At 45.9% G+C, this 144,179-nt stretch overlaps 1 protein-coding gene across 1 annotated transcript; it reads right to left on the bottom strand.

Moving 5' to 3' along the window:
• Positions 1–3,689: 3,689 nt before the first annotated feature.
• Positions 3,690–68,923, bottom strand: LOC311237514 (protein shisa-4-like). Its single transcript, XM_084325440.1, has 5 exons — positions 68,797–68,923; positions 66,003–66,174; positions 54,096–54,223; positions 13,044–13,292; positions 3,690–4,149 (listed from the first exon to the last, which is right to left on the bottom strand). The coding sequence occupies exons 1-5, from the start codon at positions 68,876–68,878 to the stop codon at positions 3,902–3,904; spliced, it is 879 nt and encodes a 292-aa protein (XP_084181566.1). The 5' UTR covers positions 68,879–68,923; the 3' UTR covers positions 3,690–3,901.
• Positions 68,924–144,179: the final 75,256 nt, after the last annotated feature.

Here is a 144,179-nt window from a genome sequence, read left to right on the forward strand (position 1 = left end):
AAAGTTCGCTTTTGTATCTGAATCAGTAAATTCTCTCCGCTCCGTCAATTAACCCTTTCACTGCCACACTACAGAAGGTTAACCCTTTACTATCACACTACCGACGGTTACCGGTGAAAGGGTTAACCTTCTGTGTATTGTCGCAGTGAAAGGGTTAAAAGTGTATCTCTCCGTCGCCCACAGTCTGAGTGGCAGTGCGCAGAAGTAAGGCATAGAATATTGAAATATCTAGATTGTTCGTTTTCTCACTGTATCCACTATCCATCCATCATATTATCTATTGAAAATTCCTATTATTTCTCAATAGTCCAGTGCGCTCCGCGGGCCAGGCATGAGACAGTAACAGAGGAGAGAGAGAGGCGCTCGTCTCTGGTTTTATAATCAAATGTTAAAAAAAAAAAAGAAAAAAAAAAAAAAGTATAATGTTCAACAAGCATTGGAGCTTGCATGTTATTTAAACGAGACATAAAACATGTAGCCTATTATTATTATATCATGTGCGCGGGTTGGTGGTGTGCCCTATGGGACGTCCCTTCCACACAGAAGCCGGGACGCTATAATATAACGGCCATATCTTAACACTTTCAGTGCCGTTCACGTAGATCTACGGTTCTGTCATCCGATCGTTTAGTGCCGGAAACGTAGATCTACGTTTCTGTCACGGTATTTATTTTATTATCTATATCCATTCATAATTCAGCGGGGCACCTTGTGCATACTGTTCTGAGTGTCTGAGCTGGCAGACGGTATTATACCGCCCTCTAACGCCTTCGGCCAGTAATGCACCCGGTTAGAAACGGGTTCGTTTATTTTCTATACAGAGCTGCGGCGTGGGGGCGGGTCCTAAACACTCCGGCAAAACACACGCTTATAGGGATGGCTTGGACAACTGACCCCGCCCGCCCGTTGAAGAGCAATGCCCAATAACGTCGGAGGGACGATCGCTGTGGATAACTGGAATGGCGATGAGATTATTGGATTCTTTTTTTTTCATTACTTCAGAGACCAGGTAAGGACACTATATATGAAAGCTTGCGTTGATCTGATATTTATTTCTACTGCGATTGAAGCTATATGTGTTTGTGTCTGGCTGTTCTGCCGTTGGGATGCAGGAGGGGGGGGGGGGGGGGGGGGGGCACGCCGGTCTAAACCACATTGCATGTGTGCACCACGCATGCACCACAAAGGATAATAGTGATGATCTAGCGTTGATTTCAGGAAGATCCGATAATCAGGCGAAAAATGACGTGTTTATTGAATTACAAAAAAACACTGTTTTCGTGTCTTTTCCCTGGAATTGCTCAGAAGCGGCCGGACTATGTTCATATTCAAAACGGTATCAAACGGAAATGTACGGATGAAAAAAGAATCTGTTTTTTGCACAGAAAAATAGAAGTAGCTCAATGAGACGCGAGGGCGTTATTAGACCCATAGCGATACTATAAAATATAGGTTTAGTTCTACAAACTACAACTACGTTTACATGGGGTTAATGGGCGGCACGGAAGTGGTCACTTCCCGGAAGGGGCGTGGCACTCAATGTGTTAAAAACTGCCTTTTTTAAACAAATGTTTTTACTCTTTAGAGATACTATAACTGTTGCAATAAATATGTTCTTAAACATTCAAACTCTGATAATAATATGAAAAAACAAAACAACAAACATTTCATTCATTTTCTCACAATCTTGATTTCCCCGACGTGAGCCAGCAGCAGCCGCTGAGTCGGGTCACGTTTGGGGGCTGCCGGTTCCGTTCTCCTGAGTTGGCTGGTCAGCATTAATGTGTCCAGTTTTAAGTGAATATAAATGATGAAGTTAATATGAAAATAATGATTCTTAACCTCTGGCAAATCTGTTATTTTAATGCTAGTGTCTATTACACATTCATTAGCAGTCAACTCCTTAAACAGGCAACATCTTGAGATGCTCATGTGACAATATGTAATTATCTTGAGCAAAATTAAACTTCATTTTGAATCTTGTTCAAAGATGGGGTAGGGTTAGTAATATGAACATTGTTTACATTCTGCGTTGTTCCTGATGTGCATGGCTAAGGAGTTGACATTAATTTCTTAACAGGAATTTGGTCAGGAATGTGGAAAAGCCTATCCTATTGATCGCTAACCAAGGCCACTACAAGATATGACCAGTTATTGGTGCAGCAGATGACAATTCCCTTTTTGCTATTAGTTTACAAAAAGTGGTATAAAAACCAGGACATCTCTCACGGATAAGGCTGTTACCATAACTGTAACTGTAATTTAACCATAATCATTAACCATAATCATTTAACCCTAATTATTTAGCCCTAGTCTAATAATTTAACCCTAGTAATTTAACCGTAACCCTAGCCGCATCTTTCTGCAGAGTCTTGGCATTCTGGGTTTCAAATGAGCCAATGCAGTCTGGTCAGTTTTATGTGCCCCCATTGAAATGAACCCATGTTACACGATAAACCCTCCATTGGAGCGACGTCTAGATCAAACATTATGATCGCTTTTGTAACATCTTTTTTTTGGAGCAGCAAAAAAACTGCAGGACTAATCCTTTTTCATTTTAGGTGGAATTTCTCTTCACACACACACACATGATAAACTCCATTTAGCCACTGGGGGGCAGCAAACAGCCCTATACAGGAAGGATGACCTCTTCGCCAGCCTAGTCGTCACTGACTGTAGAGGGCAGCATCCTCACAGGGAATAGTTATCCCTGGTTTCAACACGCAGTGACATTTACTACGCGACTCATATGATAAGTTATGAAAAACATAACAATATCTTAATTCAATCTGGTTCCTTCTTTCCTGTGACTTTACGCAATTAGACAATTTCTATTACTTAGTAAATTACACAGACCAATAAGGATCCTTCCTGCACACATGACCTCTCAACTTCCCACATAGTGAGTTTATGCACTAAAGGCATATAGATATTTACACATCTAAACTAACGGGTGTGACACATCACACACACATCTAAACTAACGGGTGTGACACATCACACACATCTAAACTAACAGGTGTGACACATCACACACACATCTAAACTAACAGGTGTGACACATCACACACATCTAAACTAACAGGTGTGACACATCACACACACATCTAAACTAACGGGTGACAACACACACACATCTAAACTAACAGGTGTGACACATCACACACACATCTAAACTAACGGGTGTGACACATCACACACACATCTAAACTAACAGGTGTGACACATCACACACACATCTAAACTAACAGGTGTGACACATCACACACACATCTAAACTAACAGGTGTGACACATCACACACACATCTAAACTAACGGGTGACATCACACACACATCTAAACTAACAGGTGTGACACATCACACACACATCTAAACTAACAGGTGTGACACATCACACACACATCTAAACTAACAGGTGTGACACATCACACACACATCTAAACTAACAGGTGTGACACATCACACACACATCTAAACTAACGGGTGTGACACATCACACACACATCTAAACTAACGGGTGACAACACACACACATCTAAACTAACGGGTGTGACACATCACACACACATCTAAACTAACGGGTGACAACACACACACACACATCTAAACTAACAGGTGTGACACATCACACACACATCTAAACTAACAGGTGTGACACATCACACACACATCTAAACTAACGGGTGTGACACATCACACACACATCTAAACTAACAGGTGTGACACATCACACACACATCTAAACTAACAGGTGTGACACATCACACACACAAACCCCAGAAGTTTACATGCATGTGAAGAAGGATGGTCCGCTAGCGAAGGCTGTACATGTTTACACAGGGTCCCAGGATGCAGTGACATGCCCGGGCTAGCGTTCAGGCTCGTGGAGGAGCGGAGGGTTAGTATCCAGGCTTAGGCGGTGGAGGAGCGTAGGCTGGGTTGAACGCCGGCTGGGCCAGGTAGTCGGGCTGTGAGGGCTGAGCGGGGGGCTGCAGAGAGTAGGCTGGCTGTGAGGGCTGAGCAGGGGGCTGCAGAGAGTAGGCTGGCTGTGAGGGCTGAGCAGGGGGCTGCAGAGGGTAGGCTTGCTGCCCGGGGCTGAATGCAGCCTGGCTGTAAGGCATGGGGGCTGGAGGGTAGCCAGGACCAGCTAGGAACAAGAACAATGTCAAACACAAGAGTAAGTCACACAGACACACATACACTGTCATACACATAGGGGGAGGTAGAGCAGTAGTCTGGTAATCCGGAGGTTCCCGGTTGCGTCTATTCTTTCCCCAATACATTTCCAGTTCCGCGTTGGCCTTCTGCAATCTGATTGGCCACTGACGTACGCTGGTTCTGCGTTAGTGGGATGAGTGAATATAAGCGGGAAGATGACACACACACAGGGGTCTCATTGCTGGAAGTCACTTGCCTTATGGTGGAGTGGGGAGGCTTCTGTCTCGCCTGTCTATGGCCTAGAAACAACACTGTGTGGCACGGTGCCATTTTATCACATGGAGTGTGGGTTAGACTCCACAGCTGTGGTGGCCTGGGATGGGCCCAAGGTAGTATCGTACCTACTAAGTGTTTGTTTGAGTTGCCTTACATGTATGTCTTGTTTGTCCTCCCCTACCTTTTCCCCTGTGCACCATGGAGGAGGTTTAAACCCCTACCTCCATTTAATATATAATTTACTATTTGGAAAACGTCTTGTGTTGTGTCTTTCTTTCACCTACACCTGGGACCTTGATTTTGAACATATTTACTGAGAGGGGCTGCTTTTGCTCATGTGCCGTCCTCCAGTTGTTATTATCAGATCTGCGTACATGACATGGGGGCTCGTTAAGTTTGCGCAATTGTATGGTTCCTTGTTGGTAAAATAACGGGGTGACTTGTCGATTGAAGCATATCAGGTGTAATAAGATAGCGTTTTCTAAATTGGTAAGTTAGTGGGTTCCATTGTCCGTGCTACACAGTTGATTGACCATTGTTGTTGTTGTTGTAGACCATTGTTGTTGTGATGCTCTTAACCATTCTATTTTTCTGCCACATAGGTAACAGGGGGGGGTCACCTGCTTGGCTAGAGGGTGGGGGGCACGAGTCGTGATTCCGGTGGAGCGCGCAATGAAATCGGTAAGCGACTGAAGATATGTGTAGCCTTCATCCAGGTAGTGGAGTAGTTTATCTGGGATAGGCTAGAGTGACACAGGTGACTCCTAGTTGAGTGGTTAGGACCATTTGTTATTGTTTCATTTGGTAGATGTGGTCAGTTGGATTGTTTTGGTTAAGAGGTATAAAAGCAGAATGTGTCTATTTTTATTGCGCACGGTCATGGTTAACTAAGTGAGGACGTGATATATATTTTTGGGTGTGTCATAGTCACGCATAAAGACATATTATGGCTGCGTCGGCGTTTGTTTTTGAAGTCTTCGTGGCGGATCCAACAGCGGATCAGGTGGAAGGTTGCACTAAGGCGGAATTATGCCTTATTGCTAAGCATTATAATATTACTGTGCAAAGTTCCCAGTCCAAAGCTGATATGAAGGCGGCTGTAATAGCGGGGTTGGTGGAGCAACAGGTGTTCAGCACGGCTCGGGGAGTAGTGAGTCATAGTGACCAGGAGGTGGAAAATACTGGCGAATGGGTTGACTCTCCCTTGCGTGATCTTAACCCGGAGTCTGGTGCTATTAGGAAGAATGGTAGTACGCCCAGAGCTGAAAGTGAGGGCGCGGGGGATTCAGATAAAGAATCCACGTCTTCTGGCCATAAGCGCTCTAGTCTGCGTTTTGCCCGTCTCCAGATGGAGGAGAGAGCGCTTTTGCGCAGGGAGGAGCGAGACAGAGAGGACAGAGCAGCTGTACGAGACAGAGAGGACAAAGCGGCTGTACGAGACAGCGAGGAAAGGGAGAAGGACAGAGAGCTCCAGATTACACTAAAGAGGATGGAACTGGAGAGTGTTGGCTCTTCTTCGTCCTCATCTGAAGGTTACCGGGGCAGTTTTAATGTTGGACAGCATATTGCTATGGTTCCTGTTTTTCGAGAGTCTGAGGTGGAAGCATTTTTTGTTAATTTTGAGCGGGTAGCGTGGGCTTCGCATTGGCCGGAGGATCAGTGGGCACTATTATTGCAATATAAGCTCACGGGTAGGGCTCAGGACGCATGCCAGTTGTTATCGAAGGAGGACAGCATGGTATATGAGAAAGTGAAGGGTGCTGTCTTGCGCGTATATGAACTGGTACCGGAGGCGTATAGGCAGCGGTTTAGGGGACTAAGTAAAGCTCCCTCGCAAACACATGTGGCATTTTCCCATGAACAACGGTTGATGTTCACTCGTTGGTGTGAAGCGTGTAAGGTGGATGGGGTCGAGGCTTTGAGCGAGTTAATCCTCATTGAACAATTTAAGAAATTTGTGCCCGAACACATGATAATACGGTTAGAGGAGCGAAAGGTTTCTACCCTCCAGGAAGCTGCAGTTTTGTGTGACGAGTTGGCAATGATCCACAAAAAGGTTTCTGTACGAAATGGTGTGTATGTAGGAGGGGGCGCGTTTTCTCCGTCAGGGCCGCCGTATCGCGGAGGTGACGAGCGACCATCCCGACCTCGCTCACCGCCGTCTCGAAATGCCTTGGGTGACGAGCGAGTGTGTCATTATTGTAAAAAAGAAGGGCATTTTGTGAAGGACTGTCATGCGCTAAGGGATCGACAGGAGACCAGGGAGTCAGCCCAGGAACCGAAAGGGGTGGGGTTGATTGGTACGGTGTCATGTCCTGACCGGCATAGCTCTTTTGAGCCCTTTTTGTTTGATGGTTGTGTGTCCCTGTCGGGTAAAGTTGGGGACTACCAACGGGTGAGAATACTCCGTGATACAGGAGCCTCTCAATCGTTCATCCTGGCTGATGTATTACCATTGGATGTGGACTCCTGTCGGTCGAGCGGATTGGTGAGAGGTATTGGCATGGGGTGTGTGCGCGTGCCGTTGCATAAGGTGCATGTACAGTCTGCACTGATCACAGGTTGTTTTCCGGTCGCGGTTCGCCCATGTTTTCCCGTAAAGGCTGTGGATTTCGTCATGGGGAATGATATCGCTGGGGGTAAGGTCGTCCCTGTGTTGGAGGTTGGAGATGCTCCATTTACGAACGTATTGTGTGATGCATTGATTAATAATCACCCCAATGTCCCTTCTATTTGTGCTGTCCCTAGTGCACAGGAGCGGAAGCGAGACCAAGGTCTAGCGTTGGGTGACTCGGTCTGTGGTGAGTTTTGCAAGTTGGCGGTGACGCAGCATTTTGAGGCGGGGGATGAGGTGTTTATTATGCTGCCCACGCCTAGTACGGTGCTCACTGCCCGGTTCTCAGGACCTTATGTGGTAAGGGGAAAGGTCTCTGCCACTAAGTATATGTTGCATACGCTCGGGCGGCGGAGGAGGACACGCTGGTGTCATGTGAATAGGCTAATGAAAAGTCCTGCCCGCGTCTCGTCGGAGTTGAGATGTGACAGGACTGTTGTTTCACATGCTGTGTTGTGTTCTAATGTGCCTTACAGGACGCACTGGGTTGATGTTGGGAGTGCGAACACCATTGAGCAATTCGCGTATGGTTGACTACAGTATACCGTCATGGCTTCGGTATGAGGAATGTGCCAGCCACGTCCGGCAGCTGATGCATCTGACATGGGTTGGTTTTATGGTGTAGGCTGCTGTTTTGTCTGTGGACCTTTCTATTTTATTCTTTTTGTTCTGTGATGCTAATCGGATGTTGGTTGATAATGGGTGATAATGTTTTGCTAACCCTGCGGGTTCGCTCTTATGGGGGGAGGTGTGACGTACGTGGGTTGGTCATTATCATTGTTACTGTATTAGGAGACCATGTGAACATCAGATTAGTATCATGAGTTGGGTTATGTTGTTCTTGGTGGTGTGATGTGTCATCTTTTAATGCTGCCTCTTCTCTTCTTCCCAGAGACCACTCATCCTCCTGATTGAGCTGATTGCACCTGCTTGATTACACCTGTGGGCAGTTAGTGGGATGAGTGAATATAAGCGGGAAGATGACACACACACAGGGGTCTCATTGCTGGAAGTCACTTGCCTTATGGTGGAGTGGGGAGGCTTCTGTCTCGCCTGTCTATGGCCTAGAAACAACACTGTGTGGCACGGTGCCATTTTATCACATGGAGTGTGGGTTAGACTCCACAGCTGTGGTGGCCTGGGATGGGCCCAAGGTAGTATCGTACCTACTAAGTGTTTGTTTGAGTTGCCTTACATGTATGTCTTGTTTGTCCTCCCCTACCTTTTCCCCTGTGCACCATGGAGGAGGTTTAAACCCCTACCTCCATTTAATATATAATTTACTATTTGGAAAACGTCTTGTGTTGTGTCTTTCTTTCACCTACACCTGGGACCTTGATTTTGAACATATTTACTGAGAGGGGCTGCTTTTGCTCATGTGCCGTCCTCCAGTTGTTATTATCAGATCTGCGTACATGACAATGCCAATACAAAAGATTAAGGACAAACGCAATTGGCACAAGTGTAAATCATGGATTAGTCACTCAGTTTTAACATCCGACTTAGCTCACCTCGTTAGTCTGCTGGCTGTGGATCCTATGGTCACAAGTTCAAATCACTCTTGGTTCAATTATTATAATTTTTTTACGTTTAATTAATTTATCCACTCTGGTTGGATGGTGTGTATGTATATGTATGTATTGTGCTGTATAATGACAATACATTTGAATCGAATCTCATTTTGAAATCGCTACGCTGCCTATGGACACGGCAGTGACAGACAGCTTCGGAGGTGATTGCACCATGGTGATCCACTCAACAGGTAGCGATTTCAAAATGAGATTTGATTAAAATGTATTTTCATTATACAGCACAATACATACACACCATCCAACCAGAGTGGATAAATTAATTAAACGTAAAAAAAAGAAGAAGAAAAAACTTGAACCAAGAGTGATTTGAACTTGTGACCATAGGATCCACAGCCAGCAGACTAACAAGGTGAGCTAAATCGGATGTTAAAACTGAGTGACTAATCCATGATTTACACTTGTGCCAATTGCGTTTGTCCTTAATCTTTAGTATTGGCATTAATAAATCAGATGTCATGCTAATATGTCATGTTCTACAGTAGGACTTACTACTGTGATACCCATTAAAACAGTAATTCGAATAATAGAAGCCTACTTTGCTGGAATGATTCATTTCAAAGTGCGTGTGTGCGCTCGCGCGTTGAGGCTCGCTCTCCACGCATTATTTCTACGGCCGCCTGGCGTCATACCGGGGGGGGGGGGCAGAACTAGCGTACGTCAGTGGCCAATCAGATCGCAGAAGGCGAACGCGAAACTGGAAATGTATTGGGGAAAGAATAGACGCTTCCCGGTTTGATTCCCGCTCCTCCTGGGCAGCATGTCGAAGTGTCCTTGAGCAAGTCATTTAACCCCTAATTGCTCCCGATGAGCAGGTCGGCACCTTGCTTGGTCGCCTCCGCTGTCAGTGTGTGAATGTGTGAGTGAACGGGTAAAATGTGAGGAACAAATTGTAAAGCGCATTGGATAAAAGCTGTTATATAAATGCACCTGTTATTTTATGTTTTAAAGAGTGGGCAGTGCTTTCCCTTTGATAACAGTACAGTGGGAGGCTGATGGGGAGACATGTAATTACACCATGTTAGATAATAAACATGTAATAATTACACCATGTTAGATTATAAACATGTAATTACACCATGTCAGATTATAAACATGTAATTACACCATGTCAGATTATAAACATGTAATTACACCATGTTAGATAATAAACATGTAATTACACCATGTCAGATTATAAACATGTAATAATTACACCATGTTAGATTATAAACATGTAATTACACCATGTCAGATTATAAACATGTAATTACACCATGTCAGATTATAAACATGTAATTACAGATGGATGGTATTTCATGTGATAATAAAGACAGATTATAGAGATAATAAGACTGATATCCTGGTCTGATAATAAGAATAATTATTCTGGTCTGATAATAAGACTGATATTCTGGTCTGATAATAAGACTATGATATCCTGGTCTGATAATAAGACTATGATATTCTGGTCTGATAATAAGACTATGATATTGTGGTCTGATAATAAGACTATGATATTCTGGTCTGATAATAAGACTATGATATTCTGGTCTGATAATAAGATTATGATATTCTGGTCTGATAATAATACTATGATATTCTGGTCTGATAATAAGATTATGATATTCTGGTCTGATAATAAGACTATGATATCCTGGTCTGATAATAAGATTATGATATTCTGGTCTGATAATAAGATTATGATATTCTGGTCTGATAATAAGACTATGATATCCTGGTCTGATAATAAGATTATGATATTCTGGTCTGATAATAAGATTATGATATCCTGGTCTGATAATAAAACTATGATATTCTGGTCTGATAATAAGATTATGATATCCTGGTCTGATAATAAGACTGATATGATATTCTGGTCTGATAATAAGATTATGATATCCTGGTCTGATAATAAGATTATGATATTCTGGTCTGATAAGACTGATATCCTGGTCTGATAATAAGACTATGATATCCCGATCTGATAAGACTATGATATTCTGGTCTGATAATAAGATTATGATATCCTGGTCTGATAATAAGACTATGATATTCTGGTCTGATAATAAGATTATGATATTCTGGTCTGATAATAAGACTGATATTCTGGTCTGATAATAAGACTGATATCCTGGTCTGATAATAAGATTATGATATTCTGGTCTGATAAGACTGATATTCTGGTCTGATAATAAGACTATGATATCCTGGTCTGATAATAAGATTATGATATTCTGGTCTGATAATAAGATTATGATATCCTGGTCTGATAATAAGACTAATATTCTGGTCTGATAATAAGATTATGATATTCTGGTCTGATAATAAGACTATGATATTCTGGTCTGATAATAAGATTATGATATTCTGGTCTGATAATAAGACTATGATATCCTGATCTGATAATAAGACTATGATATTCTGGTCTGATAATAAGATTATGATATCCTGGTCTGATAATAAGACTGATATTCTGGTCTGATAATAAGACTATGATATCCTGGTCTGATAATAAGATTATGATATTCTGGTCTGATAATAAGATTATGATATCCTGGTCTGATAATAAGACTAATATTCTGGTCTGATAATAAGATTATGATATTCTGGTCTGATAATAAGACTATGATATTCTGGTCTGATAATAAGATTATGATATTCTGGTCTGATAATAAGACTATGATATCCTGATCTGATAATAAGACTATGATATTCTGGTCTGATAATAAGATTATGATATCCTGGTCTGATAATAAGACTGATATTCTGGTCTGATAATAAGATTATGATATTCTGGTCTGATAATAAGACTATGATATCCTGGTCTGATAATAAGACTGATATTCTGGTCTGATAATAAGATTATGATATTTTGGTCTGATAATAAGACTATGATATCCTGGTCTGATAATAAGACTGATATTCTGGTCTGATAATAAGATTATGATATTCTGGTCTGATAATAAGACTATGATATTCTGGTCTGATAATAAGACTATGATATTCTGGTCTGATAATAAGACTATGATATTCTGGTCTGATAATACGATTATGATATTCTGGTCTGATAATAATACTATGATATTCTGGTCTGATAATACAATTATGATATTCTGGTCTGATAATAAGATTATGATATTCTGGTCTGATAATAAGATTATGATATTCTGGTCTGATAATAAGACTATGATATCCTGGTCTGATAATAAGATTATGATATTCTGGTCTGATAATAAGATTATGATATCCTGGTCTGATAATAAAACTATGATATTCTGGTCTGATAATAAGATTATGATATCCTGGTCTGATAATAAGACTGATATGATATTCTGGTCTGATAATAAGATTATGATATCCTGGTCTGATAATAAGATTATGATATTCTGGTCTGATAAGACTGATATCCTGGTCTGATAATAAGACTATGATATCCCGATCTGATAAGACTATGATATTCTGGTCTGATAATAAGATTATGATATCCTGGTCTGATAATAAGACTATGATATTCTGGTCTGATAATAAGATTATGATATTCTGGTCTGATAATAAGACTGATATTCTGGTCTGATAATAAGACTATGATATCCTGGTCTGATAATAAGATTATGATATTCTGGTCTGATAAGACTGATATTCTGGTCTGATAATAAGACTATAATATCCTGGTCTGATAATAAGATTATGATATTCTGGTCTGATAATAAGATTATGATATCCTGGTCTGATAATAAGACTAATATTCTGGTCTGATAATAAGATTATGATATTCTGGTCTGATAATAAGACTATGATATTCTGGTCTGATAATAAGATTGTGATATTCTGGTCTGATAATAAGACTATGATATCCTGATCTGATAAGACTATGATATTCTGGTCTGTTAATAAGATTATGATATCCTGGTCTGATAATAAGACTGATATTCTGGTCTGATAATAAGATTATGATATTCTGGTCTGATAATAAGACTATGATATCCTGGTCTGATAATAAGACTGATATTCTGGTCTGATAATAAGATTATGATATTCTGGTCTGATAATAAGACTATGATATCCTGGTCTGATAATAAGACTGATATTCTGGTCTGATAATAAGATTATGATATCCTGGTCTGATAATAAGACTGATATTCTGGTCTGATAATAAGACTATGATATTCTGGTCTGATAATAAGACTATGATATACTGGTCTGATAATAAGACTATGATATCCTGGTCTGATAATAAGATTATGATATCCTGGTCTGATAATAAGACTAATATGATATCCTGGTCTGATAATAAGACTAATATGATATCCTGGTCTGATAATGACACTAAATGACAGCCTCTACCCACATCTCCATCCCACTGGGAAATGTGGGCTTTGCACCAACAATGTCCCAAATCACATCCCTGAACCCCAAACTCACAGGCCTCCTGGTAGGGTGGGGGGGGTCCAGGGGTATAGGGCAGGCCATGGTAGGGTGCCGTGGGCATAGGCGGCCCCCCGTAAGCCAGAGGCTGGACCGGGACCGGCTGGTAGGCTGGGTACGGGGCCCCCTGGTAGGACTGGGCCCCCTGGTAGGACTGTGGTGGTCCCGGAAACGCTGTAGCCTGCTGAGGATATGGAGCTGGGATGCCAGTGACCACAGTGGTGTGGGTCGTTGTGGCGATAACCGCTGGAAACAGACAGAGACACGTTAGCCCTGTACACATTCATAGGGTTCTAGGACACCACCAGAAACCTGTTCCTAGCCAGATTTTCAGAAAATTCGCCTAAAAGTACCGGTACATACCATACCAAGTAAATGGAAGATTGCTCCACTTCTACAAGGTCCATTAGCATGTTCTTGGTATCTAGGGACATCTATGGACCTCAGGGAATGTATTCCCAGTGTCAGAAATATTGTGTCTGTTACTATGCTTTTTTTTATCCACTTTTTCTCCTTATTTTCTATTTTTCTCCCATCCCAATTTTCGCATCGCCAATTCTTCCCTCCCCTGTCTCGAACGTTGCTAGACTATGCCTCCCACTGGTCAGCTGCAGTGAGGACCAAGCCTTGCATCACATGTCCCCTCCGGTACACGAGGAGGCAGCCGTCGCATCTTTTCACCTGAACAGCGCGAGGAGTAACGCGTGGGAGGCTCACGCTGCCCCCGATACTTCCCGATTCTGCTGTACAGGCGCACCAACCGACCTGTAGGAGTCGCTGTCCACAACGTCCAATCCCCACCCACCGGCTTTCCCACCCTCTAACAGCCAATTGTGTTAATATGAACGACCGGCCAAGCCGGTAGCAGCGCAGAGAGCTGGGCTCGATACCAGCATCTCCTGCGTTAGTGGCGAGCGCCTTGCCCACTGCGTCACTGAGCCGCCCTGTCTGTTACTATGCTTGAGTAAATTGTAATGAACCAAAAGGAGAATATAAATTATTATTATAATAAATGTTCTCCATCTTTGATGGTGAATAACACACCATGCTAACATTGACCAAAAGCTAAAAGATGCCACTGAGCTCATTCAGCACCTTCTTGAGATCAAGTGTACAGAAAAAATCTAAGCAAATGAACAACGGTCAGATGATTTACAGTTTTTTTTTGTAGATACAGTACTGCATTTTGACATCCGGACACATGCAATATGAAATATGAATATATTATATATATAATGGCTCTATTATAGGCTTGTTATACCTCGTTTAAAAGCCACAGACCATGTCTATCTGATGGCATAGTTAAATCTGGATTTAGAACCACCAGGCGCCCGGTAGAGGGCAGCAAAGACTGTGAATGAAATCAACTGCAAGTACAGTTATTTCCGGTTAATGTCCATAACTCCACAATTCTTTACCTGAGTGAGACAGAAAGGTAAAGAAACAATATTGCTAAACAAACATAGGGCTGAAAATATACACTGTTTTGATAGGGTTAGGGTCTTTACTCTTGGCTACATTTAAAAAAGAAACAACATCACTTAATACAGTCTGTATTGATCTGTGACGTGAAATAAATCTCGGCCTGGTACCGATCGGGCTTAAGAGGTTAAATGACCATTACAGACATCTTGGTAGGATATGGATAATGGTTCTTATTTAAATATGGATTGTTGGTGACAGGTATACACAACTCGGGTTGTTAGGGTCACGTCATTCACAAATGGGTCACGTGGTGTCGTAGTAGTAAAATCAGCTGTTCACCGGCGGGTTTCTGGTACGGTAATGATGAGGGAGTGAACGGGGAAGTCACACTTTGCTGACCGCACGCACGCTACACTATGATAAATCAAACCGTGACTCACTTTATTTTTGATAATATATTAACTGTTTTTAACTCCAATAAACTAACCAAACACAGTATCCTGGAGCAGTGATTATGTGGCGAGCGGTGCGTCTGGCAGGTATCATTATTTCCCCGTGTTAGTCTCTCGGTGACTACAGTATATTTGGACAGTCACCATACATGGATAATGGTTCTTATTTAAACATGAATAATGGTTATTGTTTAAATATGGATAATGACTCTTATTTAAATATGAATAATGGTTCTTATTTAAATATGGATAATGGCTCTTATTTAAATGTGATAATGGTTGTTATTTAAATATGGATAATGGCTCTAATATAGTTCATGACATTTTACAAGTTCAATATCAAGCACTTACTTTGATATTTTTTTTTTGTATCTACTTTTTCTTCCATTTTTCTATTTTTCTGCCATCCCAATTTCGTATTATCCAATTCTACCCTCCCCCGTCTCGAACGTTGTTAGGCCATGCCTCCCACTGGTCGGCTGCAATGTGGACCAAGCCTTGCATCCCGTGTCCCCTCCGGTACACAAGGAGGCAGCTGTCGCATCTTTTCACCTGAACAGCGCAATCTCTCAGCGGCGAGGAGTAACGCGTGGGAGGCTCACGCTGCCCCCGATACTTCCTGATTCTGCTGTACAGGCGCACCAACCGACCTGTAGGAGTCGCTGTCCACAGCGTCCGATCCCCACCCACCGGCTTTCCCACCCCCTAATACTGCCAATTGTATTAGTATGAACGACCAGCCAAGCCGGAAGCAACGCAGAGAGCTGGGCTCGAACCCAGCATCTCCTGCGTTAGTGGCGAGCGCCTTGCCCACTGCACCACTTAGCCGCCCCGCGCTTACTTTGATCTTTAACGTTATGCTATATTGATCCAGTGTCTGTCCGTCTACGTCTGTTTTTTATTCATTTTCAATGATTAGTATTATCCATTTGTTGATGTTAGGTTATTTAAACATTTAAAAATAAACCAAAGAACAGTAATACTGCTTTGGCTGCGGCTACAATACACAGAAGGTATTACCATTCGTTGGTTTATTCTGATGGAAGGTATTACTGTTCGTTGGTTTATTCTGATGGAACGTATTACCATTCGTTGGTTTATTCTGATGGAAGGTATTACTGTTCGTTGGTTTATTCTGATGGAACGTATTACCATTTGTTGGTTTATTCTGATGGAAGGTATTACCATTTGTTGGTTTATTCTGATGGAAGGTATTACTGTTCGTTGGTTTATTCTGATGGAACGTATTACCATTCGTTGGTTTATTCTGATGGAAGGTATTACTGTTCGTTGGTTTATTCTGATGGAACGTATTACCATTTGTTGGTTTATTCTGATGGAAGGTATTACCATTTGTTGGTTTATTCTGATGGAAGGTATTACTGTTTGTTGGTTTATTCTGATGGAAGGTATTACTGTTTGTTGGTTTATTCTGATGGAAGGTTTTACTCTTCGTTGGTTTATTCTGATGGAAGGTTTTACTGTTCGTTGGTTTATTCTGATGGAAGGTATTACTGTTCGTTGGTTTATTCTGATGGAAGGTATTACTGTTCGTTGGTTTATTAAAAAATTTGAACCTGATGTAATCGTGCCTTTGCAGAAACAGCCTTGTGGACGGTAACGCATCCGTCAGTTCTAAAGGTTCACACCATCAAAACGGACACAAATCAGGCTGAGATGGACACAGCATCAACTCCAACAAACGGATAAAATTAAAAACAGCCACTCAGCCTCACTCAGCAGACACTCACTCAGCAGCACTTCCTTCAGCATACAAAGTTTACAGATCGCCTCATTAACGTTAGCAGGTGTCCTATTAGCATTGGGTTTAAATCTGAAATATATATATTTATTTATTTATTTTGGATTTAAACCCAATATATCATATATATATATATATATATATATATATATATATATATATATATATATATATATATATATATATATTTTAAACCTTTATTTAACCAGGCAGGTCAATTAATTAAGAACAAATTCCTATTTTCAGTGACGGCCTGGCGAGAGGACAAAAGGTCTCTAGAGAATATCTAGACAGCGCCTCTATAACAGACGACCCTGCACAGCAGCGCAGCGACCGGAACAGGAAGCTGAGACGCTATTTGTAAATACACCTGCAGTCGTCCGAGACTTGTTTGTATATTGTCATCGTCCCTTATTAAACGGGATGGAACAAATGGAATATCGTTCTTATTTATATACAAACATCTGGATGTAGTCCAACGGATATGATCAGTGGATCAGAGGAGGAGGACGAGGTGCGCAAACAGACCACGGAGAAAGTCGGATAGTCGACGGAGCCGTCGGCAAACACGCACCTTGTCGACTTAAAGGACCAGGACACTGTTAACGTCGACAATTGGTATGGATTTTTACTTTCATGTACAGGATAATTTCATTGGATTATAGTGGATTTTTATTATTAGCTCTACAACGGAAGGTGCCAAAAAGGATAATTTTTTTGTTGGAGCTACAGCTGTAGTCTGAAGTAATTTTGTATACGTTGGAAGCAAGCTATTATAATTATTCATCCAAATAACTGACAATGGTGCTTATAAATGCAGAGTGCCCTATTGAGGGTTGTGACTATGTAGCTGAGCATGCAGCGGTGGCGGTGGTGGCGGCCATGTTAAGTGTACACGCCACTATACATGTCGCAGGCGCAGCCCCCTGGGCGCCGGGCGCAAATGCTAAAATGGAGAAGCTAAAGCGTCCCTCCATAGCACTGGCCGGAACGGGTGAGGCCTGGTCATACTTTGTAACCCGCTGGGGTGAGTACAAAACAGGCACCAAGCTGCATAGTTTCACAGCTACTGGAGTGCTGCGAGGAGGATCTGAGGAAGGACCTCACACTCGCGGCAGGCAGGAGCCTAGCGGGCAACGACGAGGAAGACGTCCTTGCTGCCATGAAGGCAATCGCCGTTCGCGCAGAGAACACCATGGTAGCTCGGGCAGCCCTGTCTAACATGCGGCAGGGTTATGAAGAGCCCATCCGGTCGTTCCACACCCGCATCAAGGGGCAGGCGGACACGTGCAAGTACCAGATGAAATGCACAGGTCAACGACTGTCAACGACTTCACGGAAGAGATCCTACGCGACGTGATTGCCCGTGGCATTGCAGATTCGGAAATACAGCTCGACCTGCTGGGTGAGAAGAACCAGAACATGCCACTATAGGACTGTATGATCGAGTATATCGAGGCTAAGGAGTCTGGACGAGACCTGGCGGGAGACACTGATGGCAAGGGAGGAGGCTCTCCGCAAACGCCACATCCGCACAGCGGATGCCTGGGCGGAGCACACAAAACGCCTCCTGCCACTCATGGTAGGGGACATGGTCCGTGTACAGAACCAGACAGGGCCCTACCCCAACAAATGGGACAGGACAGGCAGTGTTGTGGAGGTACGCCAGCATGATCAATACGTGGTCAAGATCGACGGCTCGGGCAGAGTCACACTTCGGAACAGGAGGTTCCTACGCAAGTTCAGCCCTGTTCGCAACAACCTTCCGCCTCCTCGATCAATTTACGACGACCTGGCGACCCGTGTCACCGTACCAGCACTCGTTGTGACACCACGTCTGCCTGACCTCTACTGCGACCCTGTGTCCCCCACATCGCCACCGGTACTCACGTTGGCGAGCCAACCCCGGCGTGGGACGCCGCCCGCTTCGCACACGATCCTTCGTGCGTCACCACCGGCCCCTTTGGACCCGGGAGCCGATCCCCCACCGGTGTCCACTGTGTCGCCCCCTGCACCTAGGGCGGAATTACGCCGATCCACCAGGGCAACCAGAGCGCCTGCCTGGCACAGGGACTATACCATGGGCTAGTCACATAATGGACACATGATTTATAGTCACATAACCTGGGTGTGGGTTATACAGGCATTTATTCACATTTTAGTGTGTTCGTTTCGTCTCAGCCTTTACACAGTATGTTAAAGACTCTGGGGGAGATAGAGAATATCTATACAGCGCCTCTATAATAGACGACCCTGTACAGCAGCGCAGCGACCGGAACAGGAAGCTGAGACGCTATTTGTAAATACATCTGCAGTCGTCCGAGACTTGTTTGTATATCGTCCCTTATTAAACTGGATGGAACAAATGGAATAACGTTCTTATTTAGTCTCCTTGAAAGGGTAACAGGGAAAGGGGATTTAAATAAAGAGACAGATGGTACAAACGACACAGAGGTACAGGAAATTGTTAAAAAACACACAAACAAACAACCAAGTGAAATTAGTTGATACATGATACATACATGAAGCAGAACAGTCAAATTACAGTTAACCCTTTCACTGCTGCACAACCAAAACGGTTAACCCTTTCACTGCAACAATACACAGACGGTTAACCCTTTCACTGCCGCACGACAGCACAACCGTCGGTTGTGTGATAGTAAATGGTTAACCTTCTGTCGTGTGGCAGTGAAAGGGTTAAAAGGCTGGGTGACAGTTGCAGGTGTGTAATATATAGAGAAGAGAAGGGGAAAGTTTAGGGGAGTTTAGCAGAGTTCTAGTCATTTATTGCCAAAGCCATTTTTGTATAACCCAGGGTCCCCACAGACATTGCTAAATGAAATCCAAGGACTTTCAAGTACTTTTCCAAGCACTCTTTAATTTTAAAAGGGCATTTAAAAGGATACAATTCACTTTTAAATGCCGTTTTTTTTATAGAAAGAAAATCGGATCCAATATTTATGGTTTAAAACAAATTTCTGACAATTAGTTACACTTTAGATACATTTTATCATGAATCAATGCTTGAAAGTTGATGTTGATTTGAATTTCACGGACTTTTTAAGCACCTTGTTAAAAAATTTGCTGTTTTCAAGGAATTCCAGGCATTGACTTTTTTTGGTAAAAAGTCAAGCTCTTTAAGCACTTCAAGGACCTTGTGCGAACCCTGATAACCTGTCCTGTCTCTCCATCACGTGGAGTGAAGTCTGCTCCTCTACTCTGCAGCTCTGCTGTGCAGACAGTCAGACAACATTATACAACTGAAAGTGTCGCTCTAAGAATTGATAACTAAAATGTTTTGTTTTTATTTGATGAATGTGGGCAAAACATAATGCAAAACATAACTAAAATGTTTTTTTCTTCTTCTATTAACCCTTTCACTACCACACTACAGAAGGTTAACCCTTTCACTACCACACTAGTGAAAGGTTAACCTTCTGTAGTGTGATAGTGAAAGGGTTAACCTTCAGTAGTGTGGTAGTGAAAGGGTTAACCTTCAGTAATGTGGTAGTGAAAGGGTTAACCTTCTGTAGTGTGGTAGTGAAAGGTTAACCTTATGTAGTGTGGTAGTGAAAGGGTTAACCTTCTGTAGTGTGGTAGTGAAAGGTTAACCTTCTGTATTGTCACGGTGAAAGGGTTAACCTTCTGTATTGTCACAGTGAAAGGGTTAACCTTCTGTAGTGTGGTAGTGAAAGGTTAACCTTCTGTAGTGTGGTAGTGAAAGGTTAACCTTCTGTAGTGTGGTAGTGAAAGGTTAACCTTCTGTATTGTCGCGGTGAAAGGGTTAACCTTCTGTAGTGTGGTAGTGAAAGGTTAACCTTCTGTAGTGTGGTAGTGAAAGGTTAACCTTCTGTAGTGTGGTAGTGAAAGGGTTAACCTTCTGTAGTGTGGTAGTGAAAGGTTAACCTTCTGTAGTGTGGTAGTGAAAGGTTAACCTTCTGTATTGTCGCGGTGAAAGGGTTAACCTTCTGTATTGTCACGGTGAAAGGTTAACCTTCTGTAGTGTGGTAGTGAAAGGTTAACCTTCTGTAGTGTGGTAGTGAAAGGTTAACCTTCTGTAGTGTGGTAGTGAAAGGGTAACCTTCTGTATTGTCATGGTGAAAGGGTTGACCCATTGGCAGTGTGGTACTGAAAGGGTTAAAACATTGTTTTTAAAGCATACAGTACACCAGTGGATGTCTGACCAGGACCACGACTACCACAGCTAGCCATATTCTAACTTGAGAGCTCAGTTTAATCTTGTGTGTGTGTGTGTGTGTGTGTGTGTGTGTGTGTGTGTGTGTGTGTGTGTGTGTGTGTGTGTGTGTTTGCAGAGTAGGAGTCATCATCACCTGACTTCCTGTAAGTATGACATTAGGAGCTTTTGGGAGCTCCTCTGTGGTCATTATGGAAACGATGAGTCACTCACAAGGGGTGGAATCTGGAATTCCTGAGTCTGATTCCAGCAGGCAGCAGCGAGCCCAGAGCCCCAGCCAGGAGGCGTGAATATTAAAGGCAACCAACTTGTGTTCAGCTTTTCGTTCAGCGTTTCTCTGATTGGCCACACGGCCAATCAATCAATCCACTAGCACACGCCCTCGCGCAAAGAGAGACGCGGCAAAAGCGCTGGTCGAACCAGCGGTGTTCTGTTGTGTGACTGTACTCTACAGCGGTGTTCTGTTGTGTGACTGTACTAAACACTTCCACCACATGACCGACATTTGACATACAGTACGCGTGAATATTTTAGGCAACCAACTTGTGTTTAGCGTTTCTCTGATTGGCCAATACGCCCATGTGACCACGGCAGCGCGAGAGAGCTGCAGCGCGGAAATAGGCTGTCTATTGCCTCGCGCTGCAGCGCGGAAATAGGCTGTCTATTGCCATTCTCTAAGACAAACTCTAACCTTAACCAGCTCCTTAACAGCGCCTAAACTTAACCCTTCTAACCTTAAGCAACTCCGAAACAATGCCTAACCTTAACCAACTCCGAAACAATGCCTAAACTTAACCGGCGAAAGAATGCATGTTAAAAAATATTGCCATTCTCTAAGACAAACTCTAACCTTAACCAGCTCCTTAACAGCGCCTAAACTTAACCCTTCTAACCTTAAGCAACTCCGAAACAATGCCTAACCTTAACCAACTCCGAAACAATGTTTAAAGTTATGCCTAAACTTAACGGCGAAAGAATGCGAATGCACGTTAAAAAAAAAAAATTTAAGGGAATCGAACTTGCCAGCAACGGGCCGTAGGATCCACAGCAATGCAGCGCTGCCAATTGAGCTAGTTCTGGATAGTGAAAAAGGGCGGATTACTGCTACATAATGCTGCCGCTCCGCTCTGCTGCTGCCGCGGGGGCGTGGCTAGACGCAAGTTGGGTGTGGTTAGACACAAGTTGGTTGCCTTTAATATTCACGCAGCCAGGAGGCCTAAATATTAAAGGCAACCAACTTGTGTCTAACCACACCCAACTTGCGTCTAGCCACGCCCCCGCGGCAGCAGCAGAGCGGAGCGGCAGCATTATGTAGCAGTAATCCGCCCTTTTTCACTATCCAGAACTAGCTCAATTGGCAGCGCTGCATTGCTGTGGATCCTACGGCCCGTTGCTGGCAAGTTCGATTCCCTTAAATTTTTTTTTTTTAACGTGCATTCGCATTCTTTCGCCGTTAAGTTTAGGCATAACTTTAAACATTGTTTCGGAGTTGGTTAAGGTTAGGCATTGTTTCGGAGTTGCTTAAGGTTAGAAGGGTTAAGTTTAGGCGCTGTTAAGGAGCTGGTTAAGGTTAGAGTTTGTCTTAGAGAATGGCAATATTTTTTAACATGCATTCTTTCGCCGGTTAAGTTTAGGCATTGTTTCGGAGTTGGTTAAGGTTAGGCATTGTTTCGGAGTTGCTTAAGGTTAGAAGGGTTAAGTTTAGGCGCTGTTAAGGAGCTGGTTAAGGTTAGAGTTTGTCTTAGAGAATGGCAATAGACAGCCTATTTCCGCGCTGCAGCGCGAGGCAATAGACAGCCTATTTCCGCGCTGCAGCTCTCTCGCGCTGCCGTGGTCACATGGGCGTATTGGCCAATCAGAGAAACGCTAAACACAAGTTGGTTGCCTAAAATATTCACGCAGCCAGGAGGTAAAGCTCAGTGTCTAAAGACTAGACTGCCTGGAGTAACTACACTGTGATATAAGGTATAATGAGGTTAAAGCCCTGTGTCTTAGAGAATAACTAGTGTGGTATAAGGTATAATGAGGTTAAAGCCCTGTGTCTTAGAGAGTAACTAGTGTGATATAAGGTATAATGAGGTTAAAGCCCTGTGTCTTAGAGAGTAACTAGTGTGATATAAGGTATAATGAGGTTAAAGCCCTGTGTCTTAGAGAGTAACTAGTGTGATATAAGGTATAACGAGGTTAAAGCCCTGTGTCTTAGGAGAGTAACTAGTGTGATATAAGGTATAATGAGGTTAAAGCCCTGTGTCTTAGAGAGTAACTAGTGTGATATAAGGTATAATGAGGTTAAAGCCCTGTGTCTTAGAGAGTAACTAGTGTGATATAAGGTATAACGAGGTTAAAGTCCTGTGTCTTAGAGAGTAACTAGTGTCAGGGTTAGAAATTAACAGGGGCTTGGGGCAAAATGCCCTCGAAAATTTACCAAATGCCCTCGAAAATCAGTTAAGGGGGGCAAGAAAAGCCCCAGACAGTTTACTAATTATATATATGCTCTACAGTGCAAGCATTTCCCTCGTATTTGCCCCTAATAATATGTGTGTGCGAACCGGAAAAATCATTTACTCGCAGTGTGCGAGACGAGTGAAGATTACAAAACATCTCCGCTGTTTTGTTAATAGTTCAGAAACTACAAGTCCCACATTACACAAGGCGCATAAACGTCCAATGCGGCTGGTTTCATGCGAGTGAAAGGAAATGAAAACACAAACACAGATACGTGCTGGAAAACAAAGTCACAGTACCGGCATAGGCAAGTTATACATTCAATATCAGACAACGCAAAAAATTCAGCCAGCCATGAAGCCCATTCATTTTTATTTTGAGCAAAAGAGAGACGAGGAGAAAGAGGAATCCGGCGATGCAGCTAATGTTACTGAGGCGGATAACGTTAGCGAAGTTAGCACACGCACATACACGCACACTGTGGGCCAGCCAGTGACTTTGGTGGTGTGTGCGCACAGATGTGTGTCCTGTTCCTGTTTGCACACGCACATACACACACACGCACATTGCATGCCATCACTGGGAACACTCAGAGGAAAGGGGGGCTGAGAATATCTGTGTCTATCTGTGTGTGTGTGTGTCTCGCTCTCTCTCCCTCTCCCTCTCTACATCTCTCTCTCCTGAACCTATTTCATTCAAAAGGAAGACATTGATGGACAGTAGCTATAGTATAAATTATAGCTCAGTTGTAGCTGTAACAATAATTGTATTAACTATTATTCAATAGCGTTTCAATTATAATGAATTAAATAATTGTATAAAGAATTTTCAATGTTCTGTCATCTAATAATATATTCCATTGCCTTTCCAATCTGTATCAAAGTCAAAATGTTGGTATCATAACAACACTACAAAAGCAGCTTGACAACCGATATCCTTTGCGTCTAGTAGGCATGCATGGGCCAATTTGTGATTTTGGTGGTATGTGCTATTTGCACAGATGTTTAGCCCTTGAATGAATGAATTAATTAATGAAAACTTTATTTAACAGATTGCAGAATGGGTACAATACAGTACGGCTCAATACACACTAGTGTTGTCAAAAATATCGAAGTATCGATACATATCGATACTGAATATTTAAAATGGTTTCGATACTAATTTCCCGAAATACCGATACTTTCTGCAGTATCGGTACCAGCTGGCGAGTGTTCTACCACAAGTTGTTGACGCGCTGTTCAGAGCACGCTTGCCCCTCCGCCTCCTCCGAGTCCAGCCCTCCCCCTCACAGAGCCGTCTTCAGTTTGTAAACAAACATTTTAGCTGAAGATGGCAAATGCAGAGCCTCCGCAACTTGTGCTTGTGGATAAAGAAAACAGCAGAAGTGCTGTTTGGAGGTACTTCGGGTTTGAAGTAAACAACGAAGCTAAAGATGCCCCAATGCTATTTGCAAGCGGTGTTACAGAGCAGTGCCAACGCGGATCTCCATAAAGAAATGAAAGAGGTTCGTGACAGCTGCTCTTTCAACGTCACTGTGACTGAAGCATTAAACCATTAACTCTAGTTTAATACATGATACGTTGTCTACTGATGGCGCATAATATCAACAGCTGATTCGTTGTTAGTAACGTTACAGATATCAGCTAACGTTAGCTACTGCTAGCCGTTAGCTCCCTTAGCTTAGCTGGCCACCTTTATAATTACTGCATGGAAACGGAGTAACGTTAACGTTTAAATGTTATGTCGAGGTCATACAATACTAGTCGACATAAGGTTAACGTTACCCCGTTTCCATGAAGTGTTTAAATAGCAGCAATCTTGTTGAAAATGTAACGTTACTAAATGCTCCGAGCATATTCTCTCTCTCTCTCTCTCTCTGACGCACAGACACGCTATAAAGCTCTCCCCGGGACTGAATTGTACCGTTGAAGAGTGCGGGCTAGCAGTCGGGGATATTGTGGGTCATGATAGCGTGAAATCTGCATCGCGGATGAATAATGCAGTTGTAATTTTTTTGGATTGTGTAGATAAAGTGAATTTGGTGGTGGAACACTTTTACCCCTGTGTTTTCACTAGTAAGTCCTGCACAAAGAATAATCATTTCCAATGTTCCTCCTTTCATCAGAAATGAGGTCCTGGAAAGGGAATTGGCTAGACACGGACAGATAGTTTCCACAGTGAAAATGATTTCTCTGGGTTGTAGATCCCCTCTGTTAAAGCATGTGTTATCTTTCAGAAGACAGGTTTTCATGATTTTGAAAAATGAAAAAAGTGATCTGAATTTATCCATGAATTTTAGAGTGGATGACTTTGATTATACTATTTATATAACTTCAGACACGATGAAATGCTTTGGATGTGGGATGGAAGGTCATATGATTAGGTCCTGTCCTAATAAGAGGCCTGGGTCGTCTGATCAAACACCGCCATCACCCAGGGCAGGTCCAAGTGGCTCGAGCACCAACAAGGGTTGAGAGAGAACCTCTGGGAGGAAAGGAACAGGAGAAGGTCTGGTGGAGAAGACAGGACAAGGTGAGAAGGTGCAGGGGGGGGGAGAGGCCTGGTGGAGGGAGTAGAACAGGGTAAGCAGGTGCAGGAGGAGAGGAGAGGCCTGGTGGAGAAGACCGGACAAGGTGAGAAGGTGCAGGGGGAGGGGGGGGCCTGGTGGAGAAGACAGGACAGGGTGAGCAGGTGCAGGAGGAGAGGCCTGGTGGAGAAGACAGGACAAGGTGAGAAGGTGCAGGAGGGGGTGGACCTGGTAGAGGGGGCAGAACAGGGTGAGCAGGAGGAGGGGGTAGACCTGGTAGAGGGGGCAGAACAGGGTGAGCAGGTGCAGGAAGAAAGAGGTTTGGTAGCGGAGGCAGGATTAAATGTGAATTCTAATTGGAAAAAAGTGGAGAAAAAGGGAAGAGTGAAGGCTGTTGAGGAGATCACTGTGGTCGAGGAGGGTGAAGAAGTGGGAGGTCAGAAGACAGGGGTCGGAGGTGAAGAAAGAACCAAATTGGACAAGTGCACTGGATCAGCTGCTGGAGAAGTAGAGTGTAGCATAAATGAGGAGGAAATGGAACTTGATGCTGATATTACCAAAATTTCCCAAAAAAGGAAAACTGAGGTCAGTCAATCTGACTCTAAAGCAAAAAAAGAGTGCCAACCTGAGCAGCAGGTAGACAGTGACAGTGGAGACTCTGACTTCAGTGATGAGGCGGAGTCTCTGCCTCCCACTCAGTCTCAGGCTGACAGCAGGAGGGATGGGTATTCTTTAACTAGAATAAAAAGTTTTCTACAGGATACTAAAGGCTCAAGGGCAGTTAAGGTGGAAAGTTTTTTTCCTGACGTAAAGCTATTTGTTGAGTCCGCTAAGTGGCTAATGAAACGCAATGACAAGATTGACGAAGGTTTCTCTGATCAGGAGATTTATCGTTTAAGGAAACATGTTCAAAGGTCAAGATCAAAAATCTCCAATGATGGTTAAGTTATCTGGTCTCCTTTTATTATTTTATGTCCTGCAATTTGGATATTTTCTCATGGCAGAATTTAAAGTAGGTACCCTAGATTTAAATGGTGCAAGAGATGATGCAAAGAGGGCATCTCTTTATCAACTAATGGATTTAAAAAATATTGATGTGATGCTTGTCCAAGAGACACACAGTACTGAGGATAATACAGTGGCTTGGAAAAGAGAATGGAATGGAGAAATAGTTTTAAGCCATAACACCAGTACTAGTGGTGGAGTGGGGATTTTATTTTCCAGAATTTTTTTGCCACAGTCATGTGAGATTGAGGAGGTTGTAAAGGGACGTCTTTTAAAAGTAAGAGTGTTATATGAGAAGGTGAAAATGGTATTTATTGTTGTTTATGCCCCAAATATTGGTTTGGAAAGAATGTGTTTTTTAGATTCTTTGGCTGATGTTATTAAAGGTTGTGATAATGAAGAGTTTTTATTTCTGGGAGGGGATTTTAACTGTACTGTTAACCCTGTTTTAGATAGGAACCATCAAGAGCCTCACTCTGCATCTCGTAGTCGTCTCTCTAGGGTGATTGAGACGTATGAGCTGAGTGATGTGTGGAGACGAATGCATCAAAAGCAGAGGCAATACACATGGGTTCACACTAGAGATAATTTATTATCATTGGCCAGGCTTGATCGGTTTTATTGTTTTAAACACAATTTTAGTGTTTTTAACAATTGTTATATAACCCCTGTTGGTTTTACTGACCATTCTCTTGTGTACTGTTCTGTTTTTATCAAGTGTGTAAAGCCACAAAGTGCTTACTGGCATTTTAATACGTCTCTTTTAACTGATCAAAATTTTGTGGACGCTTTTACCTTTTTTTTTTTTTATTATTATTTTTTAAACAAACATATAAACAAACATGACAACACACGATAAGATATACAAGCATTAATTGTCAGGGCACATCCAATGAGATCACATTTTAGTTAGTTGTCTTATATAAGATATACCCCTAATACCTGTTATCTAAAAAACCTACACACATATGCTCCAGCTCGAACCCCCCCCTCCCGGACCCCACCTTGAGAAGTACCTCCACTATCCCTCGCACCTAACCAGACACTACCATTATAAGCTAGCTTTTATTCTCTCCACCACTTCTAACCACATTGACATTTTGGATTCATTGAGACCCAGAATTCTTGCTGTAGATATTTCATGGTAAATTACATCGAGATATGTAAGAAACCAAACTTTACGGCACATTTTTTCCGGTTGAAACCAGCGTGATGCGATCAGCTTTTTGGCTACTGTGATACCCGATAAAACCAATCTCTTTAGCTGTGGATTCACTGCAAACTCATCATTCAATAGTAATACCGAGGGGTGTACAGGTTAGGGCTGCACGATTAATCGTTTTTTAATCGAAATCGCGATTTGGAATGATGCAATTATCAAATCGCCAAGCCTGCAATTAATTTTTTTTTTTTTTTTTTTTTTTTTTTTTAACCAGGAAGTCCCATTGAGATACACGATCTCCTTTGCAAGGTAGACCTGGCCAAGATGACAGCAATAACATTTGCAATACATCACACAGCAATAAAATGTGCGATACATCACACAAGAACATAATAAATGTGCATGTATACAATACATCACATGTAAACACAAAGCAGAATAGTCTACATGATAGTAAAAGTGTATAATACAGGGTAATACAGTAATTTTGCAGTTGGGACCCGACTACAGAAAGCAGCAACATTCTTCTTGTAAATTTTTTTTTAAATATGTTATAATCGCATCGCAAATCGCAATCGCAATATCTGTCAGAATAATCGCAATTAGATTATTTCCCAAAATCGTGCAGCCCTAGTACAGGTATATTCCAAGATACGAGTTTTGATATTTGTTGGGTCACATCTTTCCAGAATGCCTTAACTGGTGAGCAGTCCCAATACATGTGCATAAATGTCCCTTCGTCCCCATTTGAACATTGGGTGCATTTGGAATCTTGTTTAAGCCCCATTCGGCACAGTCTTATAGGAGTCAAGTATGTCCTGTGAATATAGTTAAGGTTGATTTGTTGATGATCCGGGTTCCTTGATGTAAGTCGGACATTTGCCCAGGCTCCTTGCCAATCAAAGTCATTTTCCAGGTCTGGTATATCCCTCCTCCAGACAGAGTCTAGTTGGAGGGTTTCATACGAGGACGTTAGTAATTGATGATAAAATTCTGAAACAAAACCTCTCGATGTCTCTCTTGCGTAGAAGAATTTGTGGTATCTGTGGTGTTCAATTGGTCTGTCTAATGGAACACCGTGAGACTTCAAACATAGCTCTAACTGTTTGTGAAAAAGCCATGTGGACTTGGTGAGATAAAATTTTTTGCGTATTTCTTTATCACTACAAAAACCCTGTTTGTTAAAAACATCCCCTAATGAGTGTATGCCTTGCTCTTCCCATATAGGGAATCTTATAGGTCGTTTTCCAATTAAGAGTGCATTGTTATTGAATAAGGGAGTATGATTGTGCCATTTTTGTGGGTTAGGATTTTTTTTTTGTGATTCACGCCATATCCGGATCGCATGAGTAACTATGGGGCCAAATTTTCGTTCACAGTGCTTGATTGGTAGTTTAGTGTATGCTATGTCCTTCAGTCTATGTGGGGCTACTATGTTTTCTTCTATTTTTCTCCAGGATGCTAATGCTTGGGAGTCAAACCATGTTGTCAATGGACTTAATGTGTACGCCTTAAAATATAGGAAAAAATCTGGAAATGCCATGCCACCATCTGCTTTATTTCTCTGTGCGGTGGATCTTTTTATACGTGGTGGTTTGTTATTCCAAATAAATTTGTATGTGGAGGAGTGTAATCTTTTCCAGTAACCCTCTGGAGGGGGTAACGGTAGCATTGAACTGAAGAAGTTGATTTTAGGTAGTACATCCATCTTAACTATTGATATCCGTGCTTGTACTGTGTTTTTAAGTTTTGCCCATCTATCAAGGTCGTCTTTGATTTTGTTTTGGATTTTTGTGTAGTTGTGTTTCACCGTTTGTCTTATGGTAGGGAATATTTCCACTCCCAAGCATCTGAAATGTTTTACCATCGGTATCTGTCCTGGGAGGGTTGTATCTTTTTTTGCAGGGGTGTTAAGTGGAAGGAAAGCCGACTTTGGCCAATTTATCTTAAATCCCGATAAATCACCAAAGTCCTCAATCAACTTGAGCAGATGAGGCAATGTGGTGTTGGGGTTTTGCATGAACAATATTACATCGTCCGCATATAAACTAATTTTTTGTTGTGTGCCCTTGATTACGATTGGTTCTATGGATTGGGATTGTCTTATATATTGTGCTAAAGGCTCTAATGATAGATTGAACAGTCCGGGACTAAGAGGACAACCCTGTCTGGCAGAGCGTGATAACGGAAAGATTTCGGAGATGATTGTGCCTGTTGTAATCATGGCCGATGGGTCTTTGTATAATACTTTAATCATATCGATGAATCCTTTTCCTAACCCCATCCTTTCTAGCACTGCCCATAGATACGACCATTCCAGCCTGTCAAAGGCTTTCATAGCATCCAGGGACAGCATCGCCTTAGGTATGGTGTCCTCCTTGTCGGCATCAAGTACGTGCAGTATTCGTCTTATGTTTTCAGTGATCAGGCGGCCTCCTATGAAGCCAGTTTGGTCCGGGTGAACTAAAGACGTCATATGCTTTTGTAATCTGATGGCTAATACCTTAGAGTACAGTTTGATATCTGTTCCGAGGAGGCCTAAAGGTCTATAACTACCGCACTCGTTGGGGTCTTTGTCTTTTTTAAGGAGGACTGTTATGAGTGCAATATTGTCATTCTTATGGAAGTTCCCCTCCTTGACTGAGTATAAGATCATATTTAGTAATAAGGGGCCAATTATGTCCCAACGAGAAAGGTACATTTCTGATGGGAAACCGTCTCTTCCAGGAGCCTTACCACTTTTCATTGCGGTTATGGCCTTCTTGAGTTCCTCTAGTGTGATCGGTGTTTCTAACTGTTTAGCGTCATCCTCTGAAAGTTTAGGGAGAATAATTTGATTAAGAAATGTGTCCATTTTGTTTTGATCGAAGGTCGTTTCTGATTTATATAATTCGGAGTAGAATACTTTGAATGTATCGTTTATTTTTACAGGATCTGTTACAAGTACTTGTTGTGCTCTGATGGTAGTTATATCTGCAAATGTTGCATTAATTCTTAATCGCATGGCTAATAGGTGGCTGGGTTTGGAACCATTGGAGTACTGCTGTTGTCTTGTGCTGCGTATTTGTATTTCCGATTGTTGTCTGTATATGACATTGATCTCTATTTTTAGTACGTTAACTTGATTTTCTAGTCGAGTTGAGTTGTTGTATTTTAGAGAATTAAATAACGTTGAGTAAAGCGTTTCCAGCTCAGCCAGTTTTGTGCCTTGATTCTTGCGCATTTTGGAGGAAAAGCTATCCGTGAAATCTTTGATCATTCCCTTTACCGACATCCATATTATTCTGGGGTCTTGCACCGAGTTTGCATTCTCCCGTTGGAATACTATAAGAGCTTCTTTGAGTTGTGTAATGAATTCCTTGTTATTAAGCAGCAACGAGTTAAATCGCCATCTTGGGGCTCGGGAGGATAGTATACCAAATGTACCTTTAAGGAGTAAATAACAGTGATCTGATAGTGCGTTGGGTATCATTTCCACTTCATAATTATCAAATAGTCTCCGTGATGCAAAGACATAATCTATTCTGGATAGTGTATTATGTCTCGCAGATCGACAAGAGTACTTTCGGGTCGTGGGATTAAGTAACCGCCATAAGTCATTTACACCTGTAATCTTCGACCAATCCTTTAATGCCTTCGATGAATTCTTTTGTTCGCTGGAAAAGGCGAGGTAAGATTTGTCCATCCTTGGGTTCCAGATGGCATTAAAATCCGCTCCTATTATAAATGAGTAATCGGGAATGTCTAACATTGCATTGGTTAGTGTAGTGAAGAAATCTTCTTCGTACAAATTTGGGGCGTATACCGCTATCAACGCTATTTTCCTGTTCTTATGTTCAATCTTAGCTATAGTTATCCGACCTTCTACATCAGACCATACTCCCTTTAGTACAATATTCAACTTACGTTTAACGACTATGGCTACACCCCGAGTTCTCGTACCAATAGAAGAGTGACTGATATTATGGTATGTGTTGTCCGCTAATTTATCTATGTCTTTCCCTAGAATGTGCGTTTCGCTTAGTAGAGCAATGTCCACATGTTCTTTTTTCATCAGTGTGAGCACGCTTTTGCGTTTGAGTTGGTTATTTATTCCCCCGGTGTTCCATATCATTATATTCAAACTAGCCATAGTCTATACATGTTGCATTGTAATTTTTGGTAATGCTTCTAGAGTGCGAGGCAATAATAGATATACATCCCACTAGTGAGGTCCCGTTGAGAGCCGAGCTTAAAAACATACATATATACAAATAAAAATCCCCTACCCTTCCCTCCCACCGAGAGTCGTACAGGATTGTGTTCCATGAACACAACCTTTGCGTATGACTCCCTCCCTTGCACCACCGGATATCCCAGAATGATCCAATTATCCTTAACATTCCTATGTATACCATAGGATCTAACACTCTAAATTCTACCATAAGTAGAATGTCGACTGTGGCTTGGCCACTTTCCCGTAAAAAAATAAAAATAAAAATAAAAATAGAAATTTAAATGAGATAAAACTAAAAATAAAGACCAAAAATAAGCTTCAATTGTCATGCCCTAATCACTTACATTTTATATGAACTTGTGTAATTTATAGTAACCCATGAATAATATGAAGGTATTGAACTGAAGAGAGAGCCTCAATAAATCAGAGAGAGCGGATGAAAAAAAAAACAAGTAAAAGGAAGAGAACATTAACTTAGATCTTAAAAGAGCATTGCTATGCTTAAACATCTAAAGTATAAATTGGAGAAGTAGTGGAAATATTTCCCATTAATAAAAAACTGTTTTTAAATACGTATATGCAGCATTTCCCCTGACCGGGGAGGGCGATGATCGTTGTGTAGAGTGATCTTTCAGCCGGCCGGCTCTGATGGTTCTGTGGTTCTGCATCTAGATAGCTGTTGATTATTCCCCCGAGGGGCTTCTGGTAGAGTGACTGATCACGTATTGCTGATATTCCAGAATGTTACATATATCAAAGAATGCTTAGATGTTCTAGATTATTCCAATGTGTCTTTTTTACATTGTTTGAATGTTCCAGTATGTTCTGGAGTGTTCCAATCTTGAATCCAATATGTCAGCAATAATATAAACCCGACGGGGACAGATTCAAAAACTCTGAGCACGTAGGTCTCACTGTCCCAAATCCTCGGTTCATTAAAGATTGTACTATATGGTGACCTTGCATAACAGAGATTAAAAGGCCATTTATACACTATTCTGCGTGTTGTGCAGACAAGTATTTGGCTGCATCTTCAGGCGAGTTGAGTAAAACCCTTGCTCCTTGTTTATCGACAACGCGAAGTATTGCAGGGTATATTAGTAGGGGTCTGTATTTCTCCAGGTATAGTTGAGACATCACCGTCTTGAACTTGGCACGCAGTTCCACTACGTCACAACAATAATCTTCAAAGCAGTGTATTGGTACATCCATGTATTTCAGATTGCCTTTCATCCTGCGAGTTTCACGAATAATAATTTCTTTTATTCTGACTTGGCGCAGTATAACCAATATCACTCTGGGCTTAGCGTTATTGCCAATGGAGCGGGTCCCCAATCTGAAGCACTGATCCACCTCGGGTACTTTAGGAAGGATCGCTGGTCCCAAGATTTTCTGTAATTCTGTGGCAAACTCTTCAGGATTTGCACATCTCACTGACTCGTCCAGCCCGACTATACAAATATTCAGCTTGCGTTTTTGATATTCCATCTAGAATATTTTGGCTTTCTGTTCTTCATTGATTCGCTTAAGCTCCAACGTTATTTCGCTGAGCTCCGTCTTGATTTCTTTGTAGTTTCCCTTCATTTCAGCAGTTAGGTTAACGTTGTTAACCTCTACTTCTTTGTAGATGCGAGAGAAATTGTTTTCGTGGGCTTCCATAACTGTTTCCAGAGCCTCGGTGCGTTTAATCTGTGCGTCGGCGTCCGCTCTCAGCGCATCAATTTTGCCTTCAATAGATTCTTTAATAGCATCTACTTTTTGAGTTATTATCTTCTCCATTTCCTCCATTCTCCGGATGATATATTCGGTGTTCGAGGAGGTATTTGAAGGGGTTGAACTTGAAGCGGCCACTGTCAAGTCTATATTTTCTGCTGTATTCCGCACGAATCCTGGTTCCTGCGGCGGGACCTCTACGACTGTTTTTGGTCTCGCTGTGTCTTTCCTTGTGTTTGGCATCTCGATTCTTTTGGTCAATATAGTTAGTTGATAGTCTCAGTTGATATATGCGTCAAGTTTTAAACGCATTAATGGTTTATAAATATGTTTTTAAAAAAAAATAAAAAATAACGGGTGAGCAGCTGTGTCACATGCGACCTACTCCATTCTAACGCTTTTACCTTCTTATGGAAGGTTCATAAGCAGACAAAGGCCAGTTTTATCTCACTACAGCAGTGGTGGGATGTGGGGAAGTGCAAAATTAAGCAGTTCTGCCAACAGTACACTCTAAATGTTACTAGGGATATCGCCAGGTCTATGAAGGCTCTGGAGATTGATGTGGAGGAGCTTCAAGAGCTAGCAGAATCCACAGGAGATCGAGGCCATATTGGAGCTCTCAAAGTTAAAAAGTCTGCTCTGGCTGACCTGTTAGGTATTTCAGCACAGGGTGCTCTGGTGAGGTCACATTTCAGAAACATCTCAGAGATGGATGCATCTTCCCGTTTTTTTTCGGTCTGGAGCACAAGAATGGGCAGAAGAGGCTCATCCACAGCATGCGCTCAGACACAGGTCAGATACTGTCTGAGTCCACTGACATCAGGAGGCATGCTGTGGGTTTTTATAGTAGCCTTTTCCAGTCTGAACTTGGAGAGGAGCAGGAGGAATCTCATGGTTTCTATGAAGGCCTACCAAAGGTAGAGAAAGAGTCCAGTGCAGAGTTGGAGGCGGATGTGTCTCTTGATGAGCTCCATACTGCCCTGCAGAGCATGGAAAATGGGAAAGCTCCGGGTATAGACGGATTACCTGTTGAGTTCTATAAGACCATGTGGGCAGTGTTGGGGGAAGATCTCCTGATGGTGCTCGGAGACAGTCTTATTGGAGGGCAGCTGCCGCTGAGCTGCAGGAGGGCAGTACTCACACTGTTGCCAAAGAAGGGAGACTTAATGGAGATCAGGAACTGGAGACCTGTCTCACTTTTGTGTACAGAATACAAGCTCCTCTCCAAGGTGCTAGCTACCAGGCTGAGAGAGGTAATGGGGCAGGTGATCCATCGTGACCAGACCTATTGTGTGCCTGACAGGTTGGTCAGTGACAATGTGTTTCTGATTCGGGATTTTTTGGACATCTCTAGTGCATTGGGTTTGGAAACTGGTCTTATTTCCATAGATCAGGAAAAGGCTTTTGACAGCGTTGAACACCAGTACTTGTGGAAAACTCTAGAGGCCTTTGGTTTCAGCCCAGGTCTCATAGCCAAGATCAAGGCCTTGTACAGTAACATTGAGAGTGTGCTTAAGATTAATGGTGGTTTGAGTGCTCCTTTTAAAATCCAGAGGGGTATTAGGCAGGGGTGTTCATTGTCGGGAATGCTGTATTCCCTGGCATTTGAACCCCTGCTACACAGGCTCAGGGAAGGCATCTCGGGGGTAAGTGTCCCTGGTTGCATTGCACGTTTTAAGCTTTCAGCATATGCAGATGACTTGGTTATTTTTATAAATAAACAAGAGGACATCAATGTGTTAGTTGAAAATGTGGGACGTTTTGCTTTGATTTCCTCGAGCGAAGCACTCATGGTGGGTACGTTGTGCAGCAGACTCACTTTACCAGGGGGCCTGCATTGGAAAAAGGGAGGTTTCAAATATCTGGGAGTGTTTTTAGGGGATGAGACTTTTAAAAAGGAAAAACTGGGAAAACTTACTGGAAATAGCTCAAGGCCGTTTAAAGAAATGGAAGTGGATTGTGCCAAACATGTCGTATATGGGCCGTGTTCTGGTAATCAATAACCTAGTGTCTTCTAAACTGTGGCATCGTCTGATGTGTGTTGATCCCCCAATGGACCTTCTCCCTAAACTTCAAGCTTGTTTTTTAGATTTTTTCTGGGACAAGCTGCACTGGGTGCCCCAGAGTGTTTTGTACCTGCCCAAGGAGGGGGGTGGGCAGGGTCTTGTGCATCTGTGCAGTAGAGGTGCAACTTTTCGACTCCAGTTCATTCAGAGACTTTTTTATGGACCAAAAGACTTGGTGTGGAGGCCGGTGGCTTGTGCCATACTGCAACAGCTTGGAGGACTGGGACTGTCGAATTCTCTGTTTTTGATGGATTTTAGCGGTGCTCGGTTAAATGTTCTGCCTGTTTTTACCGTGTACTTTTTAAAACATGGAGTTTGTTCGATAAAGGACCGCTGGATTACTCAAAATCACTGTTCTGGCTTTTGAAGGAGCCAGTTGTGCTGGGAGCACGTTTGGACGTAGCTGGTGGGCCAGGTCTGACACTTTCCGGGCAGCTCTGCAGGTCAAAGATCACCAATGCTGCTGCTCTTGCTTCACACTTGGGAGTGAAATCCATCAGGACGGTCAGCATGATGCTGGGAAAATGGAAGCAGGGGCTCAGTGAGATAGAACGTTGCATGTTGACACAGTTTAAAAACGGGTCTCTTCGTCCTAGTGATGAGGATATGTTTCCTACGTTTAAGCTGCAGCCTGATTTAAAAAATTGCACAGGGCCTCTTTTAGCAATGGGAGATGTTTCTGGTGTGTTTTTTGATGAGGGTGATGGAAAATGTTTGTACAGACTGTTAGTCAAGGTTCTCAACAAAGAGAAGCTCAACGGGAGAGGTGACACTCCCTGGAGAGTAGGGGTGCACCGATATATCGGTCGGGTATCGGTATCGGCCGATAAGTGCCTTGTTGACTGCTATCGGCCTATCGGCCGATAAGCTCAAATGTGCCGATAGCAGTCGCCGATAAATAACCATCAATTTGTGTAGCGTCAAAAGGCAAAAAAATAATAATTCACTCGCGACCTACCTGCACAACGCCCGCCGTCCCCCACACACACACACAAGCTACTGCATCAAAGTTACTACTTATGATTAACAAGGCATTCGTTTTGTGGCATTAACGTTATATAGTTAGTGTTACACGGACAATAACATCAGCATATTATTATTACCCATAGCAGCAAGGCATTACTCCGAGTCCGTTCATAGCTCAGTTCCATTCCGTTGCTCATTCCGTACCCAACTACCCACTACTAGTTAGTTAGCACCATCCAGGCATCAACGTGAGCTCCCGGTACGGTAGCTAGTTAGTTAGCACCATCCAGGCATCAACGTGAGCTCCCGGTACGGTAGCTAGTTAGTTAGCACCATCCAGGCATCAACGTGAGCTCCCGGTACAGTAGCTAGTTAGTTAGCACCATCCAGGCATCAACGTGAGCTCCCGGTACGGTAGCTAGTTAGTTAGCACCATCCAGGCATCAACGTGAGCTCCCGGTACGGTAGCTAGTTAGTTAATAACGTTATATAGTTAGTGTTACACGTTCAATATAACATCAGCATATTATTTACCCGAACACAGCAAGTAAGCAAGGCATTATTCCGTTCATAGCTCAGTTCCATTCCGTTGCTCATTCCGTACCAAACTACCCATTCTGCAATCTGTTAATACAATTTTCAACCAGACAAATGTATAGAAAGGCTTTGTTTTATTATAACATTTGTTGCAGTAATATGTATGTGTGTGTGTGTCTCTAGTTGTTTGTATGTATGTGTGTGTGTGTCTCTAGTTGTTTGTATGTATGTGTGTGTGTGTCTCTATTGTTTGTTTGTATGTATGTGTGTGTGTGTCTCTATTGTTTGTATGTATGTGTGTGTGTGTCTCTAGTTGTTTGTATGTATGTGTGTGTGTGTCTCTAGTTGTTTGTATGTATGTGTGTGTGTGTCTCTATTGTTTGTTTGTATGTATGTGTGTGTGTGTCTCTATTGTTTGTATGTATGTGTGTGTGTGTCTCTATTGTTTGTTTGTATGTATGTGTGTGTGTGTCTCTATTGTTTGTTTGTATGTATGTGTGTGTGTGTCTCTATTGTTTGTTTGTATGTATGTGTGTGTGTGTCTCTATTGTTTGTTTGTATGTATGTGTGTGTGTGTCTCTAGTTGTTTGTTTGTATGTATGTGTGTGTTTAAAATTACAAATACTTATTTTTTGCCACAAGTATCGGTATCGGTATCGGCCGATAGTGTTAGTTGAACAACTCGGTATCGGTATCGGTGGCCAATTTTCATATCGGTGCATCCCTACTGGAGAGCGCACCTTGGTCTCAGTGATGAGGTGAAACCAGAGTGGCGAGCACTGTACAAACCACCGTTATTCAAAAGAATTGGCGATCTGCAGTGGAGGGTTTTACATGGCATAGTGGCTGTCAATTCTTTTATTTCCATATTGAACCCTAACGTCTCACATGACTGTCCTTTTTGTGCACAAAGGGAAACAGTTTTCCACTGTTTTCTGGACTGTTCCAGGCTGCTGCCTCTGCTAGGGTTACTAGAGAGACTTTTCCAGTCCGGTGAAGAAGTGTTCTCGAAAGAGAGGTACATTTTAGGTTTTAAATACTGTAGAAGGGAAAAAAGCAAGTGTCATCTTTTTAATTTCATTTTAGGGAGAGCAAAGATGGCTGTGTATCTCAGTAGGAGGAATAAGATAGGACAGATCTTGGATCATGATGCTGTATGTCTGTTCAGAAAAATGATCAAAGCCAGACTGAGCATAGATTATAATTATTATAGAGCATTGAACAACCTAGATCAGTTCACTGATATATGGGCACATAAAGGAGTGTTGTGCTCTGTAATGGAAGATGAGTTGGTGTTGGCAATTGAGCTGATTTGAGTTTTTTCTTTGTTGTGGTTGATTTTCTGTTGTTGTTGGTGGTGTTTTCTTTTGTTGTTTTGTTGTTGTGCTTTTAAAATTTATTGTCAAATTGTTTGTAGGTGTTATTGAAAGAAAGACGAGTGTTACGAAGGATCAGATTAAACCGAATATATATATTTATTACTTGATATATATTGCATAGTATTTGTATATCGTCTGATATCCCTTGTGTATTCTTTGTACATATACACGGAATATCCCTTTTACCTAGTACAGACCATAATATTTCGTTCTCCTATTGGATAGCGATCCACTAGGCGCCACGGCCATACCACCAAGGTCTAGTTCAAAGTCACCGCCAAAGACATGCCTGGACATGACCGGCTCTGCGCAAGAATACGAGACAGGAATAAGGCTGGTACTAGTTTGTTCACCTAACGTATAAATACGGCGCAGGTGAATACAGAAGTAGAGTTACCCAATAAGTGAAGCCTCACACCACGATACAACGTGCTGTGAAGTGGGCCCGTTTTGCCCCAAAATAGAGCCTTGAGACCGCGTGCGAATTGATAGCTGAAGTGTCAGAGTTTAACGCTGTACCGTCGAGTTCGACCTATTATATTATTCAGTAATAGTCTATTTATGTATAGTGTATCGTGCGGCTACCGTTCTACAGTGACCAGCATTACCAACGCTTCCTCGTACCAGCTAGTGTGCTTATCCAGGCTGGGCGGCTTAACCTGGTGCCGTCATCCGAGGAGCCCTAGACGAGGACCGTGTGGATATGTACACTGGATAACCTACCCGACGACTACAGAGCCCTTTTCGGCTGGATTATATTTGCTTTGGTCCTGTATCTGATGGAGCGGAGAATCGTCTACACCCACAACTGTGTGGGATTTACCCTGTGAGGAGCATCGTCGAGCCCGCCTCTAGGACGCCTGAGGCTGGCTAGCTTTCCCCCATGCTGCACTGCATACCGGAGAATAGCTGTTGTTCGTCTGCGGATCAAGAGATTATTGCACTGTCTCCTGTACCTGGAGTCTCCCTATTCTTCGTTGACCCAGACTTTCGTTACCGACAAATCCTCCCCCCTGCTGGCCTACAACCGGAGGGACCCTACTAGTATCTCCCGCTGCCCTACTAGTGTACCATAGATATAATTCTTATGATACAGGTGGTATTCATTATCTCCTGCGTAATATTCTAATGGACTTACGCTCTTGACCTATTCATGCACATTCTTCGCCTTACAAGCGCGACTCTAATTCTCAAGTAATGTAATACAATCTTAGTGCTGCTAATAAATATTATTCTAACCAAGATTTGTTGTGGAACCGTGTCATTGTGGAGGTGTTCATCTCATATACCTGTGTACTGTATGGCCAGTAGTAATGTACATAAGACAGTAGTGGTTTAATGATACCATACTTATTTAATACAGTCAGGGAATTGTACCCCTCAGTTACAATTGGTCCTTCGAGCCGGAGGGTAACTAGCGGAGGCCAATGATGAACATGGCCAATGATGAACACTCCACAAACGGTTCTCCTAAACTAGATCGCCCGCAGCGCAGACGGCAGCCACCTCATTACCTAGAGGACTACGCTGCCAGTCTACTACCTAGCTTTCTACAGATGTTAAACGCGGAAAAAGCGGATAGTAAAAGTATGCCAAACCCTACCGACCAGGCGACCCCGCCAGTAGAGACCCTAGTGGGTTCTAACGTAACTGACCAAGCTCACGGGGGGGACCAGGAGGGACCTGACATGACTTTACCCCCCGCCAACGTCAACGAGGTAGTCCCCGGAGAGCTCCAGGATAAAGAAAGCCCTCCAGGGACGGAACCCGACCCACGACCAGAAGAGACGCGCACCCAGGAGATTGACCTCCTCGGTACGCGACAGGAGAACGGATCTCCAACGAGTACTACCAGAAGCCGATCACCTCCATCAGTGTCTTCCCCCAGCGAGGCGGACAAGATGCTGGCGCAGGCCTTTATCGCCACCCTGGCAGCCTCAACCGAACGCGATCGACTCCAAGCACAGACGCTTAGCGAGCGCGAACATTCTTCCATGGAACAAGAACGCTTCCACGCGAAACTCCAAGCGCAAGCCCTTAGTGAACGCGAACACTCTGCGATCGAGCGAGAGCGCTTCCAGGCGCAGCAACGGAGTGACGAAGACCGCATACGCCTAGAGACTAGACGCCTCCAGACGGAAGAGAATATGGAAAGAGACCGCGCCGAAGCCCAGCTCGCCGCCGCCGATGCACAGCGCGGAGCCGCCAATGCACAGCGCGACGCAGCCCAAGCCCAACGCGAAGCAGAGCGCGACCTCGCTCACATCAAGCGCGAAGCCGAGCGCGACCGATTACAAGCGCAGATAATGGAGCAACTGATTGCCAGGGTAACCCCCCCTCCCTCCGCACGGAGCTCCAGGGCCTCGTCAAGACAAGGGTCTAGGGCACCCTCCCCTACCCGATCAAGCGACCCTGAGCCCGGCCAACAGAGAGAGCCTATACCCCTCTCCGAACCCCCTCCCCGACCGGTCCATGCAAGACCCAGCAACAGGGAAGAACCGGCCTATGCCGCGGAGAGACTAAATAGACGATTACAGGATCTAGATGACCTGGCAGAGGAAGAAGAAGAGGGAGAGGAGGAAGGTCAAGCCCAACAGCAGCATCGTACTCCACAGGACCAGGAGGTCCAGTACAGCCCAGACTTTACCCCCGCGGCTCTGCGCTACAGACCCCCGACTCAATTCACGGGTGAGCTTGACGCACGACCAGCCCCGAGGAACAGCACCTCATTAGATGACCTCTCTATCAAGGTACAATCCCTGGTAGGGATGCTGGTAGCACAAAAGGAAAAGGGTATGCACGAACTGTACGCGAACTCTAATGTTGAGAGGATATTAGAGAAGCTTCCGCCCGCCCGACAAGAGCGCTTCAGGCGGCAAAGAGACCACCGTGATCCTAACGGTCCCGAGCCATCCCTCCTAGACCTAGCCGACTTCCTGGCGAGAGAAGTCAACAGCCTACGATTGGATACGTTTGTGCGGAGCGCGCCAAGCTCCAGAGAGGGACCTAGGAGAGCAAACGATGGCCGCAGGCTGGTGACCGTCATGCACCAAGCCGAATCAGTACCGAGCAACAAGAACCACAGTACCCCCTCGATGAAAGAGAAGTGGAAGATTGTATGCCCGTACTGCGAAAAGGAACACTGGCTGTCACACTGTGACACGTTCAAGAAGATGACCGCCGACGAGGTGAGTCAATGGATAAAGTCCAACCGACGCTGTTACCGATGTGCGCGCAGTCACATGGCAGCCGAGTGCCGCTTAAAGAAGAGGTGTAGTCGGTGTGACGGAGCCCACTTGGACGTTTTACATGACAGTAACAGAAGAAAGCCTGCACCCTCAAGCAGCACAAAGGCAAGTGTTATGTACATTGACCCCGCCAGCAGCGGGGGCGCCCGGGTGCTCTTGAAGGTGGTCCGCGTAACATTGAGTTACGAAGACAAGGTCATGGACACCTACGCCGTCCTTGACGACGGGTCAGAGAAGACCCTTCTCCTCGCGTCCGCTGCGGCCCAGCTGGGGCTGCGGGGGAGCGAAGAAACGATGACGATTCGGACAATAAGAGACCTGAAGACGATCAAGGGCGAGAACGTCTCCTTCACTATCGCAGCAAGCGGGCAGCCAGAGAGACGGTATAGGATCACTAACGCTTTCACCAGCCAAGACATAGGCCTGTCGCAGTACACCTACCCCATCGCCAAGCTGATGGATAAATATGTGCACCTGCGTCAACTACCTATACCGCTCATAGACGGTGCCACCCCGACCCTGCTGATAGGATCCGACCATGCACACCTCATCGTCCCGATGGACCGGGTCCACACTGGGCCCAGAGGCTGTCCAGCAGCAGTCGAGACCCGCCTAGGATGGACACTACAAGGCCCCCTCTCTAGGTCTCCCAACCGAACAGCAGCCACTCGCTGCCTCCACTCCAGAGTGACAGAAGAAGACACCACCCTCCTACAGCACGTCGAGAGGCTATGGACACTAGAGACAATGCCATTTAAGAACGAAAAGAAACACATTCGTTCCAAGGAAGACATTTATGCCATAGCCCTCCTCGAGCAGGGGACAAAGAGAGTCAAAGTCAACGGAGTGATGAGATACGCAACTCCACTCCTGAGGCGAGAGGGTATGCCTACCTTCCACGCCCCAAAAGAAGCGACGGAGCGGTATCTATCGAACACAGAGCGGCGCCTAGCCAGAGACCCCGCTCAAGCTACTGTGTACCGCGCTGAGATTGACAAGCTAATCACAGCGGGACACATAAAGAAAATTGACATTAAAGAGGCCGATCAGACGACCGAATCATGGTACGTGCCGCACCACAAAGTCCACCACAACGGCAAGGATCGTATTGTGTTTAACTGCAGCTACCAGATCGGATCACAAAATCTGAATAAAGAGCTCTTGCCCGGCCCAACACTCGGCCCCTCTCTACTAGGCGTGTTGCTACGTTTCCGCCAGGACAAGGTGGCCATCAGCGGCGACATCAAAGGGATGTTCCTGCAGGTGCGACTAGTGGAAGAGGACAAGCCCCTGCTACGGTTCTTATGGAGAGAGAGGATCGGGGATGAGCAACCATCCATCTATCAATGGGAAGTCCTCCCTTTCGGAACCACATGCAGCCCATGCTGTGCTACGTTCGCACTGCAAAAACACGTCGCAGAAGACCCAGCAGCTGATGAAGAGGTCCGACAAAGTGTAGGAAATAGTTTCTACGTGGACAACTGTCTGCAAAGTGTCTCGACGCCAGAAGAAGCCGAGGCCCTCCTACTCAAGCTCCGCGCCTCCCTGATCAAAGGCGGCTTTGATCTCCGGCAGTGGGCCAGCAGCGACCCTCAAGTATTGCGCAGCCTCTCCCCAGAGGACAAGGCAGCAAGCAGCGAGACCTGGATGGCGACCATCCCAGGAGAAGCCCAAGAAATGACATTAGGACTAGTCTGGCGCTTCAAAACAGACTCGCTCCATTATAAACACACACCCCTGACCAAGGAGCAGGGAAGGTCGACTTCACTACCGACCACAAGACGGAGTGTATACAGAACACTCGCCAGACAATATGACCCGTTGGGATGTATTCTACCTTACACCACCATGGCAAAGATGATTGTGCGAGCGCTATGGGACAAGGACCAGGGCTGGGACGATCCCATACCCGAACACCTTGCCTCCACATGGAGAGAGTGGGAGACAGAACTCAGCTCGCTCCCAGGTGTCAACATACGCCGCAGCTACTTCCCACCCACAGTGAGGCCGGAGACGTGTCAGATGGACCTGCACGTCTTCAGCGACGCCTCCGAAGTAGCCTACGGTTCGGTGGCCTACTTGCGGGCCCGAGAGGAGGGAGGAGAAATACATACTGCCTTCATCCTGGCTCGCTCAAGAATAGCCCCCCGCAAGCAACAATCTATCCCGCGTCTAGAGCTCTGCGCAGCCCTAGCAGGAGCGCAACTCGCCACGTTAATCCAACGTGAACTCACCATCCCGGTGCAAAGAACAATCCTGTGGTCAGACTCCATGACCGTACTCACTAGGGATGTCCCGATCGCCTTTTTTTGCTTCCGATCCGATCCCGATCATGTGATTTCCGATCCGATCTTTCACATTAGTAATCAATTTTGACGCATTTTTGTCAGAAACTGGCAGAGCGAGACAAGCCCATCTGTTGCCTATAATAGTCCGGGGCGCGAGAGCGGAGGCTTTTGTTATTACATTCACCCTGAGAAATGTGCTTCTGCTTCATATGAGAAATATTAAAAGTTTCAATATATGTTTGCACATTAGTATACTATACATTCAGTGTTCGACTTACGTAATGGTCCATTCTGGTCTGAAACGCCGACGATAATCCTCAGTCACGTAACGTTATCCTCCAGATGAAAAGTTAGTCTGAAAACTTCGCCTCCAGCCGGCTGTCCTCCTTGCAAACATTGCAACTGGCTTGACTTTCTATTTTAAAATGCTTAGTTCCAAACCTCTGACATTAAGTCTAGCTGCTCAAGTCAGTGGATATTAACCGTGTTTCGGGAGCGACGTGTTGTACTGTTGTTGTTGTGATGTGGTCGAGCCGCATGTAGCGTGTAGCGTCTAAATTAAAGGGGTGTTTGTTGCAACGGTGAAAATTAAAGGGGAATGTGTTTGTTGTGGAAAATTATTCTGCTCTGTGTGACAATAAATACATTAATGATGATATATTATATGTAATTTAAAACCAAAACTAAGGCCTCCGTATGAGTTTAAGACGTGGACATGGTCATGTTTGTTGAATAAAAATTTTCTTTTTTTGACTGCCGATTTTTATTATTATTTTTCCCCGATACTCTGAAAAGCACGTGATCGACGCCGATTCCGATCACGTGATCGGATCGGGACATCCCTAGTACTCACATGGATCCAGTCCGATTCGTGTAGATACAAGGTCTTCGTGGGAGTCAGAATCACAGAGATCCAAGATTTAACAGAAGCAGCATGCTGGAGGTATGTGGACACAAAACAGAACCCAGCTGACGTCATCACACGGGGAATGTCCCTGGATGACCTCACCCGTCACAATCTATATAGTGACGGGCCCGAGTTCCTCAAGCTCCCGGAAGAAGAGTGGCCTACACCCACCCCACGGGAGGCGAGTGAAGAGGAGGCAGAGAAGAAGAAATCTATGTTCTGTGGGTTGACACACACACTCGTCCCCACAGATCCCAACATAGACGACTGCCTCACCCTTGAGAGTGCGCAGCTAAAGACATTCCTGTGGCACCACCCAGAGGTTCCGCCCACTACTGACATTACTGCAGCTAACTACGAAGAAGCAGAACTCCTTCTGCTACAGCGAGCCCAAAGAGACTCGTTCCCCGACGAGCTAGACTGTCTGCAGGGATCAAAGCCAGTCCCGTCAGACAGCAGACTGCTCCACTTAGCCCCTGAGAGCGACGCCCATAATCTCATCAGAGTGGGTGGTCGTCTGAGGAGAGCCCCAGACTTAACGGATGACGTCAAGTACCCGATAGTCTTAAACAGCCGACACAAGGTCACAGAGCTCATCATAAAGAAATACGACGAGGACGTGCACCACGCCGGGGCAGAGAGAGTCTTCGCGGAGATCAGACGTCGTTATTGGATACTGCAAGGAAGAGAAGCAGTACGACGCTTCCAGCGGACCTGTCTAGACTGTCGTAAATGGCGAGCACAGCCCAGTATACCCCGGATGGCTGACCTACCCCCCTGTCGCCTCCGACTCGGCGACAAGCCTTTTCACTCCACCGGTATGGACTGTTTCGGCCCGCTGTATGTAAAGAAAGGAAGAGGGACGGAGAAGCGGTGGGGTATTGTATTCAAATGCATGACCACCCGAGCGATACACATAGAACTCCTTCCAATCATGAGTACGGACTCATTCCTTATGGCCTTCCGGAGATTCACATCGCAAAAAGGAAAACCGTCTATATTATTGTCTGATCACGGGACAAACTTCAAAGGCGGAGAAAGAGAGCTGAGAGAGAGCTTCCAAGCTATGGGCCCAGAACTTAAGACCCACCTCGCTCCATCTCAGATTGATTTCCAGTTTAACCCCCCGAATGCACCTCACTTCGGTGGAACTTGGGAACGAGAAGTACGTTCAATAAAGACAGCCCTGTACGCCGTGCTTGGGGCCCAGACCGTGGCGGAAGAAGTCCTGGAGATCGAGGGAGTATTGAACTCAAAGCCCCTCGGTTACGTCTCAAGTGATGTAGCAGATGTCGACCCAGTCACCCCCAACACTCTCTTGATTGGGCGGCTGGACCCCGCGCTACCACAGACAGTGTACAGGCCTGAAGAAGCGAACGGCCGAAGAATGTGGAGGTACAGTCAAGTATTGGCTGACAAGTTTTGAAACAGTTTCCTCCTCCACTATCTACCGTCTCTACAGACCCGCCAGAAATGGGTGAAAGAAAGAGACAATTTGACGGAAGGTACAGTCGTCATGATTATCGACCAGTCACTACCCCGAGCTATGTGGCCGGCCGGCCGCGTAAGCAAAGTGATCACTGGTGCCGACGGAAAGGTCAGAGCGGCAGAAGTGCTCGTCCAAGGGCGGACATATACCAGACCCGTGGCGAGGCTGATAGAGTTGCCAAGGCTCCCCGACACTCTTGATGACGACCATAACCCCCTGACTTTGTGAACTGCCCTACCCTCACAACGGACATTGAGTAGTGGACAGTGCGGTTAATCTGTCTCTGCTTATCTAATTAGGTGCGGACTAATTAGGAGGCGGCTGTTACGAAGGATCAGATTAAACCGAATATATATATTTATTACTTGATATATATTGCATAGTATTTGTATATCGTCTGATATCCCTTGTGTATTCTTTGTACATATACACGGAATATCCCTTTTACCTAGTACAGACCATAATATTTCGTTCTCCTATTGGATAGCGATCCACTAGGCGCCACGGCCATACCCCCAAGGTCTAGTTCAAAGTCACCGCCAAAGACATGCCTGGACATGACCGGCTCTGCGCAAGAATACGAGACAGGAATAAGGCTGGTACTAGTTTGTTCACCTAACGTATAAATACGGCGCAGGTGAATACAGAAGTAGAGTTACCCAATAAGTGAAGCCTCACACCACGATACAACGTGCTGTGAAGTGGGCCCGTTTTGCCCCAAAATAGAGCCTTGAGACCGCGTGCAAATTGATAGCTGAAGTGTCAGAGTTTAACGCTGTACCGTCGAGTTCGACCTATTCTATTATTCAGTAATAGTCTATTTATGTATAATGTATCGTGCGGCTACCGTTCTACAGTGACCAGCATTACCAACGCTTCCTCGTACCAGCTAGTGTGCTTATCCAGGCTGGGCGGCTTAACCTGGTGCCGTCATCCGAGGAGCCCTAGACGAGGACCATGTGGATATGTACACTGGATAACCTACCCGACGACTACAGAGCCCTTTTCGGCTGGATTATATTTGCTTTGGTCCTGTATCTGATGGAGCGGAGAATCGTCTACACCCACAACTGTGTGGGATTTACCCTGTGAGGAGCATCGTCGAGCCCGCCTCTAGGACGCCTGAGGCTGGCTAGCTTTCCCCCATGCTGCACTGCATACCGGAGAATAGCTGTTGTTCGTCTACGGATCAAGAGATTATTGCACTGTCTCCTGTACCTGGAGTCTCCCTATTCTTCGTTGACCCAGACTTTCGTTACCGACAAATCCTCCCCCCTGCTGGCCTACAACCGGAGGGACCCTACTAGTATCTCCCGCTGCCCTACTAGTGTACCATAGATATAATTCTTATGATACAGGTGGTATTCATTATCTCCTGCGTAATATTCTAATGGACTTACGCTCTTGACCTATTCATGCACATTCTTCGCCTTACAAGCGCAACTCTAATTCTCAAGTAATGTAATACAATCTTAGTGCTGCTAATAAATATTATTCTAACCAAGATTTGTTGTGGAACCGTGTCATTGTGGAGGTGTTCATCTCATATACCTGTGTACTGTATGGCCAGTAGTAATGTACATAAGACAGTAGTGGTTTAATGATACCATACTTATTTAATACAGTCAGGGAATTGTACCCCTCAGTTACAACGAGTGTTATACAGTTGACTGTGTAATACTTTTTGTTGTAATGCTGGAATGATTTATAAATAAAGTGTTGTTAAAATTCTCTCTCTCTCTAAAAATCAAACTGTTACTAACTGTAATACAAACAGGTCAGTTTGTCAGGTACATGCAACACAGATTACAGTGTTTACATCTGTCTGCTTGAGAAAATACCATGTTCTGCATCTGCAATAAAAATGATTGAAGTGAGATGAAGTTATTTTTAAATGTGTGATCTAAAGATAAACAAAGGGTTTTAAAAGTGTTATATTTATCTTCTCTTATAGTACCAGAGAGAAGCTGAGGAGAATCAACCAGCAACAAAAGCTAAATTTGTTTAAAAAAAATATATATATAATTTTTTATTTTTATTTTTTTGTATCGAAATGGTATCGAAGTATCAATACTTTTCAAGGTATCGTATCGAAGTCGAAATTCCAGTATTGTGACAACACTAATACACAATTGTTAACACATTCGGGACGGGCCACGGTCGGATAAATCCGTGTTTCGAATCCACCGGTTGAGGACCAACCACGGACATGTCCGTGGCAAGGTTGTTTTGGCTTTTATTCCATTTTTATAACCTATTCAAGGTCGCTGAGCGGCACTGCAGATGTACCCTACTCTTTGAATTCAAAAAAGTGCATTACCGGCCAGATCCTCTTAGGGGCGCTATCTCGATAATGCAGTGTTCCCTGTGGCAGAAGTTGTCTTTTTTTTTCTGGATTTCCAATGTAGTTTTCCACTAACCTGAAGCGATCCCTATAGCCTGTTGCACGGAATACGTTTTGGGACGCGGATTTCACTATGCAGTAAAGGAATTTATCATCAGCCAATGGACATATCGATCTACCAGATGGCGATCGATAACTGGGAAATGCTCTGGGGGATCCAACCGGCGCACGGTAAGATCTTTTTCACGTAAATTACACGCTGATCAGGCCTTGTTATCATACTCAACCAGCCGATCAATGAATGTGGCTACTGAGGCTAACACAGTTATTGGTAATCAATAATCAGAAACGACGTCCCCCGCCCCCCCCCTTTCATGCATTCATGGTTGAGGATCGTACGGATCCTATGCACTTTGAGTTTTAACTGTAGCTTCTGTATAACCGAAATGCCATTGGATATAACGTTAGTAGCTATTAGCCCTTTATCCAGCCTTCCAGGAAATATCCCAGCCGAAATCCCTTATAACGCTTATATTCAAGCCGCTATAAAATGAGCACGTATTGATGATTTTTTTTCTTTCTTTAAGCCATTTTTAAGGGACGGTTTATGGTCTCAATTGACAATGAGAAATGGACAGATAGCAATACTATAAAGTATAGATTTAGCTCTACAAACAGCATCACGAACTATGCAAGTCTGTTTTGATATGCTGGCCGTCTAGAGTGATATTAGACGCATCCCAGTGGCTGGGAAAGTGTTAAGGGGATGCAGACCAGAGAAAGACGTTTGTCTTGTTTACATCAGGGTCCCCCATTTTCAATTCATAGTGTGCACACGCACAGTATAATATGCATGTGATAAATAGTTTGTTAATAAACTCTGTGTTACTTGAACAATTTTCACTGTGCGCCTACATTTCTTTGTGTGCTCCAAATTTTTTATTTAGATTTTATTTATTTACATTTTATTAACACAGCAGAGTGGAGGACAGAGAGTCCTGGACTACAGGAGGTGGTCAGCCTCCCTGGAGGAGCAGAGTGGAGGACAGAGAGTCCTGGGCCCTCATTCATCAACGTGACTTACGCACAGATATGTGCTTAACCTGTGCGTACAACCATTTCTAAGCAAAGTGTGGGATTCATCAATTTCAACTTGAACTTGACTTCGTGCTTATGTGTACGCAGTCGCACAGCTCTGAGCATGCTTAGCTGACGCCCAGTGGTAGAATATCGTTACTACGGCATATGCGCTGCTCAGTTCATGCATTAGTTTCAACGCGGAAATAAGCTTCCGTGCATTAGTTTCAACACTGGCGTGTTCAACTTCTGTATGACCCGTAATTCATTATAGTTCATTGTAAAATAGCGACAGTAGTGTAATTATAACGGGCTCACACGCGAACAAGAGGTTGGCCTGCTTGTTTGGCACGGGGGGGGCAGACGCAGAACACCAACCTCCAAACGCGATTAAATATTGTTTCAAATAAAAAGCGAATTATTTTGTGTGTCATGTTTCCAAATAAGATTGGTCACGAAATGCTTTCTACTTCAATTTGTTGGTTAGAATAGATGACCTCCGTTGAAACTTCACTGAGACTAACAGTCTATTTGTGAGCTCCCGCACAGATGTGATAATAATAATAATAACAATAACAATAACAATAACAATAACAATAATAATAATAATAATAATAATAATAATAATAATAATAATAATAATAATAGCTTAATTTTATATAGCGCCTTTCAAGAGACCCAAGGTCGCTTTACATAGATAGGGGGGGGGGGAATAACAAAGTAACAAACATAGTGGACAGACACAACATATAAATATGTTGTGTCCAATATAAACATGGGATGTGAAATAATGGACTGACCCGAGCGGAACTCTGAGAAACTCCACGGAGATTGTTCACTGCTGTCGAACCAAGAAGACACTATCGCGTATTATGGGATAAATAAAAGGCGGACTTGTAAACGGTGATGTCAGATATCAACGGCTCCCTAAGACCATTGCTGCAATTCTGCCTGGACAGCTCAAAATACTAATAAAGACCGTTCGTTGACCACTGTTTGGCGTTGGTTGTGTGTCATTATAACCGTACTGTAATATGAATGCCTTTATTAGTTGTGTTCGATTGGCTATATGATTTTTAGAGGCATCTATTTTGTTGTCGGCTAATAAAGACCGCGCTGGAATATGACTGCCTTTTCCCGTGTTGTTTGATTAATACCCAGGGATTAAAGTTCTCCTCAATTTTATTCCAAATCGCGATGGATCTCCCGTCAATTTTCTACCTGCTGCATATGATTTCTAGAGGCATACTACAATCTATTTTGATGTCAGTATTGGGTAGCCTATATAAACAATAATACGAGAGCATATACAAGAACAATGAATCTCACTGCATGTATGATGTAGCCTGCCTTTCAATACATGAACTTGAATTCCATCATGTTTGTGTGCGGGACTCACAAGGCTGTTGTCACAATGGGTGGTACCGCCCGGTACAGTAATAATAACAGTCCACACAATATCACGATCCATGCCATAGCCTATGTTCTATTAGGACATGATCTGTGACGACAAATGTTCTAGAATGTTTGATTAAGATATCATACTCTGACAGCATGCCTATGATCAACAAAAACGCGAACTTGAATCCCATCATATACACATAGTCTGTCCACTATCTGGTGTCATTGCAATGCGTTTTCTATTCTTTCTTATACAGTAAAAAGGGGGAAGAACACTATATTCATATGACATGTATTCTGCTTACAGCTTCGAAATTCCACCTTTTAAATATAATCAAAACGTTCCCGTGTCTCTGCGGTCTGTGCGCAAAATAATAACGAGTTGAGCTTTATGATTTATGATGAATTGAAAATGGGGGACCCTGATGTAAACAAGACGAAAGTCTTTCTCTGGTCTGCATCCCCTTAACAATTGTATGTACTGAGCTGTACTGTACTGTACCCATTCTGCAATCTGTTAATAAACTTTTCAATCAATCAATCAATCAATCAAGCTACGCGGAGCGCAGTCAGTCAGTAGCCTACACCCCGTATATTCCGATAACGCTATATAAACCATGCTGCATTCATTCTGAGAGAAAGATCTATTATTCCAAATGCTATTTATAGGGTTTTGACCATAATTACACTACTGTTGCTATTTTACAATGAACTATAATGAACTACGGTTCATACAGAACTGCCAGTGTTATTATGCACTAGTGTTGTCACGATACTGGAATTTCGACTTCGATACGATACCTTGAAAAGTATCGATACTTCGATACCATTTCGATACCAAAAAAAAAAATTTTTTTAACAAATTTTGCTTTTGTTGCTGGTTGATTCTCCTCAGCTTCTCTCTGGTACTATACAAGAAGATAAATACACTTTTAAAACCCTTTGTTTATCTTTAGATCAGAGAGAGAGAGAGAAAGAGAGAGTGGCTGCTAGAGATTTTAGGTCTACTGAGCACACGTACCTTTCTAGTTGAGAGAGAGAGAGAGAGAGAGAGAGAGAGAGAGAGAGAGAGAGAGAGAGAGAGAGAGAGAGAGAGAGAGAGAGAGAGAGAGAGAGAGAGAGAGAGAGAGAGAGAGAGAGAGAGAGAGAGAGAGAGAGATCTCCGGAGCTATGCTCGGAGCATTTATTAACGTTACATTTTCAACAACATTGCTGCTAATTGGACACTTCATGGAGGCGGGGTAACGTTGTGTCGAGTTCATGTGTGTACTGGTGTAGGATGGGCTCCGGCTCCGCTAGACCTAACGTTGGAAATGGGGTAGTTGTGTCGAGTTCATGTGTGTACTGGTGTAGTGGGCTCGGCTTGACGTTACTCCGTTTCCAACGTTAGGTCTAGCGGAGTAATAGGTGGCTAGCTAGCATTAAGCTAACGGAGGAACGACAGCTAAAGTGCACTTTCTTCAACCTCGAACCTAAATTCCTTAGCAACCCGTGTTACCAAGTAAACAAATCACGGAACGATAGCCTAGTACTACTAACGTTAGCTCCCAGAACGATCGCCAGTTAGCCCGCACCAGCCTAGTACTACTAACATTAGCTCCCAGAACGATAGCCAGTTAGCCCGCACCAGCCTAGTACTACTAACGTTAGCTGCCAGAACGATAGCCAGTTAGCCCGCACCAGCCTAGTACTACTAACGTTAGCTCCCAGAACGATAGCCACGACAGCTAACGTTAGCTAATAATAGCGTTGTTTACAAACTGAAGACAGGGCTGCGCTGCCCGGCTGTGAGAGGGAGGAGGCTGCAGCAGCTTGTGTCTGTTGCTCTGAGCGAGGAGGAGGAGGAGGCGGAAGGGCGCTCTGGCAGCGCGTCTGTCTGTCAACAACTTGCGGGAGCAAGCCAGCTGGTACCGATACTGCAGAAAGTATCGGTATTTCGGGAAATGAGTATCGAAGCCGTTTTAAATATTCAGTATCGATATGTATCGATACTTCGATATTTTTGACAACACTATTATGCACAGAAGCTCATTTCCTTGTTGTAATAATATATTCTACCACTGGGCGTCAGCTAAGTGTGGTCCGAGCTGTGCGTAAATATAAGCACAGAGTCAAGTTCAAGTTGAAATTGATGAATCCCACTCTTTGCTTAGAAATGATCGTACGCACAGGGTAAGCACAAATCTGTGCGTAGAACACGTTGATGAATGAGGGCCCTGGACTACAGGAGGTGGTCAGCCTCCCTGGAGGAGCAGAGTGGAGGACAGAGAGTCCTGGACTACAGGAGGTGGTCAGCCTGCCCTGGAGGAACAGAGTGGAGTACAGAGAGTCCTGGACTACAGGAGGTGGTCAGCCTGCCCTGGAGGACAGAGAGTCCTGGACTACAGGAGGTGGTCAGCCTGCCCTGGAGGAACAGAGTGGAGGACAGAGAGGAGCAGCTCTTACGTTGTGGCTTGCGACACATCTTGTAGAAGCAGCAGCAGGGGCAGACACAGCAGCAGATGAAGAGCAGGATGAGGATGACCACGGCAGCCACACCAGAGCCGATGGTCACGCCCATGGTCTCCGAGAGCCTGAGGAGGAAGAGGAGAAGAGACCGTCAGCCCAGTAGAGCCGTTTCCCCGAAGCCTGTTTTTGGGCTTCGAACTTCGTCAGGGTTTTCTAACGGACGTTCGAACCTTCGTTTTTAATTACACACAAAAAAAATAGAGGGTTAAGTGTATAGAGGGTTCATTTAAGATTAGATGGTTATCTTGGAACAGAAATTAGTTGCGTCAGAACACACAATACTGTGTAACAAAAAAAATAAAAAACAGGACAACCATGTTACAGCAGAGACAGACATACAGTCAGACATCAATTAACCCCCTCCTTCCCTCCCACAGTCCCATAAGTCCAAGGTTATTTTGTATTGCACAGCCCTTTTATATTGCTCTATAGTGTGACCACATTTCTATCCTACTTGTTAAGTAGGCTTATTGAGTGTGGTACAAATACATTTTTGAATCTTTTCACTTGGGGGATCTGAAGTGCCTATGTGAGGGTAGCAGCTTGTGTTAAGGGTTTGGTTGTGTTGCAGCGTCTATAATTTCCGTAGCCGCATTTCTGGCAGACGCTCTCCGATTGGCCGACACCAGTTTCTACACTGGTTAGGCTTAGGCACTCTTCGAAGTTGGTTAAGGTTAGAGTTTGTCTTAGAGCGTGACGGCAAGTTCTTTCGACGGTTAAGCTTAGGCACTCTTTCGAAGTTGGTTAAGGTTAGAGTTTGTCTTAGAGCATGGCGATAGAACGCCAGGTAGTTTGCAGGCTGTTCGACGTGGAAATGGGCAAAGACACAGCTCGTCACGCGATTGGGCAAACATGTCAGTTGCCAATCAGAGAGCGTCAGTCAGTGGCCAATCAGAGAGCGTCCGCCAGAAATGCAGCTACGGAAAGTATAGACGCTGTGTTGCATCAAGCAGTTGCATCACTACCTGTTTGACTCAAGGGTGACTCATGACTCATGACCACAACTCCTTCCTCTCTGCTGTGGTCGCCTGCCGTCTGTGTTGCAACAAGCAGCAAGACAGTTCAGAGGCAGCCAACACAGTGCCCGCGGGCAGCAAGACAGTTCAGAGGCCGCCAACACAGTGCCCGCGGGCAGCAAGACAGTTCAGAGGCCGCCAACACAGTGCCCGCGGGCAGCAAGACAGTTCAGAGGCCGCCAACACAGTGCCCGCGGGCAGCAAGACAGTTCAGAGGCCGCCAACACAGTGCCCGCGGGCAGCAAGACAGTTCAGAGGCCGCCAACACAGTGCCCGCGGGCAGCAAGACAGTTCAGAGGCCGCCAACACAGTGCCCGCGGGCAGCAAGACAGTTCAGAGGCAGCCAACACAGTGCCCGCGGGCAGCAAGACAGTTCAGAGGCCGCCAACACAGTGCCCGCGGGCAGCAAGACAGTTCAGAGGCAGCCAACACAGTGCCCGTGGGCAGCAAGACAGTTCAGAGGCCGCCAACACAGTGCCCGCGGGCAGCAAGACAGTTCAGAGGCAGCCAACACAGTGCCCGCGGGCAGCAAGACAGTTCAGAGGCCGCCAACACAGTGCCCGCGGGCAGCAAGATAGTTCAGAGGCAGCCAACACAGTGCCCGCGGGCAGCAAGACAGTTCAGAGGCAGCCAACACAGTGCCCGCGGGCAGCAAGACAGTTCAGAGGCCGCCAACACAGTGCCCGTGGGCAGCAAGACAGTTCAGAGGCAGCCAACACAGTGCCCGCGGGCAGCAAGACAGTTCAGAGGCAGCCAACACAGTGCCCGCGGGCAGCAAGACAGTTCAGAGGCAGCCAACACAGTGCCCGCGGGCAGAAAGACAGTTCAGAGGCAGCCAACACAGTGCCCGCGGGCAGCAAGACAGTTCAGAGGCAGCCAACACAGTGCCCGCGGGCAGCAAGACAGTTCAGTTCAGAGGCCGCCAACACAGTGCCCGTGGGCAGCAAGACAGTTCAGAGGCAGCCAACACAGTGCCCGCGGGCAGCAAGACAGTTCAGAGGCAGCCAACACAGTGCCCGCGGGCAGCAAGACAGTTCAGAGGCCGCCAACACAGTGCCCGCGGGCAGCAAGACAGTTCAGAGGCCGCCAACACAGTGCCCGCGGGCAGCAAAACAGTTCAGAGGCCGCCAACACAGTGCCCGTGGGCAGCAAGACAGTTCAGAGGCAGCCAACACAGTGCCCGCGGGCAGCAAGACAGTTCAGTTCAGAGGCCGCCAACACAGTGCCCGCGGGCAGCAAGACAGTTCAGAGGCAGCCAACACAGTGCCCGCGGGCAGCAAGACAGTTCAGAGGCAGCCAACACAGTGCCCGCGGGCAGAAAGACAGTTCAGAGGCAGCCAACACAGTGCCCGCGGGCAGCAAGACAGTTCAGAGGCAGCCAACACAGTGCCCGCGGGCAGCAAGACAGTTCAGTTCAGAGGCCGCCAACACAGTGCCCGCGGGCAGCAAGACAGTTCAGAGGCAGCCAACACAGTGCCCGCGGGCAGCAAGACAGTTCAGTTCAGAGGCCGCCAACACAGTGCCCGCGGGCAGCAAGACAGTTCAGAGGCAGCCAACACAGTGCCTGCGGGCAGCAAGACAGTTCAGAGGCAGCCAACACAGTGCCCGCGGGCAGAAAGACAGTTCAGAGGCAGCCAACACAGTGCCCGCGGGCAGCAAGATAGTTCAGAGGCAGCCAACACAGTGCCCGCGGGCAGCAAGACAGTTCAGAGGCAGCCAACACAGTGCCCGCGGGCAGCAAGACAGTTCAGTTCAGAGGCCGCCAACACAGTGCCCGTGGGCAGCAAGACAGTTCAGAGGCCGCCAACACAGTGCCCGCGGGCAGCAAGACAGTTCAGAGGCAGCCAACACAGTGCCCGCGGGCAGAAACAGTTCAGAGGCAGCCAACACAGTGCCCGCGGGCAGCAAGACAGTTCAGTTCAGAGGCCGCCAACACAGTGCCCGCGGGCAGCAAGACAGTTCAGAGGCAGCCAACACAGTGCCCGCGGGCAGCAAGACAGTTCAGAGGCCGCCAACACAGTGCCCGCGGGCAGCAAGACAGTTCAGAGGCCGCCAACACAGTGCCCGCGGGCAGCAAGACAGTTCAGTTCAGAGGCCGCCAACACAGTGCCCGCGGGCAGCAAGACAGTTCAGTTCAGAGGCCGCCAACACAGTGCCCGCGGGCAGCAAGACAGTTCAGAGGCAGCCAACACAGTGCCCGCGGGCAGCAAGACAGTTCAGAGGCAGCCAACACAGTGCCCGCGGGCAGCAAGATAGTTCAGAGGCCGCCAACACAGTGCCCGCGGGCAGCAAGATAGTTCAGAGGCAGCCAACACAGTGCCCGCGGGCAGCAAGACAGTTCAGAGGCCGCCAACACAGTGCCCGCGGGCAGCAAGACAGTTCAGTTCAGAGGCAGCCAACACAGTGCCCGCGGGCAGCAAGACAGTTCAGAGGCAGCCAACACAGTGCCCGCGGGCAGCAAGACAGTTCAGAGGCCGCCAACACAGTGCCCGCGGGCAGCAAAACAGTTCAGAGGCAGCCAACACAGTGCCCGCGGGCAGCAAGACAGTTCAGAGGCAGCCAACACAGTGCCCGTGGGCAGCAAGACAGTTCAGAGGCCGCCAACACAGTGCCCGCGGGCAGCAAGACAGTTCAGAGGCCGCCAACACAGTGCCCGCGGGCAGCAAGACAGTTCAGAGGCAGCCAACACAGTGCCCGCGGGCAGCAAGACAGTTCAGAGGCAGCCAACACAGTGCCCGCGGGCAGCAAAACAGTTCAGAGGCAGCCAACACAGTGCCCGCGGGCAGCAAGACAGTTCAGTTCAGAGGCAGCCAACACAGTGCCCGCGGGCAGCAAGACAGTTCAGAGGCAGCCAACACAGTGCCCGCGGGCAGCAAGACAGTTCAGTTCAGAGGCAGCCAACACAGTGCCCGCGGGCAGCAAGACAGTTCAGAGGCCGCCAACACAGTGCCCGCGGGCAGCAAGACAGTTCAGAGGCAGCCAACACAGTGCCCGCGGGCAGCAAGACAGTTCAGAGGCAGCCAACACAGTGCCCGCGGGCAGCAAGATAGTTCAGAGGCCGCCAACACAGTGCCCGCGGGCAGCAAGACAGTTCAGAGGCAGCCAACACAGTGCCCGCGGGCAGCAAGATAGTTCAGAGGCCGCCAACACAGTGCCCGCGGGCAGCAAGATAGTTCAGAGGCAGCCAACACAGTGCCCGCGGGCAGCAAGACAGTTCAGAGGCCGCCAACACAGTGCCCGCGGGCAGCAAGACAGTTCAGTTCAGAGGCCGCCAACACAGTGCCCGCGGGCAGCAAGACAGTTCAGAGGCAGCCAACACAGTGCCCGCGGGCAGAAAGACAGTTCAGAGGCCGCCAACACAGTGCCCGCGGGCAGCAAGATAGTTCAGAGGCCGCCAACACAGTGCCCGCGGGCAGCAAGACAGTTCAGAGGCAGCCAACACAGTGCCCGTGGGCAGCAAGACAGTTCAGAGGCCGCCAACACAGTGCCCGCGGGCAGCAAGATAGTTCAGAGGCCGCCAACACAGTGCCCGCGGGCAGCAAGACAGTTCAGAGGCCGCCAACACAGTGCCCGCGGGCAGCAAGATAGTTCAGAGGCCGCCAACACAGTGCCCGCGGGCAGCAAGACAGTTCAGTTCAGAGGCAGCCAACACAGTGCCCGCGGGCAGCAAGACAGTTCAGTTCAGAGGCAGCCAACACAGTGCCCGCGGGCAGCAAGACAGTTCAGAGGCCGCCAACACAGTGCCCGCGGGCAGCAAGACAGTTCAGAGGCCGCCAACACAGTGCCCGCGGGCAGCAAAACAGTTCAGAGGCAGCCAACACAGTGCCCGCGGGCAGCAAGACAGTTAAGAGGCAGACAACACAGTGCCCGCGGGCAGCAAGACAGTTCAGAGGCCGCCAACACAGTGCCCGCGGGCAGCAAGACAGTTCAGAGGCCGCCAACACAGTGCCCGCGGGCAGCAAGACAGTTCAGAGGCAGCCAACACAGTGCCCGCGGGCAGCAAGATAGTTCAGAGGCCGCCAACACAGTGCCCGCGGGCAGCAAGATAGTTCAGAGGCCGCCAACACAGTGCCCGCGGGCAGCAAGACAGTTCAGAGGCCGCCAACACAGTGCCCGCGGGCAGCAAGATAGTTCAGAGGCCGCCAACACAGTGCCCGCGGGCAGCAAGACAGTTCAGTTCAGAGGCAGCCAACACAGTGCCCGCGGGCAGCAAGATAGTTCAGAGGCCGCCAACACAGTGCCCGCGGGCAGCAAGACAGTTCAGAGGCAGCCAACACAGTGCCCGCGGGCAGCAAGACAGTTCAGAGGCAGCCAACACAGTGCCCGCGGGCAGCAAGACAGTTCAGAGGCAGCCAACACAGTGCCCGCGGGCAGCAAGACAGTTCAGTTCAGAGGCCGCCAACACAGTGCCCGCGGGCAGCAAGACAGTTCAGTTCAGAGGCCGCCAACACAGTGCCCGCGGGCAGCAAGACAGTTAAGAGGCAGACAACACAGTGCCCGCGGGCAGCAAGACAGTTCAGAGGCAGCCAACACAGTGCCCGCGGGCAGCAAGATAGTTCAGAGGCCGCCAACACAGTGTCCGCGGGCAGCAAGACAGTTCAGAGGCCGCCAACACAGTGCCCGCGGGCAGCAAGACAGTTCAGAGGCCGCCAACACAGTGCCCGCGGGCAGCAAGACAGTTCAGAGGCCGCCAACACAGTGCCCGCGGGCAGCAAGACAGTTCAGAGGCCGCCAACACAGTGCCCGCGGGCAGCAAGACAGTTCAGAGGCAGCCAACACAGTGCCCGCGGGCAGCAAGACAGTTCAGTTCAAAGGCCGCCAACACAGTGCCCGCGGGCAGCAAGACAGTTCAGAGGCAGCCAACACAGTGCCCGCGGGCAGCAAGATAGTTCAGAGGCCGCCAACACAGTGCCCGCGGGCAGCAAGACAGTTCAGAGGCCGCCAACACAGTGCCCGCGGGCAGCAAGATAGTTCAGAGGCCGCCAACACAGTGCCCGCGGGCAGCAAGACAGTTCAGTTCAGAGGCAGCCAACACAGTGCCCGCGGGCAGCAAGACAGTTCAGAGGCAGCCAACACAGTGCCCGCGGGCAGCAAGACAGTTCAGAGGCCGCCAACACAGTGCCCGCGGGCAGCAAGACAGTTCAGAGGCCGCCAACACAGTGCCCGCGGGCAGCAAGACAGTTCAGAGGCCGCCAACACAGTGCCCGCGGGCAGCAAGATAGTTCAGAGGCCGCCAACACAGTGCCCGCGGGCAGCAAGACAGTTCAGAGGCCGCCAACACAGTGCCCGCGGGCAGCAAGACAGTTCAGTTCAGAGGCAGCCAACACAGTGCCCGCGGGCAGCAAGATAGTTCAGAGGCCGCCAACACAGTGCCCGCGGGCAGCAAGACAGTTCAGAGGCCGCCAACACAGTGCCCGCGGGCAGCAAGATAGTTCAGAGGCCGCCAACACAGTGCCCGCGGGCAGCAAGACAGTTCAGTTCAGAGGCAGCCAACACAGTGCCCGCGGGCAGCAAGATAGTTCAGAGGCCGCCAACACAGTGCCCGCGGGCAGCAAGACAGTTCAGAGGCAGCCAACACAGTGCCCGCGGGCAGCAAGACAGTTCAGAGGCCGCCAACACAGTGCCCGCGGGCAGCAAGACAGTTCAGAGGCCGCCAACACAGTGCCCGCGGGCAGCAAGACAGTTCAGAGGCAGCCAACACAGTGCCCGCAGGCAGCAAGACAGTTCAGAGGCCGCCAACACAGTGCCCGCGGGCAGCAAGACAGTTCAGAGGCAGCCAACACAGTGCCCGCGGGCAGCAAGACAGTTCAGAGGCCGCCAACACAGTGCCCGCGGGCAGCAAGACAGTTCAGAGGCCGCCAACACAGTGCCCGCGGGCAGCAAGACAGTTCAGAGGCCGCCAACACAGTGTCCGCGGGCAGCAAGATAGTTCAGAGGCCGCCAACACAGTGCCCGCGGGCAGCAAGACAGTTCAGAGGCCGCCAACACAGTGCCCGCGGGCAGCAAGACAGTTCAGAGGCAGCCAACACAGTGCCCGCGGGCAGCAAGACAGTTCAGAGGCCGCCAACACAGTGCCCGCGGGCAGCAAGACAGTTCAGAGGCCGCCAACACAGTGTCCGCGGGCAGCAAGATAGTTCAGAGGCCGCCAACACAGTGCCCGCGGGCAGCAAGACAGTTCAGTTCAGAGGCCGCCAACACAGTGTCCGCGGGCAGCAAGACAGTTCAGAAGCAGCCAACACAGTGCCCGCGGGCAGCAAGACAGTTCAGAGGCAGCCAACACAGTGCCCGCGGGCAGCAAGACAGTTCAGAAGCAGCCTGGGAATCGATACCGGTACCCGATGGTACCTTTTTTCGGTACTTTCATTATAACAAATTTTTTATTTCTGTTGTAAAACTAAACTAAAGTCTAAATTTCAACATTGTTATCACACTACACAAACTAAAACCCCTCCCTACCTCCCAAACCGTTCCTACAACGATTTTTTTTATGCTGCATAATCATGTATAGATTTATTATGTATTATTATTTATGTTTTTAAATATCATCATTATCTGGCCATCCTCAGTAAATACTATCAAACTCCTCTGACCTCATCTGATCTTTCCAAAGACACACACACAAAGGGAGAATGGCTGATAGCAGACTTAATGATTTTAGAATATTTGAGATAATGAAATTAAATTATTATATAGGGCTGTACCGAATGCTTCGAAACTTCGATCATAATGTTGACATTCGAATTCTAAATCAACATTTTAATTTTTAATAAAACATTTTTTATTTTTTTTAATCTTTTTTTTGTGTCTATTCAATCTGTTTAAACCAATGGGGGGTTTCTTCACAGTTGCAGTTAAAGATTAGGCTACACTAATATTATAATATTATATTATAAGCGTCACCATCACTTTCATACCAACCGTGCCCTTATTGGATTATTTATGTTGACGAAACTGATGAGTTATATTCATTAAATAAAGTTGATTTAATAAAAGAAAAAGACTCATTTAATCAGATTAATCACTTTATTCAAATTGAGGATTTAGTTAAAAAAAAAAAAAAAAACAGATGTATGACGTTTTTATAGACATTCGAAGCTTCGTTCGAATACTTCAATCGAAGCTTCGAATGTTAAAAAATGACATTTGGTACAGCCCTATGATTATATCATTAACTATCCAGTTAGTATTTATAGAGTAACGTTTGGCTACTTTAAATCATTGAAGAGAGTGAGAGGCTCACCCCCCCTGTGATGTATTAGGTTTGAGTTTGAGCCTCTTGGTTGCCGTAGTTGAGTGATGTCACTAGGGCTGACCTTCGATTATTTTTTTGGAATTCGAAGCTTCGGGGCCGAGATTCGATTTTAATTCGAAGCTTCGAAATAAAAAAATATATATTTTTTAATAAAATAATTTTTTTCTTTTCTTTTTAAATTTTTTTTTTATGTTGTGGGACTTGTACAGGACTTTGTTCAACTTTTTCAGTGCTGTAACATTTAAACCTTTTTAAATCTTAGACAAACAAAACACTTTGCTTTCATGAAATATTGTAAGCCGTCATTTGAGGCTTTATAAAAGCAGCACAATGAACACAAATCTGTCAGTCCGACCTCATCTTAAATAACAAACAGCATTGCTTGTTGTAATTAACACATTCATGGCCATTTGGATCAGTCTAAAATCACTGTAGACGGCCAGCATTTCTAAACAGACTTGCATAGTCCGTGGGGCTGTTTGTAGAGCTAAATCTATACTTTATAGTATTGCTATCTGTCCATTCTGATTGTCAATTGAGACCATAAACCGTCCCTTCAAAATGGCTTAAAGAAATAAATTTTTCATCAATACATTCTCATTTTATAGCGTCTTGAATATAAGCGTTATAAGGGATTTCGGCTGGGATATTTCCTGGAACGCGAGATACAGGGCTAATAGCTACTAACGTTAAATCCAATGGCATTTCGGATATACAGAAGCTAGTTAAAACTCAAACTGCATATGATCGGTATGATGGTCCACCACGAATGGATGAAAGGGGGGGGGGGGGGGGGCGGGGGACGTCGTTTCTGATTATTGATTACCAATAACCGTGTTAGCCTCATTAGCCTCATTCGTTGATCGGGTGGATGGCTATCAAAACAAGCCCTGATCAGCATGTAATTTACGTGAAAAAGATCTTACCGTGGGCCGGTTGGATCCCCCAGAGCATTTCTCAGTTATCGATCGCCATCTGGTAGATCGATATGTCCATTGGCTGATGATATATTCCTTTACTGCATAGTGAATTCGGCGTCCCAAAAGGTATTCCAAGCTACTATGCTGCACATCCAGAATCCAGCTAACTGGAAACTCCATTGAAAGTAAAAAAAAGAGTGCACCGTTCTGCCACAGGGCACACTGCATTATCGAGACAGAGCCCCTAAGAGGATCTGGCCGGTAATGCACTTTTCAGAATTCGAAGAGGAGGGTAGATCTGCAGTGCCGCTCGGTGACATCGAGTAGGTTAATACAATGGAATAAAAGCCAAAACAACCTTGCCACAACTTTTTTTTTTTTTTTTTAATAATCGAATTTTATTTTCATATTCGAATCCCATGCCCATCGAACGAAGCTTCGAAGTATTTAAGACAGCCCTAGATGTCACACTAGGAAGTAAACACACAGAGTTGTGGAGTACCTGGAGCCCAATGCATAATGCGATATATATAAACGAACAGCAAATAAATGTGAAGTTATCTTTGAACCTCGGTTGTCAGACTCAAGCCTTGTCAATATAACACCCGCCCCCCTTTCCTCACTAATGGAACTGGTGTCGTGGAGTCCAGGGTTCGAAATTAACGGGGGCTTGGGGCATAATGCCCTTGAAAATGGACAAAATGCCCTCGAAAATCAGTTAAGGGGGGCACTTAATGCCCCCGACAGTTTACTAATTATATATATATATTTATCCGGTAATGGAGCGTCTGTGTATCGTACGGTTCAGATGACGCGCAAATAAAAAAATTCATTTGGCGGAGCCGGTGTTCTGCACTGGCTGCAGGCAGCAGCAGCACTGCAGCCCAATAGGGTCCAGCTGCAGCCAGGTGCTAGTCAGTTTGTGTAAAAATGGCACGCACAATATAAATCAATCTTCATTACGACTTTAAAAACATAGCCATTAACATTACATAGGCATACACACATCTTGCCATAGCGTTAGCAGTTTGTACAAAACAACGCACGTTTTAACTATGGTAGCCCGACGCAGCCCGCAAGCTAATACTGTACAGTCAATGAAATGTCACCGTAGCTACTACTAGCTACTGTAGCAGAGGAGGAAATGGGAGTCTGAGAGGCGGGGTGTTTAAAGACAATGATAGGCGTTTATTCAACATCCAAGAAGGCTAACATACAACTGTGTTTTACTAACTCCAACCGGGACTATTACCGCTGTCCCACTGCATGTTGTTGATGTTATGAACTCCTCCTAACGTTACGTTACCGGAGCTGAAGGTGCCACACGCTAAAATGTCCGTGGGGACCCGCGCCAACCCATAGATAGTTCCAACTCACCGAATTACGTAATCCACCACAGTTGCACTCAATATTTAAATAATGTTAGTCTAAATAAATGTAGACAGAAACATAATAATTTCAAGCAGAAAACGAATCTTTCCATTAAGAACTGACAATCAGGGAATTTAAACATGGTTGACATTGTTTTTGTGTGTTTATATTAAAGAAAGGAAAGTCTAGTGCTGGCTGAGCATATTGTTTGTTTGCACTAAGTTAATACTTTGACAATATATTTTTCAGTCAGTTCGGTCTTTGTGTGCCAAACATTATTTAAGGCTGTAAACACTGTAAACCTTTTATTTTTAATAAATGAGAAGCATGTTTAGATTTGAGTGTTAAATTTTTTTTTAATAAAAATGTACGTATATCGAACTGAAAACCGTGACGCCAAAATCGTGATACGAACCAAACCGTCCATTTCGTGAACCGTCCCACCCCTACCGTTTATCATAAAAATTCAGTGCCCCCGAAATACAAAAAAAATACCCCGAAAATCAATTAAGGGGGGCAAAAAAAGCCCTTGAATTTTTTTTTAATTTCTAACCCTGGTGGAGTCACTCCGCTGTGAGCGTTTCCAGAGTTAGCGGCTAACCTTAGTTAGCTTAGCTAGCGGCTAATGTTAAGGTTTCACCGCGATGTGGACACAGGAATGGCGAGGATGCCAAGCATGTTAGACACATTGGACCCGTTGCTCACGCTGGTCTGTGTCTTATGAAATGACAATTGCATGTCATTGAAGGTCCGCGCTGGTCTGTGTCTATTATGAAATGACAATTGAGCGTCATTGAAGGTCTGTCTATAATGAAATGACAATTGCGTGTCATTGGAATTCAGATTTGTTTCTAACTAGGCGGATCTTAGGTATCGAAATATGGCACCGATTGCTCTAACGTGAAGCGGTAATCAGTAGTACCGACGTAATTCGGTCAATACCCTTAAAAGTACAGAGTTCGGGGGCGCCCCAGTGGCAAACCACATAGCGCGCCCAGCCGCGACCCGGGTTCGATTCCCGAATCCGTCGTTATTTCCCGAATGTCTTCCCCCACTCTGTCTCCCATTTCTCCTCTGTCTCTCCCTACTGGACTGCCCAGTAGTAATAAAGCGATAAAACACCAAAAAATAAATCTTTAAAAAGTTCGGTACCCATCCCAATCGGAAATATATTATGAGGCCAGATGATCAATTACATTGTCTTTCTCCTCACATTTTCAATGTGAAAACCACTTGCAAATGAGCAATGACAATGACACAACTAGAGTAGAATAGAACAGCTTACATAGAAATACAGTTTTCCTGAGTGTCTTCCGACAAGCGCAGGAAGAAGTCGTTGCAGCAGTATCTGTTGTCACAGGAGCCACAGCAGAACTCGCCGGAGTAGCATCTCTTGGAAAAGTGGGTGACATCATGGTTGTCCGTGTAGGCCTCACATTCCCGGTCGCCGTCACTAGCTGAACATGCAGTAGAGACATAAGACAAGGGTGGGGGATCAGACAGAGGCACAAGAAATCAACATTTTCTCTAGTCAAATACACATTGCACTGCTCCACAGAGCCTACACGCACCTGGAGAAGCCACGCAGCTCAGTGAGAACCGTGTTCTGTTGACTTCTCCAGCGCCTTCAACAATGGCTGCTCCATTAATGGAATTTCAATTTTATTTGGCTTATCACGATCATGAAAACAAGATAATCAACAAAAAACTATTATTTTGCAGCATGCCGTGTTGCTCTCATTTTGTTTTGTGTCGTCAACGCAGTGCACCCTCCCTTCACAGCCCCTCCTCTAAAGCTCTTGAGACCAATCCCAACGGCACTGTCTCGGCCGAGCTATAGTCACAGTCAACATTTAAGCTTGTTCATCCCCCCACTCTCTCCCATGAGCTCAATGTATCGCGGAAGTGCAGTGGTCTATTGGACCCGTTGCTCGCGGAGTTTTCGTTGCACATAGAAACAGCGTTACTCGTACAGAGCTGGTCCGCGCTGCTCTGTGTCTATTATGAAATGACAATTGCGTGTTGACGCGCCCACTACGCAAAACTATTACTCGCACACTGTGCTCCTAAATTATTTTTTTGGTCCGCACAAATCTATTTTTAGGGGCAACTGCGAGTGAAATGCACGCACTGTAGAGCCCTGTTGTGGACCTTGAATTTAGAATTTCAGTCAAGTGAACACTCTACAACCACAGTTGTGTGTCACAATATATATACTGTATATATATAGCTGGGCGATATCATTTTAAAATATTTATTTTCAACCAGTTAATCTTCAGCCCACAAAATAATTAATATTTAAAACTATTCATAAGTCGTCATAAATATCTTGGCCACTATTAGCAAGTCCGTCTGTCTATCTGTGTGTCAGTCTGCCTGCTATGAAGTGGTGTCACAAATTTGACTTAATATTCACATTTATCCTTATTTACAAATTGAGTTCCATTGCCTGTGGGATAACCTATTATGTAAGGGATAATGTATAGCTATGAGGTCATTGTCGCAAAATAATTGACCGACACAGAGTTCTGTTCTAAACGCAGTGAAGGTCAATTATTTTGCGACAATGACCGAGTATAGCTAAGCTATACATAATCCCGCTTATTACATGGCTAACTTACTAACAATATACCTAATTCATTTTACACCATCGACAAGACGAGATCAAATGCAGACGCAGCTTTGTTCTGTGGCTCCTCTGTCATCGGCAGGTGTGGACGTGATTCAATCAATCAATCAATCAAATTTATTTATATAGCACATTTAAACATGACACTTGTCAACCAAAGTGCTTCACAAAGGATGCTTGGTTCATACACATACAGCTCATTATAGTAATATTCCACAATTATTACATTGATAGTAATAATGGCACACAGACAGTCATAAATTCACCAACATGGGCATTTGTTATACAATTGACTCTTTGAGACAGACGTATGCGTATTACCGCTGCCATGTTTGAACCTGATGTAGTGCAGCTGTGCGAGATATAAAGCTGGGAACAAGGTTATAGCTTTCGTGACTGCGATCAAAATGCTTGATTGTGATTGGTCAATAGCGCTCTGTTGCCCATAACAGCGACCATTTTTATTGCGCCGTTGCCCATAGCAGCGGTCAGTTATCGAGAAATAATTGACCGCTGCTAGGGGTAACGGACCGCTATTGACCAATCACAATCAAGCATTTTGGCGAATGTTAAAACGCCATGTAATAACCAAATATATACTTCTAAATTAACTACACCTTAACTCCTGTCAGCTAGTCAGCTACTGATATTAGCAAACACTGCAATGGGAAATAAATGTTGGTACATGCAGGTGCACAGGTGCTAGTCCCCTCCACGAAACAAACACACCACACAAACACACCACCACCACACAAACAACAGTGTGACAGTGGCTCAGGAGGTAGAGCGGTCGTTTGGTAATCAGAAGGTTCCTGGTTCAATTCCATCGACACACAAACACACCTACACAAACACACAAACCTACACAAACACACTTACACAAACACACCTACCTACACAAACACACCACACAAACACCTACACACACCTACACAAACCTACCTACACCAACACACACCTACACAAACACACACCAACACACCTACACGAAAACACACCTACACAAACACACCACACTTGCCTCCGCTGTCGTCGGTGTGTGAACGTGAGTCCTAAGTTGAGCGCTATGATGAAGATGATGACCCCATTTAAAAACACTTTGATTGATTGAAAACTTTATTAACAGATTGCAGAATGGGTACAATACAGTACAGCTCAATACACACAATTGTTAAGGGGATGCAGACCAGAGAAAGACTTTCGTCTTGTTTACATCAGGGTCCCCCATTTTCAATTCATCAGGACACTGATATGAAGTGACACTAGGTCTGATTGAAAGCAGCCTCTCTGTGGGACTGACTGACTGACTGCTACATGAAACGAAGACGAACAAACAGCAGCTCCGCTCTTACGTTACAAACAACAAACAAGCTAACGGCGTTAGCATACAGTTAGCATTGGTTGTGTCTGTCTGTCTGCCTCGGAACTAAAAGAGCGCAGTGAGACTCACCGAGTACCGTCGGGACAGGGAGCACACCGAGAAGACACAGAACAACAATAACAACAACACAGGAGGACAGAGCAGCAGCCATGGTGTTACTGCTGTCTGTCTGTCTGTCTGCTGGACTGACTCTCAGCTGATCAGGAACCAGGAACAGGAAGCTCCCCTCGCGGACAGGTCACGTGCGCGTTATTTTTTTCCGTAGCCGCATTTCTGGCAAGACGCTCTCTGATTGGCCGACGCCTGTTTCTACACTGGTTAAGCTTAGGCACTCTTTCGAATGAATGAATGAATGAATGAAAACTTTATTAACAGATTGCAGAATGGGTACAGTGCAGTACAGCTCAATACATACAATTGTTAAGGGGATGCAGACCAGAGAAAGACTTTCGTCTTGTTTCCACCAGGGTCCCCCATTTCCAATTCATCGTAACATATATGACATACATGACATACAGATAGACAGTACTGCTACATCTATACATTTATGACATACCAGATTTGCAATTACAGTACTGTATTTGTGATACAAAAAGAGTCCAGAAAGAAAAGAGTATATACATTAGGCGTAGAAACTGTACATTGGATTGGGTAGGTGGGGGTGGGACTGTACATTGGAGGTGGTTGGGGGGGGGGGGGGGGGGGGGGGGTAGGAGTGGGGGGGGGGGGGGTGTTGGCGGGGGTTGTGTTCGGACATTTACAGGGGCCAGTTTCGAGTTGCAGTCTCCCTTAGGTGTTTTTTGAGAGTGTTTTTGAAAGTGGGTAGTGATTCACATTCCTTTACAGCTTTGGGTAGGGCGTTCCACATTGATGTGGCATAATTGCGAAACGTGTTTAGTCCCTTGTTTGAGCCGAATCTGGGTTTAACATGATTTGTGGAGCTCCCTCTGGTGTTGTGATCGTGGTATTCACTGACCTTTGGGAAGTATTTAGTCATGTACATGGGTACCTTGGTCGTGTAGTGTATCTTGTAGACCAGGCCCATTGCAAGTTGCTGTACTCTGTCGTCTACTCTAAGCCATCCTAGGTTGTCAAAGTGGGCAGGGGTGAGGTGGGTTCTAGGAGTAAGGTCAAGCAGTAGTCTGACCAGTTTGTTTTGAGATGTTTGTAATTTTGTTTTTAGCGCCTTTGAGGTGCTTTGGTACCATGAGGTGCAAGCATAGTCGTAGTACCCTTGAATGAGTGCTCCTGCTAGAGTCTTCAGGGTATTCTTGTTTACCAGTGAGGAGATCCGGTACAAGAAACGAGTTCGTTGGTTGACTTTTTTTATTACATTGGATGCCATTTTGTCACAGGAAAGATTTGCCTCTAGGATGGAACCCAGGTAGGTAATATCTTCTTTCCTTGTGACAATATTGTCACCCACTGTAACTGAGAAGCCGTCGGTCTTGCTGAGTTTGTTATTTGAACCGAAGAGAATGGACTCTGTTTTGCCCATGTGTAATGATAGTTTGTTATCAGCGAGCCATATGCAGATTTTGCTTAGTTCTGAGCTGAGGGTTTTTTCAACCTGTAATTTGTTCTTGTCAGAGACCAGCAGGGCTGAGTCGTCCGCAAACAGGAACAAGTTGCAGTCACAAGCTGACGACATGTCATTTGCATAAATTAGGAACAGTAGCGGACCTAGTATGCTTCCTTGTGGAACACCACAGTTTACTGTGAGGGGGGGGGATAGGGTACCGTTTACCTCCACCATCTGCTCTCTCCCCTCCAGGTAGGATTGCATCCAGCTCACTGATAGACTATCAAAACCAATTGCTTTTAGCTTGTCAATCAGAATGGTGTGATTGACAGTGTCGAAGGCCTTTTGTAGGTCCGAAGTTGGTTAAGGTTAGAGTTTGTCTTGACTTAGAGCATGGCGATAGAACGCCAGGTAGTTTGCAGGCTGTCAGTTCGACGCGGAAATGGGCAAAGACACAGCTCGTTACGCGATTGGGCAAACATGTCAGTGGCCAATCAGAGAGCGTCAGTCAGTGGCCAATCGCGTGTTGCTTTCTAACAGCGGAGGAGTGCAAGAATGTGACAATTTGACCATGTGACCGCGGCAGCGCGAGAGAGCGGCAGTGCGGAAATAGGCTGTCTATTGCCATTCTCTAAGACATAGGTGTCAAACTCACGGCCCGCGGGCCAAATGTGGCCCGCCACGTCATTTGATGTGGCCCCCCAAGAGCTCAGGTAAAAAAAAAAAAAAAAAAAAAACGAATTTTTTTTTATTGGGTTAAAAAATACCAGTGTTAAAATAATTGTGGGTTAATGCGTTAATAAAGCTTTAACTTTGACAGCCTTAGTTATTACACATTCTTACACATACATGTATGTTGAACATCTGAGGTATTAATGAAGTAACAAAGGAAAAAAGCCAAAAACTTACTCCTCAGACATTCTTTGACAATTTTACAGCCCAAAATACAAAAAAGATCCGGGCAGAATAGGTAACAAAGGGTTGAAGAAATATTGTCTGAACTGTCAGATGCAAACTGGCTGTGTGACATAACCGAGCATCTCGCTCAATTGAATAAGAAGCTGTAGGGACGCAAACAAGTCCCACTCAAAACTTGACCAATATAGTTGTGAACTGAGACAACCCTTATTTTGTTATTTTTGAGTACAGTTAAGTTGTGTATTCATGCAGACACATAATAGCAATTTCATTACGAATTGAAAATGGGGGACCCTGATGTAAAGAAGTCGAAAGTCTTTCTCTGGTCTGCATCCCCTTAACAATTGTGTGTATTGAGCTGTACTGTACTGTACCCATTCTGCAATCTGTTAATTAAAGTTAATTAAACTATCTTCCATTAGTTGGATGTATGGCCTCTGCAAGGTTGTGTGCAGCCATTTGTTTTTGTAACATCTGCTACATCTGTCCCACGTGTTCTTTGCAGCTCACAGTTGTTAGTTCTGCCCCTCTTGACTGTGACAAAAAGGTTTTGGACAAACTTAATGTCATAGCTTGTATTTGATGATATTCTTCTTTGTTATTTACTTGAATGGTTTGATCATTGATTGATGGAGTAATATGGGGTTCTGATAAACTAAAATTATTTGTTAAAATAACATAAGCTAACATATATTTTTACATCTATGCAAATGCATATGCAATATGTATAACTTGAATAAGTAATAAATACAGAAACAACATGTTTAACAATATGTAAATGAGTAGCTACATTTATTTTACATTACATTAACATTTATATGGTCTTTGGCCCTTTGAGGGCAACCATAATGCTGATGTGGCCCTCTGTGAAAATGAGTTTGACACCCCTGCTCTAAGACAAACGCTAACCTTAACCAGTTCCTTAACAGCGCCTAAACTTAACCGTTCTAACCTTAACCAACTCCGAAACAATGCCTAACCTTAACCTTAACCTTAACCATGCCTAACCTTAACCTTAACCATAGAAAGAATATTGCCATTCTCTAAGACAAACTCTAACCTTAACCAGCTCCTTAACAGCGCCTAAACTTAACCGTTCTAACCTTAACCAACTCCGAAACAATGCCTAACCTTAACCTTAACCTTAACCATGCCTAACCTTAACCGGCAAAAGAATACACATAAAAAAAAAAAAAAATTTATGGGATTCGAACTTGTCAACAACGGACCGCAGGACCACAGGACCGCTGCGCTGCCAGGTGAGCTGAGCTTCGAATGAAAATCATGGCGGATTAGGGCTACATAATGCCGCAAGCTCTGCCGCTCCGCTCCGCGGCAGAGCTCCGCTCTGCGGTTGCCGCGCCTGCCGCGGGGCGTGTCGCAGCCAATCAGGGAAAACGCGGAAGCAACGGCAGCACTGCTCCGCTGTTAATAAGCAATAGGCGAACAGGAAACAGGAAGCTCCCCTCGCGGACAGGTCACGTGCTGCGTTTCAGTTCCAGTTGCGTGTAGTCTTTTACCAACAAACTTGCAGTTCCGCGTTCGCGTTCTGCGATCTGATTGGCCACTGACGGTAAGTTCCCTACGCCAGTTCTGCACGCCCAACTCCGCGGTAAGTTTCCCAACCGTGTCTATGCTTTTACCAACGCGTTCGTGTTTCCGGGTTCCCGTTTTGCGCTCTGATTGGCCACTGACCTACGCTAGTACGCCCCCCTCATAGACGCGTCCGGTTCGCGTGAACACTTAAGGTAACTAACTTGCGTTCAGCGTTTCTCTGATTGGCCACGACGCCCACGTGACCGCGCGCTAGCACGCCCCCTTATCCACGCCTGCCGCTCTAACTGTGTGTTGCAGCGCGCGGCAGAGCGGCAGAGTGTTTTCGCCTTCCTCAATTTATACGCATGGAAGTATTGACTACGCCGTAACGAATCATTAAAAAAATATACCGTTAACTGGAATATGTTGTGCCTTTACACATATGTTGGATTATGTAATTGGTTTGTCATGACAAACAAATAAAAAAATCGATTTACCTGGTGGCTACAACAGGGGCGTTTTTAGGGTTAGAAAACATTGGGGGCTTCAGCCCGGGGGGGTAAAATACGCAATTTTAGAGTAATTAGAGATGAATACTGAATAACTAGAATCATTAGAGGTTCTCAAAGTGAGGTCCAGGTCCATGAGAGGGATCTGGGCAGTCCCCATAGAATCAGTTTCTTATTTATTTATTTAACCTTTATTTAGCCAGATAAAACATTGATCTGGTCCAAGAAGCCCCAATAGGAGTACAAATATACATATATACACATATATATATATACATATATATATAATATATATACATATACTGTACATACATACACACATATACACCAATAACAAAATAAAAACACAGTTAAGAATCATACACATAAGCAAATAAACAAACAAACAAACATATGCACAGCCTATGTACAAAAGAAATAAACAGTTCATCTCTAGTCTTTACAGTTTTCTTCAATTGCATAAACACTCAAATCAAAAGTATTACACAATTATCAAAACCTTACACTCAAGGAGCAAAATATAGGCCCAGATTTGCACCCCTACAATGTCAGCCTCACACTTTTTGTAAAACAATACACACAGTGATTTGCAAAACACTAAACACACTTGCATTACATTAGACACAGAATGTCAAATTACCACACATATGAGCCAATTGGTTAAACACAGCCATCAGATGCACAAACACACCATTGCTTAATTGTAGATACACCAATCAGGTTTAAGCACTATAAAAATGCAGCAGGTGAGTTCACCTGTCTTCAACCAAAATGGAAGGAGAGTGAAGTACTGTACACAGAGAACGTGAAAATATACAATACATCCACCAAACACTACACAAGACAACCAATGATGCAGACTGTTGTTTTACTGTAATTTTAACCTGTACTGGATACAGTATTTTATGTTTGTCTGATATTTGCTGAGCTTACAGTGTTATGCACATAGTAGCATGAAAACTGGGACATGTATTGTTGTGATTCTCCATGTTGAAATGTTGACTGATTTGGTTATATGGAGAGAACATTTATATTTTCATCAGTCTGCATCATTGATTTGGGTTTATGTAGATAAATAAATTATATTTTCATCACAGCATTGGTCTTGTGTAGTGTTTGGTGAATTTATTGTATATTTGCACATTCTCTGCGTACTTCACTTACAGTACTCTAATCCAGGGGTGGCCAACCAGTCAGAGACTAAGAGCCACAAAAATTACTGTGGTACCACAAAGACCCACACCATATACCAGCGTTTCTCAACCTTTTTTTTCAGTCACGGCACCCTTCATGTGTTTATAGGTCTCACCCTCTGGCCTCTGAAGTTGCTAATGTCTTTTTTTTTGGGCCTCACAGGGTTAAAAGTACCCTGTGAGACCCACGGTTGCAAAATTACAAAATCACTTTTAGCCATTTAAAAAAATAATGTTTATTTAAAAAATGTTAAAGGGGAACTATTTTACTATTTCTTTCACTATTTGGGCACTTTTACACAATTCCTGTGAGTCTATGGAACACCTAGGTTTTTTTCCAAAAAAAATGCATTGTTTTGTATTTCTAATCAAGTACTAAAAACCACATTTTTCTACCTCAAGATCTTAAGCCGTTTTGAGGCTGGGCTCCAACCACTGTGTGGCCTGGTGTCAACTGCCACATCAACTGCCACATTATTATGCAGCTGAGAAATCTCTGACATCACAGATATGCACATTTTCAGATGACTCAGTTCAGTGAGGGTGAATATTGTGAGAGGAGAATTGGAAGAATTCGCCAATATGAGAATTAGAGACATATATCCTATTAATATAAGTCCACATAGCTAAGAAACAATGGTAAACACTGAAAAAAGCCATTTATAAGATAGTTCCCCTTTAAGCACATCATCATGTATAGTCAATTGGTCCTGTTGTTCAGCCTCACAATGCTATTTGATAGTAAATGTGTTTATATGTCCCACCCTCTGGCCTCTGAAGTTGCTAATTTCTTTTTAATTTGGGCCTCACAGGGTTAACCTCTTAAGCCCGAGATATACAGTAAAAGTGTATATTTTCAGCATTACGTTTGTTTACCAATTATTTTAACTGTTATTAGTGAAATATAAGATTATAGAAATCTCAGGGCATTGAGTCGGAAACCGGCGCATATTGACAGGAGGAAGTGGCACAGCCAAAAGTGAGTGTAGTCTTTTGAAGGAAGAGACTCAGGGCTTTCAAATTTCGAAAAACTATCCTACCCAGCTCACACAGCAGCCCCTGTCAATCATCTGACTTCTGGATTTACTTTTTAATTTCTCTTATTTTTTGGGATTATCTCCCACAAACCTGAACGTTATTGCCATAAAACAGAACGCTGTTAGTTTCTCTACCTTTCTGTGAACGTCTTGCAAAAAACGGTGTTGCAATATGATGAAAAATGGTGGAGAAATTTACATTATAAAAAAGATGGCAGAATTCAGTACTGTATCTACAAAACCTTCTGTTTAATCATCTTCCCTTTATTCATTTGCTTAGATTTTTCAGGTCTGGTCAATTTTAGCATGGTGTTATTTACAGTCAAAGATAAAAATTTTTTTTAAATAGAATTGATATTCTCCTTTGGTTCATTACAATTTACTCAAGCCTAGTAACAGACACACTATTTCTGACACTGATCCATATATGTCCCTAGATTCAGATACCAAGAACATGCAAATGGACCATTTAATTTTTTTTTAAATGTTTATTCTACGTCCTTATGGAATGAGTGACATAAAAAAAAATAAAAAAATAAGTAAGTAAGTAAAAAATAAAATATTTTATTTATTTTTTTTATTTAAAAAAAAAAAAATTATGGATGGAAGAGCCGCACATTGACGGGCAAAGAGCCGCATGCGGCTCGCGAGCCGCGGGTTGGCCACCCCTGCTCTAATCACTGAGAAGTAGAATTGCTAAATGTGTTTTAGGTTAAGCACAGCAGTGTGTGTAACTGGTTCAAACAGAATTAAGTCATATGAAACGTGTTTCATATGGTAACAAAATGTAGTTTTTATAAATTAGTGTATGGTTTTGACAAGTGTTTAATTTAGCAAAGGATCTGATGTGTTCTGATAATTGTGTGTGTGGTTGTGCTAATTGTGTGTTTTGAAACACCGGGCCCCGTTTTCAAAATCATGCTTAGGCAATCGAAAAAAAACTGTATTGTGTGTTTCATTATATACATATGTTTCAGTCTTCTCATAAAATTTTTTTTCGATTTTTGGGTCTTTTCCTGCCTTTGGTCCGCTTTGCATTCACATCTCAAATGAACCGCAGCAGGGTTCACTTGCAAGAGTGAATGAGCTTTCACACCACCCCAAACCAACCGGACTATCCGAGGAAATGAACCAGGGTTCGATTAAAGCTTATTATAGGACACTGGACATGGGTATGGATGGCTCCAGGTGCTGCTGCGTTAAAGTGCACATCTTCAATATCTGTACTATTTAAAAGCACAGTGCAGGACACACTCAAAGGTTATCGCACCTCAGAGATGGCAGTGGACATGTATGACAGGACAAAGGCCATATGTAATGGCCTTTGGATTGAGGAACATACTACCAGCCAAAGGAGAAAGCAGAAAAGGATGGACGAGTATGTAGTTGAGTCATCTTGTGGCACAAGCTCAGACCTCAGCTCAGAGACTGTTCTATCCAGTCGTCGACAGAATGCTGCAAGAGCTTGAGAGCAGGTTCTCATGAGTTGGATAACAACTTATGAGAGGCATACAGGCATGTTATCCAGCCTCAGACCAGTTTCTCTCAGTGGAATTGCTGCAACCCCTCGCCACACATTACAATATCCAACTATTGCCAGAGGAGATCACAGTTGCAAAGTGTTTCCTGGTCAGGACAGGCAGAGATGCAGTCCCTACTATCCAAAGTGTCTTTTCCCTCCTGGATGATAATAATAATAATAATAATAATAATAATAATAATAATAATAATAATAATAATAATAATAATAATAATAATAATAATAATAATAATAATAATAATAATAATAATAATAATAATAATAATAATAATAATAATAATAATAATAATAATAATAATAATAATAATAATAATAATAATAATAATAATAATAATAATAATAATGCATTTGATTTATAAGGCGCCTTTCAGGACACTAAAAAAAAAGTCCACAAATCGGTGAATGAAAAAATTATAGGATCAAATGAAAACGACTTACTAAAAATGGATGTTTAAAAGTACTAAAAACCAACAAAAAATACCAAACACTAACAAACATTCAGCACATACAATGGGAATGCTGAAAAAAAAAAAAAAAAAAAAAAAAAAAAAATTAAACAATTTTTATTTTATTTTATTTTTTAGATCCGGGGCTAGGAGAAAAACATCCGGGGCTAAAGCCCCGGAAGCCCAGGGCTAACGACGCCACTGGGCTACAACAACACAGTTTGTTTGTCATGACAAACCAATTACATAATCCAACATATGTGTAAAGGCACAACATATTCCAGTTAACGGTATCTTTTTTTAATGATTCGTTACGGCGCAGTCAATACTTCCATGCATTCGGGACCTCCATGTTTTGGGGGTATTCATCAGACAAATCGGATCCGGGATTCAGCTCCCATCAGTCAGGCAAGAACTGCGGGTTTTCAGCCTCTCTCCTCTCTCCTGGAGCTTAAGGGGGAGCTTAGTATTCCTGCCTCTGAGGAGGTGGCTACAACATCAACACACAGTGACTACATGCAGTCACTGTGTGTTGTTGTAGCCACCGGGTAAATTGCGATTTTTTAAATTTGTTTGTCATGACAAACCAATTACATAATCCAACATATGTGTAAAGGCACAACATATTCCAGTTAACGGTATATTTTTTTAATGATTCGTTACGGCGTAGTCAATACTTCCATGCGTATAAATTGAGGAAGGCGAGAACACTCTGCCACTCTGCCGCTCTGCCGCGCACTGCAACACACAGTCAGAGCGGCAGGCGTGGATAAGGGGGCGTGCTAGCGCGCGGTCACGTGGGCGTCGTGGCCAATCAGAGAAACGCTGAACGAAACGCTGAACGCAATATAGAATGTACAGTGATTTATCCCTGCAGATGAATGTAACCTTCTGAGTCTTGGCAAATAACACCTCCATGCAGTCTTTGAATGCTTCAATGCTGGAATCTGGAGCTCTGTATACACAACTGACAATCACGTTTCTCAGATCTCTACTGAGATACAATCCATCAAGTTGTCAATGGTAGTTGACATGCATTCTACAACCTTATATTTGAGGCTATTTTTTATATATAGGGCTACACCCCCACCTCTTTTCCCAATCCTGTTAATATAATTGAGTTCATATCCATTCAACTCAATGTCAACTTTTTTCTCAGAGCTAAACCAAGTTTCGGATATTGCTATGATATTGAAAGGTTTATGGAATTGCTCCAAATATTCTTTAATGTTTTGATGGTTAGCATATAAGCTTCTGCTGTTGAAATTTTAAACAATATAAAACTCAAAAGTATTATTATAATTCTTCTTGTTCTTATAATATTGAAACATAGCAGCAAATAACTCAGTAGTGCAATAATGACGGCATCCTCTCATGTTATTTAGACTTCATATCAATAGGTTTTTTTTTTATCACATTTTTTTTATTATTATTTACATGAAACAAGACAACACATTAATCACATCCACAATACACCAAACTTCACAGAAAAATAACAAAAACAATAATAATACAGAATAACAATTTATAAGACAAAAAGAAAAGAAAACAGAATTCCACCTTTTAAATTAAATCAAGGGGTACTATCTAATGAATGGCCTTTCCCAGTATTCAGCCCCGTTTCCCGGCCGCGTGGCCCTATATTAATAAACGTAACAAACACCTACAGAGGTGTTCCATAGACTCACAGGAACCGTGTAAAAGTGAATAGCTAAATAGCTCCCCCCCAATAAAATCCCAAGTTAAATTCAAGAGGACAACACCAAAGACAAGACAGACAAGACATTTCCTCCTCCCCCTCCCACGAGACCGCCGGACTCCCCCGAACAAGCACCCCAACCCCGCTCAGCCGCACACGGCGGTCGTGACCTTCTCAGCTGTTGCGAACCACAGGTAAATAGTGTGACATGACCCCTGATAAATCCTTTCAATGCGTTCCACAGGACCCTAGGGTCATCTACTGTGCCAACGTTGATCTGCAAAAATTCAGCTAGTTTACTCCTGAACTCAGAACAGAAGTCATCGTTCTTTAGCAAGGTCGAATTAAAACGCCATCTGGGAGCTCTTGCGGAGAGCCTGCCAAAGGTTGCCGTAAGGAAAATCCCCTTGTGGTCTGAGAGAGCCAAGGGAACCAATGAGACATCGAAACTATCAAACATATTAGGGGACGCGAATGCATAGTCAATTCGAGAGAAGCTTTTGTGTCTGGCTGACAGGTGAGAGTAATCTTTGAGGGTGGGGTTGGATAAGCGCCAAAGGTCTGTGAGCCCCGTGTCCTTGGCCCACATCCTAAGGGCCTTAGAGGCCCGTTTTTGGTCGCTCGTTTCAGAGGGCCCGGACCTATCCATCTCCGCATCCCAGCACGCATTAAAATCGCCACCCACAATGAGAGCGTATCCATTAAGTTCCAACATATTCTTCGTGATTGTATTATAGAACGCTGAATCAAATGTGTTAGGAGCATACAATGCTATTATAGCCATCTTCCTATGCAAGAATTCAACTTTTGCTATAGTAATCCTTCCCTCCGTGTCCGACCATACATCCAAGACTTTGATATCAAGGTTACGTCTTGTAACTATGACTACTCCTTTCGTCTTATCATCGGCTGAGGATGAGGAGATAACGTGATATTGCCGATTTGCCAGTCTTGACACGTCACCTACCAATAAATGCGTCTCACTAAGGAGAGCAAGGTCAATATTTCTCCTCTTCAATAGCCAAAGGACACTGGCACGCTTGTGTGGGGCGTTAAGCCCTCCTGCGTTCCAAATTAAAATATTCAATTTAGCCATGGTCGAGCTCGTCTAAATGCGTAGAGAACATACCAGTGCAGCCAGGCTGAGTACAGAGGCGCTGATCCAGGCGGGCCCAGACGGTCAATCCCAGGAGTTCAGAGGAGGAACAATTACACACATATAAGACAACAGTACATAAAACACATAAAAATACCACCCCAGCTACAACCCCCCCTCCTTCTACTCTAACCCCTAACCCACCCGTCCTATTATAAGCCCCCCTATACCCACTCTCCAATCCCCACCCTATGCCCCATCCACTGAGGATGGTCATCTTCCTATCACTTCCCACTAGAGACATGGATCCAATAAGACGCTCCCCACTCCAACCCCCCTCTAGATAAACCCCTGAGTAAACCCCCACTAGTCCAATAAACACAAATAATAATAAAAATAAAATTCAATAAAGATATCGGTCGAAAACCACCTGAGCCTTGGCCCCAACATAAGACAACCATAATGGTAAAAATAGCCATTATTAAATAATAACTCCACATCAACCTGCAACCATCTATTTCCGAATCTGCGCTTCAACGTCGCAATGTTATAGCCCAAATGGGTACAGGAAAATTCAAAACAAAATTAAATTAAAGCATCCCAGCCGATAGTCTAAGGCAGGATCGGGTCACAGGTTAATTGTGCAAAATTGTGTGAACAATGTCAATTAAACAATGACAATAATAAGAAAGGGAAAAAAGGGGTTATGGTTAAAGTGCACCCCTGAAGCAGTCCCTCTGATCAGGCACAACGGCTGAAATGACATAACCTATGTAAGAATCGACAATAATAGGAAAAGGAAAAAGAAGGTTATGGCTAAAGTGCAAGCAAAGTTAAACCTGACCCAGCCTGTTATCACATATTTATGTATATTCGTTCGAGAGCCAACGTGAACCTTGGCCCTAACATGACAGCTATAATGGAAAAATTTGCCATTATTATATAATTACTCAACATCAACCCTGTGACCATCTACCTCGTAGTCTGCATATTAATGTTGCAACGTTATAGTATAAATGGATAAAGTAAAATTCAAAACAAAATCAAATCATATCAGCAGTTAGTCTAAGGTAGGATCGAATCACAGTTAAATTGCTCATTCAAATGCCATTAAAACAGCGACAATAATAGGAAAAGGAAAAAGAGGGTTATGGCTAAAGTGCAAGCAAAGCTAAACCTAAGCCAGCCTGTTATCACATATTTTATGTATATTCGGTCGAGAGCCAACGTGAGCCTTGGCCCTAACATGACAGCTATAATGGAAAAATTAGCCATTATTATATAATTACTCAACATCAACCCTGTAACCATCTACCTTGGAGTCTGCATATTAATGTCGCAACGTTATAGCACAAATGGATCACGGAAAATTCAAAACAAAATTAAGGCATATCAGCAGTTAGTTGAATTGTGCAAACCAATGTCACTTTGAACAGCAACAGCAACCAAAATACGTAACCATTAACGGGTCTCGAATGTCTCAGCGCAGACGATAGACGAAGCCCGCTTAGCTAGCCCGAGGCTAGCGCGCAAGCTAGTGATGAATCCGGATAGCACGTTAGCCTATTATGTACATTGTTCAGCTAGCTCGTTAGCTTCCAAAGAGGCGATACACAAGAACGTGTCACGATGGGGTTAGGTAGAATGCAATAATACAGAAAGGGAAAGAATGGAGGAGGCAGAGGCGAGGAGTGAAGCTTGGAGAAGGGTGTTTACTGTAGAATCCAGTGCAATACAGGGAAAATACAGAAACTAAATAACAAACTTCACAATACAAAACAACAAACACTAAGACTTACTAGAGGGAGAACGATGCGACACGACGTGGAGGAACAGGGGGTAACTGGAGGAATGTCGCCACAACGAAAGGGAGACAGACAGACACCTAAATACCCCGACTAATTACCAATTAAGAACACCTGGCCAACACAGAATCACAAACAACACCTAGACAATAAGCAAAGCACAACTAAACACAACTAAACACAAAAGCAACTCCTAACAACCCAAAACCGTGTATGACATCACACCAGGGAAGGGAAAGACAATGACAGTACACACCATGACATCACATTAATCAAACTATTAATTATAGTTAACACAGTAGTCAGGATGTCCAGTGTACTGGAGCGCACCGATTGTTTGTCACCACTAGAGGGTGGTAGGGCGCCAATGTCAGGCCGAGGGCCAATGTCAGATCGAGGGCATTGCCCAAAGTTAGGTGGAGGGTACTGCCCAGTGTTACCATCCTGCCCAGTCCAGCCAGGACCGGGCCTAGGATCCTGACAGTACCCCCCCCTCAACGGGTGGCTTCCAGACACCCGAAAACAACGTCCATAAGCAGGTGAGGGAGGAAGCCGGAACCCCGGAGAGGACCCAGGGAGAGGACCCGAAGACGAGGGACCAGGAGGCCGAGCGAAAACCCCAGGAGGGGCATAGCAGCCAGGGGGGTAGAAAACGGGCGCAGATGCCCGGAGAGGGGGGGTGGGGATGGGAGCAGAGGCCCGGGGAGGAGGACTGGACCTGGGAACAGAGGTCCGACGAGGGGGGGTGGGGATGGGCACCGAGACCCGGGGAGGGGGGCAGAACCTGAGAACCGAGGCCCGGCGAGGGGGAGTGGGGACGGGCACCGAGGCCCGACGAGGGGGGGTGGGTACAGGTGTAGAAGCCCGGGAAGGGGAGCTGGACCCTGGAGCAGGATCCCGGGCGAGAGACCCTCCAGCCGCCGGACTCGGGGCCGGTTCAGGAGAGCCGGACCGGAGGTGCGGCGGCGACGACCCCTGGAGCAGGATCCCACGCAGACCACGGCGAAGACCACGGCGAAGACACCGGCGAGGACCCCGGCGAGGACCAGGACGCTGATCACGGCGCAGAGCTGGACCAGACGGGGAGCCAGGATCCGTCGAAGAGCCGGGAGCCGGCACGGCAGCCGGACCAGGTGTAGGGGCCGGGCATGGCGTGGAGACCGGATCGGTCTCGGCGGCGAGGCGTGGTGTAGGATCCAGAGATGAGGAGCCAGGATCCGTCGAGGAGACGGGAGCCGGCACGGCAGCCGGACCAGGTGGAGAGGCCGGGCAGGGCGTGGAGACCGGATCGGTCTCGGCGGCGAGGCGTGGTGTAGGATCCGGGGATGAGGAGCCAGGACCCAGAGCAGAGGCTGGACTGGGCGTGGAAGCTGGACCAGCTGTGGAGGCCTTACTAGCCATACTAGCCTCGGGGGCTAGGCTAACTGTGGGCCCTGGACTCACTGTGGGAACTGTGCTAGCTGAGAATGCCTGGCTAGCTGCTGAGGCTAAGCTAACAGTCGGGGAGAGCCTAGCAGCTCCTGTCCTAATAGCCCTCCTAGACCTGCTAGCTGCAGAGACCTGACTAGCTTGGGACATCTGGTCCGTCTCAGCTACCAGGCTCACCCTGAACCTGGAGCCTAGGTTGGCAGTGGGCGTCTGGTTAGCTACTGTAGCGGGGCTAACAGGCGGAGCTAGGTTAGCTGGGAGTGGCTGGTTAGCTATTGACACGAAGCTAACGGGCGGAGCTAGGTTAGCTGGGAGTGGCTGGATAGCTATTGACACGAAGCTAACGGGCGGAGCTAGGTTAGCTGGGAGTGGCTGGTTAGCTATTGACACAAAGCTAACCGGCGGAGCTATGTTAGCTGGGGATGCCTGGCTAGCTTGGGACATCTGGTCCGTCTCCGGTACTAGGCTCACCCTGAACCTGGAGCCTAGTCTGGCAGTGGAGACTGTGCTAGCTGGAGACATCTGGTCTGTCTCAGATACTAGGCTCACCCTGAACCTGGAGCCTAGTCTGGCAGTGGAGACTGTGCTAGCTTGAAACGGCCGGTTAGCTATTGAAACGAAGCTAACGGGCGGAGCTAGGTTAGCTGGGAGTGGCTGGTTAGCTCTTGACACTAAGCTAACCGGCGGAGCTATGTTAGCTGTGGACGTCTGGTTAGCTGTATGAGCGGAGCTAACGGGTAGAGCTGTACCAACTGGGGACGTCTGGCCATCTATAGTGGCGGAGCTAACAGGCGGAGCTGTGCTAACTGGAGACGACCGGTTAGCTATTGGCACGAAGCTAACCGGCGGAGCTAGGTTAGCTGGGAGTGGCTGGTTAGCTCTTGACACTAAGCTAACCGGCGGAGCTATGTTAGCTGTGGACGTCTGGTTAGCTGTATGAGCGGAGCTAACGGGTAGAGCTGTACCAACTGGGGACGTCTGGCCATCTATAGTGGCGGAGCTAACAGGCGGAGCTGTGCTAACTGGAGACGACCGGTTAGCTATTGGCACGAAGCTAACCGGCGGAGCTAGGTTAGCTGTGGACGTCCGACCGGCGATGGACATCCGAGCAATCTCAGCGGCTGTGGGAGGATCTAGGCTGACCGTAAGCCTGAGAACAGTCGGCAGACTAGCTACCCCAGCCTTCGGCTTATGCTTCTCCATGAGGACAGCAACATGTTCAGCCATCTCCCACATCGCCATCTGCAGTGTCGGATTCTCAGTGGCGACCTGGTCGATCTTCCGGAGTAGGAACCCCCATTTGGCCAGTGAGTAACTCTTCATGTCACCGGCCATCAGGGCCAGGACAACAGTGATGGTATCGCTCGCCCTTCCTGCTGCATTCGTTAATGTTGGTGGCGACATTCTGTCACGATGGGGTTAGGTAGAATGCAATAATACAGAAAGGGAAAGAATGGAGGAGGCAGAGGCGAGGAGTGAAGCTTGGAGAAGGGTGTTTACTGTAGAATCCAGTGCAATACAGGGAAAATACAGAAACTAAATAACAAACTTCACAATACAAAACAACAAACACTAAGACTTACTAGAGGGAGAACGATGCGACACGACGTGGAGGAACAGGGGGTAACTGGAGGAATGTCGCCACAACGAAAGGGAGACAGACAGACACCTAAATACCCCGACTAATTACCAATTAAGAACACCTGGCCAACACAGAATCACAAACAACACCTAGACAATAAGCAAAGCACAACTAAACACAACTAAACACAAAAGCAACTCCTAACAACCCAAAACCGTGTATGACATCACACCAGGGAAGGGAAAGACAATGACAGTACACACCATGACATCACATTAATCAAACTATTAATTATAGTTAACACAGTAGTCAGGATGTCCAGTGTACTGGAGCGCACCGATTGTTTGTCACCACTAGAGGGTGGTAGGGCGCCAATGTCAGGCCGAGGGCCAATGTCAGATCGAGGGCATTGCCCAAAGTTAGGTGGAGGGTACTGCCCAGTGTTACCATCCTGCCCAGTCCAGCCAGGACCGGGCCTAGGATCCTGACAGTTATAGTTTGCACAGTAGTCAGGATGTCCAGTGTACTGGAGCGCACCGATTGTTTGTCACCACTAGAGGGTGGTAGGGTGCCAATGTCAGGCCGAGGGCCAATGTCAGATCGAGGGCATTGCCCAAAGTTAGGTGGAGGGTACTGCCCAGTGTTACCATCCTGCCCAGTCCAGCCAGGACCGGGCCTAGGATCCTGACAGAACGACCATGAGGTCAGCTTTAGCAAGTAACAGAAGTCATTGGGAAGCCCCGCTAGTTGGATGGGCAGTGGGCAGTTAGCATGTCTGGGCATGACAGCAAGTATTTGTGAATAGTCGGCCTAATCAATGTATATAGGCCCACACCGCCAAGTCACTCACCCGACATAGATATCAAGCAACAGTCTCGGGTATCCCCGCGAGATATTCCTTCGCTTTAGCCAACGACCAAAATGAACGCTGACCATCGACCTTCTCCAATACAGATAATTTCGCGGGAGCGAATAACGTGGGCCTCAGGCCTAGTTTCCATAGCTTAGTCAGGACCACCTTGTATTCGCCTCTCTGTGCTTGAACCTCCGGCGTAAAGTCTTCGAAAATGGCCACTTTGTGATCGCCAAGCCTCAGATTACCCCTTCTGGTACGAGCCGACCGCATGATGAGTTCTCTCTGCTGAAGCCTGTTCAGCTTGACTATGATGGGCCTCGGCTCTTTGTTCACGCCGGGAGAAAACCTGCCCGCTCTGTAGGCCGACTCACAGACAGGAGGCGAAGGGAGGACATCCGTCCCTAGTATTTTCTGCAGCAGTTCGGGCATGGTCTCAGAGAGACGGCCTTCACCGCTGGCCTCCGGTACTCCAACAATCCTGACGTTGTGGCGTCTATCCCGGGACTGCATCTCCTCCATTGCCGACTGTAGTTTGTTGATCACAACAAGAAATGACGCTCTCAGCTGAGTCGGTCAGTAGTGTGAAGCACCTCTGTATTGTGGGGCGGCGTGGCTCAGGGGTAGAGCGGGGTGTCCAATGATCGAAGGGTTGGTGGTTCGAATCCCGCTCAAGCCCATGTCCATCCCATTGCCGTTGTGTCCTTGGGCAAGACACTTAACCTACTTGCCTCGTATGAATGTGTATGCATGAATGAATGTTGATGGTGGTCGGAGGGGCCGTAGGCGTTGATTATTCGCCACGCTTCCGTGAGTCTGCCTCAGGGCAGCTCTGGCTGCAATTGTAGCTTACCACCACCGGTATGACTGTGTATGAACGAATAATGGACTCTGTGAAGCGCTCTGAGTCAGAGCAACAGTCAGTCAGAGAAGAGCGCTATATAAATCCAATCCATTATTATTATTATTATTATTATTATTATTATTCATGAGTTTCATCTGTAGGCCTAGTCTAGACTCTAGAGGACTATGAATGCCAATTTCATGGGCAGTACAATTAATGAATTCCTTTGAATCACCTGTGTTGGTCCTCAACGTTTTGTGTCCTTTGAAAATAAAAAACAACGATATTCAGAGTGCGGTCCCTACCTCCCTTTTTTGCATAATTAATATTGGACTACGCACCTGTCTGAGCGCAGTGGTTACCCTTTTTCTACCAAAAAGGTCCTCAACATGACTCATCCTTGAATCCTTTCTTCCTTCCTTCGTTTCATGGAAGTCCATTTGGCGACTAGATTTCAGAAGGCTACCTGCCACTCTGGCAGGTAAATGTGTCTACCAGTCACACAAAAACAAATTGTTTGACAGACTAGTGGAGCAAAGCTTTCAGTAGGCTATGTAATTGTAACCATATGTATATTTTCTCCCACCCACCCACCCCCTCCTAATGTACAGTCCCCTCCCCATCATATGTATATACTCTGTTAGGATCTCTGGGTTGCATATCGTATATGTCACAAATGTAACAGTACTAAATACCTCTGCTCTTTGTTCACGCCGGGAGAAAACCTGCCCGCTCTGTAGGCCGACTCACAGACAGGAGGCGAAGGGAGGACATCCGTCCCTAGTATTTTCTGCAGCAGTTCGGGCATGGTCTCAGAGAGACGGCCTTCACCGCTGGCCTCCGGTACTCCAACAATCCTGACGTTGTGGCGTCTATCCCGGGACTGCATCTCCTCCATTGCCGACTGTAGTTTGTTGACTTCAGCCTGCCTAGCCAGCAGGGCAGATTCGAGACCCGCCATCTTCTCGCACTGTAATGATACCTCCGTCGTTAGCATGGCTAGTTCGTTAGCATTAGCCGATGAGGCAGCGTGAATCGACTCCATCTTGTCTGTCAGCGGGACCACCGCCAGCCGTATTTCTTCTGATATCTCACGACGGAGGTTGACACAAAAATCCGCCAACACTTTCTTCTGTGCTTCAGCGACGCATGCCTCAGAGTCTGCGTGTAGCTTGGTCATGACCAAGAGCACAGCTTCGCTTATTTCCCCGACACCGGACGACGATGCGGCCAGGCCCGGTGGTGGTGGTTTGCTGGTTGGGGCGCTCATGGCTCTGGTTTCCACCCCCGTCATCGTAGAAAGTCGAAAAAAGGGCGATGACAGTATACTAAACACGACGACCTAGCAAACAGATAAAAAACAAATAAAAATAAAATAAAGACTAATGGGGAGAAACGTATATTCAGCACGGTAGAAGGGAGCTCATGTGAAACACGTCTACTCCATGATCGCTCAGCTCCGCCCCCCCGCTCACATAATATCTTAATATAAAACTCGAGCTCTGCCCCTCTGTGTTCACATAACATTCCCAAAACTGACTTGTAATCTAAGTTGCCTAAACCAGTTTGTCAATTTTAAAAGCTTTGTAAACAGGTTTATTTGTTTATATTTTTTTATTGATAAGGAGATAGGGAAAGATAGAAAAGGATGGATGGAGCAGGCGGTCGGGTGGCGTAGCGGAGATTATAGGCCCCGTGTAGTACCCAAATCAGCCATTGGGTGGGTGGCGCTAAGATGGCGGCGGTCTCATGACCAAAATCAGCCATTGGGTGGGTGGCGCTAAGATGGCGGAGGTCTCGTGACCCAAATCAGTCATTGGGAGAGCGCAGGGTCTGAGAGCGCTGCTCTGCGGCTCTGCAGTTGCATGCTTCTCTTCCCAACAGCTGTTTCCGCCTATGACTTAAAAATGGTGCGGTAAAGTGCGGTACGTTTCCTAACAGCTGTTTAGGCTACGTTTAGAAATGCCGGTTCATTCATGCTTTGAGGCACAATTCCTGACAGGATTTTATAATATTGTAGCTTGACAATTTTTGATATGATGACACGATCACAACAAGAAACGACGCTCTCAGCTGAGTCGGTCAGTAGTGTGAAGCACCTCTGTATTGTGGGGCGGCGTGGCTCAGGGGTAGAGCGGGGTGTCCAATGATCGAAGGGTTGGTGGTTCGAATCCCGCTCAAGCCCATGTCCATCCCATTGCCGTTGTGTCCTTGGGCAAGACACTTAACCTACTTGCCTCGTATGAATGTGTATGCATGAATGAATGTTGATGGTGGTCGGAGGGGCCGTAGGCGTTGATTATTCGCCACGCTTCCGTGAGTCTGCCTCAGGGCAGCTCTGGCTGCAATTGTAGCTTACCACCACCGGTATGACTGTGTATGAACGAATAATGGACTCTGTGAAGCGCTCTGAGTCAGAGCAACAGTCAGTCAGAGAAGAGCGCTATATAAATCCAATCCATTATTATTATTATTATTATTATTATTCATGAGTTTCATCTGTAGGCCTAGTCTAGACTCTAGAGCAGGGATCGGCAATAGGCGGCCCGCGGGCCAACATTGGCCCGCCAGCAATAATTTCTGGCCCGTCAGATTATTTTGAGAATATGATATTTATTTGACGCACGGGAAATATTCACTCGGGACGCCAAGGTGTCTTTTATTGTGAAGCTGTATCTATCTACCGGCAGTCATCAAAAGCATGTCTGTCACTATAGCCAATTGAAATGCTAGAAATGGTCAGGTGGACTGGGAGAACCAATGGAATAGTCCCACCGGGCCCTGTGTCTTTCCCTAACACACTTTCACTTCCGCGTTCGAGATGCGACTCGCGAGCGAGTTGAAGAAAACAAAACAAACATCTTTGGATAGATTCTTTGCAACGGGGAAATATAACGCTTCTTTTAATAAACAGGAGCCATACTTAAAATACGGGTTTATCGTAACAGGTCGGTGATTCTTGCGTGCCGAGCCGACGTCCTCTCTGCATAATATGTGGCGACAACAACAACAACAACAACGAGGCAAGTTGGCAGATAAAGTAGCTGCATTCAACGCCAATCTGGAATTGGAGGGCGGCGAGTGGATATGACATGTTTCAAACATTAGCAGGGATTTTGGAGGACTTAACAACAAACAAGAAGGTATGGTGAGTCGTGTTTTCATGCATTCTGATCTGTTCATCACCCGCCGGTGTTCTGCAAAATTCTACTCTTCCTCGAATTCTGCTGCCAGCACTCCTGCGCGCAGAACACCGGCGCCGCGGTGATCTGCAACAGCTGAGAGCTGTTCATGAATGAATGGATGAGTGAGAACTTTGTTTGGCGGATTGCAGAGTGGGTGCAGTGCAGTGCGGCGCAGTGCACACGGTTGTTGGGGGGATGCAGACCAGAGAAAAACGTTTGTCTTTTTTCAATATCAGTATATTAAATTAGCCATTGTTTTTGATCCTGGCCCGCGAAGCAAGGGCTTGGGGAAAATCTGGCCCGCGGCAAAACCTAATTGGCGACCCCTGCTCTAGAGGACTATGAATGCCAATTTCATGGGCAGTACAATTAATGAATTCCTTTGAATCACCTGTGTTGGTCCTCAACGTTTTGTGTCCTTTGAAAATAAAAAACAACGATATTCAGAGTGCGGTCCCTACCTCCCTTTTTTGCATAATTAATATTGGACTACGCACCTGTCTGAGCGCAGTGGTTACCCTTTTTCTACCAAAAAGGTCCTCAACATGACTCATCCTTGAATCCTTTCTTCCTTCCTTCGTTTCAAGGAAGGACACACGCTTTTACACGTCCTACGTCCACCCACCCTCATGCTGGAAGTCCATTTGGCGACTAGATTTCAGAAGGCTACCTGCCACTCTGGCAGGTAAATGTGTCTACCAGTCACACAAAAACAAATTGTTTGACAGACTAGTGGAGCAAAGCTTTCAGTAGGCTATGTAATTGTAACCATATGTATATTTTCTCCCACCCACCCACCCCCTCCTAATGTACAGTCCCCTCCCCATCATATGTATATACTCTGTTAGGATCTCTGGGTTGCATATCGTATATGTCACAAATGTAACAGTACTAAATACCTGTATGTCATGTATGTCCCTATGCCATAAATGATGTCATGTATGTTGTGTATGTCATAAATGTCACTATGAATTGAAAATGGGGGACCCTGATGTAAACAAGACAAACGTCTTTCTCTGGCCTGTATCCCCTTAACAATTGTGTGTATTGAGCCGTACTGTATTGTACCCATTCTGCAATCTGTTAAATAAAGTTTTCATTCATTGAGCGCATATAATGCAAAAAGAAATTTGCCTACTAAAACAGATATTTGTGACAAATACAATTTACTATTATTTGGCCGGTAAAAAATATACTTGGCCGGTGGATTTTTTTCATCTACCAGTCCCCCTGGCGGGTGAGCCAAAAAGTAAATGTTCACCCCTGATCATAAGATATACAGTATTTGTATACCTAAATAGCTAGCCTGCTGTTTTTGCGTTCATTTGGACTTTAGACTTGGTGGTGGTGGGGTTTGTGAGGACTACCCAGCGAGAGCACAAGACAACAATATAGAGGACTACCCACAGTTAAAGGTAATCCCTGTCGTGGATTATGATCATTCCTGATCTTTATGTGGGGGTCTTAAATTACCAGTAGGCTAATTGCATGTCTCCTGTAGGGTTGGCTGCCTGACAAGTTTCCGCTTCATGTGTGTGAGTATGAAGAAGAGGTGGCCCCATTAGGAGACCACACTGGTTTCGTGTCTACAGTACGCGTGGATGTCCGCACTGTGGAACAGGCCAAGGAGTGGGTGGCGTTGGTGAAGGAGTCATCTGCGGTGACATGGAGAGTGGAGGCTACCCGACCAGGGGTGGGGAGCCGTGTCCTATTCAAGGTAAGAATTGTGTTGTCAAAACGTCTTACTGTCATTTGTTACTACCATTTCTGTCTTTCACCCATACTGCTAGCCCATACTGCTAACCCATACTGCATTCAATCAAAATGTTGCGCAGACACGTTACAAGTGCCAGCATAAGGTGATGGGGAAGAGTCAATGCAAGCAGAAAAAAAAAAAAAAAACACCGGCTGCCAAGCTACCATGGATGTTACACAAAAAAATAGAGGAATGACCCAGTGAGTTTGAACTATACAATACTTATAATTCAATTGTTTTTATGGACATAACAGTTGGGGCCTAGTTTTTATTGTTAAGTTGATTTTGATTTGTTTTACAGGAGCAAAGACCCACACATCCCTCATTTCCCATTTCAAGTTCGCATTGTGAATAGGCACAATCATAATCTCCATGTTGCAGATGCCATTCGCTATAGAGATGTTGGACAAAAGGTCATAGACACATTGATGGGGTTATTTGCAATTGGCCACACGCCTCCTTCTGCTTTGGCTGTGCTAAAGCACGATATCAAAATCGAACAAGGAGACAAATACGTCTCTGCTGCAGCCAACAGACAGATCTGCCCAGACCTGCACTATGTGCAAAGGTAGACGTTCAATTATAAACTACAGTACTGCCAAAATATTCATAATCATGTAGATGTTCATTGAATTGGAATTTTATGCGGTTACAATTCCACCAACTAAATTAGTGTTCTTTGCCAGATTGTTCAGAAAGGTGTACAAGGACCAATTTGGCGCCCAGAGTGGCCAGAGTATGGTGGAAGCCCTCGGTCAACAGGTGGACACCTACAGTATGGTGGAAGCCCTCGGTCAGCAGGTGGACACCTACAGTATGGTGGAAGCCCTCGGTCAGCAGGTGGACACCTACAGTATGGTGGAAGCCCTCGGTCAGCAGGTGGACACCTACAGTATGGTGGAAGCCCTCGGTCAGCAGGTGGACACCTACAGTATGGTGGAAGCCCTCGGTCAACAGGTGGACACCTACAGTATGGTGGAAGCCCTCGGTCAGCAGGTGGACACCTACAGTATGGTGGAAGCCCTCGGTCAACAGGTGGACACCTACAGTATGGTGGAAGCCCTCGGTCAGCAGGTGGACACCTACAGTATGGTGGAAGCCCTCGGTCAGCAGGTGGACACCTACAGTATGGTGGAAGCCCTCTGTCAGCAGGTGGACACCTACAGTATGGTGGAAGCCCTCGGTCAGCAGGTGGACACCTACAGTATGGTGGAAGCCCTCGGTCAACAGGTGGACACCTACAGTATGGTGGAAGCCCTCGGTCAACAGGTGGACACCTACAGTATGGTGGAAGCCCTCGGTCAGCAGGTGGACACCTACAGTATGGTGGAAGCCCTCGGTCAGCAGGTGGACACCTACAGTATGGTGGAAGCCCTCGGTCAGCAGGTGGACACCTACAGTATGGTGGAAGCCCTCGGTCAGCAGGTGGACACCTACAGTATGGTGGAAGCCCTCGGTCAACAGGTGGACACCTACAGTATGGTGGAAGCCCTCTGTCAGCAGGTGGACACCTACAGTATGGTGGAAGCCCTCGGTCAGCAGGTGGACACCTACAGTATGGTGGAAGCCCTCGGTCAGCAGGTGGACACCTACAGTATGGTGGAAGCCCTCGGTCAGCAGGTGGACACCTACAGTATGGTGGAAGCCCTCGGTCAACAGGTGGACACCTACAGTATGGTGGAAGCCCTCGGTCAGCAGGTGGACACCTACAGTATGGTGGAAGCCCTCGGTCAGCAGGTGGACACCTACAGTATGGTGGAAGCCCTCGGTCAGCAGGTGGACACCTACAGTATGGTGGAAGCCCTCGGTCAGCAGGTGGACACCTACAGTATGGTGGAAGCCCTCGGTCAACAGGTGGACACCTACAGTATGGTGGAAGCCCTCGGTCAACAGGTGGACACCTACAGTATGGTGGAAGCCCTCGGTCAACAGGTGGACACCTACAGTATGGTGGAAGCCCTCGGTCAGCAGGTGGACACCTACAGTATGGTGGAAGCCCTCGGTCAACAGGTGGACACCTACAGTATGGTGGAAGCCCTCGGTCAACAGGTGGAAACCTACAACGCCAAGTGCCAGGACGCGTGTGCCGTAATGGGAACCTCTTCTCGGGGGGGCCCATTAGTTGCGGAGTGCTCTCCCCTCATGAAAAGAGTGCACCACCAGGTATTTTGGCTATTTGTATCTGTATACTGTACAGTGACGAACTCTGCTTCATCGATTCTTCAGGGAACATGGACAGGGAGAACATGCACGTTTTTTTTGTTGCTGACACACAGCCCTGCCGGAGGTCTACCATTAGGGATCTTCTTCTGCCAGTCTGAGGATGAGGAGACGATTTTTGAAGGGTTACAGCTGCTGAAGTTGATTGGAGAGAGGGCCTTTGCTGGCAGGGGAGCAGCAGGGCCACAGGTCTTCATGACAGATGACTGCAAGGCAGAGAGGGGAGCCTTAGGGAGGGCATTCCCACAAGCCTCCTGTGCTCCTTCCATCTGCTACAAGCAGTGGCGATGGCTGTGGAGCAAGGAGAGTCTGGTGGAGTGCAGAGACAAACCAACTCTATTCACTCTGGTTAAAGAGATGCTCTACTCTACTCCATGGAGATAGCAGAGGTGGCCAGGCTGTACTTGGAGGCGAGAGAGCACCCTGTTGCGGTCAGGTTAGTGCTCAGACAAGTTTGCTTATGTTTAGCTGTACACAGACATCCCACAATCACACAGCAGTCTTGCAAATTCGGTGCAAGAAGAAAGTCAGGAGGCTTGTGTTTGCATACTTCATATATGTGTCTACCTCTTCATGAGCCTGCTGTCATTACATCCATGTATGTGCATTTTCTGTGTTTGTTTCCTTATTTGATCAATTGCAGGTATGAAAAGTACCTGCGGTACATTGAGCGCATGTACAGTCGCAGGGAGTGTTGGGCACTCAGTTACCGGGTCAGCCGCGGTCTCGGGTTGTCCTAGGGCTGGGTCCTCCTCCGCGCTCCGCTGCTACGGCCTTGCCACGGGGTTGGGTTCTTGACCTTCGACCCCGTGATGTTGGGGACTGACGGGGGTGTTTTGCTTCCCGTCCGTTCCCTGGTGGCATGTGGGATGCGCGCCTGAGTGGTCGCGGGTCCTTCTGTGTGAAGGTAAGTCCCACGGTCTGCTCACCCTGTGCGTTTGAGGTGCTAAGCCCTCTTCGCACAGTCGGATCCGATTCCCTCCCGTCCTCCTCTAGGGGGGTCCAGGGGGCTCGGGTCCTCCCCGGTTCTGATGGTTGTGGGGGGCCTCAGCGGGTACATTTGTCGAGCTTCCGCTCTGCTCAGCTCCTGTGTTCCAATAGAGCAGAGCGTAAAGCTATACGATAATATAACGTAAGGTTATTCTATAACCATAGTTATTATGAGTATAGCGAGCGCTCTGCTCTGACTCACTGAGGACCCCGTGGTCTTTGCCTTCAGTGGTGAAAGACTTGGGAAGGAGCTGATGGTGTGGCCACGACCCCGCTTATGTAGAGGAGCGTATGTGGGTGTGGCCAGGCGGATGGGTGTGTGCATGTGGAGAAAATTATTCAATATTAGACTGGATAAAGGGATAGTTCCAATAGAGCAGAGCGCTCGCTATACTCATATAACTAGGGTTATAGAATAACCTTACGTTCATTCAACAATGTAATAATGTATGTATATTTCAGTTTGTGGAGTGAATATGAGTTGCATAAGATAATAGAGGTGAAGGTATACTGAATACTGTCTATCTGTATGTCATTATATGTTATGATGAATTGAAAATGGGGGACCCGGTCCCTGATGTAAACAAGACGAAAGTCTTTCTCTGGTCTGCATCCCCTTAACAATTGTGTGTATTGAGCCGTACTGTATATTGTACCCATTCTGCAATCTGTTAATAAAGTTTTCAATCAATGAATCAATCAATCAAGGGGGTAGGAATACATACGTTTACACTTCATCCTCCTACTCCCGCTTGTTTGTTTTTTAATCTGTTTATTACTTGTTTTTTTATTATTATTTATTTTCAATTTATGTTCGAAATAAATAAACACATTCATTCAAGATATTGTGTGAGCAAAAGTATAGTTAATCCTATCCTATGAAACATCCTCTGGCCTCGTGCGGCCCTCACAGCACGGCCCTGAGAGCGCCGCTGGCTCTGCGGCTCTGCAGCTGCATGCTTCTCCCAGTCGGAGCTCGAGCCGAGGAGGACCAAGGAGAAACCATAGATTTGTAGGCTAGTGTAATGTATAATAATAATAATAATAATAATAATAATAATAATAATAATAATAATAATAATAATAATAATAATAATAATAATAATAATAATAATATAATAATATGTAATATATATATAATATAATGTTTGTCTGGGAATATGAGGCTGTTTGTAGGCTAGTGTAATGTTTGTCTGGGAATATGAGGCTGTTTGTAGGCTAGTGTAATGTTAGGCTAGTAGTGTAATGTTAGGCTAGTGTAATGTTTGTCTGATGTAGGCTAGTGTAATGTTAGGCTAGTAGTGTAATGTTAGGCTAGTGTAATGTTTGTCTGATGTAGGCTAGTGTAATGTTAGGCTAGTGTAATGTTAGGCTAGTGTAATGTTAGGCTAGTGTAATGTTAGGCTAGTAGTGTAATGTTAGGCTAGTGTAATGTTTGTCTGATGTAGGCTAGTGTAATGTTAGGCTAGTGTAATGTTAGGCTAGTGTAATGTTAGGCTAGTGTAATGTTAGGCTAGTGTAATGTTAGGCTAGTGTAATGTTAGGCTAGTGTAATGTTTGTCTGATGTAGGCTAGTGTAATGTTAGGCTAGTGTAATGTTAGGCTAGTGTAATGTTAGGCTAGTGTAATGTTAGGCTAGTGTAATGTTAGGCTAGTGTAATGTTTGTCTGATGTAGGCTAGTGTAATGTTAGGCTAGTGTAATGTTAGGCTAGTGTAATGTTAGGCTAGTGTAATGTTAGGCTAGTAGTGTAATGTTAGGCTAGTGTAATGTTTGTCTGATGTAGGCTAGTGTAATGTTAGGCTAGTGTAATGTTAGGCTAGTGTAATGTTAGGCTAGTGTAATGTTAGGCTAGTAGTGTAATGTTAGGCTAGTGTAATGTTTGTCTGATGTAGGCTAGTGTAATGTTAGGCTAGTGTAATGTTAGGCTAGTGTAATGTTAGGCTAGTGTAATGTTAGGCTAGTGTAATGTTAGGCTAGTGTAATGTTAGGCTAGTGTAATGTTAGGCTAGTGTAATGTTAGGCTAGTGTAATGTTAGGCTAGTGTAATGTTTGTCTGATGTAGGCTAGTGTAATGTTAGGCTAGTGTAATGTTAGGCTAGTGTAATGTTAGGCTAGTGTAATGTTAGGCTAGTGTAATGTTAGGCTAGTGTAATGTTTGTCTGATGTAGGCTAGTGTAATGTTAGGCTAGTGTAATGTTAGGCTAGTGTAATGTTAGGCTAGTGTAATGTTAGGCTAGTAGTGTAATGTTAGGCTAGTGTAATGTTTGTCTGATGTAGGCTAGTGTAATGTTAGGCTAGTGTAATGTTAGGCTAGTGTAATGTTAGGCTAGTGTAATGTTAGGCTAGTGTAATGTTAGGCTAGTGTAATGTTAGGCTAGTGTAATGTTAGGCTAGTGTAATATTAGGCTAGTGTAATGTTAGGCTAGTGTAATGTTTGTCTGGGAATATGAGGCTGTTTGGGGGGACAGGGGTGAACGACCCCCCATCCTGAGATAAATATGATATATCCCCCCAATATATCACTGTAGACATAACTATGTAATTTCAAGATTATTAATAATAATATGCAATGAAAGCACTTGTGCTGATTTTATGGACACTTAATAGCGAGTTCTTCAGTTTAAAAAGATTATCAATTATCCAGTAGTAGTAATTATGGTTCCTCAATATACATTTAACATATTACAACTTAGACTATGTGTCACAGCACTACTTTTGGTGTCCCCCTCAGGAATGGCTCTTGAGAAAATGTCATGTAATTGGCCCCTCCAAAGTTGATATATATTACATATATTCGCCCCGTATTGAATAAGGCTACCTACTACCACCAGTGTTTGGGAGTAGTACATTTTACTGTATATTTTTGGACTGTATTACATATATACATATTTTAGAATGTATGTAGACACTTGAACGTGTCTTAATCTATATCAACATTAACATCAACAGGAAGACGTCTGATCAGGTGCCCAACGTGTTTATAAAATGCAAGACAAAGACAGGGTTCTCAGGTGTGCAGGCCTCTCATCCTGGCTCCGTGACGACGTGAGGGTTCTCAGGTGTGCAGGCCTCTCATCCTGGCTCCGTGACGACGTGAGGGTTCTCAGGTGTGCAGGCCTCTCATCCTGGCTCCGTGACGATGTGAGGGTTCTCAGGTGTGTAGGCCTCTCATCCTGCAGGCTCCGTGATGACGTGATGGTTCTCAGGTGTGCAGGCCTCTCATCCTGGCTCCGTGACGACGTGAGGGTTCTCAGGTGTGTAGGCCTCTCATCCTGCAGGCTCCGTGATGACGTGATGGTTCTCAGGTGTGCAGGCCTCTCATCCTGGCTCCGTGACGACGTGAGGGTTCTCAGGTGTGCAGGCCTCTCATCCTGGCTCCGTGACGACGTGAGGGTTCTCAGGTGTGCAGGCCTCTCATCCTGGCTCCGTGATGACGTGAGGGTTCTCAGGTGTGCAGGCCTCTCATCCTGGCTCTGTGATGACGTGAGGGTTCTCAGGTGTGCAGGCCTCTTATCCTGCAGGCTCCGTGATGACGTGAGGGTTCTCAGGTGTGCAGGCCTCTCATCCTGGCTCTGTGATGACGTGAGGGTTCTCAGGTGTGCAGGCCTCTCATCCTGGCTCCGTGACGACGTGAGGGTTCTCAGGTGTGCAGGCCTCTCATCCTGGCTCTGTGATGACGTGAGGGTTCTCAGGTGTGCAGGCCTCTCATCCTGGCTCTGTGACGACGTGAGGGTTCTCAGGTGTGCAGGCCTCTCATCCTGGCTCCGTGACGACGTGAGGGTTCTCAGGTGTGCAGGCCTCTCATCCTGGCTCCGTGACGACGTGAGGGTTCTCAGGTGTGTAGGCCTCTCATCCTGCAGGCTCCGTGATGACGTGATGGTTCTCAGGTGTGCAGGCCTCTCATCCTGGCTCCGTGACGACGTGAGGGTTCTCAGGTGTGCAGGCCTCTCATCCTGGCTCCGTGATGACGTGATGGTTCTCAGGTGTGCAGGCCTCTTATCCTGCAGGCTCCGTGATGACGTGAGGGTTCTCAGGTGTGCAGGCCTCTTATCCAGGCTCCGTGACGACGTGAGGGTTCTCAGGTGTGCAGGCCTCTCATCCTGGCTCCGTGACGACGTGAGGGTTCTCAGGTGTGCAGGCCTCTCATCCTGGCTCCGTGATGACGTGAGGGTTCTCAGGTGTGCAGGCCTCTCATCCTGGCTCTGTGATGACGTGAGGGTTCTCAGGTGTGCAGGCCTCTTATCCTGCAGGCTCCGTGATGACGTGAGGGTTCTCAGGTGTGCAGGCCTCTCATCCTGGCTCTGTGATGACGTGAGGGTTCTCAGGTGTGCAGGCCTCTCATCCTGGCTCCGTGACGACGTGAGGGTTCTCAGGTGTGCAGGCCTCTCATCCTGGCTCTGTGACGACGTGAGGGTTCTCAGGTGTGCAGGCCTCTCATCCTGGCTCTGTGATGACGTGAGGGTTCTCAGGTGTGCAGGCCTCTCATCCTGGCTCTGTGACGACGTGAGGGTTCTCAGGTGTGCAGGCCTCTCATCCTGGCTCCGTGACGACGTGAGGGTTCTCAGGTGTGCAGGCCTCTCATCCTGGCTCTGTGATGACGTGAGGGTTCTCAGGTGTGCAGGCCTCTCATCCTGGCTCTGTGATGACGTGAGGGTTCTCAGGTGTGCAGGCCTCTCATCCTGGCTCCGTGACGACGTGAGGGTTCTCAGGTGTGCAGGCCTCTCATCCTGGCTCTGTGATGACGTGAGGGTTCTCAGGTGTGCAGGCCTCTCATCCTGGCTCTGTGATGACGTGAGGGTTCTCAGGTGTGCAGGCCTCTCATCCTGGCTCTGTGATGACGTGAGGGTTCTCAGGTGTGCAGGCCTCTCATCCTGGCTCCGTGATGACGTGAGGGTTCTCAGGTGTGCAGGCCTCTCATCCTGGCTCTGTGATGACGTGAGGGTTCTCAGGTGTGCAGGCCTCTCATCCTGGCTCCGTGACGACGTGAGGGTTCTCAGGTGTGCAGGCCTCTCATCCTGGCTCTGTGACGACGTGAGGGTTCTCAGGTGTGTAGGCCTCTCATCCTGGCTCCGTGATGACGTGAGGGTTCTCAGGTGTGCAGGCCTCTCATCCTGGCTCTGTGATGACGTGAGGGTTCTCAGGTGTGCAGGCCTCTCATCCTGGCTCTGTGACGACGTGAGGGTTCTCAGGTGTGTAGGCCTCTCATCCTGGCTCTGTGATGACGTGAGGGTTCTCAGGTGTGCAGGCCTCTCATCCTGGCTCTGTGACGACATGATGGTTCTCAGGTGTGCAGGCCTCTCATCCTGGCTCTGTGACGACGTGATGGTTCTCAGGTGTGCAGGCCTCTCATCCTGGCTCCGTGATGACGTGATGGTTCTCAGGTGTGCAGGCCTCTCATCCTGGCTCTGTGATGACGTGAGGGTTCTCAGGTGTGCAGGCCTCTTATCCTGGCTCCGTGACGACGTGAGGGTTCTCAGGTGTGTAGGCCTCTCATCCTGGCTCTGTGATGACGTGAGGGTTCTCAGGTGTGCAGGCCTCTCATCCTGGCTCTGTGACGACGTGAGGGTTCTCAGGTGTGCAGGCCTCTTATCCTGGCTCCGTGACGACGTGAGGGTTCTCAGGTGTGTAGGTCTCTCATCCTGGCTCTGTGATGACGTGAGGGTTCTCAGGTGTGCAGGCCTCTCATCCTGGCTCTGTGACGACGTGATGGTTCTCAGGTGTGCAGGCCTCTCATCCTGGCTCTGTGACGACGTGAGGGTTCTCAGGTGTGTAGGCCTCTCATCCTGGCTCTGTGACGACGTGATGGTTCTCAGGTGTGCAGGCCTCTCATCCTGGCTCTGTGACGACGTGAGGGTTCTCAGGTGTGCAGGCCTCTCATCCTGGCTCTGTGACGACGTGAGGGTTCTCAGGTGTGCAGGCCTCTCATCCTGGCTCTGTGATGACGTGAGGGTTCTCAGGTGTGCAGGCCTCTTATCCTGCAGGCTCCGTGATGACGTGAGGGTTCTCAGGTGTGCAGGCCGGCCCAGGGAGGCAGAGTGATGGTGAGGCGGGAACAGGAAGAGACCCATATAAGGCTGTGGAGACCTGCTGACAGACAGGGCAGAGAAAGGCCCTGGCCATGGCTGTAACAAGGCGTTGTTGTTTATGTCAATTCCAGCCAATATGAACCATCATAAATATAATCTTTTCTTTCTCCTCACTGTACTACTCAAAGTCGAATCATCTAATCATGCACATAATCCTATATGTGGCTATTTTAAAACATACCTATCTCCTAGGTGTCAAACTCAAGGCCCGCGGGCCAAATGTGGCCCGCCATGTCATTTGATGTGGCCCACAAGAGCTCTGGTTAAAAGATTTTTTTTTTTTAAACATTAATCTTGCATTAAAAATAGTGGCGTTAAAAGAATTGTGGGTTAATGCGTTAATAAAGCTTTAACTTTGACAGCCTTAGTTATTACACATTCTTACACATACATGTATGTTGAACATCTGAGGTATTGATGAAGTAACAAAGGAAAAAAGCCAAAAGCACTTACTCCTCAGACATTCTTTGACAATTTTACAGCCCAAAATACAAAAAAGATCCAGGCGGAATAGGTAACAAAGGGTTGAAGAAATATTGTCTGAACTGTCAGATGCAAACTGGCTGTGTGACATAACCGAGCATCTCGCTCAATTGAATAAGAAGCTGTAGGGACGCAAACAAGTCCCACCCAAAACTTGACCAATTATAGTTGTGAACTGAGACAACCCTTATTTTGTTATTTTTTAGTACAGTTCCAGTTGTGTGTTCATGCAGACACATAATAGCAATTTCATTACGAATTGAAAATGGGGGACCCTGATGTAAACAAGACGAAAGTCTTTCTCTGGTCTGCATCGCCTTAACAATTGTGTGTATTGAGGTGTACTGTACTGTACCCATTCTGCAATCTGTTAATTAAAGTTAATTAAACTATCTTCCATTAGTTGGATGTATGGCCTCTGCAAGGTTGTGTGCAGCCATTTGTTTTTGTAACATCTGCTACATCTGTCCCACGTGTTCTTTGTAGCTCACAGGTGTTAGTTCTGCCCCTCTTGACTGTGACAAAAAGGTTTTGAACAAACTTAATGTCATAGCTTGTATTTGATGATATTCTTCTTTGTTATTTACTTGAATGGTTTGATCATTGATTGATGGAGTAATATGGGGTTCTGATAAACTAAAATTATTTGTTAAAATAACATAAGCTAACATATATTTTTGCATCTATGCAAATGCATAATGCAATATGTGTAACTTGAATAAGTAATAAATACAGAAACATGTTTAACAATATGTAAATGAGTAGCTACATTTATTTTACATCACATTAACATGTATACGGTCTTTGGCCCTTTGAGGGCAACCATAATGCTGATGAGGCCCTCTGTGAAAATGAGTTTGACACCCTAGACAGAGCCAGGAAGCGTGTATACTTAGCCAGGAAGGGGGCATGAACAAACATGGGGTACCTGAGTGTCCACACAGATGTCACAAGAGCCAGATTAAGAAAGACATTCTCTTGCCAGAACACAACCGGGGAATTAGATGAGTGAACTATAGATAACTGACTGACCAAGGTTTCAGTTGAGTTATATCTTTGTAATATTTTAATAAAATATATTTTATATCATATAGAGATAATATGTCATCACTCTAGCTTGTTGGATTGGAGGAATTGAGTGTGTCACAATGAAGATAAAATACCAATATTACGGGTTTTTGGCACGTGCAAAGAGTAGGCGTGGCCTATTTCATTCATCGTTTCATTTCATCATTTCATGGTTGGGGAGTAATTTTTACTAAAAAGGAATCGATTCAGCGCCCCCAAAAACCCGAGTCTCACAAGCAAATGTTGGCAATTTAAAAGAAAATAATAATTCACCCAGGCCCTCCTGTTACCCCAACTACAGGCACCTTCAGGCCACTAGATGGCGATAGTCTCCTATCTGTTTTATTCAATTATGTTCCACAGTATGAAACACACATGCAGATACTCAGTGGCGTAACTCTCTCTCCAGGTGTGCGGGGGACAGATTTGTGGGCGTGGCGAGTGACGTCGCTGGGGGGGGTTAGGGCCCCCCCTCTCTACCTAGATTCTTTTTTAAATACCAGGGGTGCAATACCGCATTTTCCCAGGCGGTGGCGCCATTTCTCCATGTAAACGACACACTGAGCTCATACATACAGAATTTCCATTGCATTCAGAGATCTCTAGGGTTCAAACAACCAAAACACAATTATCCTCCTCTAAACCAGTAGGAACGCCTTTCATCTCTGATGGCTCCCATTGTGAAATGTATTTACAATACAAGGATGTTACAATACTTCCATTGAATATGACAACAACAACAACAAAAGCTATAGAAGTTATGTTTATTATTGGTCAAATTATTCATAGTCTTCCCCTCATGTAAATATTTTGGGTTTTTATCTTTTTAACCAGAGTTATACTGCAGTTTGTAACGTAATGGTCTTTGCTATGGCAAATTGCTCTTAGAAATGGGAGTCAAGCAAACTTGTTAAAGTGTACAGCATGTGAATCAAATGTGGGATTGTTGTGACAAAGCTACAGCATAGAATTCTAAAGAAGCAAATCAAAATCCTTACTCCTGATTCCCCCAAAACACAACACTGCAGTAAATGAACTCATGCTGAAATTCTTCTTTCAACATGAGATCACTGCAATAACCAGAGGAACGTGCCAAAAAAACAGGGTCCAACTCATCTGTGAACTAAAGAGCACTTTCAAGCATTTCTAATTGCCACTTCATCTGCAGAAAATGAAATGTCATGTTTATCTCCAATCCAGTTAAAAGAGTTTCTCACACCAAGAAAACCTATTTTATCTTTTAGTGGAATGAACATTGCCGGCATCAGAATACATTTGACTTCTGGTCTTCATATAATCTATCAACAAAACGGGGGGAACAGAATGAAGAACAATTAAAACAATTTGCGATCATGAAACGTTTGGAGTCTAGAATATCTGATGAGTAATCGGTAAACATTATTCTTTTACGTATAATTTTCTTCTTCTATGTCACACACACACACACACACACACTGCTGGTGTCGTCACTGCTGCTGGTTTAGCTCTAGGCGACAGCGTAGCAAAACTTAGTTTGCTTTGAAGAAGTAGCTTTCTCCTCTTGGGCGACGGTGCCATCTCGTTGTTGCATACACGCAGGTAGGAGTCGGACATAGCACTGTCGAATGTCTTATCTTATCTCTCTTTATACCGTATGTGATGACGTATTTTAACACACACCTCGGCTGACGACCCGAGCTATTATTATGCAAAGACGAGTACTTTAGCGAGTGGGTACTTGGCCCGTGCAGGGCAAGAATGCGACCCCCATCTACTGCTCTTTGCATAATAATAGGACAGGTAGTCAGACTCAGCTCTTTGGACCGTAAAACGTGGGGGGGACACTTTCCGATGTCCCCGGCGTCAGTTACGCCCCTGCAGATACTACACACGTATGTGGAATACGCATCCGTCAAGTCTCGCACACACACACACACACACACACACACACACACACACACACACACACACACACACACACACACACACACACACACACACACACACACACACACACACACACACACACACACACACACACACACACATACACACACACACACATTTGTATTACTACATTTTTGCAGGCATTCCTCAACCCGAACACTAACATATATAACCAGTGGCGGACTCAGGCTGTTTGAAGGGCAGGGGCGAAAATAAAAAAGGGCACCTACTGCACAACATGGGACCCCATCAGTAAGAAAAAAGCTATGATGCGTCATGTATGATGAAATAGTCTTCATCCTTGATTAAGATTAACATTAGAATAACATAGACAATCCAGATTAATAGTATAACCACACCTCTATGATAAAAACACACAGGGAACAGTACACCTTTAACATTTTTATTTCATAAAACAGTTTAACAATTAAAGTTAATTCGAGTGCCGTTGAGCTTCTTCCTTGCTCTCTCCTCCCCTTCTCTCCTCATGTCCTCTCCTCCTGTACTCCCCCTCTCCTCTCATTCTCTCCTCCTGTCCTCTCCTCCCCTGCTTTCCTCCTATACTCCCCTACTCTCCTCCTGTACTCCCCTTCTCTCCTCCTATACTCCCCTTCTCTCATCCTGTCCACTCCTTCTCTCCTCCTGTCCTCTCCTCTCCTTCTCTCCTCCTGTCCTTTACTCTCCTTCTCTCATCCTGTCCTCTCCTCCTGTCCTCTCCTTCTCTCCCTCTCTTTCTCTCCCTCCCCCTCCCTATCTTCCCCATTCTCTCCATTAAACTTACTATATTGTACCACCTGACTCCTCCCTCCTGCCATCCTCTGTCCTCTCCTCTATCACCTCTAATGAACATATGTTGGTTATTTTCATGGACAGATTTGTATGTGCTGGCTCTCCATTGCTGCAATGGAAGGGAGATGGTGGGTGGGGGAGTCATAGCAGAATTAGTCTTTTGGTCCTCTGTTTATATATGTCAATGACCTCATTATGATCAATTGGGATATCCCTCTCAATTGAAAGCAGCATAAGATCAGAGAGCCTTTTTTCCCCCACATCGGTTTCTGAGCTGGGTTTTGATCAGCTTCAGTTTAGAGAATGATCGCTCTACTGAAGCAGTTGTCACTGGTATTGTAGCATATGTTTTGAGGAGCATGGTTATATTTGGGAAAACAGATTCCACATCATTGTCTTTAAGGCACTTAAGCGCAGCTTTGACATTGTTGGAGGGGAGAGCATATGAAGAGTGGAATACCTTGAGTTCGGTGACAACATTCTCTTCCTCTACACATCATAAAACTGGCACACATCTCTGACAGATACAGCAGCTGTGTCGTTTGTCATGCCCTTCCAGTGACTTGAGATGGTAAGGCAGTGAAGACCTGATAGGATTGACCCAGCAGGCGTGTCATCCTTCCCTTTGAATCTTCGGTGTAGCTCATGGGAGAGTATGTCAAGAAAGGTAAAGAACACCTTTCCCCGGTAGTGCTCCTCCTAGTCTTGGACTTGGTAGTCCTCCGTAGCAGATTGAGAGCTATACCTGTACCTTTGAGGTACCTTCCTGCGTCTTGTTTGTCCAGGTATTTCTTCTGGCACCTCAATGCCTGCTGCCTCTGCTTGCCCTTTTGCTTTTGAGAAAAGGACCTTGAACTCCTCATCCTTTCTCATTGCTTTCACTCTTTGTATGACTCCCTCCACAATGGTGTATGATGCTGACAAGTCAAGGTCTTTTCTCTGAAGTGAAGCAGATGCGATGGCAGTCTCATTGAAGACAGGTGTGGCAATCTCCATGCATAGCATGAATTCAAAATCTATGCTACACAAGAGCATCCGGTCATCACCTGCTGCAGAGTCTGGTGGATCACTATCAGCCATGTTCTGAAGCAGCTTCACCACAGCAGAAAGGACCTTCTTCAGGGATCTCAGAGCATCTTCTCTACACGCCCACCGTGTGTCAGACAGCCTTTTCAATTCACAGAGTCTTTGGCCAGGGTACATGGTCTGTTGCATTTTCACAAACGCAGCGTGGCGTTTTGGAGATCTGGATATGAAAGTGTACAGATTTTCAACTAAATTGAAAAACTGAACAAAATGCTGGCTTGATTTGGCACTCTCCACCAAGACCAGGTTGAGACAGTGGGCATGGCAGTGCACGTATAAAGCTTTCTCATTGTAGCTCTGAATTCGCGACTGCAGACCGCTGTAGCTTCCGCTCATATTTGCGGCTCCATCGTAGCCTTGGCCCCTGATGTCTTCCACTTTTAATCCATTCTCCTCAAGGAATGTCATCACAACATTCTCCAATTATTTTGCTGTTGTTCCACTCACATCACAAACTTGTAAAAATCTCTCCTTGATTTCCATCTGATGGACAAAGCGAACAACAAAGGACACTTGTTCGACATGAGAAACATCAGTTGTCTCATCCAAGAGAATGGAGAATATTTTGGAATCTTCCATTTCTTTGAGAATTACTCTTCTGACATAGGTGGCAAGGGCACTGCTTATGTCATTTTGTGTCTTGTAGGGCAACAGTGATGTCTGTGGTTTTTTCTGTTGAGACTGGATGTGATTGATTTTATCAAGGTGCACTTTGATGGTGGAGTCATATTTTGCAAGTAGCTGTACAAGTTCAAGGAAATTCCCTTTGTTCAAAGATGTACCACTTTCATCATGACCCCTGAACGCCCCATCTTGCCGTGCAAGATACAATGTGATGTCTACCAGTCTTGTCATTAGCTCCCTGGTTCTTTGTCATTCATGTTCTCTTTTGGCTTGGCCTTCTACGTCTGCCCTCCTGAAAGCCTCTTCCAGTGGTCTCTGTTTGAAGTTGCTCCATCTTACCATGCTTACCATATGTGCTTCTGTTTGTTTATGCTCCTTAATTTTCTCTGAGCCTTTTCTCCAATTATTAATTTACCCTTAAAATGAAGATAACAGTGTATAACGTTTTATATATAGTTATCCCCAAGCATACCCCATATTTAGCATAAATGTTCACGTTTAACCATTAGAGGGGCACCAATAGGGCATGTCCTCTAATTTTCTCCACTCAAAAGGGCACTTTTGCGTGACATTATTTAAGGGCATTTTAGCGCAATGTTTTCAACTGTGGGGGCACATGGTCACGTTTAACCATTAGAGGGGCACCAATAGGGCACGTCCTCTAATTTCTTTTATTATTTAACCGTGGGGCACATGGTCAAGTTTAGACCATTGGAAGAGCACCAATAGGGCACACCTTCAAATTTTTCGCCACTCAAAAGGGCACTTTAGCGTGCATTTTTCAACCGTGGGGGCACCAATAGGGCACATCCTCTAATTTCTTTCACTCAAAAGGGCACTTTAGCGCGCGTTTTTCAACCGTGGGGGCACCAATAGGGCACATCCTCTAATTTCTTTCACTCAAAAGGGCACTTTAGCGTGCATTTTTCAACCGTGGGGGCACCAATAGGGCACATCCTCTAATTTCTTTCACTCAAAAGGGCACTTTAGCGCGCGTTTTTCAACCGTGGGGGCACCAATAAGGCACATCCTCTAATTTCTTTCGCTCAAAAGGGCACTTAAGCGCGCGTTTTTCGACCCCCTGAGTCCGCCAGTGTATATAACCACGATACTTTGATTAATTGATTGATTGATTGAAAATTGTATTAACAGATTGCAGAATGGGTACAATACAGTACAGCTCAATACACACAATTGTTAAGGGGATGCAGACCAGAGAAAGACTTTCGTCTTGTTTACATCAGGGTCCCCCATTTTCAATTCATCATAACATACATGACATACAGATAGACAGTACTGCTACATCTATACATTTATGACATACCAGATTTACAAAAACAGTACTGTTTGTGATACAAAAAGAGTTTGAAAAAGAGAGTATATACATTTGACGAAGAAACTGTACATTGGATGAGGTTGGGGTGGGGGGGGGGGGTTGGGTAGGTGGGGTGGGGGGGAACTGTACATAGGAGGTGGTTGGGTGGGTGGGTAGGTGGGGGGGGGGGACGTAACTGTACATTGGATTATCGACGAAACCTTACTTGGTCCCAAGAAGAGGGTCTCGTGTGTTATTGGGTTAGGACATTTAATGTACATTGGAGGGGGTTGGGTTAGGACATTTACCAGTAGACCATTTACTAACACAAACACTAACATATATAACCATAACATAATGTGTGTGTGAGAGAGAGAGAGAGAGAGAGAGAGAGAGAGAGAGAGAGAGAGAGAGAGAGAGAGGGAGAGGGAGAGGGAGAGGGAGAGAGAGAAGGGTGTCAATTGTAGGTCTCTTGCCTCTTCATCGATCAGGGAACAGAACAAGTCTTGTTCCTCTATAAATACACACAGTCCATCACTCATCCACACACACACACACACACACACACACACACACACACACACACACACACACACACACACACACACACACACACACACACACACACACACACACACACACACACACACACACACACACACACACACAGGGGAGTAGCTGGGGGGGAGGTTAGGATGATTCCAAGGGCCCAGCACTGGGGGGGGGGGGGCCCAGAGAACAATATTATTATCTTTTTATTAATATGGTTTTATTATTATCCTAAAGTAAGTTAATGTAGATGACTCAAAAGTATAATTGCCTGTATTATAAAAAAATTGGTAAAAACCATTATGCGTTTTCATCAATAAATAAATGCCCCACATTTTTTAAGCTTGCGCACTAAAGGCCTCTGCATGCTACAGAAACTGCAAAGCAACTGCAACTGCAACTGTATGTATGGCGCTGCTCTGATGGCTGCCTTTCTGATCGCTCCGACGAGACTGTGCTTTATTTTGTTAATTTTTATAGTATTAGGAGTTTTATTTGCACCAACTGTTGGTGCATTATATGTGTATGACCGTCAGTCAATCATTGACATTGGATTAAGAAAAACTTACCGTTTGGATTGCTCTCTGGATCGGATCGCTGAACAGCAGAAATGGCCCGCCGAGATCCTTTGTTATGCCGGCCATGGCCAAGACCAAGCCAAGCCGCGAAGACGAGGAAAGAGAGCCGGGGTCCGGAACAGACTGAGGTCCAAACGACACAGAACCACATTGCCCAGCATATTGTTGGCCAATGTGCAATCGATAGGAAACAAATTGGACGACATCAGAGCAAGGATCCAATTCCAGAGGGACATTCGGGATTGTAACGTCCTCTGTTTCACAGAAACTTGGCTGAGTCCAGATGTCCCGAATCACGCAATAGAACCGGCAGACCACTTCTTCGTTCTCCGCAAAGACCGGACGGCAGAAGAGTCACTAAAGACGAGAGGAGGCGGCATTGCCTTCATGATAAACAAGGAGTGGTGCGATTTAGGCAACACAAAGGAACTGTCTAACCACTGCTCTCCAGACCTGGAGTTTATCACGATAAAATGTCGACCCTTCTTCCTCCCAAGAGAGTTAACGTCCATCATCCTCATCGGAGTGTACATTCCACCACACGCGAACACTGGGGTGGCACTTTCAAAACTTCACGACGAGGTAAACAAACTCCAGGCAGCTAATGTTGACGCTGCCATTTTGGTCTTGGGGGATTTCAACAGCGCGCGTCTTAAAAAGGTGCTGCCGAATTTCTATCAGCATGTGACCTGTCCCACCAGAGGCGAGAACATATTAGACCATGTATACTCGCAATTTAAGAATGGGTACAAGTCACAGGCTCTTAGTCCATTCGGTAAAAGCGATCACGCCGCCATATTCCTTTTGCCAAAGTACAAACAGAGTCTCAAGCGAACGCCGGTGGTCTCGCGAGAGGTTAAGCGTTGGGCCGTGACGTCAGTGGAGTCACTCCAAGCAGTGCTGGGAAGCACAGAATGGAGTGTATTCCGTGATAACACAGCCAATATTAACGAATACACCGAAACGGTGATTGACTATGTCTGTACTCAGGTAGAAGTAATAATCCCCTCCACCAAAATTAATATCTACCCAAATCAAAAGCCCTGGGTAGACAAATCCGTCCGTGAGGCTCTGAAAGTGCGCACATCAGCATACAACACCGGGCTGGTGACAGGCAACATGGAAGAACACAAGATGGCAAGATACAACGTCAGGAGAGCAGTAATAGAGGCAAAACGGTGTTACAGGGATAAAGTTGAACTTCAGTTTGAACAGGCTGACTCTAGAGGCATGTGGCAGGGCCTCAGAACAATGACAGACTACAAAGGAACCCCCCTCAAACTGAACAGTGACATCTCCTTAGCAAATGATCTCAACTCCTTCTATGCGAGGTTTGAGGCTGTGAATAACAACACCAGCCTACAAACCACGGCAATGGGGGGGGGGGGTCTGCTGATGGAGACTCAGTGTTCAGGGTAACAGAGCATGAGGTGAGACGGATCTTTAAAAAAGTGGATATCAGGAAGGCAGCAGGACCGGACGGCATCCCCGGCCGCGTCCTAAAAGTCTGTGCCGACCAACTGGCCCCGGTATTCACTGACATCTTCAACCTGTCCTTGGAACAGGCCGTCATCCCCACCTGTCTGAAGAAGTCCACCATCATCCCTGTACCCAAAAAATCTACGCCCGCTTGCCTCAACGACTACCGCCCTGTAGCCCTCACCTCCATAGCCATGAAGTGCTTTGAGAAGCTAGTGAAGGGCTACATCTGTTCCTCCCTCCCCATCAACCTGGACCCTCTGCAATTTGCATATCGCCCCAACAGGTCCACGGAGGACGCCATAGCCCATGTGCTGCACACAGCAGCATCACATCTGGACAAGAGGCAGGGGAACTATGTGAGAATGCTGTTCATCGACTACAGCTCAGCATTCAATACCATAGTCCCCTCCAAACTCATAGCCAAGCTCAGGGACCTGGGCTTGAACTATGACCTGTGCCAGTGGGTCCTGGACTTCCTGATGGGCAGACCCCAGGTGGTAAGAGCCTGCAACTGCACCTCCTCATCCATCACGCTCAACATAGGGGCCCCCCAGGGCTGTGTTCTGAGCCCCCTCCTCTACTCCCTGTACACACATGACTGCGTAGCACAGCGGAACAACAACACCATCATCAAATTTGCTGATGACACAGTAGTGGTGGGCCTGATCTCTGCCAACGACGAAAGGGCCTACCTGGAAGAGGTAGAGAACCTGTCACAGTGGTGTCAGGAGAACTGCCTCTCCCTGAACGTCAGCAAAACAAAAGAGATGATTGTGGACTTCAGGAGGTCGGGGGTCAAGGACTACAGCCCCCTCAGCATCGACGGGGCACCAGTTGAGAGAGTGAACAGTTTCAAGTACCTCGGAGCCCACATATCCGAGGACTTGACATGGACCACACACATTGACAGTGTTGTGAAGAAGGCACGACAACGCCTCTACTTCCTCAGGCGCCTAAGGAAGTTCCAAGTCAGTCAGAAGATCCTTAGGAACTTCTACTCATGTACAATAGAGAGCATCCTGACCGGCAACATCACCTCCTGGTTTGGGAATAGCACTGCACAAGACCGTAGCAGACTACAAAGAGTGACACGTTCAGCCGAACGCACAATTAGAGGGGGGCTTCCCACCCTCCAGAACATTTACAACAAGCGGTGCAAGGGGAAGGCTAAGAGAATTATTAAGGACTCGAGCCACCCGAACAACTGCCTCTTTGAACTGCTGCCGTCAGGCAAGCGATACCGGAGTCTTATGGCGAGCACAGAAAGACTCAGAAGGAGCTTCTATCCCCAGGCCATCAGGCTGCTAAACGAACAATAATCGCTAAACGAACAATAATCACTATGCAACAACCATCAAATGCACACAGCACACACACCCACACGCACACACTCACTCAAACAAACAACACACTGCAGCACCCACTCTCCACACTTTAGATCACACAAACACACTTACACTTTATATTTATTGATAAAGGATTTGCACTACAACTCGTACACCTACTGTGAATTGTACCTAAACTGCACCTCGTCCATTTATGCCTTGCACTATATAGTATTGTATATTAGTACACTGCACAGTATTGTATATTGTATGGTAACTACGTCTACGAACATTGTACATATGTCTAAACTGAACACTGTGACCTCTTTTTTTACTTCTAATTTTTACTATGTTTTTATTTCATACTTATCTTGTCATGCACAGTCTCTGGAGCGCAACAGTAAGAAGCATTTTGTACAAAAGTATTCTGTACTTCTGTATGACAACTATTAAAGAAACTTGAACTTGAAACACAACATCAGCACGACTTCAACGCAACATGTTGCAGAGGGGGTTGTAGAGTGTGTTGTGAGGATGTTGCGTACCTCTCCCCAAAATCTAATCTGAACAACCTTGCGTTGATGTTGCGTAGCAGTGATTGGTTGGTTAGCGAATGGGGGCGGGGCTGTCATAGAATAATATTGGTCCCGCATCCTCCATTGTTGAAGCCATCCTCCATTGTTGTAGCCAGCCAGCTAGCGTTGATGCTATTCAATGCCATCATACCCAACTAACGTTAATGCCATTCAGAATTTATTAACATAGCTACAACAACACACAGTAACGTTAATATAATTACATGCATCATTGTTGGACTGGACACGGACAAGTTAAACAGCAATCAATTAATTTAATATAACAGGTAGTTCGAGCTGCATTTTCGTGCCTACAACCACAGCCACAGGGATATATCCAGCTTTGACGAGCTCTCTCTCCTCCTGCCGATTAAATTCAGCAGCTCTTCCTCTTCCTCGAGTGCCTGTAGCTTGCGGTGCTTTTAGACGTCACTCTTTTATTTTGAAACCCCCCGACCGGAAGTAAAAATAATGCTTCTTTTTCTGCTTGTTATCAATGGGTTGGTTGAGAAGGGAAGTTTCATCTATCTAGGGAACCTAGCTACATCCGGGGTACACTGTTGCATAGGCTGCGTGTCGATGTTGCAGAAGCATAAAGGCAGAGTGTCTGCAACACTGTTGCTTTGTCGATGTTGTGTTGCAGTTGCTTTGCAGTTTCTGTAGCATGCAGAGCCTAACGCGCGCTCGCATGGATTGGGGGCCCACAATTCCAGTGTTGGAACAGGGGAACCATCTGAGAGACCTGAGAGAGACCTGAGAGAGACCAGAGAGAGACCTGAGAGACCTGAGAGACCTGAGAGAGACCTGAGAGAGACCTGAGAGAGACCTGAGAGACCTGAGAGAGACCTGAGAGACCTGAGAGAGACCTGAGAGAGACCTGAGAGAGACCTGAGAGAGACTTGAGAGAGACCTGAGAGAGACCTGAGAGAGACCTGAGAGACCTGAGAGAGACCTGAGAGACCTGAGAGAGACCTGAGAGACCTGAGAGACCTGAGAGAGACCTGAGAGAGACCTGAGAGACCTGAGAGAGACCTGAGAGAGACCTGAGAGACCTGAGAGAGACCTGAGAGAGACCTGAGAGACCTGAGAGAGACCTGAGAGAGACCTGAGAGAGACCTGAGAGAGACCTGAGAGACCTGAGAGAGACCTGAGAGAGACCTGAGAGACCTGAGAGAGACCTGAGAGACCTGAGAGAGACCTGAGAGAGACCTGAGAGACCTGAGAGAGACCTGAGAGAGACCTGAGAGAGACCTGAGAGAGACCTGAGAGACCTGAGAGAGACCTGAGAGAGACCTGAGAGAGACCTGAGAGAGACCTGAGAGACCTGAGAGAGACCTGAGAGACCTGAGAGAGACCTGAGAGAGACCTGAGAGAGACCTGAGAGAGACCTGAGAGAGACCTGAGAGAGACCTGAGAGACCTGAGAGAGACCTGAGAGAGACCTGAGAGAGACCTGAGAGAGACCTGAGAGACCTGAGAGAGACCTGAGAGACCTGAGAGAGACCTGAGAGAGACCTGAGAGACCTGAGAGAGACCTGAGAGAGACCTGAGAGACCTGAGAGAGACCAGAGAGAGACCTGAGAGAGACCTGAGAGAGACCTGAGAGACCTGAGAGACCTGAGAGAGACCTGAGAGACCTGAGAGAGACCTGAGAGACCTGAGAGACCTGAGAGAGACCTGAGAGAGACCTGAGAGAGACCTGAGAGAGACCTGAGAGAGACCTGAGAGACCTGAGAGACCTGAGAGAGACCTGAGAGACCTGAGAGAGACCTGAGAGACCTGAGAGACCTGAGAGAGACCTGAGAGACCTGAGAGAGACCTGAGAGACCTGAGAGAGACCTGAGAGAGACCTGAGAGAGACCTGAGAGACCTGAGAGAGACCTGAGAGAGACCTGAGAGACCTGAGAGAGACCTGAGAGAGACCTGAGAGACCTGAGAGAGACTTGAGAGACCTGAGAGAGACCTGAGAGAGACCTGAGAGAGACCTGAGAGACCTGAGAGAGACCTGAGAGACCTGAGAGAGACCTGAGAGAGACCTGAGAGAGACCTGAGAGACCTGAGAGAGACCTGAGAGACCTGAGAGAGACCTGAGAGACCTGAGAGAGACCTGAGAGAGACCTGAGAGACCTGAGAGAGACCTGAGAGAGACCTGAGAGAGACCTGAGAGAGACCTGAGAGACCTGAGAGAGACTTGAGAGAGACCTGAGAGAGACCTGAGACCTGAGAGAGACCTGCGAGACCTGAGAGAGACCTGAGAGACCTGAGAGAGACCTGAGAGAGACCTGAGAGACCTGAGACCTGAGAGAGACCTGAGAGAGACCTGCGAGACCTGAGAGAGACCTGAGAGACCTGAGACCTGAGAGAGACCTGAGAGAGACCTGAGAGAGACCTGAGAGACCTGAGAGAGACCTGAGAGAGACCTGAGAGAGACCTGAGAGACCTGAGAGAGACCAGAGAGAGACCTGAGAGACCTGAGAGAGACCTGATAGAGACCTGAGAGACCTGAGAGAGACCTGAGAGACCTGAGAGAGACCTGAGAGAGACCTGAGAGAGACCTGAGAGACCTGAGAGAGACCTGAGAGAGACCTGAGAGACCTGAGAGAGACCTGAGAGAGACCTGAGACCTGAGAGAGACCTGAGAGACCTGAGAGAGACCTGAGAGAGACCTGAGAGACCTGAGAGAGACCTGAGAGAGACCTGAGAGACCTGAGAGACCTGAGACCTGAGAGAGACCTGAGAGAGACCTGAGAGAGACCTGAGAGACCTGAGAGAGACCTGAGAGAGACCTGAGAGAGACCTGAGAGACCTGAGAGAGACCTGAGAGAGACCTGAGAGACCTGAGAGACCTGAGAGACCTGAGAGAGACCAGAGAGAGACCTGAGAGACCTGAGAGAGACTTGAGAGAGACCTGAGAGAGACCTGAGAGACCTGAGAGAGACCTGAGAGAGACCTGAGAGAGACCTGAGAGAGACCTGAGAGACCTGAGAGAGACCTGAGAGAGACCTGAGACCTGAGAGAGACCTGAGAGACCTGAGAGAGACCTGAGAGAGACCTGAGAGACCTGAGAGAGACCTGAGAGAGACCTGAGAGACCTGAGAGACCTGAGACCTGAGAGAGACCTGAGAGAGACCTGAGAGAGACCTGAGAGACCTGAGAGAGACCTGAGAGAGACCTGAGAGAGACCTGAGAGACCTGAGAGAGACCTGAGAGAGACCTGAGAGACCTGAGAGACCTGAGAGACCTGAGAGAGACCAGAGAGAGACCTGAGAGACCTGAGAGAGACTTGAGAGAGACCTGAGAGAGACCTGAGACCTGAGAGAGACCTGAGAGACCTGAGAGAGACCTGAGAGAGACCTGAGAGAGACCTGAGAGACCTGAGAGACCTGAGAGAGACCTGAGAGAGACCTGAGAGAGACCTGAGAGACCTGAGAGAGACCAGAGAGAGACCTGAGAGACCTGAGAGACCTGAGAGACCTGAGAGACCTGAGAGAGACCTGAGAGAGACCTGAGAGAGACCTGAGAGAGACCTGAGAGACCTGAGAGAGACCTGAGAGAGACCTGAGAGAGACCTGAGAGAGACCTGAGAGAGACCTGAGAGACCTGAGAGACCTGAGAGAGACCTGAGAGACCTGAGAGAGACCTGAGAGAGACCTGAGAGAGACCTGAGAGAGACCTGAGAGAGACCTGAGAGAGACCTGAGAGAGACCTGAGAGACCTGAGGGACCTGAGAGAGACCAGAGAGAGACCTGAGAGACCTGAGAGAGACTTGAGAGAGACCTGAGAGAGACCTGAGACCTGAGAGAGACCTGAGAGACCTGAGAGAGACCTGAGAGAGACCTGAGAGAGACCTGAGAGACCTGAGAGACCTGAGAGAGACCTGAGAGAGACCTGAGAGAGACCTGAGAGACCTGAGAGAGACCAGAGAGAGACCTGAGAGACCTGAGAGACCTGAGAGACCTGAGAGACCTGAGAGAGACCTGAGAGAGACCTGAGAGACCTGAGAGACCTGAGAGACCTGAGAGACCTGAGAGAGACCTGAGAGACCTGAGACCTGAGAGAGACCTGAGAGAGACCTGAGAGAGACCTGAGAGAGACCTGAGAGAGACCTGAGAGAGACCTGAGAGAGACCTGAGAGAGACTTGAGAGAGACCTGAGAGACCTGAGAGAGAGAGACCTGAGAGAGACCTGAGAGAGACCTGAGAGACCTGAGAGAGACCTGAGAGAGACCTGAGAGACCTGAGGGACCTGAGGGACCTGAGAGACCTGAGAGAGACCTGAGACCTGAGAGAGACCTGAGAGAGACCTGAGAGACCTGAGGGACCTGAGAGACCTGAGAGACCTGAGAGAGACCTGAGAGAGACCTGAGAGAGACCTGAGAGAGACCTGAGAGAGACCTGAGAGAGACCTGAGAGAGACTTGAGAGAGACCTGAGAGACCTGAGAGAGACCTGAGAGAGACCTGAGAGACCTGAGAGAGACCTGAGAGAGACCTGAGGGACCTGAGGGACCTGAGAGACCTGAGAGAGACCTGAGAGAGACCTGAGAGACCTGAGAGAGACCTGAGAGACCTGAGGGACCTGAGGGACCTCTCCTGTTCGCAATCTTCCTTGAACTGCTGGCTCAAAATGTACGTCACCAATTACCATCAATAACACGTAACATCATAATATATTATTTCTTTATATGCTGTGGCAGACTCTGGAGTGTTTTGAGCTGTTACCAGATTGGAATGAACAAAATACACACGGCACAAGGTAGAAGCAAGTTTAACAGCAGTTCTGTATCATAGTGGCTCCGCTCGGCATCACTTCCTCGCACTGTCCTCGCACTGAATAAAGACCACAATGTACCTTTATATCCCAATATTTGTCTGACCACACCCCTATCAGCTTACCTACATAAGCAGGGGTGGGGCCACATACTCGCCTCCTTCTCGCTTTCACCACAAGGAAGTGCCTTCGGAGATCCCCACTTGACGTGTTGCTAGTAGGAGAAAGTTGGAAAACAAGAGATGCGTTGACATCATATCTTTATTTTCTCTCTCACTATTTTCGAGAAAATACGGCGATATTGTCTTCGTACTGGAGTGTCTGGAAGATGGTGATCATTCTACACCTCCACCGTTTTTTTCGTATTGGGGGTTCACGCCGCTACATGCCTCCCAACTGCAGTCCTCCTTGCTGCGGCTGGATGGGGTGAAACCCTCCGACGGTGCAGCTGGACTGTAGGACGCACCGACTGTTGTGAGAAGCGGTGGGTTCCAGGTTGGTGAGTAATGTTGCTTGCGAGCGCCACTTGTCTGTTAGTGCTATGGGGGCTAGCTGACAATGTTTACGAAAACCGGCCCCAGATTAGGGTCCTTTGTTCAGCCTCTTAGGCGACGGCGGAGGACCTTGGTCTGAAGCCCATTATAGTCAACTAGTGGGCCACGACCAGTAACACTGGTGATCCCTGTGTTCTCTGGACGAGTGGATGTTTCTCTGTCACCGTGTAGGCCCCGTCTTTCATATACAAATGAGAGTATACCCTCACGAGGAAATGTGGGTGTGGATGTTCGTTATCGGAAAATCCGTGTTCAAGTCGGCTACAGCCAGATGGGACTTGTGCTGGCTCCGCCGGATGTATGGTAAAATCACCGTTGTAAACTGTGTTACATCTCGTTTCTCTTCTCTCTTAAACGGTGAGGAGGGTTTCAGAACGGCGGCCTGTCTGAGAGTGGCTTATTATATCGTTGTGTACAAGTTCAGGTGATAGCTGCTTAGCTTGCGTGCTAGTTGTGGCCTACCTAGGCTAGGCTAGGAAACGTTAGCTTGCTGCTATCGGCCGAGAGCGGCCGTTAGCTTAATGCTACACTGTTGAACGTGCTGTGACTATAACATGTTTTAAACACTCTTGACTACGACGTCATCTTTGACAGAGGATGTTCGTCGAACCTGCCCTGCGCCAGGCCGGCGAGGACTGCGTCAACAAGGAGCACCGTAGCGGTGGGTTGGAGCAGCGAGCTGCCCGTGTCGTCAAACACAGGAGGCTGTGTTTACTTCGGTGCCATGTTAGAGACTGCAATTCGCTTGATCTGCGCTCCCGGTAGGAAAGGTCTTGACCAGACCTTGGACACTTCTTCTTTCTTTCCCTTCTAAATGTTTTGTAAATAACGATGTTTTCCAAAACGTGTGTTGCTGCACTACATTTAGGATACGACGCGAGTTATGTGTGAATTGTCTTGTCACTGGTATTTAGCTTCTCCATGCAAATCGGGTTGTTTATTACAGATGTGAAAATGATCTGGTTTGTTGTGTTGAGCAACATCATGTGTGTTCATGTACCGTGTACTCACAACTAAGGGGGTTAAACTAACCTATAAAGCTATGCTTAGTGACATATGAGTGAAGAATGAATTCTTTTCTCAGCCTGTAATGACAATGAACAGTGTGTTCACATATTAAACAGGTTTACCTGTTCAACTGGCCATATTAAGGGTAAAGTAGGAGGGGTGTTTTCTCCCCGGTTCCCTGGGCTTCCTCCCCTCCTATCAGACATGTTGTTTACTATGTATTGTATCACTGTGTTGTAGGGATACGATGTAACCCTTAGCTTGGTTGCTGAGGTTGTGCTGAAACCGCTTGAGAAACTATATTTTCCTAAGGAAAAGATTGTTTGGTCACTTGTCGTGTGTGCTTAGCAAGGCCTGTGGCCGATACTAATCGAGAATTGTGTATTCTCTCATTATGAAAAACGGCGTTAGAGTGTAGAGTGTTTTTGCCATTTTTTGTAGGTGATAATGGGTTGTGTGTGTCGTGTGACCTACAACTGGGTTGGGTTGGCCACAGAAGCACATGTGTAAGTCTGGTACCGGGGCTCTTGAGAGGGCCCTCTCTATTCTGTGTTTTTTCCTTAGTAAAAATCAGATAGCAGGTTAGCACATGCGCTGTGTGAAGCTGTTAGACGCTTCATGGAGCTGACTATGACTGCGTCATACTCTTTTTTGTCATTACATCGTATCATGGGTGTGGGGTCGTAAAGGGGTGAACTGGTAACCTTTCCTCCCCCTTTTTCTGTTGGTCAGGGGTAAACCCACCTGTCCTTCCAGGTTCCTGTCACGTTGCTGTTCGGCACGTTACAGGGTGAGGGGGGGGGGGGGGGGGGGGGAGTTTCCTGGTCCCACGCCCTGGAATATTGGGCGTGTGCACCGCAGAAATTCCCCCGCCATAGAGTACGTCACTGTGCGCGTCTCTGTTGGTAAGACTTCCGTGTGCTGTTCAGGTCCATGTGATGGATCTGTTTCAGGGGGTGGTCAGGGCTCCTCCTCACGAAGCTCCTACTCGGGCCTTCTGTGAGTTAGGACTTTCCTTCCCTGTGAGGGAGCCTCCTCAGAGTTCAGAGCCTCCTCCTGAGATTGTCAAGGTGAGTAGAACTTCAAAAAGGAGTTCTGCTCTATTGTGTGTGTATTCGATTCACTTCGAGTATTGAGTGTGTATTGGTTCAGTGCCTCCTCCTCGGAGAGCCCTAACCCCAATATTACGTTGCTCAATGTGGCAATATATTCTTTTCAATCTATACAGCTCGCGTGGGAAGTCTCTCTGGGGATTTCCGCCTCCTCCCTATGGGAGGGTGGTGGGATGTAAGAATGTAAAAAAAGAGGGATTCATGTCAGTCTGTGTTCTTTCTTTTTTGAATAAAAAAAGGAAGGTACATGAAGCACGACGGCTCCGTGTCGTTCTCCCAGGCGACTTGGAGGAACATGGTTTGGTGTCTTGCTAGACTATCCATTGATGTGTTTGGGTCTCGACGCATACATAGTGCTGGCTTGGTGTGTTCTGTTCAGGGTCACACAGGGGCTAAGTGCGCCTTGGTTGCTTGTTAAAACAGCGTTTTTATAGGGCAACTGGGATGGAGTTTTGTCTCTTCCGAGCGCCAGTTTACTAGGTTGTCTCGATGAATTCTTCTGGGTTCATATCTGGGGGATGTTAACGGAATAGATCAGAACATATGTAGAGGGGTCTCACGCCCTTGGGGTGGGCCACTGGGCACGGTCCAAATGGGACCGTCTGGGTGGCGCCCTCTTTTCATGTTTTAGATCGACACGCATGTCTGCCCCCTCTTCTGGAGTGGGCATGTCGGCATGGTTAGGACACGGGACTGGTCTGGTCACGCTGGTCCAGGTCAGTTAACCCGTTGTCCGCCAGGGATGCAGATCTGCTGTTCTGGTACCCTGAGGGACATGTGCTTTTTTCGGGGGGAAAAATGCCAGGTCGGTCCGGGTGTCACAGGGTTAGGCGCTATGGAGACCCTTGTTGGGTACATATTGTGCTCTGCACTATTGTAATGGCTTACGGCCATGCCAACCTGTACACGCCCGATCTCGTCAGATCTCGGCCGCTACGCAGGTTCGGTCCTGGTTAGTACTTGGTTGGGAGACCGCCTGGGGATACCAAGTGCGGTGTGCTTAGGGCTGGTTCTCCATTCTTTTCGCTCCTCTCTCACGCGTGGCGAAGAGGGGCCTGTTGGGGTGGTCTTGGACCTCCTCTGGTAACCCTGTGTACTTCCCGTGCCGCCAGGCCCGGTCCGAAGTAATGTTCGTCGACCCGTAGGCCTGGAATAACCCTTTTTTGAAAACTGAAACACTTGTACTGCGGTATAGCCAGTGTGTACCCGCAGGTGTGTTTTGGAGTTTTTTCTTGAGGGGTTATAGGAACAACCACCGCTTTGGGTAACGTCAAGGTGGTTGATTCCCTGGTGTGTTGGAGCAGTGTCAACTCCCGGGTTACCCGGTTGAGGGTGCCCCTGCACGTTCATGACGTCTGCCAATCATGTCAGCCTTTTCTGCCTCAACCCCTCTGGGTGGGTTTTTTTTAAATGGAGGCTTGGTCATGCAACAACGCCAGCATACGCCCCTTCCGCCGGGGGGGCTGTTCTCAGCTAACTCCTTTGGCGCCTGTCTCGTCCGCAGTGCTCCAGGCTCAGGTTACAGCCTGTTGCCTGGTTTTCCCCGGTGCGCTGCCTGCTTCCGTTGGTTAACCTTTTTTGTGTGCTTACGGCCATGCTGACTGCCTGTTCTGCAGGGTCAGTGTGCCAGGCGGTGTGCTATTGGGGGGAAAGGGCCCGCTCTTGGAGGGGCCTTATCCGAATACGCTGGCGATGTGTTGGGCGGTGTCACTAAGTGACCGCCTGGTGGGGTCTTGATGCCTGGCGTCATTGACCTCTCCGGGCCCCTGTTTTCCAGGGGATCCAGTCCCTTCGGTGGGTCTGGGTCTTCCTTCGCGCTCTGCTGCTACGGCCTTGCCACGGGGTTGGGTTTGCTCTTGACCCCGTGATTTCTGGGGGCAGTAACGAGGTTGTTCCCTCCGTTCGTTCCCGGGTGGCATGCAGGTTGTGCATGTGTGTAGTCGTAGGGTCAGGGTCTGCTCACCCTGTGCGTTGAGTTGCTTGAGTGCCTCTTCGCACGGTCGGGTCCGTCGCCCTCCCGGGAACCTCCAATAGGGGGGGTGCCCTCCATTAGGGGGGGTCGGGGGGGCTCGGTCCTCCCTGATCTGATGGTTGTGGGGGGCCTCAGCGGGGTATATTTGTCGGCCGATGGCTCTCGCTCGGCCTCCCTTGTGCAGAAGTGATGCCGAGCGGAGCCACTATGATACAGAACGATAGGTTATGACTATAACCAAGTTTTGTTAATAGTGGTGACGCTCGGCATCAGACGCCGCTGCTGCCCTTGATCTCACCTTGTGGTGAAAGCTTGGGAAGGAGGTGAGTATGTGGCCCCACCCCTGCTTATGTAGGTAAGCTGATAGGGGTGTGGTCAGACAAATATTGGGATATAAAGGTACATTGTGGTCTTTATTCAGTGCGCGTGCACGTGCGAGGACAGTGCAGAAGTGATGCCGAGCGTCACCACTATTAACAGAACTTGGTTATAGTCATAACCTATCGTTTTATTGCTGTTTAGGGGGAAAGTGATACTACATAGGTCCTTGTTTATCTTCCCTCTGGTGTCCTTAACTTTCCTAAGCATCTCCGGGTCCTTCGTGTTTTGTGTTGTCCTTCTAATTCTTTTAGTTGCCCTATTAAGTTTTGATAAAGTTCCAGTCTGGCTTTCTTGAGGAGTGCTGTTTTTGCTATTAGTTTTCCTCGTATTACTACCTTCAGTGCATCCCACAGAATGTTTGGGTCCACCTCCCCGTTATCATTCTCCTATTCTATTGATCTATTTATGTCCCCCTTTATTTCTTCTACTAATCCCTTGTTGTTCAGTAGGCCCACATTCAGTCTCCAAACCATATTCCTTCTACTTCAGGGAACTGGGCTTGAACTATGACCTCTGCCAGTGGGTCTTGGACTTCCTGACGGGCAGACCCCAGGTGGTAAGAGCAGGCAACTGCACCTCCTCATCCATCACGCTCAACATAGGGGCCCCCCAGGGCTGTGTTCTGAGCCCCCTCCTCTACTCCCTGTACACACATGACTGCGTGGCACAGCGGAACAACAACACAATCATCAAATTTGCTGATGACACAGTAGTGGTGGGCCTGATCTCTGCCAACGACGAGAGGGCCTACCTGGAAGAGGTAGAGAATCTGTCACAGTGGTGTCAGGAGAACTGCCTCTCCCTGAACGTCAGCAAAACAAAAGAGATGATTGTGGACTTCAGGAGGTCGGGGGTCAAGGACTACAGCCCCCTCAGCATCGACGGGGTACCTCGGAGCCCACATATCCGAGGACTTGACATGGACCACACACATTGACAGTGTTGTGAAGAAGGCACAACAACGCCTCTACTTCCTCAGGCGCCTAAGGAAGTTCCAAGTCAGTCAGAAGATCCTTAGGAACTTCTACTCATGTACAATAGAGAGCATCCTGACTGGCAACATCACCTCCTGGTTTGGGAATAGCACTGCACAAGACCGTAGCAGACTACAAAGAGTGACACGTTCAGCCGAACGCACAATTGGAGGGGGGCTTCCCACCCTCCAGAACATTTACAACAAGCGGTGCAGGGGGAAGGCTAAGAGAATCATCAAGGACTCCAGCCACCCGAACAACTGCCTCTTTGAACTGCTGCGGTCAGGCAAGCGATACCGGAGTCTTAAGGCGAGCACAGAAAGACTCAGAAGAAGCTTCTATCCCCAGGCCATCAGGCTGCTAAACGAACAATAAACACTATGCAACAACCATCAAATGCACACAGCACACACACCCACACGCACACACTCACTTAAACAAACAACACACTGCAGCACCCACTCTCCACACTTTAGATCACACAAACACACTTTATATTTATTGATAAAGGATTTGCACTACAACTCGTACACCTACTGTAAATTGTACCTAAATTGCACCTCATCCCATTTCTGCCTTGCACTATATAGTATTGTATATTAGTACACTGCATAGTATATTGTATATTATATGGTAACTCAGTTACGTCTATTCTGCATCGAACATTGTACATATGTCTATACTGAACACTGTGACCTCATTTCTTTTACTTCTAATTTACATGCTATACTATGTTATTTTATTTCATACTTATCTTGTCTTGCACAGTCTCTGGAGCGTAACAGTAAGAAGCATTTTGTATAAAAGTATTCTGTACTTCTGTATGACAACTATGAAAGAAACTTGAAACTTGAAACTTGAAACTACTGGTTAGATTTACTATCAAATATATTGTACTATGGTCCGACAGGTCTGTGACCCCTATCCTAATAATAATAATAATAATAATAATAATAATAATAATAATAATAATAATAATAATAATAATAATGGATTGGATTTATATAGCACTCTTCACTGACCCAGAGCGCTTCACAGAGTCCATTATTCGTTCATGCACAGTCATACCGGTGGTGGTAAGCTACAATTGCAGCCAGAGCTGCCCTGAGGCAGACTCACGGAAGCGTGGCGAATAATCATCGCCTACGGCCCCTCCGACCACCACCAACATTCATTCACATGCATACACATTCATACGAGGCAAGTAGGTTAAGTGTCTTTAAGTGTAATGGCGTCCTCTACCCTGTGTCCGTCTCCCGTTGTCATGAGAAAGTAATCTATCCTAGAATAAGTTGTTGTTAATTAGTGTCACCATTTGCCCTTCCATCTTCCCCTTGACCATCACATACCTCCCCTCTTTATCACGTATTTCTTTGTTCATGTTGAGATCAGAGGCTCTGTGTAGGATTGTTAGTAACTGTCTAACTGTACATATGGCTGTTTACACTAGTAACTGTTTACCTGCATATATAATTGTCTCCACCTGTGATTGCCTAGTTGCATATATATCTGTTCCCACTGGAGGGCGCTCTAGGCGGAGCCACCCAGGTACTCTACCTTATGGCAACTATAAAAGCAAAGGTATACACCCATTTCGTTCTCTCCCCCAATGTCTCTCAGAGAGAGAAGAGTTGTATTGCTGCTGCTTACCATGTGAATAAAGAGAAGTCACGCCAGTTCAGGCTCAAGATAGAAACCATGCCTCTTGACCACATTATTGTCGCCCTATAGTTGAGTTCTGTTAACAGTTCATCTCAAATTTCACAGAGTTCTTAATTAATATGGCTACCCCTCTCCTATGATTCTGCTTAAACGAACTGTAGAACATATTTTCGTACCCATATCTTTTCAGTTTTTCATGTTCCTGTGATGTTAGGTGAGTTTCCTGTAGAAAAACAACCTGCATTTCCTCCTTCCTGAATTTCGTCAACACCTTTCCCCTTTTAACTGGGTTGTTCATTCCATTGACATTCAACGACACCATTTTGATACCCCTACTTTGCATAATCTTTCCTCCCAAAGTACTCTTCTGTTCTTCCCATGTCACAAAACACAATACATACAGTAGCAGCAACTGCTGTTCTAAACAAACAAAAAAAAGAAAACGAAATAGGTTCTTCCAAGGCTTTTGTGGGTTCTAATTGTATCCCCCTTTTCCCAGTTGGTGGGTGTTATCTCTCCTAATGAGAGGGCCCCCCCTAGTGGCGGAGATCTCCCCTGTGGCGATTCTCCCAAGCTCACTATAATTGTCCAACATTAATCTAAGTTCAGCTCCAGAGCTCCCGGTCAGAGCATTGTATACATTTTTCTCATAATATTTAAACCCTATATTTGTGTGCTACGTGTGATCCTGTAAGTCCTTCAACTTAGTCCAGTAAATGGTCCATATAGTATGTGGCCCGAATCAAAACATAAATTGCATTTTCATGAATAAATTATATATATATAGTATGTAGTCCGAATCAAAACTTGAATTGCATTTTCCTAATTGAATCATATATATATTTCCCTGGTTCCACATAGCCCAACTATTCATTGACCTTCCTCCTGTTAAACACGTTTTACTCTGTGTCCCCAATGGTCCACCAGAGAACACATTCATATAATCTCATTTTCAAAATAATTTCGTTCTGTAGTCATTCCTCGTTGGATCGCCGTGGCCCATCACCTCCTCTCGTCCCCGTCTCCTCTCTCCTCCAGACCCATCACCTCCTCTCGTCCCCGTCTCCTCTCTCCTCCAGATCCATCACCTCCTCTCGTCCCCGTCTCCTCTCTCCTCCAGGCCCATCACCTCCTCTCGTCTCCTCTCTCCTCCAGATCCATCACCTCCTCTCGTCCCCGTCTCCTCTCTCCTCCAGGCCCATCACCTCCTCTCGTCTCCTCTCTCCTCCAGATCCATCACCTCCTCTCGTCCCCATCTCCTCTCTCCTCCAGATCCATCACCTCCTCTCGTCCCCGTCTCCTCTCTCCTCCAGGCTCATCACCTCGTCCCGTCTCCTCTCTCCTCCAGACCCATCACCACCTCTCGTCTCCTCTCTCCTCCAGACCCATCACCACCTCTCGTCTCCTCTCTCCTCCAGACCCATCACCACCTCTCGTCTCCTCTCTCCTCCAGACCCATCACCTCCTCTCGTCTCCTCTCTCCTCCAGATCCATCACCACCTCTCGTCCCGTCTCCTCTCTCCTCCAGATCCATCACCTCCTCTCGTCCCGTCTCCTCTCTCCTCCAGACCCATCACCTCCTCTCGTCTCCTCTCTCCTCCAGACCCATCACCACCTCTCGTCCCGTCTCCTCTCTCCTCCAGACCCATCACCTCCTCTCGTCCCCGTTTCCTCTCTCCTCCAGATCCATCACCACCTCTCGTCTCCTCTCTCCTCCAGACCCATCACCTCCTCTCGTCTCCTCTCTCCTCCAGATCCATCACCACCTCTCGTCCCGTCTCCTCTCTCCTCCAGATCCATCACCTCCTCTCGTCTCCTCTCTCCTCCAGACCCATCACCTCCTTTCGTCTCCTCTCTCCTCCAGACCCATCACCTCCTCTCGTCCCCGTCTCCTCTCTCCTCCAGATCCATCACCTCCTATCATCCCCGTCTCCTCTCTCCTCCAGATCCATCTCCAATGTTCTCATATAGCTCGTTACTGTACTTCATGGGTGGTAATTTCTGAAACGATTCAGGTCCTCCCTCGCTCTCGTTCTGACCTCCTCCCCTCGCTCTCGCTTCTCAGCTCTGGTCCATCTGCGCGCCATCTCCATTCTCTGCAGCAGTGTAGGTCTCTCTTCTCCCCGGTCTGGTACTGTCCATCCTCTCTGCCGCATTTCCCTCGCCACCTCCTGCACGCTGATGTACCCTTTTTTTTTTTTTTTTTTTTTTTACTTTGGCCATTTCCCTGGCTCTTTTATACGTTTATCGCATTTGGGGGGGCGGAGCTGAGCGATCATGGAGTAGACGTGTTTCACATGAGCTCCCTTCTACCGTGCTGAATATACGTTTCTCCCCATTAGTCTTTATTTAATTTTTATTTGTTTTTTATCTGTTTGCTAGGTCGTCGTGTTTAGTATACATTCATCGACTTTTTTCGACTTTCTACGATGACGGGGGTGGAAACCAGAGCCATGAAGCCATGCGCCACAACCAGCAAACCATCCCCGCCGGGCCTGGCCACATCGTCGCCCGTTGTCGGGGAGTTAAGCGAAGCTGTGCTCTTGGTCATGACCAAGCTACACGCAGACTCTGAGACACGCATCGCTGAAGCACAGAAGAAAGTGTTGGCGGATTTTTGTGTCAGCCTCCGTCGTGAGATATCAGAAGAAATACGGCTGGCGGTAGTACCGCTGAGAGACAAGATGGAGACGATTCACGCTGCCTCATCGGCTAATGCTAACGAACTAGCCATGCTAACGACGGAGGTATCATTACAGTGCGAGAAGATGGCGGGTCTCGAATCCGCCCTGCTGGCTAGGCAGGCTGAAGTCAACAAACTACAGTCGGCAATGGAGGAGATGCAGTCCCGGGATAGACGCCACAACGTCAGGATTGTTGGAGTACCGGAGACCAGCGGTGAAGGCCGTCTCTCTGAGACCGTGCCCGAACTGCTGCAGAAAATACTAGGAACCGACGTCCTCCCCTCGCCTCCAGTCTGTGAATCGGCCTACAGAGCGGGCAGGTTTTCTCCCGGCGTGAACAAAGAGCCGAGGCCCATCATAGTCAAGCTGAACAGACTCCAGCAGAGAGAACTCATCATGCGGTCGGCTCGTACCAGAAGGGGTAATCTGAGGCTTGGCGATCACAAAGTGGCCATTTTCGAAGACTTTACACCGGAGGTTCAAGCACAGAGAGGCGAATACAAGGTGGTCCTGACTAAGCTATGGAAACTAGGCCTGAGGCCCACGTTATTCGCTCCCGCGAAATTATCTGTGTTGGAGAAGGTCGGTGGTCAGCGTTTGTTTTGGTCGTTGGCTAAAGCGAAGGAATATCTCGCGGAGATACCCGAGTCTGTTGCTTGATATCTATGGCGGGTGAGTGACTTGGCGGTTTGGGCCTATATACATTGATTATGCCGACTATTCACAAATACTTGCTGTCATGCCCAGACATGCTAACTGCCCAATGCCCATCCAACTAGCGGGGCTTCCCAATGACTTCTGTTACTTGCTAAAGCTGACCTCATGGTCGTACTTGTGTATCGCCTCTTTGGAAGCTAACGAGCTAGCTGAACGATGTACATAATAGGCTAACGTGCTATCCGGATTCATCACTAGCTTACGCGCTAGCCTCGGGCTAACCAGCGGGCTTCGTCTATAGTCTGCGCTGAGACACTCGAGACCCGTTAATGGTTACGTATTTTGGTTGCTGTTGCTGTTCAAAGGGACATTGGTTTGCACAATTCAAGAGTGATCGAATCCCTAACTAACTTCTGGTATGCTTTTATTTTTATATCCAGGTTGTTTTGAGCTTTGGGATCCATAGTAGAAGCCAAGGTCGGTTGAATATGCATATACAATATATGATAACAGGTTGGGTCGGGTATGGCTTGCACTTCATGGCTATATGGTTATATGGCTTGCACTTTAGCCATGCCCCTCTTTTCCTTTCTTTTTTCTTTCTTATTGTCGCTGTTTTTATGTCATCTGTATGCGCGATTTAAATGTGATCCGATTCTACCTTGGACTAACTGCTGGTTTGCCTTAATTTTGTTTTGAATTTTCCGTGATCCATTTATGCTATAACGTTGCGACATTAATATGCAGACTCCAAGGTAGATGGTTACAGGGTTGATGCTGAGTAATTATATAATAATTATTGTCGCTGTTTTAATGGCATTTGAATGAGCAATTTAACTGTGATTCGATCCTACCTTGGACTAACTGCTCCGACCGATATCTTTATTGAAACAATGTATGATAACAGGTGGTGTCAGGTGTTGCCTATTACCATCCCCGGATTAATTAATGAATGTGTTTAATTCTATTCTTACATAGGTTATGTCATTTCAGCCGTTGTGCCTGATCAGAGGGACAGCTAAAGGGGTGCACTTTGACCATAACACCTTTTTTTCCCTTCCTTCCTTTTTTTTTTTTTTTTTGTCATTGTTTAATTGACATTGTTCACACAATTTTGCACAATTAACCTGTGACCCGATCCTGCCTTAGACTATCGGCTGGGATGCTTTAATTTAATTTTGTTTTGAATTTTCCTGTACCCATTTGGGCTTTAACATTGTGACGTTGAAGCGCAGATTCGGAAATAGATGGTTGCAGGTTGATGTGGAGTTATTATTTAATAATGGCTATTTTTACCATTATGGTTGTCTTATGTTGGGGCCAAGGCTCAGGTGGTTTTCGACCGATATCTTTATTGAATTTTATTTTTATTATTATTTGTGTTTATTGGACTAGTGGGGGTTTACTCAGGGGTTTATCTAGAGAGGGGTTGGAGTGGGGAGCGTCTTATTGGATCCATGTCTCTAGTGGGAAGTGATAGGAAGATGACCATCCTCAGGGGATGGGGCATAGGGTGGGGATTGGAGAGTGGGTATAGGGGGCCTTATAATAGGACGGGGGGGTTAGGGTTTAGAGTAGAAGGAGGGGGGGTTGTAGCTGGGGTGGTATTTTTATGTGTTTTATGTACTGTTGTCTTATATGTGTGTAATTGTTCCTCCTCTGAACTCCTGGGATTGACCGTCCGGGCCCGCCGGGATCAGCACCTCTGTACTCAGCCTGGCTGCACTGGTATGTTCTCTACGCACTTATACAAGCTCGACCATGGCTAAATTGAATATTTTAATTTGGAACGCAGGAGGGCTTAACGCCCCACACAAGCGTGCCAGTGTCCTTTGGCTATTGAAGAGGAGAAATATTGACCTTGCTCTCCTTAGTGAAACGCATTTATTGGTAGGTGACGTGTCAAGACTGGCAAATCGGCAATATCACGTTATCTCCTCATCCTCAGCCGATGATAAGACGAAAGGAGTAGTCATAGTTACAAGACGTAACCTTGATATCAAAATCTTGGATGTATGGTCGGACACAGAGGGAAGGATTACTATAGCAAAAGTTGAATTCTTGCATAGGAAGATGGCTATAATAGCATTGTATGCTCCTAACACATTTGATTCAGCGTTCTATAATACAATCACGAAGAATATGTTGGAACTTAATGGATACGCTCTCATTGTGGGTGGCGATTTTAATGCGTGCTGGGATGCGGAGATGGATAGGTCCGGGCCCTCTGAAACGAGCGACCAAAAACGGGCCTCTAAGGCCCTTAGGATGTGGGCCAAAGACACGGGGCTCACAGACCTTTGGCGCTTATGCAACCCCACCCTCAAAGATTACTCTCACCTGTCAGCCAGACACAAAAGCTTCTCTCGAATTGACTATGCATTCGCGTCCCCTAATATGTTTGATAGTTTCGATGTCTCATTGGTTCCCTTGGCTCTCTCAGACCACAAGGGGATTTTCCTTACGGCAACCTTTGGCAGGCTCTCCGCAAGAGCTCCCAGATGGCATTTTAATTCGACCTTGCTAAAGAACGATGACTTCAGTTCTGAGTTCAGGAGTAAACTAGCTGAATTTTTGCAGATCAACGTTGGCACAGTAGAAGACCCTAGGGTCCTGTGGAACTCATTGAAAGGATTTATCAGGGGTCATGTCACACTATTTGCCTCCAATTTGCGAAAATCCCGGTCAAAAAAGCTAGAAGGACTGGAATCATTATATGCGGACCTATACGCATCCTTGCAAACTAACTATAATGAACGACTAAACACACAACGTAAGATAGTCAAAAAAGAAATAAACTCCAACAGTCTGAGTTCTTGATACATAGGACAAGACAAAATTACTATTTTCACGGCTCCAGACCTAGCCATCTATTGGCAATGAAAATACGCTCAAATGATCATTTCTCGGATATCCCCTCGATTAGGACGAGCCAGGGTGCAGTCACTACTGATTCGAAAAAGATCAATGACACTTTTAAAGAGTTTTACTCACAGTTATATAGCTCAGAGGGTAATCTTGATGACTCTAAATTTGAATCGTTCATTGGCGGGCTTGAGATACCCCACATTTCTGAGGAAGAGGCCAAGGAACTGGGGAGACCAATTACTCTCGTAGAATTGAGGGAGACGATTGTTGAAATGCAGAGGGGTAAGGCACCAGGCTGGGATGGTATTCCACCCGAAGTGTATTTAGCTTTCTGGGACCAACTGGGTCCATTGATGCTCGATATGATCAATTACGCTATCGAACAAGGGGAGTTCTCAAGAGATGTCAATATGGCGTTGATTTCTTTACTTCTCAAGAAGGACAAAGATCCCAATGATTGTGGTAGCTATAGACCCTTGAGTCTTCTCGGGGCCGATTTAAAGGTGTTTGCCAAGGTGCTGGCCCGTCGCCTGCAGAGATTTATGTCTGTATTGGTACACTGCGATCAAACTGGTTTTATCCCGGGGCGTCTGGCTGCAGATAATCTTAGGAGGCTGTTGCATGTAATCGATAACAGTAAAGACAATACAACTCCATCCACAGTTCTGTCTTTGGATGCCATGAAGGCGTTTGACAGACTTGAGTGGTCATACCTGTGGAAGGTACTTGAGGTCATGGGTCTTGGAAAGAGTTTTATTCATATGATTAAAGTCCTGTATGCCTCGCCGTCTGCGATGATACTGACAGGCAAAAACTGTTCCACACTCTTTCCAGTCTCCAGATCTTCTAGACAGGGTTGCCCTCTGAGCCCGGGACTGTTCGCGCTTTCCCTCGAACCTTTGGCCCAATTTATTAGGCAATCGGAGGACATCGTCCCCATAATGGTCAACAATACTCCACACAAAATTGCTCTCTATGCGGATGACCTGCTGATTTTCATGGACGACCCATCCCGGTCGGCCACAAAATTATTGAGGATAATCGACGACTTTGGTAAATTGTCAGGTTTTAAGATTAACTGGAACAAATCAGCCTGCCTACCTCTTAATGATCTGGCCAAGGCGGTACGACTACCAGCTGATATCCCCATAGTAGAACATTTTAAATACTTGGGCATAGAGATATTCCCCACGCTGAACCAAACTACTAAGTACAACTTCACGGGTACTTATGATAAAATACGCCAGGATCTAGACAGGTGGTCGTCCCTTCCTAACTCCTTACAAGCCCGGGCTTCCATAATCAAAATGAACATCCTGCCTAGGATAAATTTTATTAGCTCAATGCTCCCCCTGCCCCCTCCAATAGACCACTGGCGCAAGGTACAATCGATGGTATCTAAGTTTATCTGGAATAACAAACGCCCGAGAATCAAAAGGGCTACTACTCAACGTAGAAAACAAGATGGGGGCCTCGCAATCCCTGATTTTAAACTTTATTTCTGGTCCTTTTCACTGAGACCTCTGATGTGCTGGCTAGACCCTGTAGAGGCTGTATCGTGGCGCTCCTTAGAAGCGGCGGCGGTATCTCCGCTAAGATTGCAGGATGTAGTGTACTCCACTGTCTCTATTTCGAAATGCCGGCTGAGGTATGGACCGATCATAACTCACGTGATCCAAACGTGGCGTAATGTACAGAGGTCGTGTGGGGTTACATGCCCATGGCACCTGGACTCTCCAATTTTTAATAACCAGCAATTACTTGTAGGACACAAGCCGGTTAATATTCCTCAATGGCAAAGGAGGGGAGTGCATACTCTGGAGGATATTTATGATAAGAACGGCCTCTGTGCGTTTCAGGACTTAAGAGAATTTTATGATCTTCCCGGCGAGTCCTTCTTTCTTTACCTTCAACTAAGGTCAGCACTGAGGGCGCATGGCGTACCGTGGGCTCAAGCTTTGCACCCACACCCCTTCCTCAGGCTCATAGTGGACAGGACGACATCCAGAGGGTTTGTCTCAGACTTTTATACGCTCTTAATTCAATCCACGTATAAAAATTTATCATTGGATACAATCTGGCGTGTGGATATCCCGGAGTTGGACCCCGAGTTTGACTGGGATGATGTTTGGGCAAATGTGGCATTATCTTCCCGCAACCCCAATCACCAGCAAATTAATTTTAATTATATTCATAGGACCTATCTTACACCTAGGAAGCTATTTGCTATGGGACTGATAACCGACTCTCGGTGCACTTTGTGCTCTCAAAAGGCCACTGGCACTTATATGCATATGTATTGGGATTGCCCACCAGTGGCCCGCTTCTGGAGGTCAATAACGGACAAACTTTCAGATCTGTGTGGCCTAACTATCCCATTCACAGCTGTTACGCTACTCCTGAACGATATAACGACACTACCCGCGTCCGTACAACTGAAAAGGGTTGTCCTAGCGGGCGTCACAGCAGCGAAGAAGCTAATAGCAATGAGATGGAAGGAGCCTGAGAAGCTTACAATGATTAACTGGTCCCTAACTCTATTGGATGTGATTTATCTTGAGATATCCACAGCCCGGGTGATTGGGGTGGGGCAGGCTGGAATTGACCTATGGTTCGCAGCAGCTGAGAAGGTAAAGACCGCAGTGTGCGGCTGAGCGGGGTTGGGGTGTGTGTTCGGGTGAGTCCGGCGGTCTCTTGGGAGGGGGAGGAGGAAATGTTTTGTCTGTCTTGTCTTTTGTCTTGTCATCTTGAGTTTAGCTGGGGATATTATGGGGGGGCAGCTATTTAACTATTTCTTCACTGTTTGGCCACTTTTACACGGTCTCTGTGAGTCTATGGAACACCTCTACAGGTTTTTCAAGTCAAGTCAAGTCAAGAGTTTTAATTGTCACGGCATACAGGTATACAATGAAATGCGGGTGGTCTTGCCCGCAACGATGTGCAATACAGTGGTACATATAATAGAATCAAAAGAAGAAACAACATTGTGCAGTAACAGATAGCAGGTAACATGGAGTGACATCTCGGTATCTGTACATAGTTATTTACAGCGCATGTGTGACATGCTAGTTAGCTTTGGTAGTGCAATACACTGTTCTTGTTATTCTAATTTAAAGTGTCCTTTCCTTTGGCCATAAGTGTGCGTGTGTGCGACATGAGTGTGTGCCCGCTCATGTTAAAGTGTTAAGTGGCTGCTCGTGTGTGAGCGTGCACAGTGTGCATGTCGTGTGTGTGTTCATGTGTGCTTGTGTGTGGACAGTTCAATGTTCTGAGCACTCAATGTACATTGTTCATGGCTCATTTTGTTTTTTCATGAAGGTTTATTGCTCTGTTTTCGGGTCGTGTTCTCAAAAAAATTTCCTTGTGGTGGATTGGAGATGTACGTTTTATTAATATAGGGTCACACGGCCGGGAATCGGGGCTGAACACTGGGAAAGACCATTTATTAGATAGTACCCCTTGGAATTAAATTTAGAAGGTTGAACTCTGTTTTCTTTTCTCTTGTCTGTATAATTGTTAGTCTGTATTATTATTATTGTTTTTGTTATTTTCTTGTGAAGTTCTATGTACTGTGATTGTGGTTAATGTGTTGTTTTGTTTCATGTGAATAATAATAAAAAATTTGATCAAAAAAAAAAAAAAAACGTTTATCGCATTTATACTTGGTCAAGTTCGACCGACAGAAGCAGGCTGAAAGGGTTCAGATGGGGGGGAAGACACTCTGGGAAAGGCACGGCTGCAGTCCGGGATTCGAACTCGCTCAGCCCCAGATCCGTGCGAGCACGGTTGTCCACGGCGCTGAAATAGCACTCGCGGTACGTGGTGAGCTACTGGAGCTCCCCTCGCTGATGTACACTTTGGTGCCTTCATTCCTCAGCGTGGTCATTGGTGATTGGAACCGAATTCCCTTCTCCTTGAGTATTCTTTTGAGTTCTACGTAGCTCCGACGTTTTTACGGCCACCTCCGTTGAATAGTCGTGGTCAAAAGACACTCTCTGTCCCTCCACCTCCATCTTCGTTCGCCAGGCTGTTTTGATTATGTTCTCCTTGACTTCGAACCTCAAGAAGTTGACAATAATTGCTCTCTGGGGCTTATTTGTTTGCGGCTTTGGGGCTAGCGCCCTATGCGCCCTTTGGATCTCCATCTTCACGTCATCCGATATTCCTAGTTCTTTGCGAATTAGCTTATCCACATATTCAGTTACAGAGTCTCACTCTATTCCTTCTTTCAGTCCCCAAATTCGAACGTTGTTTCTCCTAGACCTCCCTTCCAAGTCAATTAGCTTCTCCTGTAGCCTACTTTGTTGTTGTAGAATTTCTTGAGCCTATGTACTCCATTCCTCCATCCCGACCGTACGTTCCTCTAACGTTCCAATGTCTTTCTTTTGAGCCCGCAACTCCGCGTCAACTATCGAGTCTCTTATTCATTTCCTCTCTGAAGCTCTCCAGCCCCTGCTTTAACTCCTCTCCCACCGTTCCATCTGTTTATCAATCTTATCCAATTTAGCATCCATGTTCATCTGAATGGCATCTAATCTGACCTGTGTGCTAGCCTGCATGTTAGCCTGTAGCTTCGCCACCCAGCCAGGTTGGTCGGCGTCGCTAGCTACTGTTACGTTAGCTTGATGCACCTGTTGCGTCATCACCTCGTGCTGCATCTTTTTCATCGGTGTAGCTACTTTGTCGGGATTCGCTTTTTTCTAGTTTCTTCTCATAGTTTGTGTTCTGGGTCCAGTCTGCATTCTTCTGTCTTTGAATTGTCACTTTTAGGGCTTTATACTTCCTTTTCCCAACTGTTTGACCGGGAGCTCTTCCCTGTAGCTGTCTAGCTGATCATCGCAAACCAGAAGCCTCAAGGTATGGGACTTTCATTGTGGCAAGCTAAGCTAAGTAACAAGTTCATGTTGAATGGCCTCAGGCTGTTCAGTTTGATGACAACTGTATTGCATTAAGCTAGCCCGCATGTTATGACCATCAACTGTTCAATTAAGCTAGCGGAACATGTGCGTTGGCTAGCAAACTGTATTGCATTGAGCTGGCCTGGCTATGTTAGCTCCGGGTTAATCTTTTAACCTCTTAAGCCCTAGCCCTATTTTCTGAAAATCCGCCTAAAATACATACCTAAGTAAATAGAAGATTGCTCCACTTCTACAAGGTCCATTTGCATGTTCTTGGCATCTAGGGACATAGATGGATCTCAGGGAATTTTTTTCATCTTTGACGGTGAATAACACCATGCTAAAAATGACTAGACGTGGAAAAACTGCCACTGAGCTCGTTCAGCACCTTCTTGAGATCACGTGTACAAATAATCTAAGCAAATGAATAAAGAGAAGATGATTAAACAGAAGGTTTTGTAGATACAGTACTGAATTCTGCCATCCGGACACATATACATATAGAATATCAGGCCTATATATTACCTTATTCCATCTATGGATCGGGCCCTCCCCTTCCCTCTCGTTCCCCTCTTCGGCCCTCCGTCTCCGGTCCCAGTCCCGCCGGTCCTTTGCCCTGGCCTCCCTTCTCCGGCCCCCTCTCCGGCCCCCTCTCCAGTCCCAGTCCCCCTTCTTCTGTGCCCCTCCTGGTTTAATTTCTCCATCCCCCTGCTCCAGGCCCCCTTTCCCTTGTCCCCTTCGCCCTGGCTCCCTTCCCTGGTTTTTTCCTGCCCCCCCCCCTCCCTGGGGGTTGCTTCAGTCCCCCCCCCCCCATCTTGCCCGTTCCCGGGCCGTCTTATGGGCCGTCTGGGAGCCGTCCTTTGAGGGGGGGGGGTACTGTTACATTCCACCTGGTCCTGCCCAGAGGTGAGTTGCTGATTTCAAAGCTGGTTGCACTATGTTTTAATGACGCCACTTGCACGCGCCCTCCCGGGCGTGTGCGCGCGCTCCCGCACATGCGCATAAATGTTCCTCACATACGCACAGACTAAAGACAATGCCTAATTGTCTCTACGAATGGAATGTAACACATTTCATTCACAAGTTTTGTGTGAATGTATATGAGAATGTATTTGAACACACTTGACGACCTGAGCTATTGTTATGCAAAGTAGCCAGGTGGGTAATTAGCGAGTTAGCGCATCAGTCGAGTGCAGCGCATTCCTCAGGTTTGGTGTGAACGATGGTCTGACTCAATGGTCCATGAATTGTTATGCTTATGCAAGGTAGCAGCAGGGACGTTGGAAGGGGGGGTGCGGGGGGGCTGCAGCACCCCCTCTCAATTATTGCAATTATTATTATTATTTTTTTTTATGTTTTTTTTTACGACAGTATTTATATATTTGTATATACTGTAACTGTATAACTGTAACACTGTATATTATAAGTTTATCCTGCTCAAAGCACTTCACCATTTTAATATTGTGTGTGTGTATTGAGCCGTACTGTATTGTAGCCATTCTCCAATCTGTTAAATAAAGTTTTCATTCATTCATTACACTACTGTATGTACACAATCATACGTGTAAAACCGAGTAGATTTTCGAGTGATGACAGACTGTCACAGACTGATTGAATGACAGGTGAAACAACTAATTGTATTCACCTCCCGTCTCCCGCCCTTCCCACGCGCCACAAACCACTGAGCTACTGTGATACAGTGCTTGCACAGTCAGTCGATTTTAGCTAGTAGTCAGACTTTGCTAGCACAGAATGTCTCACTTGCAGAAAAGAAAAATATCAGATTTATTTTCTAAACGTCCCACCGGTCCCAGTGACAGTCCCACTAAATCTGATAAACGTCAGAGAGAGACAGAGACGACAGGTTCAGCCTCAGCATCAGGTATTGAAGAGTTAACTGAGTCTCTTCCCCTATACCCCCCCTCGGGCGCCAGGGGCTTCCACTGAGGGGTGATGCAAATAGGGATGGGGTGTTATGGCAGCTCATGATGGAAAGAGTGCGCACCGAGTCTGATCCCGAGTTGAAGAATTGGCTCCAAAAGAGAGACAACTGGATGTCCAACAACATCCAAAACGAAATCTTACAGCTGTTTGCCCATGATATTCAGCGACAAATTAGAGGCAAAGCATCCAAAAGCCCATTCTTTGGCTTGAGCGCTGACGGAACCACTGATGTCACTCACTGGAAAAGAACAATTCTCGTGTAATATACAGTTCGCCGATGACAACTTGGAAGCTCAGAACTTCTTTTGGGGTTTTTAAAATGCCCGGCCCAGACACAACAGCCGAGATGCTGTTTTTGTGTATAAAATACTTTTATGCCTCGACCTGCCCATGGAGAGGCTGATAGGATACTGTTTTGACGGGGCCAGCAACATGTCTGGGGGGTACAGGCTAGACCAGGGGTTCCCAAACTTTTCAGGCCGCGACCCAAAAAAAACGGTGTCAGAGAGACCCCCACTATTATAGGAGGTAAAAAAAATTATTTTAAATGGAAATGTATGGTTGAAACATGCAAACGTTCAAACGCACACACACTAATAAGCATTGGAGGCTTTTAACCAGGGCCGGACTGGGGAAATCATTCAGGCCAGGAAATATAGCCCCAGTCAGGCCACTTTTTAAGCAGGGGGTCTGGGGGTCCCCCACCAGGATTTTTTTTGTTACAAAGACTTCATTTCCTGCATTCTGGTGCAGGCATTTTTTTTATTTGTACCCTTTAAATGCCAGTGTTTGTGATGGCATCACAAATTATTGTTAAAAAAACAGGCTAGCATATGTATGATTAGCAACAACACAGATTTTTATGGATTTTCAGTTTTTTGTAATTGATAAATACAATATTTTATTCAACTTCAGCCCTGATCATAACACCACATATTAATTTTATAATTCTAACCCTTTAAATGCCAGTGTGTGTGATGGCATATATTTGCAATATATCAAATGCAAAGTACATTTTTCTGGGGGGGATTATTACAGGTGTAGTATAATCCTATAGAATCCTAACAATAGTGTACAGTACAAGGAGGTCGCTTAACTGGAAGGAGGAGAAAGGGACATAAGTGATAGAATTTTTGGTCTCCTCATCTGACTCCCAATTTAGCCAGCAAGGAATAAATGTGCAGTCCAGACAACAGAGTTCGAATTCAACTCATGGATTTATTTGTCTCGGCGACCAAGAGTGAATAAAAAGGTTGCTTTTCACATACTAGGATTATCAGAATACATTAATCATGTCTGTTTTGTACACAGAATCAACAAGGTTTGCATCTCAAAACCCCAACATGTAGGTACATACAACAGTCATTTGTTAACATAATTTGAACATAGAGAAAATACTGTAAGCCCCTGTTCATACAAGTAAGCCTGGTTTCTAAGATAAGTATCTTTACATTCTATTCTAACCAACATAATGGGTCCCTCCAGCCTACTTACATGAACATCAGCCAACAGCATTCTCTGGGTGGGGAGCGGTGGAGCCACAGACCTGGGGGGGTCTGGGCTCCTGAACTAACACTATGTTTGCTCTTATATACTATAACTTCCCTCCAATCATAACATTCTAGAAGTACATTTTGGTCCAATCATGTGGTCTTCTGTGGGCGGTCCTCTGTGGGGGCTGGCTGCCCCCACCTCTGGGTTGTGACGACGTGATGGGACAGAGATGGAGGGGGCCTGTCTGTGACCCCCGTCGGTGTGGTCTTTTGCTGAGTACAGAGGGGTTCTGCTGGTGGCCCCCGTCGGTGTGGTTGCTGTGTGAGTCTTCTTTCAGTAAACAGAGGGGGGTTCTTCATGGCCCCCCCTCGGTGTGGCTGCCCAAATCTCCTCTAAATTAATATATAACTTTAACATTCCTTCTATATGGTTACAGATGTCTAATATCATCCAAGTACAGTCAGTGCTTTCTCAGACTGATACCAGACATCCTATGAAACCACACAACCTTTATTCACCAGACTGACACTCTGTCTATCTGTGATAGATATACCAGGCTTCCATAACAAGAGTGTAATAACACTTGTTCCTCTGCTATTTAAAGTGAGCCACTGTTTACTGTGGGGTGTGACTTCCCCTGTGGCCTTTTATGACCGGCAACTGTCGTTCTCTACTCCAGTCTTACCCCTGAGCGGGGGTTTGTTTGGAATGCACTTTTGGCTAAGCCCTGTTTTTACATTATGGATTCATTTCTTTTATTCACACATATTAGTTATGGAATTCAAGGTCAATATTACCACATTCCCCACTTTGGCAATCACATTGTCATATACTGTATATTGACTTGATTTTCTATACATACTAACCATATAATATAATAACAAAAATCATTTTTTAAAATTTTTCTCAATTTTTCTTTTTTCTCACATTTTTCTTTCATTATTCTTTGGTACATATCATCAATGAGTTTCTTCTTCTCGAGGCTCATTAGCCAGAGGCCCACCTTTTAAACCACAACTTTTAGGCTTGTTGAAAACAATAAAACAATTTAATCTAAACATTACACCTTAAAGTATAATAAAACACAATTTTTAAAAACCCAATTTTCTTAAGTTACAGAACGTTTGGTTCCACATTCTTTTATATGATCTGGGAGAGAAAACGTAATTAGTATCACAATATTTTCACTTTACATTCATTCTCTGAAATAATCTCTTCTTTCTGCTAATTTTATCTTAAAATAGTACAATCACATTTGCATAATCAATCAATTGCTTCCCATCTATCCTCCCCCCTTTATGACACATATAATGGTCATAACCTTACCACCTTGGTTTCCACAGCCCAGTCTGGTAGAGGAAAGCAGATTTTCAACGAAAAATGTCTTTCACTAACTCTGGCCATAACCTACCTATGTGAATGCGTCTTTACCTATCTCTGCGTTGTGTCATAATCTATATCAGTATCTGTTCAGTCATGTCCCTGTCCCCTACAGTCCAATCAAAACTTCATAATTCCACAGAGAACCTTGTCCACACATTTTCAGCTCAGCCCTCAGACCGGCTCCGCCCCCCCAGGCCAGGTCACATGCCCCAGGTCTAGTCATCCATTATCTCATGACAACCCGTCGTCAGACGACTCTTCTAGCGTGGAAATTTCTCCAAACCACATCTGTTCAGTTATTACAACCTGGCCCCCCTGTATGGGGTTCTGTATAGACGGGGGTCTCCGTGTACAAGAATTCTCTCACCACAATTTGTAATTGACCACCATTGGACTGCAGAGAAGCAGGGAAGATGAAATTCTACGTTACCGTGCCATATATTCTAATGTAATGTATTCCATGCGTCCTCTGAGTTGATCTGCAATCCCCCCTCGACTGAGCTGTTGAAGACAAAAGCACAAAGCAAATCCCATTACACAATATGTCAACATACTTTTAAGGGAAGCCAATGATCATTCATATGCAAATGTGATGGAACAACTTAGCTTTCGTTGACATTCTGTCCCGACGCCATTACTCCTGCTACCAGCTCTCTCCTCTCTCACCCAGACCATAAAAAGCAGATGAGAAATAAAAACAAAAGGCAAATAATTAACAAAACATCTAAACATACCACATCCTTCAACCACATGTTTAGCAACATGTGAAATTACCATTCATACTTAAAACAGCAAATCAATAAAAACAACAAGCTTCAAACTTCACACGCACACAACTTTGTCACTCATCACCATCACACAACTGTCCCATTCAAACATGTCTTTGTGACTTGACACCTCTATGTTTAGCACAGTCCCCCCTACAGGCTCCATACAAACACATTCAGTCCACACAATCAAAAATTAAAATAGACATATGTACTGACAAACCATTCTAAAGAAATAAAATCAAATGAACGCAATAAAACAAACGCTTTGACCCTTTTAACCTCCTTCCAGTTAAGAGTACCCTCCTCCCGTTCGGATGCACTCCTTGCCCTACTTAGATGCACCTCTCCCCAAACAAGTTTAGGAGGTGCAAAGTGTGGGGAAACCGGCTTTTCAGGGCCGCATTGCCTCCTACACCGGACCCCCTCTCACCCAACAGGGATACAGGCCTCCACTTCCAGGCTAAGGTCTCCTCTCATGAACAGAAGAAGTCCCCTTATTTTACCTTCAGGTGCAGTTTAAGGCTGGATCCCTTTCCAGTCTTAGGAGTGACAGTCCAGATTCCTCTGAATTGACACCCCTTACCCTTCTGCTTCCCAGTGGTTCTTTTCAAACCTGCTGGGTGATAGGATACTGTTTTGACGGGGCCAGCAACATGTCTGGGGGGTACAGGCTAGACCAGGGGTTCCCAAACTTTTCAGGCCGCGACCCAAAAAAAACGGTGTCAGAGAGACCCCCACTATTATAGGAGGTAAAAAAAATTATTTTAAATGGAAATGTATGGTTGAAACATGCAAACGTTCAAACGCACACACACTAATAAGCATTGGAGGCTTTTAACCAGGGCCGGACTGGGGAAATCATTCAGGCCAGGAAATATAGCCCCAGTCAGGCCACTTTTTAAGCAGGGGGTCTGGGGGTCCCCCACCAGGATTTTTTTTGTTACAAAGACTTCATTTCCTGCATTCTGGTGCAGGCATTTTTTTTATTTGTACCCTTTAAATGCCAGTGTTTGTGATGGCATCACAAATTATTGTTAAAAAAACAGGCTAGCATATGTATGATTAGCAACAACACAGATTTTTATGGATTTTCAGTTTTTTGTAATTGATAAATACAATATTTTATTCAACTTCAGCCCTGATCATAACACCACATATTAATTTTATAATTCTAACCCTTTAAATGCCAGTGTGTGTGATGGCATATATTTGCAATATATCAAATGCAAAGTACATTTTTCTGGGGGGGATTATTACAGGTGTAGTATAATCCTATAGAATCCTAACAATAGTGTACAGTACAAGGAGGTCGCTTAACTGGAAGGAGGAGAAAGGGACATAAGTGATAGAATTTTTGGTCTCCTCATCTGACTCCCAATTTAGCCAGCAAGGAATAAATGTGCAGTCCAGACAACAGAGTTCGAATTCAACTCATGGATTTATTTGTCTCGGCGACCAAGAGTGAATAAAAAGGTTGCTTTTCACATACTAGGATTATCAGAATACATTAATCATGTCTGTTTTGTACACAGAATCAACAAGGTTTGCATCTCAAAACCCCAACATGTAGGTACATACAACAGTCATTTGTTAACATAATTTGAACATAGAGAAAATACTGTAAGCCCCTGTTCATACAAGTAAGCCTGGTTTCTAAGATAAGTATCTTTACATTCTATTCTAACCAACATAATGGGTCCCTCCAGCCTACTTACATGAACATCAGCCAACAGCATTCTCTGGGTGGGGAGCGGTGGAGCCACAGACCTGGGGGGGTCTGGGCTCCTGAACTAACACTATGTTTGCTCTTATATACTATAACTTCCCTCCAATCATAACATTCTAGAAGTACATTTTGGTCCAATCATGTGGTCTTCTGTGGGCGGTCCTCTGTGGGGGCTGGCTGCCCCCACCTCTGGGTTGTGACGACGTGATGGGACAGAGATGGAGGGGGCCTGTCTGTGACCCCCGTCGGTGTGGTCTTTTGCTGAGTACAGAGGGGTTCTGCTGGTGGCCCCCGTCGGTGTGGTTGCTGTGTGAGTCTTCTTTCAGTAAACAGAGGGGGGTTCTTCATGGCCCCCCCTCGGTGTGGCTGCCCAAATCTCCTCTAAATTAATATATAACTTTAACATTCCTTCTATATGGTTACAGATGTCTAATATCATCCAAGTACAGTCAGTGCTTTCTCAGACTGATACCAGACATCCTATGAAACCACACAACCTTTATTCACCAGACTGACACTCTGTCTATCTGTGATAGATATACCAGGCTTCC

The sequence above is a fragment of the Notolepis coatsorum genome, assembly GCF_963971535.1.
Source record: "Notolepis coatsorum genome assembly, chromosome: 11".
Taxonomy (NCBI): Eukaryota; Metazoa; Chordata; class Actinopteri; order Aulopiformes; family Paralepididae; genus Notolepis; species Notolepis coatsorum.

Excerpts from the sequence above, each read along its gene's own strand:
- LOC311237514 (XM_084325440.1), bottom strand. The coding sequence starts at position 68,878 with ATGGCTGCTGCTCTGTCCTCCTGTGTTGTTGTTATTGTTGTTCTGTGT. Across the intron at positions 66,175-68,796 it reads CCCTGTCCCGACGGTACTCG|CTAGTGACGGCGACCGGGAA; the intron begins GTGAGTCTCACT and ends CTGCATGTTCAG. Across the intron at positions 54,224-66,002 it reads CAGGAAAACTGTATTTCTAT|GCTCTCGGAGACCATGGGCG; the intron begins GTAAGCTGTTCT and ends CTTCCTCCTCAG.